The sequence below is a fragment of the Natrix helvetica genome (assembly GCF_964273705.1).
Source record: "Natrix helvetica genome assembly, chromosome: Z".
NCBI classification, from domain to species: Eukaryota; Metazoa; Chordata; class Lepidosauria; order Squamata; family Natricidae; genus Natrix; species Natrix helvetica.
Window position 1 is genome coordinate 41,642,591 of NC_138554.1, and position 136,111 is coordinate 41,778,701.

The 136,111-nt window shown below is 38.9% G+C and overlaps 5 protein-coding genes across 16 annotated transcripts in view; 2 read left to right on the top strand and 3 right to left on the bottom strand.

Moving 5' to 3' along the window:
- The window catches only part of UBE2Z (ubiquitin conjugating enzyme E2 Z), a 28,650-nt gene extending 21,491 nt beyond the window's left edge, over positions 1 to 7,159 (bottom strand). Inside the window, exons 1-2 of the mRNA XM_081932540.1 lie at positions 6,552 to 7,159; positions 4,225 to 4,297 (exon numbers count right to left, since the gene is read on the bottom strand). Coding sequence (XP_081788666.1) covers positions 4,225 to 4,297; positions 6,552 to 6,928 — 450 coding nt within the window. The 5' untranslated portion in view covers positions 6,929 to 7,159. The remainder of the gene's footprint in view (positions 1 to 4,224; positions 4,298 to 6,551) is intronic.
- A 6,016-nt stretch (positions 7,160 to 13,175) lies between these two features.
- ATP5MC1 (ATP synthase membrane subunit c locus 1) lies at positions 13,176 to 19,622 on the bottom strand. Of its 4 annotated transcripts, none has more exons than XM_081931949.1 (5): positions 19,535 to 19,622; positions 18,001 to 18,049; positions 16,766 to 16,843; positions 15,415 to 15,590; positions 13,176 to 13,372 (listed from the first exon to the last, which is right to left on the bottom strand). In XM_081931949.1, exons 2-5 carry the CDS (start codon positions 18,037 to 18,039, stop codon positions 13,258 to 13,260), a joined length of 408 nt encoding a protein of 135 aa, XP_081788075.1. In that variant the 5' UTR covers positions 18,040 to 18,049; positions 19,535 to 19,622; the 3' UTR covers positions 13,176 to 13,257. The 4 variants fall into 4 exon arrangements, with proteins under 4 accessions (XP_081788075.1, XP_081788074.1, XP_081788076.1 ...); XM_081931948.1 differs by lacking the exon at positions 19,535 to 19,622 and adding an exon at positions 19,442 to 19,534; XM_081931950.1 differs by lacking the exon at positions 19,535 to 19,622 and adding an exon at positions 19,345 to 19,453.
- Positions 19,623 to 25,189: 5,567 nt separating this feature from the next.
- Positions 25,190 to 54,122, top strand: CALCOCO2 (calcium binding and coiled-coil domain 2). 2 transcript variants are annotated; one of them, XM_081971390.1, is made up of 14 exons: positions 25,190 to 25,309; positions 28,790 to 28,866; positions 32,666 to 32,721; positions 36,101 to 36,304; positions 37,379 to 37,481; positions 38,395 to 38,528; positions 40,137 to 40,262; positions 41,202 to 41,308; positions 46,346 to 46,436; positions 47,448 to 47,570; positions 49,352 to 49,438; positions 50,680 to 50,800; positions 51,945 to 51,973; positions 52,394 to 54,122. In XM_081971390.1, exons 4-14 carry the CDS (start codon positions 36,110 to 36,112, stop codon positions 52,574 to 52,576), a joined length of 1,299 nt encoding a protein of 432 aa, XP_081827516.1. In that variant the 5' UTR covers positions 25,190 to 25,309; positions 28,790 to 28,866; positions 32,666 to 32,721; positions 36,101 to 36,109; the 3' UTR covers positions 52,577 to 54,122. The 2 variants fall into 2 exon arrangements, with proteins under 2 accessions (XP_081827516.1, XP_081827515.1); XM_081971389.1 differs by lacking the exon at positions 32,666 to 32,721 and having other exon boundaries at positions 25,196 to 25,309; positions 52,394 to 54,121.
- Positions 54,123 to 61,875: 7,753 nt separating this feature from the next.
- On the bottom strand, positions 61,876 to 62,922 carry LOC309401982 (uncharacterized protein). The gene has a single exon (XM_081971399.1). It carries the CDS (start codon positions 62,868 to 62,870, stop codon positions 62,307 to 62,309), a length of 564 nt encoding a protein of 187 aa, XP_081827525.1. The 5' UTR covers positions 62,871 to 62,922; the 3' UTR covers positions 61,876 to 62,306.
- Positions 62,923 to 63,040: 118 nt separating this feature from the next.
- On the top strand, positions 63,041 to 119,414 carry TTLL6 (tubulin tyrosine ligase like 6). 8 transcript variants are annotated; one of them, XM_081971377.1, is made up of 18 exons: positions 63,041 to 63,252; positions 64,057 to 64,150; positions 67,784 to 67,879; positions 69,259 to 69,476; positions 71,239 to 71,277; positions 71,803 to 71,921; positions 72,031 to 72,161; positions 72,545 to 72,701; positions 74,520 to 74,663; positions 76,436 to 76,521; positions 86,215 to 86,440; positions 87,935 to 88,116; positions 90,418 to 90,606; positions 102,700 to 102,853; positions 113,009 to 113,305; positions 115,284 to 115,647; positions 117,049 to 117,261; positions 118,685 to 119,414. In XM_081971377.1, exons 2-17 carry the CDS (start codon positions 64,107 to 64,109, stop codon positions 117,258 to 117,260), a joined length of 2,658 nt encoding a protein of 885 aa, XP_081827503.1. In that variant the 5' UTR covers positions 63,041 to 63,252; positions 64,057 to 64,106; the 3' UTR covers position 117,261; positions 118,685 to 119,414. The 8 variants fall into 8 exon arrangements, with proteins under 8 accessions (XP_081827503.1, XP_081827504.1, XP_081827508.1 ...); XM_081971378.1 differs by having other exon boundaries at positions 63,041 to 64,150; positions 117,049 to 117,276; XM_081971382.1 differs by having other exon boundaries at positions 63,041 to 64,150; positions 69,354 to 69,476.
- Positions 119,415 to 136,111: the final 16,697 nt, after the last annotated feature.

Here is a 136,111-nt window from a genome sequence, read left to right on the forward strand (position 1 = left end):
CTTTGCAGCCCACATGTGCTTATGACTGCAAGAGCACTGCAACTTCCCCACTTGCCCAGCTCCCAGTCTATATCGTTTTGCCCCTCTGCCGCCCAGCACTTTGTCACCCCAGCTGCCCTTCACCACCTTCTTGCTCTCGCTTTTGAGACATGGCTACCCTGGGTGCTGGACCAGACTAGAGCTGGCTTCATGCTGCAAAAAATAAGGGAAAGGCCCTTTTCCTCTTTTGCAGCTCAGCCCAGCCCAGCCAGCAGTAGGAAGAAGAAGATGGGTGTGGCAAAGTGTAGAGTAGGAGGGCTCTCAGAATTCAGGATGACAAGGGCAATTGAGAATGGGCTGCGGGTGGCTGCGGCTTTCCAAGGCATGGCAAGCTGCTCCAAAGCCATGCAGTCCTGGGGTTGATTGCCACCATGAAAAACAGGATGCAGGGAGGCCAAAAGGGCAGAAATTGGGGGAGGGGGGGGAATAGGTGGGTATAGTGAGTAGAGACATTCCTTTACCTTACTCAGAAGTGGGAGGAACCAAGCCTGAAATGGATTGGAGTGGATCCTTTGTTAACAATGGTAAAACTTGCTTAATGATGGCGAAAGGAATTACTAGGATTACAGTTGCTAAGTCACATGACATTTCACTTTATGATTGTATTGTTCAGTGACCAGAATTCCCAATTGCGATCCCAACTCCAGGACTACCTATAATTAAATTAAATCAATAGTTTTGATCTTTAAAGCCCTAAGTGGATTGGGAACACATGAAGGATTTCCCTCTTCAATCTGTCTAACTTTTAAGATCAGTCAAGTGACTCTTGTAGGTTCCTAGTAGTTGGCAAGCACAAGACATGCTTGTCAATTCTGCACCTACTGCACACCTGCAGAATTCCCACTAAAATTAGACAAATTTTATTCCAGCTTTATTTTTTAAGTGGAATTTTAAAACATTTTTACGTCACCTGTTTTATTTACTACATATCTTTTAATGTGGTTCCACTCTATCTTCACCAGTTATATGATTTTCTTTTCCCTCAAACACCCATGCAACTATTCTAGGTGCTCTAAATTTTGCTTGGAAATAATATCATCAAATAAGATGGTCATTGCAAAGCCTTGGTTTCTGGCTGCACTAGGGCCTTTCTGAGGAACACTGCCTCACTGGGTTGCTTACACTTAATGCCACTGAGGTCTGATTTTAAAAAGTGTAAGGGCCATTTCCGTCCCTACTAGTTAACCCAGCAAGACTTTACCATGAAAAAAAATGTTTTAATTTTTATCAATCACGCTGGAAATCTTTCTGAATGAAAAACGGGACAATATATTTTTAAAGAAAATAAACATTTACTCAAATTCCAAATTTGCTTCAGAAAATCCAAATGCTTAATAAAATATCACAAATTCATATGGGAATGTTTCAATGAGAATTTCAATTTCCAAGAGATCCTTAGGGGAATACTCTATTTCCTCAAAATAAGACCTATCCCAAAAATAAGCCGTAGCATCTTTTTACACATGCACCTAATATAAGCTTTACCCCCCAAAATAAGTCCTACTTAAGTGGCTCTGCAGCCGGCTGGCCAGCCATTCTATCTTGTTGCTCATGGTGCCGACAGAAGGTGAGGCAAGGGGGATGGAGCTGTCCCACGTGCCTCACACCGGTTTACTTCAGGCTCTCGCAACCATTCCATCTGCACCCAACTGCCTCGTGGCCGTGGCACCAGTGCATTGCTCGGCTCCTGCTCTGTTGTGGCTGTGAGCAAGCAGAGGAAGTGGGCTGGCAGCCATGCAGGGTCCTGTTGGATGAGGCTGCTGGAGCCACCACTGCAAGGCAAGTGTTGGGAGGTCAATGGCCTAGCTGTAGGGGCCCTAAGATAAGCCAGTGTGGGGCCCGTGGAGCAGTTCCAGTCCGTGTCTCATGGCGGCGGCATTGGCGCACCACATGGCCCCTCCCCCACCATGAGTAAGCAGAAGTGAGCCTCCCATACATGAGAAAAAATAAGACATTCCCCCAAAATAATCCCTAGTGTTTATTTCGGAGCCTCCCCCCCCCCCAAAATAAAACTGGGTCTTATTTTTGGAAAAACACGTGTATATCAACCTTGGATTGACACACTGTAAGATCAATTATTATAAATGACTGGTGAATTGATCATTATTTTACTCTATATACACTAAAAATTATGTGAATTATAACTAAAAAAATAATACTGTCAGCAAACATTAGATTGAGGTTTGCTGTCTGTCCTTAGTCTTACAGCATTTGTGGGGGAAACCCAGAGATGGAGCACTTTTTAAAAAGTAGTCATCTGTTAGAACTGCAAGCATGTCAAAACAAGAATACTGTAACTAATGCTCAGTGTCCAGTGTGTAAAACAATAGATTGTAACAACTTTTCCACTCTAATTCATAATCTTGTTAGGAAATGTAGGGTCATTAAACATTGTTGGCCAAATTTTCCTCATAGGGCATTTCTGAAGGGAAAAATGGGAGGGAGGTTAAGTACATCAAGGCAGGCTAAGAACTTTTGGAGTAAAAGACAGAACACAATAGGAATAAACAAATGGTACTTACTTACATTTACCACTACCTATTTTATGTATTTATTATTCTAAATTAATCAGATTCACAGGTTATTTTCATGGCAGTTCCAATGGCAGTGCTTAGAGCATTTGATAAAATTTGATCTGTCACATGGCTTAATCTGACGGAAAAGAACAGGCAATAGCAATAGCACTTAGACCTATATACCATTTTACAGTGCTTTACAGCCCTCTCTAGGCAGCTTACAGAGTCAGAGTATTGCCCCTAACAATCTGGGTCCTCATTTTACCAACCTCAGAAGGATGTAAGGTTAAGTCAACTTTGTGCCGGTCAGGATTGAACTGCTGAACTGCTGGTAATCGGCAGTCAGCAGAATTAGCCTGTAATACTGCATTCTAACCATAGTGTGGTGCAGTGCGGTGCATAGCATAGCATAGCATAGCTTAGTAGAATAGACTAGAACAGAACTGAATTCTTTACTAGCCAAGTGTGATTGGACACACAAGGATTGTCTCCAATGCATAAGCTGACAGTGTACACATAAACAGCAAATAATATGGCAAAGATTATAAATTATAACTGTTAATCATAAATTGCGAACAACAATTGGTAAGAAGAATAAGAAATCAAAAGGAGAAGATAGTAGGAAAGATAAGGAGAAAAGATAGGAAATGAGGCAGTATTGTGGGAATTAAGTGTTCAGCAGTGATGGCATGGGGGAGTGGGGACGACGACTGTCTCTGTGTCTAGTTGCAATGCTCTATAGCGGCATCCTGAGGGGAGAAGTTGAAATAGATTATGTCCAGATAGGGGGGCGGTCTGTAGACATTTTCTCAGCCTTCTTTTTGGTTCATGCAGTATACAGATCCTCAAGGGAAAGCGGGCTGGTTGCAATTATTTTTTTCTGAATCCTAACTATCAGTTGAACTCTGTACTTGTCCTGTTTGGTTGCTATCTCAAACCACACAATTATTGAGGTACACATACTCAATAATTCATCTGTAGAACTGCATTGGCAGATCCTTGGACATATATGAATAACATACAACTTAAGTGACGTAGATTTTTTTCCCCTTTTCTGTAAGGAACTCAAATCAAGAGAAGTCTCTGTAGTGTTTAACACATTCACGATTTTTTAAAAATGTTATCTCCATGCCTCAGCCTTTTTCTTTCATAAACATACAATATTTTGTGCCTGAAAAAAATTAACATCACAAGACTAAGCATGTCTTCCTAAAGATCAATACCAAGAGAAAAATTGGCCCGGTTCTATTTTTATATAGACACCTTTTAACAATTTCATCTCCTCCTTACCACCAATTTTCTAATCCACGTCTTCTTTTTGACTGCAAATCTGAAAGGCAGAACCTGTGCTTTATATTTTTCATAGCAATGCATAGAACATAAAAATATTAGGCATGGCGATCTAAATATATATACTGCTTTTTTTTAATACCCCCCCTTTGTTTTGTCTCATTTCATTTAACTTCTCAATACAAACACAATATGAGCATTACTGAAAGCTTCCTAAGGTGATATTGCAATCAACTAATCTCATTTTGCTATTTATAGCAGTTTTTTTTTCCAATAATGAGAGGTGCCCATATGCCAAGTCATTATATTATGAAGTACTTCTTTAAAATTGTTAGAAAAACCTTTTAGTTGGACTACAGACCACTTGAATACCACTCACCTTGGTCATATCATGTGGGTCAGGTACGACAAACATTCCAGGAGGTGGTTCCTTATAAATTGACATGATATCCCTAGGAAAGAAATACAAATATATTTCTGTATTTTGCAACCCATTAATTTTCCTTTTAAATTACTGACAAATACTGTCACTTAAAAATGTAAAAAAATAAAGTCTTCCCTAAACAGTGCCCAAAATAAATACATTTGATCTAAATTTAAGAATAATAATTTAGATAATAATTTTCTTAAAGATTTCTTCTGGTCATACAGTAAACTGTTTCTGCTTATTTGTAATTCACATCTCTTCTTATATCACATAAGTGCAAAACACAATGCGAGAAAAAGAGATCTCCTACAAAGTGGGAGGGAACATAACATGAAAAGACTTATCACAGCCCACGGCTGTTCATAAGGAACTGTTTCCTCATCCCTTATTCTGTCAGCATACATTTATCAACAAAAGTGTCTATGTTGACAAGCTGTTTTGAAAGTTGCTGCCCATCAACTTACTTGTTACTACTTTTTTCTCACTAAAGTATGAAATAAACTGAAAGATTGAGCATAGTAGCCTTGAAGTCACCAAATGTATAAAATATATATCAATAGTGCTTTACAACAATAGTTTTGCTTTAAAATAACAGCCAAAAATCCCTGGAGGCATTCAGTCAGACTTCTGTGAAATACTTCTGCAAGTTGACTTTCACTTTGATGCTCTATATCCCAACAATATAACTTTTGTTACTGTGGTTACATAAAACTGTTGTTAACTATTTCTGAAGTATTTGTATGTCTAATTATGGGAATAACCTCAAACTGCCCTTTATAGTTGGTCCTCACTTTTTTGCTTTAAAACAAAGGTGTACTTTAATTATATGAGGACACACAAAATCAGTTGCCTAGTAAACTTTGCTTAGCAGCTGTTGGGAAATGAAGCATTTGCAAGAAAACAATCAACCTCAGAGAGCACCAAGGACACACCCCACCGCGTTGTTTCAGAATCTCCATTGCAAGTCTCACCTAATTGTCCAGGAAAAAATTAACTTGTGGCCTTGTTTGTGCTAAGGAATATGTTAACTAGTACTTAGGCAAATAATGGAAGGGACTTCCCTTCTGTTGCACTTTTTGACATGATTTAATAAGATTAATTAAAAGAAGAGACTATTTAGGCTCATAAAATCTTTGTTCACCTCTACCATTTAGTTACACCTGGATACATATACGTTGGCTATCTTTTAAACCAGTGGTTCCCAACATAGGGTCCATGGCCCACAGGGGGACAATTTGATTTTTAATGGGGGCAAATTGAACTTTGATTAAACCAAGTTAATGGCCTTTTAGGCTTCCTTTGAGTGAGTAGAGTTCACTTTTTGAGTAAAATAAGAATTATATATTGGGGGGGCATCAGGATTTTAAAGATGCAGATGGGGCATGGCCAAAAAAAGATTGGGAACCACTGTAATTTAAACATATAAATGTTTTCTATTTGAGTAAGAACTCAACAGATAATATGTACAATAACCACGTACAATAAATTACCAGTACACAAAAGAAGCAAACTGGAGGCATGAATGCAGATCTATTTCTTCTATCAATTCAACATATGTCCTTGGCCAATAACCTCCACAACAAAATAATGCTGATTGCCTGCCTTTAAAAGCTGTTGATGCAAGACGAAATGCATATAGAAAACACTACAAAATTATTTGCAACCAAATAAAGATATAGCACTTAGAATTCTCCTTCCTTGGACAGCTATAAATACACAGAACATATTATTTGAGTATACTCATTAGTAGAAATTTATCTGAAGTTGTAAATGTGTTAAATACCAATTGCTTTCTGATGCAAAATAAGTTTTACAATCAAAGCAATTGTTGTTCAGTGCCATTAAGGTTCAAATGACATTGGATTTTTGAGTTCATGGAGTCTGGGAATTGCCGGGTGACTGGAAAGCATAAAGCTTTTGTAATCAGAAACTTATTCCATTTGCATTTAATACGTTTAGAGACCTGTATTTTTACAAGAAAATGCAGGGATGAAACAGGTGAAGCTGTCCCAAGTGCCTCAATCTATCACCAGCAGGAATATAAAATAATATTTCAAACGGGACGGAACTGTGGAAGCATGAACCCCGCCTTATCCCGAAATACAGGGCGCAAAGCGAAAGGTTTGGGTGGGGAACGGAACTAAGCACTCTGCCCATGGTCAGGAACTCTGCCCTTTCCTAACAATTCGTGTTTTGCCAGATGTTGGCTAAATTCTCTAAGGGAAAGACGGGACGACTAACATCGACTTCCTTCTTTCGTTTCTTCCGGAGTTCCTTACCGTTTAATGCGGAGCAGGCAGGCAGCGCTCGGTCTCTCCCCGTCCCAATCCCCACTGGTCGTGGGGTCCCAGAAGGCCGAATGTGAAAGGAGCACTCCGGCAGCGGCGGCGGCGGCGGCGGCAGCAGGGGGAATCCCAGGCAACGGGGCTCCTGCAGCAACCACTCCCGCTCCTCCTCCTCCTGCCGAACCCAACCCCGCTACTGCCCAAAGCTCGGCTGGTAGGAAGACCCCCGTGCCTCCGCCACCGCCACCGGCTCCAGGCCCTCCGCCTGCCGGGGCTGGCAGTACCGCGGCCGAAGGTAGCTCCTCAGCAGCCGGACTCTCCTCCATCATCGCCAACAGTCCCGGCTGCGCTTCCGGGACTTCCCACACCATCGACAGAGGTGGGCAGAGCGGATCACGATGCTCCGCCCACTATCGACAGCGGGGGCCTATCAACCATTGAGGTACAGAGTTCCAGAGCGCCCCACGTCGTTAATTCCTTCAGTCGCGGCTAATGGAACATTGATTGCATAGAAATTCTAGAGCATTGTCTTCACTTCCGGTCCCGAATAGTTAAGTTCTATCAAGCGTGAGTGAAAAAGTTCTCAAGGAAGACCATTGGGAAGGGAAAGGCTCCCGTTACACACGGTTGGCGTTATTGCCAAAAAAAAAAAGCATAACCAAGCTTCTACTGTTTGCTTCCGGGATGTCTTTCTGACAGCTGTGGTTTTCCTCGTGGCCATCTGTCCCAAGTATTAAGCAGATCTGACCCTGCTTAACTTTATTCAGAGAACTTCGAGTAGGAAAACTGAGATGATTTTTAAAAAAAACCCTTCTGTGTTGGCGCATCGACAAATCTTTAATGCCTCTAAAAGCGACATAATAACTAGTTTTATCGCCTCCCAGGCAACGTTCGTTTTGATTTTATGATGCTTATTTTCGTAGAACTACCACCCGGAGGTTTCAATTGTATTTTTTTAAAAAAATGAAATGCCAGGTAGAGATTAAATGGTTAAAAGCATTTCACTGCTGAATTATTCACTTGATTGGCAAAGCAGCGTGATTAGATGATAGATAGATAAATAGATGATAGATAGATAGATGATAGATAGATAGATAGATAGATAGATAGATGATAGATAGATAGATAAATAGATAGATGATAGATGGATGGATGGATGGAGAGAGAGAGAGAGAGAGCACGCCATTTTAAAAAAGATTATGAGGGGAAACCCAAAGGTGCTTTTTCAGGAGGCAACTGCATTTTTTTTCTTTCAAGACGTTTCGCTTCTCATCCAAGAAAGCTATCTTCAGGGAATATAAATCCTTCCGTTCCACACTATCCTGTCAGAGAAACGTCTTCAAACCAAAACCAGAAAGTCCAGTTGCCAACTGAAAAAGCACCTTTGGGACAACCATGACCTGGATGACTGAGAATCTCTACAGACCATTATGAGGGGAAATAAAATTCCTTTTGCACTACTCTGAACGTACGGCACGTGGCAAAGTGGAATCTCCCACATGATCATCCTTATTACTTATTCGGCGTCAGCTTCAATTTCCACTCTTGATCTGCACATGGAAGCTCTTGCATCGGGAACCAAATTTCAAGGGGGGAAAAACAACCCTGCAGCTCTGCATTTTCCCCCTTTCGCCCCGGAACCTCCTAAATAGCTACAAGATTATACCTTTTTTCTCTGAACGAGGCACTAAAAACCTAAGAGAATATATTTTCAAGGAAACTCTTTATCGATAGTTAATCCTACGAAACTCAAGGCAACGAATTCCCACCTGCCTTAAGTAATTCTTTCAAAAATTTCCTTTTACGGTCGTAGACACCACCCTTCCGCTTCTTACATAGAGTTTGCTCAGACGCGAGCAAGCATAAGCTCCGCCCTCGAGCCTTCCTGGAGGTAGATTATGTTCCCTAGGCTACCTGTAGGAGCTATGCGGTAGTCTCCGTGCCAGCTAAAGTGTATCTTTGTAACAGTATCACTTTTATGCTCTTAATTCTGGACTCCGCGAAAACATCAAGTCTGTTCCACAAAAACAATATCTGTTTTACTCAGTTAATTGGTCTCCATTCCTCATAACAAGATACTTGTAGAAAAGTCGAGGTCAGAGTCCTGTTCTTTGTCAAACTGAGAATAATCCTAAGAAAATAAACCTTTCTTCAATATCATTCTAATGATATCACTTAATAGTGAGCTCTGTTTTATACATCCCAAAATCGAATCAAAAGGTTGCTGAAAACAAAGGGAGTGTTAATGTACTCATTTTTAAGATTTGCAAACATAAGGCAAAACAAATGTATAAATTGTATGCTTTTATATATTATTTTTTTTAATGAAGAACTCTGCAGTATTCAGAATGTTCTGCTACCCTTTGCACTTGTTTTGGTTCGAACTCAAGTGTATGCCCCAGAAGAACCAAAAAGCAAAACATCAGATGGAAAATAAACAAATTCAGTATGGCTTTGACTTTCATAAACTTTATTTAAATTAAATGTATCGGTTGCAAGAAACAACTCCTCTAGGAGAGAAGTGGGTCAAAAATGGGTATCAGATGATGGAGTCTGTGAATGCTGATTGACAATTTCTCGATTTAAGGCAAAACTATATGGCAACATGTAGTTGCAAATCTCATTACATATTTTTGAATACCAATATTGTTAGATACTTATACCAACTACAGTGGTTTCCACCAAGGTCCTCTGTTCCGGCGGGAACAGATGTTTAATCCTATTGGTCGAAGGGTCTGACAGCTCCCTATAAAAGGGCTGCAGTCAGACGCAACCTTCGCTGGATTGTTCTTACTTGTTGTGGTATCCATTACCCAATCCAACACTGGCAACGAAGGTGGGATTGGAACTAGGCGAATCGAAAAGAGTGTAGCGATCCAGCAAATACATCCAGCCCAGAGCTCAGCGCAGCTTCGAGCAGCCATTTTTGAGTGGCAAACTCAAAACGTCCTCAGAACACAAAATGGCCATCCATGCCCCATCAAGCACTGGGACTCGTACATGCTACGATTTGATTGCTTCCCCGAGGCAAACAACCTCATAAGTCTTTCTGAAGGCCGCAAGAAGAACATGTTCCTCGGGTACTGTGGCTGGGAAGTGTTCGAGACGGCAAAAGACCTCTCTGAGCCGACACCGCTCCAAACAGTTGCCAGGTCCGTGCTCCAACAGACGCTTAGGACGCACCTAAGCTGTCCAAGCACGTTTGCCGGCATGAATTCAATATCAGGAATCAGAAGGAGGGCGGGTCAGTTAATGAGTACATTGCTGCGCTCTGTAAGGCCGCAGCATGCTGCGAATTCAGAGACTTAGACGAGTTGATTCTGGACCACATAATATGCGGCGTTCGGGACATTAATTTACAAAGGAGGTTGCTCGTAAAATCAAACCTCACTCTGCAGATTGCCTTGGACGAAGCCAGGAACTACAGCCAGATGGCCCTTGAGGCTTTGGGTGCAGTGGCAGGAGTAAAAGGGTTCCATGAGTACCTTTATGGATGGGACTTCGAACTGATTACAGACCACAAGCCGTTGTTAGGTTTACTGGCTGGGGACCGTCCTACCCCAGTGTCTTTATCACCCCGCATGACCAGATGGACTATTTTCCTGGCTGCCTACTCCTACCGCCTTATCCACCAACCTGGCTCCACTTTGGGGCATGCTGACACTCAGCTGCTGCCCGCTGACGCTCTCAGCTGCTGCCCGCTGCCTGAACTTCTTGCTCTACCCCTGAGACACCAGTTCTCCTCATTGACTGCCTGGAGACTGGGCCTGTCTCATCCACTGACGTTGCCCATCACTCTGCGAAGGACTCCATGAAGCAAATTTTGAACTGGGTGTGAAGGGGTGCCCAAGGAGCCTGTTGGGGCTGATTTTAAAATGTATTTTGCTAAATGCAACGAATTATTGGTGGTAAATGGCTGTCTACTGTGGGGGGACCAGGTTGTTGTTCCACCCAAAATGCGGAGGAGAAGGAGAAGGAGGACAACAAAGCCCCCTTCGCTTTCCCCGTCCCCCTCCCTTTCGGCTTAATCCTTGCGACGCCCGTGCAAAGCCCCAAGGGGAAGGATTCCTGTGCGGGACGCATGGCAGGAAGGCTATAGAGTCCCCCCTCCCTCCGCTGTCCAGACGGTCCCTGAAGCCTTCGGAATGCTTAAAACGACGCTCCGAGCAACCCGGAAGTCACTCCGGTTTGCTCGGAGGGTGGTTTTAAGCACTCCGAAGGCTTCGGGGAAGCCTCCGGATGGTCCTTGAAGCCTCGGGGGGGCGGGGGAGGCTCTTTTCGCCCTCCCCAGGCTCCTATAAAGCCTCTGGAGCCTGGGGAAAGCGAAAAATAGCTTTTAAAAAGGTGAACTCAGCTGGCCAGCGCGCGCATGCGTGCTGGCTAGCTGACAGGGCGTGCCGCACCCATAATGCAATGCGCGACCCCCCAGTGCGCATGCGCGCACTACAGCCACTCTCCCCCATTTTTACATGGTTTTTTCGCCCTCCCCAGGCTCCAGAGGCTTTTTAGGAGCCTGGGAAGGGCGAAAAGAGCCCCCCGCCCCTCCAGAGGCCCTCTGGAGGCTTCAGGGATCGTCCGGAGGCTTCCCTGAAGCCTTCGGAACGCTTAAAATGACCCTCCGAGCAAACTGGAAGTGACTTCTGGTTTGCTTGGAGGGTCGTTTTAAGCGTTCCGAAGGCTTCAGGGACCGTCCGGAGGCTTCCCTGACGCCTTCGGAGCACTTAAAACGACCCTCCGAGCAAACCAGAAGTCACTTCCGGTTTGCTCGGAGGGTCGTTTTAAGTGTTCCGAAGGCTTCAGGGACCGCCCGGAGGCTTCCCTGATGCCTTCGGAGCACTTAAAACGACCCTCCAAGCAAACCAGAAGTCACTTCTGGTTTGCTCGGAGGGTCGTTTTAAGTGTTCTGAAGGCTTCAGGGAAGCCTCCGGACGGTTCCTGAAGCCTCCATGGGGGTGGGGGAGGCTCTTTTCGCCCTCCCCAGGCTCCTATAAAGCCTCTGGAGCCTGGGGAGGGCGAAAAATGGCTTTTAAAAACGGTGAACTCAGCTGGCCAGCACCCCCATGCGCGCTGGCCAACTGAAAGGGCAGCGCCTCGTCTGCCGACGAATGGCTCCGCGTGCCACCTGTGGCACGCATGCCATAGGTTCGCCATCACTGGTCTAGGGCGCACATTGACTTTGCTGGCCCAGTTCATGGCCAGACATTCTTAGTAGTTCTGGACGCCTACTCGAAGTGGTTAGAGGTAGTCCTGATGATCTCCACAATGGCAGAAGCGATCATCAAGGTGCTACGGAGACTTTTCTCCACGCACAGCCTGCCTGACGTCTTGGTCTCTGACAACAGACCCCAATTCATGACCATGCAATTTGAGACCTTCCTAGCAAACTCAGGGAATCAGGCATGCCCTGGTCGCGCCATTCCATCCAGCCTCCAATGGTCAGGTGGAAAGAATGGTGAGATGTGCAAAAGAGGCCCTCTCTAGGATGGGCCCGGGAGATTGGAAAACACGGGTTGACCATTACTTATAATTCAGCACATCACGCCTAGTGCCACTACTGGGAGAAGCTCCTCCGAGCTTCTCATGGGTCACCGGCTAAGGTCCCACTTAGACCGGCTACACCCCAATTATTCTGCCTCATCGCCCCCAGACTCCACAAGCAAGATTTGGACTTTTAGCGTAGGGGATTCGGTATATGCCCACAACTACGCCGGGGGAACTTTGTGGATTCCTGCCACAGTGATATGCATCACCACCCCTCGCTCTTACCTCCTAGAGCTAGAGGATGGTAGGAATTGGAGAAGGCACAATGACCAACTCCGTGGCCGCATCTCCAACTCCACTCTTAGACAACCAGAGGTAACTCCTGCACGAGTTAGCCAAAGCCCTACCCAAACGGAGCAAACACCTACTCCTTCCACAGCCAGCTCAAGCCCGAGGGTACCGGGAAACTTATCTGGTTTTGTTGCAGGCCCACAGCGAGCTCCGAGCGAACTGGCTCCAGAAGCTCCAGCCGCGGCCTGAGGAAGGTTCCAGGAGCTTCCACCAAGCAGAGCTGCGGAGCAAACAGGTCCATCCAACCTGTCCAAGAAAACTCCTCCTACTTAACTGCGCAGGTCAGGCAGAGCTACCCAAAAGCCCGCCTACCTGTGTGACTACGTTACCAGTAGGATTGTTCCATCTAAGAAGGGAGGGGTGTTAGATACTTGCTCTAACTACAGTGGTTTCCACCAAGGTCCTCTGTTCCGGCGGGAACAGAAGTTTAATCCTATTGGTCGAAGGGTCTGACAGCTCACTATAAAAGGGCTGCTGTCAGACTCAACTTTCGATGGACTGTTACAGTACATTATTTTAGTGGGAAGTATTTTATTTCTATTTTAATTCGAGCACAATAGAAACTTGGAACCAACTTCCAGTGCAGATAGTGGGTCAATCATCAATAACTGAGTTTAAACATACTTGGGATAAACACATGTCCATCATCTGACAAAAAAATTAAAAATAAAATTAAAAACATCAAAAGGGCAGACTCAATGAACCATTAGGTCATTTTCTGTTGTCAGTTTTCTGTTTCCCTGTTTCTATGTGAAGTATAAAGAATAATAAATGACAAAAACAAAAAAAAAAACCTTGAATCATATTTATTTAAAGTTTGTTTATATCTCTAACAGAAGGCTTAAACTGAGAGGACAGCAGAGCCTTTTTACATGGCAAACAGAATCAGGAACGCCACCATCAAACAGAAGAGCCCCATGGCTTCCGAAAGGGCAAAACCAAGGATAGCATAAGAAAACAATTGCTGCTTGAGGGATGGGTTCCTGTAGATAGAAAAAAAAGAAAAGAAAAGCCCGTGACATAAATTCTTATTAAATACTCCAGAATAAAATATTACATAATGTTTTCCAAACTATTATGGACCCTGACAATTGTTAAACAGCATAGATCATAGGTACTTGACTATAATTTATTTAAAATCTTAGGAAAGTTTGCATAGTTCTGCTCCTATGTAAATAAAGGCTATATATATATATAGAAACTGCTTCTGTTTTGTCAGCATTGGATTATATATTTTAGCTTTTCTTCTGGTTACTTTGTCCCTAGAGTGAATGGAAGGAGAGATTCCAGAAGCTAGAATGAAGCTGGAATTGTTTTTCTCAAAACAAGGATCATTTAAACCAAAAGAGCTGAATATGATCTCAGTATTCTCGTAAGTTTAATATTCAATAAAAGATGTTCCTAAATGCAAAATGCTTTACAGGTAATCTTCAATTTACAACCATTCATTTAGTGCCTGATAAAAATTACACTGGTACTGGGGGAGGGGGGGGGGGGAAGACATGACAAATTTTCACATAACTGTTTGCAGCCTCTCTGTGGTCATGTGATCAAAATTTGGACACTTGGCATTTGGCATGCATTTGTGAAGATTGCAGTGTCCCAGGGTCATGTGATCACCTTTTGTGACCTTCTCACAAGCAAAGTCAATGGAGGATCTAAATGCACTTAACAATCTTATTAACTTAACAACTGCACTGATTCACTGAACTGTGGCAAGAAATATCATAAAATGGGGCAAAATTAATTTAACAATCATTGCTTAGCAATGGAAAATTCAGGGTCAATTTTGGTCAAGTACTACTTACATCATTTTTCTAAAAAAAAAAAGCCATGCTTTTTGATTCAAAGTTTCATGAACACATATATCTATATACCGTGCAGAGGGGAGAAAAATGACAATAAAACAGAAATATAATTGTTTTGTGAAAACAGAGATAATGCCCCAGATGGTAAAAACATGCATTTAAGACAAGTATGCTTTGCGTGCTTTGGAACTGTTTATGATTCTCTTAATCAATGGATATATCAGGGGTTCCTAAACCCCAGGCCACAGCCCACTACCGAGCCATGGCCTATTCAGAACTGGGCCAGGGGCCGGCATGCATGCACATGGAGCTCATGGCTCGGGTCCCCTCTCCCTCCCCAAAACCAGACCACCAAACTACAAAGATTGGGCACTGCTGGGATACATCATAGCATTAGCTGCATCTCTCCTGAAAGTTGATGGTTTGAGTCCGAAAAATCTACTCTTCTGCAATGCCTTCCTTTCAGAATTACTTGAAGATATACAAAAAGATACCACCACCATTATATCCATATGAGTCAGGATAAGTGGAATCCATTAAGCCTGCCACTTTTTACAGATTGAGAGTGTTTTAACAAACTACATTACTGTTTGGTTTGGTGGCTGCAGTGCCTGAGATAGAAATTCCATAAAGAGAGTGGTAAGGACACCCGAGAAGGTTATAGGAAGCTCGCTTCCTGTCATTCAAGATACTGCTTATAAATACTATGTGCTTAGAGCTCAAAGCATTGTTAGAGACCCCACACACCCGCTCTACAGTCTGTTTTTGTTGCTCCCCTCTGAGGAGGTTTTGAAGTATTTCTAGCAGGACTACCAGATTCTGTAACAGCTTTGTTCCCTATGACATTTGTCTGATAAACTCACAAGATTCGTTTCTCTCGCCATATACATGTATACATCTGAACTAGACTATGTTGTTTCTCCTTGTCATATAGTATATGTGGATATATTCATAATTTTGTATTTATGTATTTGTTTATTTTGTCATGTTTTTATTAGAGTTGAAGATCATTTAAGAGCTATATGCAATCTAATTTCATTTTAATGTATACCAAAGTGACAATAAAATTATTCTAAGTTTACAGTCTTCCCTAACTAAAGTTTCAGTATTTCTCAACTATCAGCAAAATTTACTTCTTAGAAGATGGATTTATTTGTGGACAAAGGTTATAAAATAGATTCTAACTACATAGAAATAATTCTTGCATATTAGTTTACCTGGCATAACCAATGATTAAGCTGCCAAATACTGTTCCAATCCCAGCTCCTGAACCAGCTACTCCCACCGTAGCAGCACCAGCACCAATGAATTTAGCAGCTGTATCAATATCACGGGAGACAGAGCTGGTTTGGATTTCCCGATGAGCCAGCTGATGAGTGGAAAAGCCAAAAGGCTGTGAAATGAGCAAATAATTAGTACAGTTTGAGCCAAACATTTGAAGGTTCCATGGTTTTCTTACACAAAAATATTTAATTCAGCATTTAGCTGGTAATATATTAGGATATATCAAGGACAGATGTGAGAGTAAAGAAACAGCAAGGTTAATGGCTTGCCAAACCTTTAGCCAAAGGTAGAAGTGCAATTTTCATAATAATGTTGACCTCTATCTCCCATCAGCCCCAGCTAGCATAATTGATAGTGATAGAGACTATTATTCAACAGCATCTGGAGGACTAAAGGCTTTTTATAGTTTCTAAGTATTGGAGCTTCATAATAAAAAAAACATAGAAAGCCACATGAGAGTTTTTGTAGAACAAAAACCAAGGTTAAATTTCCATAAGTCAAACTCCCTATAAGAAATCTTATAAAATCCAAACCTCATCTGTGCCTATTTAAAGATGACAGCTACCACTAAACTACAAATATGCAGATTCTGAAAACCTCAGTACTGGACAGATTTACTTGAAACGTTTGTCCATATATGAGATCCTAATTGTGTGATCTTTTATGATTAAGAGGAAATTCCAGAAAGCAACTGAACAAGAATAATAGAAATATAGTCAGTTGGAATCAGGTAGCATTAACATTGAATGAATGAATGAATGAATGAATGAATGAATGAATGAATGAATGAATGAATGAATGAATGTAAGTATGTATGTATGTATGTATGTATGTATGTATGTATGTATGTTTAAATGGTCCTTGGAAGTTGAAATTCAGGAACCATCTAATTTGAAGTAATTTTTACACTAATGGTGAGAGGTAAAGAAACATCAGTTGGGAAGATGGCAATTAGACTAGGGGGGAAATAATAATATCAGGATGCACACTGTCTTCTTTTCCATATTTGTGTTCACCTATGCTTGTGGTTTATGAACCATTACAAAAGAATTCTTTCTGGTGTTATTTAAGTAACATTAAACCTTCTTGGTCATATGGAAATAATTCCTATAGTGACATTACCTCCCTCCCTTTGTGCAAAAGACTATATAAAATTTTTCTGATGTTTCCAGATTGTAAAATATTGTAACAGGAGGCCAGTAATGTCCTATAGATCCAAGGGTCAAATAGAGCCATTTCTGTATTTTTAGAATATAATGTATAATAACAACTATTTATACTTACCTGCACAGTTTGAGTCTCAGGCCTACTCAGTAAAGATAGAGAAGCTGGCCTAGTTAGAATTCGAGAACAGCATCGGAGCTAGAGAGAAAAACATTTCAGTTTATAGCCAACTACATACAAATCTATGCAGTGGTCTAAACTAGCTATTCAAACCTAAGCTAATCCAAATTGATTTAAAATTACTTACATTTACACTGAAATTTTTTACAGTGACCTTCAATATGTTCTCAAGGAAATACCAAAAAATAATCTTTTTTATATTATTCAACACATTTATACACATGGACAGCACCAAATGGACAAATCTGATAGATTATTGTATATAAAGTACTTTATTATGAGTAAAGTACTTTAAATAGTACTTTTCTATTTTAATTGTGGGAAAATGGAAAATATTGTAAATATATAGTGTACAATTGAATTTATACTTCAAAACATAAACATCAGATTTTTAAATATCCAGGATATTGTATATTATGTTGCCAGACATAGTTAACAGTCTATTGCCATTTTGTCTTAGTCACATTATTACAAGGCTGTTAAGTAAAGACACTTTTTTCTTTCTATTGTAAATTTTTGGATAAATTAACAGTCATAGATGATGTGGAAAATTGTCCATGTTGAAACAATCTGGCTCCAGAACAAATTGTTTTTTTTTCTTATATCTCTGATCCAAGAGTTCCAGGGATAATTTGTGCATTTGTGGAAATGCGCTGTTCAAGAAGAGAAAGAAAATTGCAGAATTTCAAATATAGGCTGCTTCTAAACTTGTCTGGAACCAGAAACCATTACTATGCTAACCACTTTGTAAATGCATAAACTAGCCTTGAAACACATCAATTGGCCTTTTTTTTGGAAGGAAAACAGATTCCAGAGTAGAGAATTAACAAGATGGTCCACAGCCTGATTATTCTAGGAAGTCCATTTTGCCCAAATGCATGTTATTAATAAATGACAGAAATCTTGCCTAGCAGATGAGCAAATACAATGGGAGACATTTTGTTTGCACTTTTTACAGAATTATTTGATTTTAATTTTAATAATTTTTTTAGAAACTAATTTAACAAGGATCAGCAAATAATCTGCCAAAATTCATTGTGCGGCTTAGAAAAAGTAACTTAGCTTTCTCTGTAAAATACGAATGTTAATTATATAGATCAGTTAGATCAAATAATTTAAGAAAAATGTATTTATTAGTTTTCCATTAAGCCAAGTATAAGGCAAACATTCCATACCAGAGCTGGTGAAGCCAGAAGAGTTACTGGAGTCTGCATTCTGATTGTCCTGAATGAAGAAAAGAGCTACAATGAGATGCACATATCTTTAAAAAATAATTGAGTTAAAAAAGACACACACAAACACCTCCACCACTGTATGGCAAAATATTGCCATTATTAAATGTTTTTCTTTTACCTGTTGGCTTCCCATTACTAGTATATTTTTTAACGAAGTATAAATACAAAATTAAATGGTAGATTTAGCAACCACAATTGAGACTAGCAACTCAGTTGTTAAGCAAAGTGTTGCTAAATGAAATCATGGCTGTGCATAATGATTGTACTTTGGCTTTCCTTTGTTTTACAAACCTTCAAGGATGACAAATGCAAGAATTGGTCATAAAATAACTTTATGCGAACAATCACTAAATGTGGAGTATTAAATCTATAAGTTAACATGAATACTATGGAGGGAGGGAGGAAGGAAAGAAAGGAAGGGATGTGATAGGTATTAATTCTGTTACACTGACTCCTACTGACATTATTACAATAAGATAATGAAAAATTATCAGAAAAGCACATGTTGTTATGGCTATGATATTCAACAGAAAATTACTTTTTTCATTCTTTTACAGGCTATAGATTCTATTAGTGATATTGAAAAATATTAAGCTGTGATGGAAAGAAAATGCTCACAGGGGATGACACATATCTGACTCTAGTTACAAATATGCTACTACAGCTATCTCATACAAAATCTCTTTTCTCTGTTTTCCTGCTTCAAACAAGAACTTTCTAACCAAACCAGATACTAAAATATATCACTAACAGCATCCCAGTACTTTTTCTTTAATATACCCATCCTAGGCATGTAAAAATTTTAGATGCACCATTCATTTCTCTTTTCCCATTTAAACTCCCATTTTTCATCGGTTTTGCCAGTTTCTCAGCACAACATAAACAGCTTTTGAGGATCAGAGTAGAACCACCCATTCGTTTGTTCTCCCTAACATCAGTCAAATATACAATTATCCAGAAGCCAATTTCACCGTGTTCAATGGAGTTATTCCTTGTTGGCATCAGGATTACACCTTGAAAAGACGGGTTGTAGTCTAACTCAATAATAGTAACGTCGATCAATCACAGGTTGGGAGTTCTCCGAAATTTGTAAGAGAAGAGGTTGTGCAACTTCTAGAAGCCCTAAGAGATTTTAAGCCATGTTATTTTGGTTAGTCAGAAATAAGAAGCTGTTGGGGGGGGGGAATAAAAATACCACCGGGGGGGGGAGGGAACCTTCGTCCTGTCTGACTTCCTCATTGCATCTCTGTACATTATTAATCATTATTTTCTAGCGGTCTGTACCCTCAAGTACCCCGGCTTCCCTTGCACAGCTCCCCGCCTCCTTCAGGTGCAGCACCTACTGCGGCTTGCAGTCCCTCCGAAGCGCTACGCTACTCACCTTCTAGACTAGAGCAAAGGAAGATTCCACTGAACCCTCAAAATCGCGGCTCTTCCAACCAGCGCAAACCAAGCCCCGCCCGCCCTCGCTCACCTTGCCAAAGTATCACTGCGTCCTCCGCTCCTATTGGTTGACGCGACGCCCAGGGGTTGACGGGATACAACTTTTTTCACTATTCGCGTTTTGGGCGGGGTCTCCGCACGATCCTTCTCTCTCTCTTTCTCTCTCTCTCCACTCAAAGAGGATTGGGTAGTTCCAAAAGACTCCTTGCTCGCCCATTGGCTAGCTCCCTTACGCTGTCGGAGATGGTTCATAAGATGATGCTAGCTAGAGGAAGACAGAAGGGTCACGCGTTCTGGTTATTTCGTGGTGTGGAACGTGGGGAGCCTTCTTGTGCAGGAAATGGATCAGCCACGTTTTGTAATGCATGGGAAATTTCGTATACGAAATTGCATTCTGTGCCATTTTTGTTGCTATCATGAATTTTGGTTTTCATCAAACGTATTTCTAAGGCTCTCGCCTTAGATTTGATTTGCCTGCTGCTTTTCTATCAAGGGCCTGTTTTCCCTAATCTGGTACTTTGCCGATTCTTCCTATATTCCTTAGATTGTAGCCTGCAAAATCTGGAGATCTGAGGGATAGTTGAATGTGAACAACTGTTGGGTTTTTTAAAAAATCAATGTGAACTTGTAACTTGCAGTTTTGTTTTTATCCCACTTTTATTTTGTATACCTAATACAAATCCTTCATACTGAATCAGAATAGAGCTGGAAGGGACCTTGGAGGTCTTCTAATCCAGCCCCTTGCTCAAGCAGGAGATCCTATACCAGTGGTGGCGAACCTTTTTGGCATGCGTGCGTGTACACACCGGAGCACTGGAAACCCAAAGATCAGCTGCTCTTCGGGTTTTCAGCATATGCATGCGCACCAGCCAGTTGGTCTTCGTGCACGCCAGAAGCCCAAAGACCAGCTAGCCGGCGTACATGTTCATTGGCCAGCTGGTCTTTGGGTTTCTGGCACGCAGGAAGACTAGCTGTCCAGTGCACATGTACCTGCCAGAAACCAGAAGAGCAGTTGGTGATGGTATGCATGTCCACAAAGAGGGCTCTGCTTGTCACATATGGCACGCGTGCCATAGGTTTACCATCACGGTCCTATACCATGTCAGACAAGTGATTTAAAACCTCCAGTGATGAAGCAACGACAACTTCTGAAGGCAAGCGATACTATTGGTTAATTGTCCTCACTGTTAAAAAGTTTCTCCTCAATTCCAGGTTGCTTTTCTCCTTGATTAATTTCCATCCATTGTTTTTTGTCCTGTCTTCTGTGCTTTGGAAAGTACATTGACCCCATCCTCTTTGTGGCAGCCTCTCAAATACTGGAATACTGCTATCATGTCCCCGCTAGTCCTTCTTTTCTCTAGATTAGCCAAACCCAAATCCTCCAAGTGTTCTTCATATGTTTTAGTCTCCAGGCCCTTAATCATCTTAGTTGTTCTTTTTTGCACTTTCTCAACATCTTTTTGTAATGTGACCAAAACTGGATGCAGTATTCCAGGTGTGGTCTTACTGAGGTTCTATAAAGCGGTACTAATACTTCATGTGATTTTTATTCTATGCCTCTATTTTTATATAACCAAGGATTGTATTAGCTTTTTTGGCGGTGGCTGCACACTGCTGGCTCATGTTTAAGTGATCGTCCACTAAGATTCCAAGGTCCCTCTTTCAGTTTTAGATCCAGGTTTCACCAAAGCTGTACTTGTACCTTTGGTTTTTCGTGCTCAAGTGTAAAACCCTGCTTTTTTCCACATTAAATTTCATTTTATTCGATGAAATAAATGGCCCATTGTTTTAAGTCTGTCAAGATCTTTTTGGATCTTGAGCTTGTCTTCTGGGGTGTTGGCTATTCCTGCCAGTTTAGTGTCATCTGCAAACTTGATGAGTTCGTCTGTTATCTAAATCATTTATGAAGATATTGAAGAGTACTGGGACTAAGACAGAACTTTGTGGTACTCCACTGCTTACTTCCTCCCATCTAGATGTAGTATCCTTAAGAACTACTTGTTGAGTATGGTTTCTCAGCCAGTTACAAATCCATCTGGTGATGATGCTATCTACTCCACATTTTTCTAGCTTACTAAGTAGGTTGTGATTACTTTGTCAAATGCCTTGCTGAAGTCTAAGTATATACTATGTCCACAGCATTTTACTGATCTGCTAATTTAGTCACTTAGTCAAAGAATGAAATAAGATTGGTTTGGTATGTTCTGTTTTTAACTAACCTGTATTGGCTACTAGTTTTACTTTTATTTGTTTCTAGATGTTCACGGATCTATTTTTGATTATTTTTTCCAGTATCATCCCAGGTATTGATGGTAGGCTGATTAGTCTGTAGCTTCCGGGGTCTGCTTTTTCTCTCCTTTTTTGAAAATGGGAACTACATCAGCACTTTTCCAATCCTCTGGTACCAACCCAGTGCTCCGAGACTTTTTTAAAGATATAATACAATGGTTCTGAGATTACATCTGCTGGCTCTTTCAGAACTCTGGGATGTAATCCATCAGGTCCCAGTGATTTATATTCATCAAGGTCAGATAGGTGTTTTCTTACCATTTTCTTACTTATTTTAATTTTTATTTCTACTCTGTCTTTCACAGTTATGTTTTTGGTATGTTGGCCTATAGTTTCTTTTTCTATGAAGAATGATGCAAAGAATGAGTTAAGCAGCTTTTCTTTCTCTCTGCTGCCTGTTACTTTCATTCTATCTTCTCTCTTTAATGGGAGGTTTAATGAGGAGAAATGAAGAGCATACTTCCATTGTTGTTGTTGTTATTTGGAACTTTAAAAAGTAGCGGATTCCTAAATGATTGCTTAACTAAGGATAAATTGTATCTGTCCTCAGAGGTAAGTTGGACAGTATAGCAAAGATGGGGAGACCATAGTCTGTTGCAATTTTCTATGGAATAAGAAATTCAATATTCACAGGAGATGGCAGGATTACTTTAAAAGAGTGACAAAATACTTGTGGACAATGTGTAAAATAGATTTGGTGGCATGTTTTTTTTTTTAATCCTGCTCTTCTATAAATTTTGCTCAAGGAAATTTCTTCTGCTTATCAGAATGGATAGCAAGAGCACTTAGACTTATATACCACTTCATAGTGCTTTTACAGCCTTCTCTAAGCGCTTTACAGAGTCAGCAAATTTTCCCCAACAATCTGGGTCCTCATTTTACCCAGCTCGGAAAGATGAAAGGCTGAGTCAACCTTGAGCCGGTGAAATTTGAACTGCCGAACTGCAGCTAGCACTCAGCTGAAGTAGCCTGCAGTACTGCGCCACCTCGCATCAAAGTGAAATCCAGACTTTTCTCATTTTTTAATAAATCCTGTTCCTAGTTTTTTTCCTCAGAATCCTTAATTATGAAATCATGAATTTTAATCCTATTCTGGATTGAATCCTGTCATCAATTTTAATACTAGCCTGGATTAAATACTGCCATCTGTTTTGTGTGTGTGTGTGTCCACAATGGCATTGTCATTTTTTTCTCCATCTCAAAGCTTGGGCAGCCTTAAGTAATTTTTAGCTGATCCATTATTAAAGTACTGAAGCCAAAAGCCAATTCCAAGATGAGTAAAATATGAGGCACTGTATTCTGATGACAGTACGAGGTGGAGTCTATTTAGTACCGTGTTTCTCTGAAAATACATGTCCTGAAACTAAAGCCTTGCCATGCTTTTCGGGTGGGCAAAAATATAAGCCCCCACCCTGAAAATAAGTCCCCTGGACAACCCCCCCTCCAGCCAGGCAGAGCACCACTCACCGACCTAAAGGTATCCCGAAGGCGCCAAGCCACGGAAGCCGGGGGGGGGGGGCGGAAGAAAGGCATTCACGTTGCTTAGCACCTTCGGGACACCGCTAGGCTAGGGAGTGGCGTTTTGTCTGGCTAGAGGGAGGAGTTGCCGGGTGGCTGCTCCCTTGCAAGCGGGCTCCTGAAGAGCCGGGCACAGCCTCAGGGGCGAAGCAGCCATGAGGTGACCATGCTCATGAGCAGCCACCCAGCAAACCCCTCTCTAGCCGAGCAGAGCACCATTCACTGACCTAGGGAGTATCCCTAAGGCGCCAAGCCATGTGGCGCTCTGCCCACCCCCCAGCTCCCACGGCTTGGCACATTCGGGATACCCCCTAGGTCAGTGCATGGAGCTCTAACCAGCTGGAGAGGGGGGTTGTGTGAGCGCCTGCTTCACCCTCAGCTCTCATGCCTCCCAGCCTCACCATGCCCTGGGCCAGCTGTCCTTGCAGCCGCTGCCGAGCTCCGAGCAAAATTTCTTCTCCGGCTTCCAAACTCCGGAACTCGGCTTCCAATTCTTCCAGCAGCACCTGCTCTAAGAGTATTTTCTATGGTTATGGGCAGGCGGCCGGACAAAGTCTTTGCCCCTGAGGCTGTGCCCTGCTCTTCGGGAGCCTGCTCGCAAGGGAGCAGCTGCCCGGCAATCCCAAAACAATAAGCCCTCCCCTTCTAATAAGCCCAAGGCCATATTTCGTGGGTCAAAAAAATATAAGACCCTGTTGTATTTTGGGGGAAACACGGTACCTAATAACCATTTTAGACTGGAATAAACATGTCCCTTCTCTTTAGTAACTTGCAAATTAAGTCTATGCACAGGGCTGTGAAGATCATTTGTTTATTAGCTAGTGTCTGCCCATTAAATCAAACTCCCCCTCTTTGCCTATGACTTTCTGCAGTCTGCAAATCGTCTGATTGGTGGGTTTTAGAAAGTGATGGGTATCAAAAGAACTACATAGTTTTGCTGTATCACACTATCAGAGTCTGCTGATGAAGTGATCAATAGACTACAAGAAGCGTCAAGCTTGATATTCTTACCTAGCTGATTCCCACCCTGCTGATTAATATAGTTGGGGATTACCCAGTAAAGTAGGAGAGTTCAACTCTTTCAAGACTTGGATGTTTGTGAGCTTGCCTAATAGTTCTGCCATTAACTGATCATGTGATCAACACTGATCATCACTCCACAAGAAAAATGTACATTTATTTGTACAGTACACTATGCTCTGTCCAGCAATCTTTTTACAACAAGCTCATCTGTCAATTCTCTCAGATACCACCAGGAGGAGATATTCACCAGTCTTCTATTTTAGAAACAGGTAAGTCACTACCTGTACATGAGATCCACCAAAACATTCTTTTCTAAGGTTACTAAGATAGCAACTCAGTACATGCGATTTGGATAGTATTCTTTGCTGACTTGTAATGACAAGATTGAGACCAAGGACCAATTTTCACTTCATTCATTCTTGCTTTCTGTTTTGGTTCCCAGGGTAGAACTGAAAATTTCCCATAGTAATGAAAGAAAATGTACATTAAAATGTTTGCGAGATGCTTTAAGAAAAACAGTTGAGCATTTTTTCCACAAGGAAAAAAAGTAAGGGAATAGTCTCTTATAATTTGTATTACAAATGAACTAGTGATTTGACAAGCTTCAGTTTGGAGGGTTGATCTGAAATCACAAAAAAATAAAGGATCTGCTAAAAGCGATCCTTGATCCTTCCTCGTCCTGAACCCCAACTGTTATTAACTCAGAAGATTATAGGTGCGCTGCATTTGCACACATCTGGAAAGAAGAATGCCTGGAAGACAGCTTTTTAAAAATTGCATTAGAGAACTACATCTCCCAGCATTCTTTGCAACTCTTTAGGTAGTAGCATCCCACAATGGGCGTGGGGGTTTTCGTTTTTCTTCATAAGCCGGGCAGGCGTCTCTTACTGTGTGTCTAGTTGCGGGCGTCTTTCGATTCGAGCAGTCTTGCAGTTCTCGTGGGAGATCATCGCTTCTGCTAACCACCGGCAAAGAAGTGAGTAGGAAGTTAAGAAAAGTTTGGTTCTGGCAACAAATTATTTTGTTCGCAGGTCCGAGGAAGAAAAGTCCTTTTAAAAGGCGGGGTGAAAGTCCAGAAGGGATGTTTTAAAAATTGCCACACTCTAGCTATGTATTTTGCTTCTCTGGTTCGCTGCTATGTTGACTTTTTCTGGGATGACTGTAAGGCATAAGTCCTCCAACTTGATGCCGTTCGGATGGATTTCATTTCGACTCTTCAGGACATACTTTTAGGGGGTATTGTACATTTTCTGTGGTTTTTTTTTTCCTGATTTCTATCGCAACTTATTATTAATTGGGAAATGTTATTCAATGATTACTGGGTCTCAGAAAGCAAAGGGCATTAGCTGTTACTTGCTGCTGTAATGTATAATGGTCAGGAATTCATTGTGGGGGGGACAATGCATCAAATCTCCTGTTCCGCTTTTGCTTTGATTTCTCCCTAGGATTCTGCACACATGCAAGCACAATCCTTGAAGGCAGCTCCAAAAAATGAACTTTATTTATTTGCAAAATTCAGATGATGCATGTTAGAAGTTCTTGTAATGCATATTAGCATTAAGATAGGACTTTTCCACTTGATTGCTTATATTTCAACTAGGCTATGTTTTCCATAAGAGTACCAAGGACCCAGAGGAACTTTGAGACAAAAGTTGTATAACATTATACAAAGCATTAAACAAAAGTTATATACAGCATTTGTTTTGCACTTGTTAGAACTCTATTTCTTCTTCTGACTTTTCCAGGTAGGATTTGTTTCAATTAGTAAAAAACTAATACATGTTGGGATAACAAGGTAGATGAGTCTTAATTGTTTGAATGTATATAGAAGATAGCATCCTCAAAGGAATGGTGTTTGAAATAGTACTGTATTAAATCCAGCAGAAAGTTTCATAATTGCATAGCTTTATTTTTTTATTCTCCTTAATCATGCCTAAGCATCACAAAATGTTGTAGGGAGAATCTCGGATTTAGTGGCTTTTATTTTTGTAGGTTATTCGATTAATGCTATACCTTGCTCATTTTCTAACAAGTTCTTGCCAAATGGTCCAGAGTTTTTCCTGCAATAATACTGACAGCTGTGTAAGTCTAACTTGGTTCTGGTCAAATTTTCAGTTTCATCATGCATGAACAGATCCTGTTGCTGAATGTCCTATTGTACATATTTGTGTATAATCACAGTTCCCAACTTTGTTTTGTCCTGGTCTTTATTCATCTACTCAGGTAGAATTTACTTTCCCAACACTTTCCCCATATTCAGAAAGAAATGCCATATTCTATATTTACATATCAGACCACTGTGCTGTTTTATAGTCCAAGGGGAGAGGGGGGAGAAGAGCAGGGGCCAGGGTTATACATTGGATAGAGTCCATAATATAGCAAACAAACTGGGTTTCCAGAGAGTTTAGGTTTTTTTTTTTAAATTTTTGTTTATTTTATTTGTATTTCCCATTTCTAAATCTCCCATCTCCATCAAAGAGTCTTCTTAACAATTATGACTGTTTCAGAGATTCTGCTGCCATGTACGATGTTTTGCCTCCTTAATGTGCCTACCTATAGGTTTCTCATTTGAAAGTGTGCTCATTAGAATAAAATAACACTTCTATTTTGTATTTGTATTTACTTTAAACTTCTTTGTAATGTATCTTCTGTATCAGAACTTTAAAAAACTTGTTCCATTTCCGATCTACTGTAATAAAAGAGAGGTCTGGTGCCCCGTGGGGTAGGTGCTTTAACAAAGAAGGCATGCCTCCTGAGTCACACTAGATGACATTTTTTTCAAGGAAGGAGTTGGAGCTTGCCCAGTAAAGTAAAGATTATTTTGACACAAATGTGCAAGTACTATTACCCAGCTATAAAGAGTTTCTGAGAAAACCCTAAAACAAAAACCATGCTCAACCAACTTTCAGTAATATATTCAAGGTTAGCCTTTTCATTTACAATTAAATCACAAATTAGAGGAGCGTTATTACAGACTGGCTTACATTCAATAGTAATGCCCCAAAAGTGGGACCACTGGGGCTCTGATCACTAGGCATCATGGCACAACACAGGCCACTTTGGTTTCAAATGATGGAATCACCTTTCCCATGAACAGTCTGCTCCCGATCTCCACTATATTATTGCCCGTCCTTTCCTCTCTTCCCATCCCCACACCATACAATGATGTATAGTTTTTAACATGCTAGACTAGAAGTGGGAGAACCTGAGTTTGAGTCCTGTCTTAGATATAAAGTCAGCTGGGTAACCACAAGTCTGTCACTCCCCCTCAGCAATGAAAAGATGACAATGAAAAATTACTTCTGAAAATTCTTCCCAGAAAATTGCATATAGTTTTCAGAGGAAAGCCTAACTTTACTAAGGTCCTGTTAAGAAATACCAATGTGATCTATGGTTAAAGCACCAGGCTAGAAATTTGAAGACAATGAATTCAAGTCTAGCCTTAGTCATGAAAGGCAGCTGGGTGACTTTGGGCCAGTTACTGTCTCTCTCAGCTGTTGTGGGACATCATCACTAGACATCTGTTTCGGCCTATACCCGTAATGGTGAACCTATGGCACGCGTACCCCAGGTGGCAGGCAGAACCGTCTCTGTGGGCATGCACACCATCGCCCTAGCTCAGTTCTCCATGGTGTTTCTTTCGTGAGCTTCTGTTTCCCTGCAAACAACGCTCATGAAAGAAAAAAATCTCACCTCTGCAAAGCTGCCAGTGTTTGGGCTGCCCTACCTCCCTCTGGCCAGCTGATCTTCAGGTCTCTGCTGCGCATGCGCCTTGCAGTGTGGGCATGCGCACGCACAGTTTGGGCATTTGGTACCTAAAAGGTTTGCCATCACTGGCCTATGCATATCTTAATATTGGCAATTCATTAACTAAAACACCACATTGGATCTCTATATATGAAATGGCAGGGATAGATTGGCAAGCTAGAATGGCATTGTCAAATATTAGACAATACCATGCTAACTTGCCAATCTAGGGGGAGGGAAATCTTCCTTAAAAAAATTGTTTTTAAACTTCTGTTTCCCTTCATGCCCCCAAATCTTGTATTTTTTTTCTCTGAATATTGATATCTCTGGCACTTCAGAGACTTTGCAGGGCTGTGTTTATTCAATAAAACAGACTGAAATGGCCTGAATAAATTGTTAGGCAGTGAACCTTCTTTGGAGGAACTGAAGAAATAACGAATAAGGAGTGATAATGAGCCAGGAGAAATTCTTGATGCACTTGATATAAATGTCAGTTGCTTTTTTAATTTATTATTCAGCTTCTTATAAATTTGAAAATTAAAACCATAAAAAACAAGGGTGGAAATAACAATTTTAAAATGTTTGTAGCCACAGCTGTTGGAGATCACATGCCACAGTATAGTTCATGCAGATGTAGCCCCTTGTGTATAGATGCAGAAATTTAGATTTCTTGAAATTAATATTGAATTTCCTTTGCATCCCTATTCAGGGACATCCAGCTCAGTTCCTGCCTGTCACAGAGCTGTTAAGACAAGCACAGATTCAGAATTCTGTTTCTGCTCTTTGGTAAGTACTGGTAGAACTTATTTGATTGTCTCATGACACAGTAGATCCCATTGTTTCAAATGTTAAAAGAGAGTGTGGGTTTCGTTAGCATGTGAAAAGTGGAAGTAGAATACAGTACCGGCTTTAGTTCTTTAAAAAAATTAAAATAATAATTAAATACAGTACTGGCTTTAGTTCTTTAAAAATTTTTTTTAAAAAATTACAGTATTTTTTGGACCAAAAGATGCACCAGTGTGTAAGACACACCAAGATTTCGAAGAGGTAAGTAAGAAAAAAAGTTTTTGTTATCCCCAGCCCCCAGGAGCACTCTGCAGACTTTTTCCAAAAAATGGGTGGAAAGAGGGACTTTTTTGCAAAAACAGGGGCATTTCTTGCCTCCCCCCAGCCCTGCTGAAGCCTGCAGAGTGCTCCTGGGGGCTGAGAAAAGGCTAAAATGGTTGTATTTGGTGTATAAGATGCACCAACATTTCCACACTATTGGGGGGGGGAGGTGCATCTTATACTCTGAAAAATATGGTAAAATGCTTTGTCAATGAGCAGTTGGCTCTTATTTAGTTATTATTTTACTGAGCCCTAGCAGTAGGGGGGCAACTTCAGCCCAGGTGGTGGTAGGACTGCCTGAAGAAGTCCAGCATCATGGATTGAGTTCAGAGAAGGTAGAGCTCATGCTGGTGAGATCTCTGCCTCACTTCCTGGGATTACAACAAGGTCAAAAGAATCTGTAGTTACTTTGCAAGTCATTGCCCTGATATCTTTCTTGCTTCTGCCAACATGGAATGTAACTCAGTATGAATACAAGTGATCTTGGCTGTAAAAATAGTTTGCAACCATATCCGAAAAGCCTCAAGGAAGTTTGTTCTGCCCTCCTTTCACAATAAGATATGGGCCCAAAGGCAAGCATGCTTTGTCTTTAGTGTTAAAGGTAGCATGATCATGTTTGGAGGATAGATAGTTTCTGTGCAAAGTTCTTATCATTAATTTGGCTCTCTGTCTGCAAAGGGAATCAGAAGGAGGGGAAGGGAGAAGGGACTGAAAGGGGAGGGGGGAGGAAGTAACTTCAAAACTGATGGAAGAGATTTACAAATAATAAACACAATTAAGAATTGGAGGTCAAGGGAAGCAGTATTATTTTTGCTCATTCCTCGTGAATAAATACCTCAAAATTGTATTTCAGAGTTGTTTTTTCACAGTTTGCTACAGCTTCTACTAATGCATGTGTTATATTCGGAGACTCAAAGCCAGGGTTTGAGAATTTGTTTTAATATGTTGTCCAAGAACCAAGCTTGAGTTTTAGTGACTGAAAAAAGATAAAATGGGCTTTCTCAATAATAGCTCAACACTTTAGCCACTACAAGCATCCCTTCCAGCCCAGCAACTGCTGGAAGAGATATTTGTAGTTGAAGTTGTTTATAACAGAATTGCAACTTAGTTAACTCCCTTCTGCAATATCGATACATCTTTTAATGCCTATTAAAAGCACAGGAGCCATGAGGAGCAACAGCATCTCTAAAAGGATGGTATGAGCTATATTCCTTTCATCATATTAATTATGGAATTCAGCATCCAACTGATGTTGATGAACCAAACTACACTTCTCTGCATCCTTTACTGTTCATGCTCACTATGGCAGCTGAAAATTATTGTCCAGCATCATCTGAAGGGCTGTGTGTAGGGCTTCTACTGTTATTTTCGAAATGTAATGTCTTCCTCATCATTATTTGGGGTCGTTAAGAGCTGCTGCAATGAGCTCTGTCTCCTCGGAACACCTTTTCCCTGCCTAGTGCCTTGCAGCTACATAGATTATTTATTTATTTATTTATTTATTATTCACACTTATAGACCGCCCCCTCTCCCGGAAAGGACTCGGGGCGGTCCTTTCAGTTATCTTCAGCCCAAGTTTTAGATGAAGAGAATTGTAGACCAACACACAAAGAGAGAGCGATGGGTGTGGGAAAGCTACCTTATTTCAGTGAATAAGCTATGCAATGGTGAACTAAGGTTTTGCCAAATACTACAGGGCCAAAAGAGGTAGGCCTGTGTTTCCAGTCAATCAAAAGACCCCAGTGTCTGAGCAGAAAGCATACACGGCTTTTTTTTTTTTTTTAAATGTTTCTTTGAAGAAACTGCTGAGACCCAGAAACATTTTTGGCCTATGCTTTCTTTTGCAGATCACATTACTGATCTTGACAGCAACTCAGGCTTTAGAAATAAAAAACTCTTTCTCTTAAAGTAAAACACAAACTTGTTATCTATCAGTGATGGAGAAGGAGAGAACATTTGAGAAAGGCATATTACCTACTATTTGCTAAAATTAATAATAGCAACAATATTAACATAAGCTGGGCTTCCATTACCAAGGACTGTATGTGTTGAGAGGAGGCAGATCATAAAGAAGTGCTGTTTCCCAATTTTTATACAGCCATTCCCAAATGAGTTTCAATATTGCCTATTGAACAAGTCTAGCAAATCATCTTATTGTGCTCCCCCCCCCTTCCTGTCACCAGAGTCAGTCCCACCTATTATAGGAACTGAACGAAAAAACACAGTGCAATCCTGTGCACTAAAGAACATCAAGATCCAAATCCATGGAAACTTGTCTTATATAAATTCTTATTTATTTTAATAAAAAGAATAATGAACAAGCAGTAGAATACATTGGTAGTTAACTACTTTGATCGGACTCTTGCTTTGCTACTATTAACAATTACCAACATATCTTTTCAGGCTGTCTTGGAATTTTCTTATACTTATTCTCATTCTGAGCTGGGATGATTTTAAAAAAGCAGACAGTTGTATGAAATTAAATTGAGTAAAGAATAATGCAAGCAAACTGTTTGGTGGGCAGAGGCAAGCATCCAGCCAGCCAGGTTATAGACATTACAGTCTTATAGACATTACAGTCTGTCCCTTTATCACACACACCCCGCCCCATCCAGTCATCCAGTTCCCTCCTCAAATGATTCCATATCAAGGACCTTCTTTCTTATGTCTAACTTTCGTAAAACATATTTATCTAATAAGCTGTCCTTGGGGGTGTATACCTTATCTCACTTTCCTGGGCAAGCTGTCTCCAATGCCTCTGAGCAATGAAGAGTAAGAAAGTCAACAAATCTTAAAACAAGATACAGCTTCTCAATCTAGGTAAAAGTGTAAATGCTTAAATAAAATGTTCTAATACTAAATTCTATAAAATAGTCTAACAACCATTTAAGAATTTATTCTCGTAGGACCACTTTTCTCCTTCTCTGCTAATGACTATTAGGTCTTTATTCCAAATTCCAGATACAAAAAAAAAAAAAAAGAGGAGTAGTATAATTCAGAAACTTGAAACCTAGTTGAATTGATTGGGAACTTTTCTTCCTTTCCAGTTTGGTGACATACATTCTTCCAAACGCGTCCCTTTACCATTTTTTAAATTTCTCCTATAAATATTATCATTCAGCTACTTGTTGCTTGAGAAATTAGAATTTATTTCTGGCAAGCTTCATGGACTTAATTTGATATCCATGTTGCTTAGAGCTATTGTGTGTTGAGAGATACTGGTATTCCCAGCCAGACTCATCCTCATCTCTGATATTACCACCATCCCAATTGCTACATCCCAACTCCATCCAACCCTGTGCATGTCTCCATTCATTAGCTTTAGTTTACAGAAAATCGTCAGAGGGTTTTGTGATAATCTTAAAGAGTAACTACTGGGTTGCATTGTGCTATGATTTGAATTAGATTGTTTGCGTCCCAAAGTGTCTCTTCACAATCACCTGTCTGCAGTTCATTAATCGGTCACATCTTTTTCTAGCATCACTCAGCTGTGTCAGAGGTTTCCACCACAGCTGTACAAATCTGGAAATAGAGGTAGGAATTGCTGCCTGTGTTCCTACAATTTCCAAAGTTCCTGTTCCCAGTTAAATCCAAACCATTGAAAGCCCTATTAATAAATGCATTGTTGTATCACTTTATTGTGTCTCCCAAGAGTCTATTGCTCAAGAGGACTTATATGAGTGTCTGTCTAGCTAATTTTAAGTCATGTTTTTTCCTCATCTTTCATAAAAATGTAAAAGTAATATGTACATAAATTTGTCATCAACAATTGGGCAGATTCCCATTTTTTGTTTTATTATTTGTATCTCACTTTTATTAGTTTTACAAATAATTCAGGGGTAGCAAACATATACTTTCCTCCTCCATTTTCCTCCACAGCAACAGCCCTATGAGGTGTGTTGGGCTGAGAGAGAATGGCTGGCACAAAGTCACCTAGCTGGCTTTCATGTCTAAGACAGAACTTGAACACATAATCCCCCAGTATGATGCCTCTACACATCAATCAGCTTCCCTCTTTTAATATTTAAAAAAAGCAAATAAGAAGACGTATGCAGCAAAATTGTAGCATTATTTTATTAATGAAATATCTATAGGCTCCACAAAAGGTCAATGAGGCATTTGAAAAGCAGGGGTTAATAGGCATTTTTTATTTGTCAGTGGTGTCTTTCATGATTACAATGTCTGCAGGGGTTTATTCATTTTATGGGTAAACAGTAACAGAGTTGGGAGGGACCTCCTGCTCATGCAGGAGATCTGTACTAGTTTTATAGGCAGTCTCAAAATTCCAAAAGTTTTCCCAATCCAAAAGGTTTATCTATCACAACTTTAATGTTGTAATGGCCAAAATAGATTAGAGACACTTTCCCTTAACACAGTTGTAATCCCAGCCTAAATAATTGTTGCATAAATGAAATAGAATTGAATAGGAAGTTGTAGCTTTAATTAGCTGCTGGCTACCAAGATTCCTGTCCTTAAATTTCTCCTTTCTCCGGCTATTTTGGAGTGGGGGTGAGGGGAAATACTGTCTTTATTTCCTAAGTTCTTTTAAAATTATAAGGACATTTGCAAATCTTGTGTTGCATGCTGCAAAAGTTTCTTGATTTTCCTGGATAGTGCTGTTTGCTAGTTAAGAATCAACACAGCTCTGAAAAAAATGGGGAAGTATTTGACAGGAGCACCTCTGCCTAAATCTTTTTTTTTGGGGGGGGGGGGGAGAAGAATAGTCTCTGCATCAAACAATTGTATATCACATGGTAAATGAGAAATTCTGTTCTTGCCTCCCGATTTTTCAGTGTTCTTTCCAAGAAAGCTATGCTAATACCAGTATTGTTTTTGTTTCAATTGTTGGGTTCAAGTTACCCGGCACTATAGGCCAATGAATTCATGAAGAATAAGGTATAATGCAAACTCTTTATTTCTGTTACAGAAGTAAAGAGATACATTTGGGACCCAAGTTCAAATCAAGCATACTTATTCAACAAGCTTTTATTATGCCATAAAAAAACCACATGTACACAAAATCACATGTCTTTTTTTTAACCTACTAATGATAGCCTTTCTTTTAGCTCTGGACCTTGGCTGACACGTTGTTAAACTCAGCTAAATGCCATGTTACTTTCCTTGGTTCCATTAACAAGCCCATTGGCAGAATTCCTTCCCAAGGATACAAAGCCGCATTCTGTCAGCTAGTCTATGTATGTGATTAACCTGTGAAGTGTTTGTTGTCTTCCCTTCTAGCTCCTACTAGCATGTGCTAAAAAAGACATTTGTTAATTGCTAGTAACTATGTCTAGCAAAGGCACAGAGAAATTAATAAAAATGGAGCAGCCAATTCATGATTTATAAAAGCTCCTGATGATGTTTGCAAACCAATGTGCCAAGTAGTTCACAAGCTACTAAATGAAATCATTTCCTGTTTATTTTCATTTCTTATTAATTTAGAAATGTTTGGATTTGATTCTGTAAGCTTATAAAGTTTTAGTTCCTTTTTTTAAAAAAAAACATTTTTAAATGGTAGATTTATTATTTTTATTCTTTTCCTAAAGAAGAAGGCTCATTTCTCTAATCATGTTCTTTAAAGGCTACAAGGTAAAGAGTTGGCATTATAGAATCTAGTTTTATTTTTTATCATTATTATACTTTTATGATATCCTAATAATTCGCAAGCAAGACCATAGTGAGTCCTATCACATATGCTGGAGATAAGGGAAGCAGGAAAAGGCATCTCTCCCCCCCCCCCGCCAAATAGTTGTAGGCTACACTAATTACCAGTCAGCTACATAAAGGCAAGAAAGTGGGTAGAGGAGTATAAACATGGTGTTTCTGGGAAAGGAGGTTGTTCAACATTCAAATTCAATGTTTCACTTTACGGTCATTAAATGTATGCTGCAGTGCCAAGCTCTAAATAAGTGTACTTGTTCCATTCAGCCATGTTTTCTTCCCTGATAATATTTTCTGTGATAAGCAGTACAGAATTACTACATCTATCCTTTGCCATTGGTTGTGCTGGACAGGGCTGTTGGGAGTTGATCCAAAACACTGGAGGCATTCAGTTTTATTTCATTACTCCCCTCCTTGTGCTTCCCATTCCAACCTCAGAGAACTCATTCTGTATCTGTTGACAATTTGTATTTCTGAGAATTGCTGTTATTTCTCTCTTGTCCATCTGGCTGGCATCTGTTGGGAAATTTCCAGCCAGGCAGGGCAGAAGAACCAGTTGAGGGTTTAGCCTTGAATAATTGCCCAGTTGCAAGAGCTCTAGCACTGACACCCATGGAACCTTATCTATCTGTTTTCAAGGAGCCTGGAGTCTTGGGGATGTTGATCTACTGTTTGGGTTTGACAATATCATTTTGATTGCAGAAGGAGTATTGTTTTTAAAAATGAGCTTGCTATTAGTTTTAGAACAATGAGGGCATAGTTTATTGGGCTGCTCTCCTATGTAAGTCTGTTTCATTATATTATGTCTTATGAATCAAATCTGCTGCCTCTACGTTGATGTTGTCCTTGAATAGAGGTTGCTATGACCCTATCATATTACGTAGGAAAGTCATTTACGTGCGCATTATCCTGAGATAATTCTGATGGTCAGAAATCTTGGGCGCCCATTTTAGATAATGCCACTAATTTCTTAACACTTTAAAATGTTAGTAGAAACATCATTTAGCACAGGTTGCTAAAACTTTTAAACTTTGGATTCATCTTAATGTGGAGTACAGTGTCTTGCTCTTTTGAATAATAATTACCCATAACAGAAATTTAAGAAGTTAAAATAATCCAAGAAAGAGTTGTACAACTTTGCATCATGGGGTCAAGATTGATGAGAACATTTTAATCATCTTGCCTTTGTGTTCTCTCCCCCCCCCCCTTTCCTCTTTCTCTTTCTTTTTATATTTGGTTCTTTTCTTTACAGGACTTCAGTATGGAGGATATGTTTTGTGCATGCAACACTTTGGAAGAACCACCTACTTCTGCTGTCATGCTAGAAAGCCATTTCTCTCAGGTCATCTTTACAAACATAGAGAAATTCTATGTTCCTGGAACAGATATAACTTGCTTTTATAACATTTCCCAGTACTTCATGCCTCACAAGAAGGATTGGGTGGGCATATTCAGAGTAAGTTTGATTTGCAAAAACCACTGATATTTGAATAGTAAATCACAGCAATTGGAACTGATGTAGGATAGTTGATCTCTTTTGATAAAGACATCAGGAGAAAAAAAAATTCAGTTTTTTAGGAAAATTGAGATTTTAGGTTTATCTGAGATCCATATGTTGAGGTCAGGAAGAAATAATACAGGATGGAAGCTATTTTTTCTATTCAACTTTCAGTGTTTGTTAATAAATTATATGTCTTTTTAGCATGTAAGTAGTGCTTGTGCCATTTTTAGTTGTTTACTCTGCCAATTGGTACCAAGCCAACATTTATATCTGACGGTTCTCCCCCTCCCCCTCCAAAAAAACCACTCAGCTGAGTTTTACTTTTCCTTGAATATTACTTCCCCCAAAATTGTGAATGGGTACCATTAATAAACCACTTTAAGAGAGAGTTCCTAAAGTAATCCAGAGATAAAAATAAGAGACTTAAAATTCTCTGAAGTCCTTAATGAAAAATGGTATTTCAGCAGAATGATAGGTTATGGCACTACAGGTTCCTTAAAATGCAAATTAAACATTTTGCCAGGTCAAGTGTTTCCCATTGTTGCTCCATAGAGATGTGTTAAGAGGAAGTTTTCTCTCTGAAAGCCTTACAATCTGTCTTCAAAACTCTTGGGATTTGATTCTAGCCCTATTGCTAATGTAGGTAATGCCTTCCTATTCATTGTAATTTGAAAGTTGAAGGCTTTCCCTCTTCTTCTTTCCTTGGATGCAGCAAAGCAATAGGGCCAACATGGATCACTACTCCTTCCTTCTTCCAACATAAATTTCACATTAAGATTGCTGTGTCTGAATACAGTCTATAATTCCTTCACTCAGTAACTATTTGTTGGAGCCAAGAGGATGCAAAACAAATACACCACAGCCTCTCTAAAACCTTTGAACAGTCTTCAGCCTGAAACCTTGAAGATGTGCTTGGATTGCAGTTCCCCAGATCCATAGTTAATATAGACTTTTAGCAGTTCTAGTCTGTGTGGAGGAACCCAGGCTGGGTGATGAAGCCTTCATATGCACTTTGTGGTTGCCTTACAGGTGGGATGGAAGACAACTCGTGAATACTTCACATTCATGTGGGCCCCTGAGTTCAATGATTTCAAGAACAGATATGCTGAACAACAGCAGGTGACTTTTAAAGGTCAGTGATGAGAAGAGAATTGGTGGTGCATTTTTGCAACAGGAAACCTGCTACAGTAATCATCACACTGTTATCTGCTGAAAACTAGCCTTGCATATAGTGCCACTGTGGCATCCAAAGCGGATTGATTGAAATCTAGGCTTTTTTCACTGGCAATCCCTTAAAAAGAACCTGTGAAACCAATTAATGTGTTTATTAATTTTATTAATTATTTTTATTATTTGGCCAGAGTGAGAGTTAGTTGCTGATAGTATTGTTTGAAGTGATTATAGAAAACAATTGGGGGGGGGGGGAAGAGAGAGAAATGACATTGAAGGACTTTGGAGGTCAATAAAATAAGAAGAAGGAAACAAAAGATAGTTATATAAACAAAAAATAAAATTACTTGTTATACATTGCTATATGGCTGTTACTTCCTGGCTTGGTAACTTTTACCACTGGAAAGAAAAAATAAAGCTGTTTGTTAGGAAGTGATTGCAGTTCAGCAGTAAATTGTATCCTAGGAAATCTGGTGATATCATTTGTTCCCCACCTCAGCATTGGCTACGGTGAGACATGAGCCTGAGATATGAGACAGCTGTTGAGTAAGAATATAGAATATGAGACTGCAGTCATAAAAAGGGAAGAAAAGAAGGGTGGGTGAACTTAATTTTATTTTAAGTGCTTAGGCTTAATCTGGATATGATTCCAAAATCCTTCTGCAAAAGACCCAGACAGATATCTACCTAGAACTGTCAGCTTTGCTACTCAGGGAAGGGACAAATTTTAAAAGCTGTCAGCCTTCCTTCTGTTTGGCATCCAGCAGATTATCTCTGAAAGGTAAGCCATAACTAAGTGTTAGATAGCTAATTTTTGTATTTCTTCTCAGTGACTGAGTCTCTAAACAAGGAATGTGGCTTTTTGTTTTTTACAGCCTACTATCTGCCAAAGGATGATGAGTATTATCAGTTTTGCTATGTTGATCAAGATGGGCAAATCCATGGGGCCAGTATCCCCTTTCAATTCCGTACTGAGACTAAGGATGACATGCTGGTAGTTACTAAAGAGGTTAGTTCCCTTTCTTAAGTCCTAAACTAAATAAAGGCTTGTGCAGAATGGGTTAGGGTGTTATGGTCTTCAAAACGCGTGGCTCTAAGCATAAAACAGCTGTTTGAGTATTTTGGAAGTGTTTCATTGGGAATTGAAACATTCCCAATCCACTTTAAATAGTTTCACATTAGAAACAGTTGTTCCAAGCTTTAAGGGATGCATTTCGAAGTCAAAGCAGTTTGAAAACATTTCGCATTCTTATAATGGTTTGCCTGAGATATGGTAATCTACACCATCAAATGAATGCCTTTTTGAATTTATTCTGTTTTTTTTTTAAAAAGTATAACATCCTTTTGTGAAAAAGAAAATCCAATCTGGCCTCCATTATAGCATTTAAAAAAAAATAGATCCCATACAATAGGAATGGGCAGCTGGTTGATTGGAATATAGAGGTCTGGGTGTACCCATATTTACACCTATCTTGACAGTAAAAGATACTTCTTCCACCTTATCTATAATCTGATTATCTTGAGTAGCAAAGAACTGCCAGACCTCCTTTTGTCTCTCAGTGCTACTGAAATTGAAATATTGGCATAAAACCATTAAGCACTCACATAGAAACATCCAACACAGATTTTTTTAAAAAATAATCAAAATTAACATTAAATATTTCTAGCAATTTGATGAAATAATTGTAGGGGAAGGGCATTAACCATACATTCAGAACAGAATCCATATTGATGTACAGCAAATTCTCACCTTTGTCAGGGCGCAGCCTGCTAACATGGGAAGTGGGAAAAGGCTTAGTCCATATTATCTCCATGACATCTTTGGTTAAACTCTTGCTAGTATGTATTTCCATGTAATCTTTATTTAGACATCTGGGAAAGTTTTTTGAACACTCATTAAAAACATTAGCCATGTTTTTAAAATATTCCCTTAATCCACTTCTAAGCACAAAAGAGATGGAAAAGCAGTATTTAAAAGTAGTAGAATGAATCATCAGCATCTTTTATGGTCACAGCAGTAGGAGTTCAGATACTGACGGAATATTTTTAACAGTTTTTTAAAAATGTTGTATTACCAGATTGATCTCAGTAGTGGCAACTTACTATAGAGAATGGACACAAAAAGAGACTTTGCTGAGATGTCTTAGTAGTTTCCACTGTTTGCATATGTTGGGTGACTTAAATTAAGTAGTCCACCCCATTCATAAAAATAAAATCTATTGAATGATTCTATCTAAAAATGTCCCACAATTCAAACAGCCAATGCTTCATCTGTGACAGATGATAAAGTATCCAAATAATGCTTACTAAGGTAGTGCGGCATAAGCAAGCATGGTGGCTAACCAATTTTTTCTATTTTTCAATTCTTTAATATTTCAAAAACTGAATCCAAAGTGGTTTGACCGAACTAGAGAAATAAAAAACATCCTTAATGCACTGTTTCTGCTGATGCAATTAGCACTGCATGTAATCAAAGACTAATAAACTCAGAACTCATTCCCAATAATATATAATAAATATTTAGATCAAAAGAACTATTTGTATCCTGAATGGTATCTAGCGCACCTCTCCAGAACATATTAATACCATGCATTTTTCTTTTGATTTTGGTTTGCAGGGAGAAATGGAGAAAATACAGCAGCAAAATGAAACATTGCTTCAAGAAAACAAGAACCTGAAGAAGAACCTAGCAAGTCTCCAGGAGCAGAATATGCATCTACAAGAAGAACTTGTGGCAACTAAGGTAGGAACCATCTCCAAAACAAGGCAAGACACAACAACAAAAAAGAAAACTGAACACATTTCAGAGGTGGGTTGGTGCCAGTTTGGCACAGATCGGGCAATCCAGTAGTAGCTGCAGTGGGAGGCTCCGCTGACCCTCCCAGATGCTTCTGCGCATGCGTAGAAGCATTTAGCACATGGGAAAATGTCCGAACTGATAGTAAAAAAATTGCAATGCATCACTGATACACTTAACTAGTGTTTTCTTCCTAGAATGATGTAGAGTTTACAGTCTCCACAGAAATTGCCTTAGAGGAAGGCAGGAATAGCTATGTGCTATTCAAAGTGCTAGTCTTAGTGAACTGCAATACTAAGAAAACATTCCACCTGGATTGGGGAGAATGAGGAAAGACTACTGTCAGTTACTATAGACAATGTGTATTGGTGTAATATCCAGGTTATTTAAAAAAGAAAGCATGTAACACTACACAGTTCCTTTTAAAAATGCCAGTCTAGAAAGTAGGAAGGAGGACAAATTATGTACAGGTTAGAAAAAGTTGATTGAATCCTAGTCACTAAGATAATATTGATGTTAGGACACTCTGGATGGGAATGAGGTTTTGTATATTCAAACAAAAATAAAGGAGGTTCAGAACAGAGGATATTTTGATGGCTGCTTCAGAATTGTCTGAATTTAGAATTAGGTTTCCTTAGAATTATCTGTAATAATGGAAGCTATAGAAAAACTGCAAAACAAAATTACCCCAAAACAAAGAGAAAAAGGAATCCACTGATTATTCACTGTAGAATGGCTAATAGATTGGCCCAAAATATAATAGGGTGACAAAGTTTAAAACATAACCATGTGTTAAACAAGCAAAACAGACATGTCAGTTACTATTTTCTGACATTATAATAAATGGAAATCTTGATTATTTATTTTTCTGCTCTGCAACTTCAGGCTCTTCAAGATAAAGTGAACACTTTAGAGGACAAATGTGAGAAACTTGAATCCCAAAAGAAAGATCTAGAAAAGGAGAAATGTGCCATGAAGGAAGACCTGATGCAGTAAGTATTTATTTTTCCTCCTAGAGATAGCTACTTCAGTCACAACACTAAGTAAACCTTTAGTGATTGAAATGTAGGAAAGCCTTAGATTCATGAAATCCATGTTCTCTTTTCAATGCAGCCGTAAAAAATCCCTTGGTTCTGTTTTTATTATTTTATGTTATTGTGTGTGGAAACAAATACATATTTTTATGAAACTGGTTTTTTTTTAGTAGATATAGTTTAACTATGGTTCACATTTGAATAAGAATAATAACACTGATAGTATATTGTGGTTAAAAATATTGTTCTCTGGGTTACATTGGAATTACTAAGACAGACATTCCCAACCTTTTCTACACTCCACACCCCAAGAACGCTTCTCGCATCTCTTACAAAAGTAAATAATTATATGCATATAATTATGCCTATACACTATAATTTTGAAACTTCTAAACCCAAATTTTCGCACCCCTGGGAATATCAACTTGCATTCCCCAGGGGGTGAAGCACCCCTGGTTGGGATCCCCTACTCTTAAGGGGAGTAAAAAGACATTCTAGCTTGGAATCAGTTCAGGGGAGGAAATGCCTAAGGCTAAACCTATAGAGAAGGCAGATGGTCTGGTGAGATGTTTGTAATATGCGCGATCAGCAATAAAGTATCTACTTGGGCCTATTCATGGAATGGTTCCTGTTACTTCCGCCTGACATTAATCTTGCCAGACTCTGCGCTTCTGGGAAGGAGAAAGCAACGGATATGGCAGCAGAATCGCAGGCAGCTGCTATGTCTTCACAAGAGATGGCGAACACCTTACTCCTACATCAACAGGAAGTGGAAGCAGAAATGAGGAAGTTACAAGCAACGATACTTAAGTTGGTCCAGCCATCGGTGGCCCCACTAGCTCTGGTAGAGCAACCAGTCTCCTCCCATAGTGGTTTGCCAGAGAAGTTTGGAGGAGAAGCAGACAAAATGAGAAGCTTCATTGGACAGTGTGAATTGTTTATGGGAGCACGAGCTGCAGAATTTCCAACAGATCATTCAAAAGTATCTTTTATATTGAGTTTGTTAAAGGAATCTGCGGCCAAGTGGGCACAACCAATCATAGAAAGCAACAACCCGATAATGGACAACTATCAAAACTTTATGGAAAGATTCAGAGCATATTTTGGGAATCTGATCCAAACAGTTTCAGCCAGTCACAAGATTCAGCAGCTTAAGCAGGGCAACAGAAGAGTGCAGTTGTACATTGCTGATTTTAAATTATTGGCAGCAGATGCTGACTGGAGTGAGTCAGCCTTGATGGACCAGTTCAAGTATGGTTTACACGGTGACATTCAGAGTGAGCTGGCGAAGCGAGGAGTTCCACAGAATCTAGTGGAGTTATTCCAAAGTTGCTTGCTCATAGACACCCGTTTGCAAGAATTGAAATGGAAACAGGAGAAATCGTGCAGGCCTAAGGTTAAATCAAATTTCATGAGGCCTCCTCCCTCAGCCAATCTGCAGGTGGCACAGCCGATGTTGTTCGGAATAGGCAGAAGAATGGCAGTTGCTAAGGAAAGACAAAGACGTCGGGATTCAGCAGCTTGCTTTTACTGTGGCAAATCAGGGCATGCCGTCGGGGCTTGCCAAGCCAATGAGCCATGTAGAGAAAGCAGGATGCCTGATCAGGGTGCAGAAGAACCTCATTCCTCTCATCAGTCACCAATTTAAGGAAACAACAATGGCCCCTCTCTCCAGAGCTCGCAGAGGGGACCATTTATCTTGTAAAGAGAGCTCAAGTTGGACCATAGTATACTCTTAATTGTTTTTGCTAGATTATCTTTTGACTCTGGGCATGAGGAACAGCAAGAAACCTTGCATGATTCTGGGGACACCACAAATTTCTTAGACTTACAATCAGTAGAAGAATTAAATATACCTACAGTAGACCTGCCTGATCACATGAAGATAGATATGATAGCAGGCAGCCTTTAAGAGTGGGTCCCATCATGCAGCCTACAGTACCATTGTTGTTAACAATTGGAAAACATATCAACCACCGATAGTCTGAGGGACAGCATGGCTAAAACTGCATAACTCAACAGTAGATGGGGGGAGAGGAGGCACCATCATTCCCTTCTGCAGCCTAAAAACTCAATCTGCAGTTTTCCACAGGCTTGCTGGATACCCTCAGCCAGAGTGGCTAGAATAGCCAGCCATGTATGCCACCTTTGCAGACATTTTGGGGGAAGATGAGGCTTCAATCCTCCCCCCGCATAGGGATTATGACCGTAATGTTGTTTTGAAACCTGGAGCTTAAGTTCCAGAGATAATATCCAATATTAATGGAATAACTTTTAATCAAGCATTTGTATTCAAATTTTAGAGGGTCATTAGAGAAAAAAAACCTTCTAAATCGCTATCTTCAGTACCTATTTTTTTTTGTTCCAAAGAAGCAAGAGGCATGTTCCGATGCTCACAGGCCACTATCACAAGGATCTCAACAAGGTTACAATAAGGGATCATTTCCTGCTATCAGATTTGATGGGCAGATTACAGAGAGCTCCCATATTTCCCAAACACTTGGGATGCGTATAATCTTGTTAATAATCAAAGAAGACTATTTGACAGCCTTTGATACCAAGTTAGGGAAAGTTTGAGTATAGATAGTCCTCGATTTACAACCATTCATTTAGTGACTGTTCAAAGTTACAACAGGACTAAAAAAAAAGTGACTTGCAACTGTTTTTCACATTTATGATCACTACAGCACCCCCATGCTCACATGATCAAAATTCGGTCACTTGGCAACTGGCATGTATTCATGACAGTTGCACTGTCTTGTGGTCATGTGACATTTTTACATGTGGTAAAATGTGGCCATTTTTTACTTTCTCAACTGGTTTCCCACAAGCAAAATCAGTGTGGGAAGACAGGTTCACTTAGTGACCAGATGATTCACATTACAATTACAATGCAGAGATTTCCTTAATCACTGTGGCAAAAAAGGTCAAAAATGGGGCAAAGTTTAACAACTGCCTTGCTTATCAACTGAAATTTGGGGCTTTGTAATTCGAGGATTACCCATATACAGTTTATACCTTTTGGATTGGCTAATTGTGGAGTAGTATTCTTTAGATTCATGAACCAATTTTTCCTCGGAAATGACAAACGTGATAATTTATTCGAATGACATCTTTATTGTCTCTGAGAATGCAGAGGCTCGTGTGCAGCACATTAGGGGGATGTTGTGAAATCTACAGGAGAATAAGCTGCTTGGGAAGCTTGACAAATGCACCTTTGCCCTCCACCAATTGGACTACTTAGGTTACAGGATTTCAACCAATGATCTGCAGATTTACTAAGGTGTGCAGGCAGTGCTATATTTGTTGCCTAACGTTCCTATTTCATAAGCCGAGTATCTTCAATTGCAATAATGTGAGGATTTTACAGTCTTGCAACTTTACTTGGCACCAGCAAGTACTGGAAAGGGTTTGGGGGCAGGATAACAGGTTCAGGATTTGTTTACCAGAATCAAGACATAGCAGCAGCAAGACCCATATGTTCGGGTCTGGATGGACGACATCTAGAAAACTCATCAAAGTACATTATCTGTTTTCGGTGAAAGATGGAAAATCTGCAGCATAAAGACAGATCTTTATGCATGTACCTTTAAGGGAGGAAGTACTGCAACTTTGAAATGGTACTGAGATGGCTGGACTTGAGGAATCTTCAAGACACTGCACAGAACATTAAGACAATTTGTTGGCCTAGGATGGCGCCAGACATTAAAGACTATGACAAGTGTGCCAAAGAGACAAGGCCCTAAAAATATTCTCCCCAGCCTTGGCATACAGTATTATTTGACTTTAGAACAGGTTTTCCACCAGTGCAGGTTATATATCCATATTGGTGGTGGTGGATCTCTTCACTAACAACCAGATGTTGCAATAGTATTTGAGGTGTTATTGTACATACAGCCAACACAATTACCCATCGTTTAATCCATTAGCCAATTTTGTATATAATAATTGTATCCATGCATCAATTTGCCACGGGCCAGACCTTATGGGAAACAGGGGTTTTATCTGCAACCTCACACTAGGGTTGCATCCCCGGGCCCTGGATTTTCCAGAGGAGCAATGCACTGCTCAGGCACTGTTAAAAGAGCAGCTGGACTAAACCAAACCACACAGCAACAACATAAAAGAGCTTGGCAATTGCAGAGGGGGATAATGTGTGGCTTCCTATTACATTTTTAACTTATACCAGACCCTCAAAAAAGCTACATGCAAATTTTGGGGGGCCTTTTAAGGTCCTATGATAGGACAGTGCTATGGACCTTTGTTTGCATTTGCCACCATCTATCAAAGTGCACCCATTTTCATTCGATATTGATGTTAAAGGAGGCACTTCGCAATCATTGGCAGCCTCCACACACCACCTACACCCAGGAACATTGAAGGCCAAGGGAATTCGAAGTGAGGGAAGTATTGGACTTGAGGCAGAAGAAAAGAATACAGTGTTTGATTCATTACAAGGGCTACCCAGAAACAGAGCACTTGTGAGGAAATATAAGGTACATGGATGCTCCAGAATTAATAAAATTTTTCACAAGTGCTTCTCAAGCAAACTAAGATCTTCCATGTTCCCCAGTACCAGCTTCAGTCCTGAGCCTGAGGAGAACCAGTGAGTGAAGGGGTTAACTATTCAAGGGTGCCCTTTATGAAGAGGCACGAGACTGGCAGTGGTTCAGTCTCAGGGGGAATTTGTGGGGGGGACTCTTCTAAAATGCTTTAGATGTTTTACAGGGAGAACCACCTGACTGAGAGAAGGCAGACAGTCTGACAAGATTCTTGTAATGTGGGTGATCGGCGGTAAAGTATCCACTTGGGCTTATTCATGGAATGTTTTTGGTTACTTGTATTTGACAGGGTTCCCATGATGCAATAAATACTGCATTTACATGCTATAGAGATTATAGTATAATTTGTATCCTCTGAATTATCCAGAGAACTATTCTTGATATAAATGCAATAAAGAAGTAATAATAATCTATTATGTCTGTTTCCAAATAGGACCAAAAAGGAGAAAGAATCTGTATTATATGAGAAAGAACAGATTGGAAACCAGTTGAAAACCATTTGGCATCAAAAAGAAGAATTTCAAGTGAGTTAGCAGCTCTGGGGTCTTTCTTAAGGGTTTAAAAGAATTGCTCCTGAGCACATCCTCTCCAGATATGTTAGCCAACTTGACCAGCAGTGCAGATTCTACAGGTTCTTACAGTCTCAACACATGCAAAGGATATCATATTAGACAAGGTTCAATCTTGGAAGGAAGAAGCTTTTCAAATGCCAATTTTAGAGAACCAGAAACAGCATTTGTGCTTGAATGGATAGGACCAAATATATCCAATTGCTTCACATTCCTTTCTTGCAAACCAGTATCTAACACAAATGAATTCTGATACATATTGTCATCCTTATCTCAATTTAGGAACAACTTCTTTCAATTGATAATTTGCACTGCATCTATATGCTTTACATTTAACATCATAGAATGTCAGGAATTTTGTTCATGTGGGGGTATTGAAATGGCCAGAAATTTGAGTCAGTCATAAGTCCCTTAATTCCAGGCAATCATAACTTTGAATGGTCACTGTATCAATGGTCATAATTCGAGGACTATCTGTTTATGGAACAACTCAGATAAGGTTTTTAAATTCTGGCTATTGTGAATTGTAACCATCTGGGTTTCTCTCCACAGGTAAACAGTTTGGTCATCTAGGAGTCATCTGGGATTGTTTCTAGTTGCTCCCATTCTTATCTCCCATTCTTATCTAGGGAGCAAGTGCCTCCAAAGAGCTGCAGCCATTCATCAACAGTGGGGGGGGGGGGAACTGCCAGCTGCTGAGAACACCATTTTCAGAGGATAGAGAGTAGAGGATTTCTAAATAATATATACATACAGAACATTTTTGTTTGTTTTCTAGTCACTTCAGCTATTGAAAGAACTCAATCGTAACATCTGCCAAAATGGTTAAGGTTTTTTAGCTTCCATATCTCTCGGGAATTTTATAATTTCACAATTATCAAATCTGGAAATTTTACAGAACTGTCCTAAAACTAACTTTGAGCCTGATTGCCTAATGGTTTTTGCCTAATCCCTCTCCTTTGTTAGTTACAATTGCACATTCAACAGAAGGAGATGGACAACCTGCAGGAGGGAATTAAAGAAAAAGCAATGCACCTGGAAGAATTGAAGGGAGAGAATTATCAATTAAATGCTGCCTTGTTTAGACAGGTAACTTTCCTACATTTTTTCCTCTTTTGATATATAGTTTTTAAACCTTAAATAACTTTAAATTTGTATTCTTCCCTAGGAAAAGCATAGTTTATTAATCTAATGAAGCAGTCCCCACTCCAGATAATCTAGCTGCTGCAAATTGATGCATTCTTTCCCAACTTGGCAAAAAGTTTATTATCACTTCTTCCTGGGAAACTGCCATTTCACTGTATCACACCACCTCTCCCTTCATAGAAAAAATCAATCAGAGAGAGAAATTTCCTTGGACGGCATTTAAGAATGTAAACAACTCTTTGCTCTAAATCCCTTTTTTGTCACCCTGACCCTCTCCCAGCATTTTTGTTGTTGTTGTAGACTTCAGGCACCACTGTCAGATTATAAGCAGCCAGAAGGTGTTTTGTCTACGAGGGACTCAGATTCACCACACAATAATCATTTTCTGAAATGCACAATACGACAGCAATGGCCTTCCATAAACTAACCTTGCAAATTTCAGTGGCTATGTTTATGAAGTGAGAGATGGTGTGATAGTCTCTGCTGACGCACTTTCTGTTTGAGGGAGGAAAGGAGGCACTGGCAAGGGCAAAGGCTCACAGTTCTACCATAAGGATTTTTCTATTGGGCCAAGAACCGGAAGAAGAATTAGCAAGCAAAGCCTTTCGGCTAAGAGTAAACAAGTATAAACAAGAAAGAAAAAAAGGAAGAAAGAAAGTAAGGAAGGAAGAAAAAGAAAGAAAGAGACAGAGAGAAAGAGAAAGAAGGAAAGAAAGAAAGAAAGAAAGAAAAAGAAAGAAAGGAAAGAAAGAAAGAAAGAAAGAAAGAAAGAAAGAAAGAAAGAAAGAAAGAAAGAAAGAAGAAAGAAAGATGTATTTGTTTGCTTAACAATAAGAACAAAAATATAAGTAGGATTTGGACAGTGGGATGAATGTCTTAGGTTATATCATCCTAGGTATGATTTTCAGGTAGTTCTCATTTGGTATCTGTGAACATTTTAGTTTGAGGTTCCCGATCTGTTCATTATTATTGTTTTCCTTCAGTGCCTAATCAAGCAGAAAAAATGGGAATGCACTAAGGCAGATTTTGAGCTACATTTGGAGGATAATTCATATGTTCTGACTTTCTCTGTATATGCTGTCCTTTTATTCTTTCTCTTCTCCCCATTAAAACCTTTAATTGACTTCTTGGTTTCGTTTTGGGCAAAAATATCCCTCCATAGCCATGCCATTCTATTATTTGCCCTATAAAACCTGGCACGGGGTTTTATACAGCCAGCAAGATCCCCTTGTCTTGAACACCGTGTGGTCCATTTCTCTTGAATCAGTTAAATATATCCTACTATTACAGAATTTTGATGCATATTTTAAACTGGGCCAATTCTAATGTCTCCCTGTTGCCCACATCACCCATTTTATATGTGCCTAAAACAACAAAATCACCTATCACTGCTTTAGAATTATATAGAGATTATTTGATTAGGGCACCTGGTGTGAATGCTATCATCTTTCTGGAAGTGCTGGCTTGTCTAATAATTAGAGATGGTGCCTGCCTAATTTAAATTCCCAGTCCTGGCACTTAGTGGAAGATCTTGGACACCCTGTTACCTTTCAGTCTAATCATACGGTACTCCACAGGGCTGCTCTAAGAATTAAATGGATCTTAACCCTGAGTACTACCGGTAGTGGAAGAAGTATGAAATAAGGATTTTTTTGGGGGGGGGGGAGATGTTTACCATTTGCCTTTGGCTTCTAATTATGATCCATCTTTTTTTCTTTTCTCAGCAAATGTTGAACAACATCCAGGAAGAACAAACACTTGCACTTCAAATCCTGAAGAAGCAAAAAGATGAACTAGAGCAAGAAAATCAGGTGCAAACTTTGTCATGTGGGAGTGATGAGAGTTGCTACTGTTGGATTATTGTGCAGGGGGTGGTATTGCATAACTAGGGACAGTCTGAAGTTGCTTGGGGTAGCTTTTTGTAATCTTGTGGCTCCTTGTAGCTGGGAATGAAAGAAAGCTTGTAAATAACTGCAATATTTCAATACTAGGAAACTTACAACCTAAAAGAGTGTGGATTAATCATCAATTTTCTCTAAAGAAAAGTTGAATAGTTAACTCATATCTATTGTAATTCCAGAAAACAGTAATAATTCACAAAGTATAGTGTTTCCCTGCCATCATTTTAATATTTATTTCTGCCGCTACTAATCAGCGTAATCTGGTATTAAAAACATATGTTTCAAATATTTTTTTTATGCTCAGTGAACGGTCTGCAGGTATGCTTGCATTCTTAATAATTCAGTCTTGAGCACCAAACCAAATCTGCTGCCATTGCAGTATTGCACATATATTACTGTGCAGATATTTATAATGTGATTTAATTCTTTATCTTTACCTGTACTGGGGGCTTCTTGGAAATACTATTTATGGTTGCATGTAATTCCTCCCCCCAGAGCTGCAGAGCATAGGATCATTGGTTAAGGTAATATTATTGAGTAATCTCATCCAAATTTTGCACAGTTTCACTAATGGCCAGGTAGAGCCATTGAAGACTGTTAAGTAAGACATTGTTTAATTCTAGCATTTTTGTAAACAAGACACTTTACTCACTAGTTATAACCATGGTTTCATGTTGCTTCAATGTCAAGTGCATACTAAATTTTACCTGTAGACAAACTCTAGGAATAGGACAATGATGCTATAGGATGGAAGAGCAATGTGAATTTTGATGGCAGGAGGTGGGATAAGCAAAAGTTTCAAGTATGGAAGAAGAACCTGCTTATAAGCTTTGCAATATTTCAAAGGGTGGGCATCCAATTTTGCTCAGGTTTCAAATCACTACAGAACAAAAACAAACTTTTCCAGTTCCCTAGATCAACCAACTGAACAAAGTCAGAAAAATCTACAGCTGTTTCTGTTGGAAACATTTGCGTGGATGTTCCCACTGTGAAACTATGTTATGGGACTGGTGAGAAACCAACTTCCATGTGTAAGCAGGGAATTTTGTTCCTATATTTCAGATGCAAACAAATGTTTCTGGGCCCAACTATCTACGTATATATCATAACTTCCAATTACTGGTTATGCATTTTAGCTTTTTTCCCCCCAGAAATTATGGCAAGAAAATGAGGTGTTGAAGGCACGCCTCCCTGAAACACGCAGTTCATCTGCTGGATTCCTATCCCGGTCACTGCCTAACTCTGCACTTCTGTTTGGAAGTCCATCTTCTGGTGAGTACCCTTCGACATCCAGCTGGGAGGTTCAACCTAGCAGGAAAAGTAGGCTAATTGAGAACTCAGTGCTGTTCTGTTTAAAAACACGTAATTGCTTAGGTTGTTCTCAACTTATGACTGTAATAGACCCTGCTCATTATTGACATAAATCGTGATGATCATAAGGTGGGTCATCAGGTGGCTGACCCAATTTTGTGTCTCTTTTTTGCATCAGTTGTTAAGTGAATCCATGGTTCACTAAGGGATGTTTTTGCCAAAAATCAGAAGCAAACAATGGGTTTTGGCAAAAACTTTGTAAATTGCGGACACTTGACCATGAGATGCTGCAAATGGCTGTAAATGCAAGCCATGGCCAAGCACCCAAAATGTGGTCACATGACTGTAGGCAGGGGCAGTCACTGAAATTTTGAAACCAGCCAGGTTATAACTACAGTTTTTTGGTCCATGTTACCTTTGAACAGTCACTAAGCATAAATGAAGGATGGCTGTACCAAATTTTGCAGTTATGAGGAGGGCTACTTCTTTTGGATTTGTTATCTTTTGCTGAGAAATAATAACAATGCCCTGAGACAGACATTGGCATTTCTATGAGTTGTACATCCAAATAAGATGGGATAGATTATGTATTGGCAGATCTTACTAATGTACAAACTTCCTAATTGATTCATGACATTACTGTTCTTTACCATCACAAGTATTTTGAAGTGTCACTGAAGCTATATATTAACATTAAAAGTAAGGTAAAGGTTTCCTCGCACATATGTGCTAGTCACTTCCGACTCTAGGGGGAGGTGCTCATCTCTGTTTCAAAGCTTAAGAGCCAGCGCTGTCCAAAGACGTCTCCGTGGTCATGTGGCCAGCATGACTCAACACTGAAGGTGCACGGAATGCTGTTACCTTCCCACCAAAGGTGGTCTCTATCTTTCTACTTGCATTTCTACCTGTTTTTGAACTGCTAGGTTGGCAGAAGCTGGGACAAGTAATGGGAGCTCACTCCTACGGGATTTGAACTGCCAGCCTTTCTGATCGACAAGCTCAGCATCTTAGCCACTGAGCTACTGAGTCCCTTTATTAACATTAAATAACTCATGTAATTTAATGTCAAAGTGTTTTATTTTTCTCATTATGGTTTGTCTTACAGCATCACCAGAAGTTGCTCAGGTGGACCCGGTGAGTTTTCACTTTTAATGTCTTTATTATTGAGCACAATGTAAAAAAAACCAACAACACCTGAAACACAGTAAAGACGAAGTGAAAAGAAGTCAGAGAAAACAAGGAAAGGATACATGATTGTTGAAGCCACAATTGTTGGCTACAATCATTGTCCTTAATAGTCCTTTGGTGCTTTAAACCAGACTTGTTTAGAACTGAAGGAAAGGCAGATTAGTGGTGTGAGGCCTTAGTCACTTAACATTTTGCAGGTTGTTTTGAGGTATCCATCTCTTTTTTCTCTGCTAGCTACAGTTCCACTTCATCACTTGCCATGATACCACAGAACAAAGCTTTCCCATTCCTGTAACAGAAATTTACTGTATATCATGCAGTTTCAAAGCAGTTTGAAGAAAAAATTTTTCCATTGTCATCTTTCAGGTCTCTCTGAAAAAGTGTCCCATATGCCAGGAGGTCTTCCCTAATGACATTGGAGAACAACAATATTTGGATCATGTGCAAAGTCACATTCTCAACTGTCCATATTGCAATAAAAGCTTTGACAGCTCCGACAAGCAAGTGTATGATGATCATGTCTTTTGCCATCACTTAGACGAGGCTTAAGCCTGCTGGCATCACCTAAAATATTACACTAATGCCTTTTTTTCTTTCCTTTTCCCATTTCTCTCCTTTGTATGATCTGGCAGGGATAGATACTTAAAATGCTAAAATTGACATACCAAGCTAAAGTCTGTTGTTGGGCCTTAGGTACTGATTACTTTAATTTTCTTGTGATACATGTGTTAAAATAAATAATACATTATGCTTTTGTTTTGGAAACAGAATATCCCATATTTAAATCTTAGATTTAAAAATAAGATGCTAGTAGAATGTCTCTAGCATATGGGCTCCAACACAAGCCTGAAAGTTTAGAAGCATACTCTTTCCTGTCACCATCTCTTTGGGATGGTTTAGGTCCAAAAGGACCGTCCAGCGGCAAAAGTATAGACTGAAATCTTGGAGCACGTTGCAACATCAGCTCCTCCTTCTCCTGAACCCATTTTTTTAATGTTACTGAGATTGATAAAGGCACTAACAGGTTTTCATCAGTCTTGTCACTGTATTGAAAGGATTAAACAAAAAGGGCCTTTTTTAATAAAACAAAATAGTAATATTCTTTAGGACTTTAGCATAAATTCATTGGATCCCTCAAATTGGACTGCAGTATCATACCTCCAGCATCAAGGAGTTGCAACATATAACCCGAATCTCTTTATGATAATTTAGAAATGTGCTGCTTTTTTTGAAATTTCTCTCTCTCTCTCTGACTACATTGTCAAAATGCCATGTCTATTATATAATTAAGAATACTGTATTAGAACAGAATACATGAGTGGAATTCTTTTTCTTGAGAAAGCACAATATTTTTTAGTTTGACAGTGCACTTTCTACTCTTTAAGACTGAATGTTGCAATAGAAATAAGCTGCTTACATACAGATTATATACTATGTATTGATTAACTAAATAATATTATATATAGCAAAATCTATTCTAGTAGCACTTTACTAAATATTACTTTTTAAAAAAAGTAATATTATTTATCATTATTTTCTTTATTCCCTCTTTTGCATTATTATGATTATTTTGCTTTGATTGTACACTGAATGCTTCTGTACCTGAGACAAATGTTTGTTCAATCACATTTGGTCAAATAAAGCATTAATTCAATTTAGATAATTAAATAAGTGTTGGTTTTTCTTTTTCAAGTACCTATCGATTACTTATTGAAAATATACCAAATTCAGAATGGAGATACGCACCTATATGGATTCACTGGATATGCACATGTATCAGATGTAGTGAATCAGATGTAGTGAATTCAAAATATCTACCCTCTACTAGTAAATTTATTTTTTGGTTCTGTACTGAGACAATTTTACTACTTAGTATGTTAACTCAGATAAACATACCAGAAAAAAACAGGATTAGGGTAATTTCCAGAAGATGTTCTGCTTGCACTCGGGAATCAATTAAAGATCCTGTCTTATCAGTTGAAAAAATAGTTTCTTCCTTTATATTTTCTGTTTGTACTATGTGCCATCTGTTTCTTTTGACGAAGTTCTGTAGTTCCTTGCAAGTTTACTTTGGCTCTCTTCTCATTTGGCTGCTTTTACCAAAATAAAATTATCATCTGGATACTTTCTAATTGTTGGTGTTCCTTGGTGAGATTTCTGCTACAGGAGCTGCATAAAGATTATAACAGATGTGCTGTATAAAGATGCCTTACAATATTTTGCTTCCTGAAATAATGGCCAAGATTTTATTTTCCCTAGTTTCACATAGCGAAACTGAATGGATTTGCAGTAGAATTTTTCCTCATGCACAGATATAAAGTGGTTTACACAAATGAAATGGCAGCAGATCAGTTCCTGACATATCCAGCTCTGATTGTTTAGCAATAGCTACTGCTTAGTAGTTCCAGGGCCTGTCTAATGATAGATACTGCAGCATCCTGTTAAAAAAATCACACATCACACACCCACACAAACACACAATCAGCACTATGACAGGATTGGAAAAGATCTGATTTATCTATCCTTCCCACATCACATTTGGGCAATTTCCAATCTACAACAATAATATGGAATATAGAGATATACATAATTAGCTTATTGGGGAACACCAAATATAAATAGTTTCTTCCAGAGAAAAGCAGATCCTGCTATCATTATGCAAGTACTTGAATCACTAATCCTAAACTCTGGGCGGAGGGGGGGGGCAGTGGTCCTCAAGATTGTGTATCAAACATGGAGAATAAAACAAGCCACACGGTTCTTCTGCTGACACAGATGCTTTATTGAGTTGAAGTATAGGGAAGAAGATAAATACTAAACTGTTTTAGGGGGGTAGATTCGCTACTGATTTAGGCCAGTTCCCTTCTTCCTGCTGTTTAAGAGTAATTTTTCCAGCCTAGTTGCAATCCTGAACTGCGCATGGCTGAGGTGTTTTTTGTCATTACTAGCAATACAACTATCACTCCTGCTCTCTATGTCCCCTTGTTCTGTATTCCCTGCCCCAAGAGCTCATGTTACTCTACCAAGCTTCTCATGCATCCCATCTGTTACAACACCGCCTAGGTTATACCAGGCATGAAATCTTATTTTCACTACTGGTTTGGAACCAAGAGCGTGCAAGTGTGCTTGCTTTGCTTGTGCGCGCGCTTCTGCACATGTACAGAGTGTCCGTGATGATGGCTTGGTGCTTGGGTGGAGCCTCCCACCGCCACCACTACCACTTCGCCCGAACCGGGGCAAACTGGCAGAGTATCACCTCTGGGATATACCACTGACTTCCTTTTAAGACTTGTCTGAGCACCAACCTCACTAATATGCACCTTCCACACAAAGTTATTAACTTTTGTATAGTGAGGAAACTTCCACTGCGTGTGCAATGGCTGTGTGCTTTAATTGTCTTTAGTAAAAAATATTTTTTTTATTTATTAGAGTAGAGTAAAGATTTGGATGAGGGAATAAATGGGGAACTCATCAAATTTGCAGATGACACCAAGTTGGCAGGAATAGCCAACACTCCAGAAGATAGGCTTAAGATACAGAAGGATCTTGACAAACTTGAACATTGGGCACTAATAAAATGAAATTTAATGGTGAAAAGAGTAAGGTTCTACATTTAGGCAACAAAAACGAAATGCACAGGTACAGTATAGGTGGTACCTTGCTCAACAGTAGTAACTGTGAAAGGGATCTTGGAGTCCTAGTGGACAACCATTTAAATATGAGCCAGCAGTGTGCAGCAGCTGCCAAAAAAGCCAACGCAGTTCTAGGCTGCATCAACAGAGGGATAGAATCAAGATCACGTGAAGTGTTAATACCACTTTATAATGCCTTGGTAAGGCCACACTTGGAATACTGCATTCAGTTCTGGTTGCCACGATGTAAAAAAGATGCGGAGACTCTAGAAAGAGTGCAGAGAAGAGCAACAAAGATGATTAGGGGACTGGAGACTAAAACATATGAAGAACGGTTGCAGGAACTGGGTATGTTTAGCTTAAGAGAAAGGACTAGGGGAGACATGATAGCATTGTTCCAATATCTCAGGGGTTGCCACAAAGAAGAGGGAGTCAAACTATTCTCCAAGGCACCCGAGGGTAGAACAAGAAGCAATGGGTGGAAACTAATCAAGGAGAGAAGCAAATTAGAACTCAGGAGAAATTTCCTGACAGTTAGAACAATTAATCAGTGGAACAGTTTGCCTCCAGAAGTTGTGAATGCCCCAACACTGGAAGTCTTTAAGAAGATGTTGGTTCGCTATTTGTCTGAAACGGTATAGGGTTTCCTGCCTAGGCAGGGGGTTGGACTAGAAGACCTCCAAGGTCCCTTCCAACTCTACTATTGTATTGTATTATTGTATATTATTGTAAATTGAATTCAAATTAAAATTGAATTCATGCTAAGTTTTTATTATTGTTTTACTTTAGTCAACAGAGACTGAAAGTCCTGGTAGTGTCATATGGGATTCCACAAAAGTTTAAACATTAAAAAGGGTTCTTTGTGCAATTTGGGGGACCAGTGAGCTAGAATATGGAGCTGAAGAAGTAATTAAAATTATATTGAATTTTCTTGTCCCTATCTAGTCACAGAAAATGGTGGTGAAGGTGTTGGACTAGAAACAGACACTAAGTTCTGGTCCACCCTTCACAACAGGTGCTCCATGAGATTCTCAGTCTAATTTTCTATAAGGATTTTCTGGAGAAAAAAAGTGGAGTAGTATGTATGTCATTTTGAACTCCTGAGTGAAAGGAGGATATATATCAAAAATGGTGTTTCTGTGATACAAAAAAGCATTTAGCAATGGTTCTATAGTCAAGGTGATAAAGCACAAGTTGTGACCTTCCAAATTGACTAAACTACATCCAACATACCTGAAGTGGAGCTGCCTGCTGTACTGGCAGATGTCCTTCATAATATACGGAGAGCTACCCAATGAGCTATCCCGTCATTGAACTCATACAGCTTGCTAAACCATCTTTTGCCAACCCCTGCAGTAACTCAAAGTTAATCAGCAAGACAGCCAAAGGTAGCATCTCTTGCATAATATTGCCGTGGGATCTCTATGCTTCTCCCATGATTTAAAATACAACTTTAAAAATGCATGAAAACTTACAAATTGTCAAATTTACACACATAACACCAGGGACGTGCGGTCAGGGGAGGCAGGGGAGGCAGGGCCTCACCTCTATTCATGAAATAATAGTATATAATATTATATACTATATATATATATATATATGTATGTATGTATGTATGTATGTATGTATGTATGTATGTATGTATGTATATATATATATATATATATATATATATATATATATATATATATATATATATATATATAATATTATAATATTATATACATCTGTCCGGCTGCGCCCGGGAGCTGAGGAGGCAGAAATGTTGTCAGCGCTTCCGGATGACGAAGGCACGAAAGCGACAGTCGCTTTCGTGCCTTCATCATCCGGAAGCGCCAACAACATTTCTGCCTCCGCCCTCCGCAGCTCCCGGGCGCGCCCGGACGGAGGTAGCCAGAATGGCGCCGAGGCAGTCCGGCGGGTGAGTGACCAAGGATCAGGCTGCCTCGCTTGCTCTTTCGTCCGGCCGGCCGGATGTAGCCACAGCAACGCCGAGGCGGTCCAGGCGGACGAAAGAGCGAGTGAGGCAGCCTGATCCTTGGTCACTTGCCCGCCGGACTGCCTCGGCGCCATTCTGGCTACCTCCGTCCGGGCGCGCCTGGGAGCTGCGGAGGGCGGAGGCTGCGCTTTCACCCCGCTCAAGCCTTGCCGCCTGCATGGGAAGCCGCCTGAATGGGAAATGGGAATGGGAAGCGCAGCCGCCTAAATGGGAAAGTAACGAAAGGGGCAGCAAGGGCAAGCAGGAAAGCAACGAAAGGGGCAGCGAGGGCGGGTGGTGGCTGCAGGTGGCAAGGCTTGAGCGGGGTGAAAGCGCAGCCCCTTTCGTTGCTTTCCCATTCACCCCGCTCAAGCCTTGCCCGAGGGAGCTGGGGATCGGGCTTTGGGTTGGTGGGAGACCTTGAAGGAGTGGGGGGGGGGAAGGGACTGGCGCCGGTGGAGGAAGCAATGCTACGCGGATCAGTGCACTCCGCGGTCCCCTTAATGTTCACTCAGGAAGGCGGAGAATGGGACCACATGTGCTGGAGGCTGAGGCTGCCTCAGCCTCCTGCACACGTGGTCCCATTCCCCGCCTTCCTGATGACATCACCAGCCTCACCAGGCATAACCCCCACCGCACGTCACTGCATAACACACATATCTTTGTTACTTTATAAATATCTCAAGGTGGTTTACTTACGTAAGTCCTATCTGTCCTCCTATTTTCCCGTAACAACAATCTGTGAAGTAGATTGGGCTAAGAGAGAATGACTAGCCCAATGATACCCAGATGGCTTTCATGTCTAAGGCATGAAAGGACTAGAACTCACAAGTTCCTGATTTCTAGGCCAGCATCTTCCCCACTACACCAAACTGGTGTTTATATACTTATTTCCACCTGAAACCTCTGAAGTATAAAAGAACATTTATCATTCGATAGTTTGAGATTGCTGAAATATGAGATAATTTGAAAATGATTTATTACTTTTATAATCTACTCCCACCCAAAAATCATATAGCACCAGAAGCTGTGGATTTTAGCATACCAGGAGACCGAACGATACTATTCTGCAGGCTTGTCATATACCATTCTACCTACCAAAAAGAATACAGGTAGTCCTTGAGTTACGACTGTAATGGAGCTATCCATTACCATCACAAGCCAAGAGGACATTAAGTGAATCACATTAAGTAAATGAGACAGGGGTGAAATACTATCGGTTTGGACCAGTTCACCTGAACTGGTAGTAAAAATGCTACCCGTTCCCCTGAACCGGTAGTAAAAAAATTGCTACCGGTTCGGGTGAACAGGTTTTTCTGACGATCAGCTGTGACGCATGATTTATGTTAGCTGGCAAATGGGATTTCCTGCTTTCTAGCTAATCTAAATTGCCTGACCCAGCAGATTTCCCAACACACACACACACACTGTTCACTTACCTTTGCATGCGCACTCTGTGCCTGCACGGAACACGTACTCACATTGCTATCAAACCGGTAGCAAAGATAAGTGGATTTCACCCCTGAAATGAGCCCTCATTGCTGTTCCCACAAATATGTGTGGGTCTTTAAGAGCACATGGGATACCTGAGGAGTGGGGATAACCAGGGGAGGGGAGCCTAGTACAGGAACAAGTCCACCTGCTTCTGGCACCCAAGTCCTCTCCCCACCCACTGAGATATCCCATGCTTCATTTCTCACACCTTGGGGTCCCCACAACTGCTTGGGTTTTCTCCACACCAAACCCATCACTGATCGTTTACTTACCTTTTGAAGATCTCCAGAATTCAAGATGTCAGAGTAGGAAAGGAGAACAGGTCGGGAATTCCCAAACATTTTTGCAAAGAGAAGAGAAACCTATAGGAAAGAGGAATTTGCTATTGGCTGCATGCCTTCCTTCTCCCACTATTAATTCATAGTGTCTGTGCCATTACCTGATTTTTGTAACAGATACATTACAATGATGGGTTGTATCCATGTCCATTGCCAGAGTAACTTCCAAAGGTTTGAAACTCAGAAAATACCTTAAGTAAAATGTAACTTGAAAATATTAACCTCCAGCTGATGCTTCCATTTAATATACTGGTATTTAATTACAGTTATACATAATAATGGAGTTTTGAATTATTTTAATGAGGCAACAATTACATTTAACTATGGAACAGGTTGTTTTAAGATACTCTTTTTTTCAAAGAGAATGGTTGAAATGACACCACATCTTTAATTTGGTTGCCGAAACCATAATAATACAGTGAATTATAAATTAATTAAACAGCCTTGGTTCACACAATATACTAAATCACACTAACTATCCATGATTCATGTGGAAGAAATATGCTAAGTGTGTGCAAATTCAAACAGTATGTGTAGCAATCATTACTATGGGTTCATTCACTAGTTGCAAAAACAAAACAGAAATAAGTTTTTGTTCTAAGCCTGCAGAAATGAAACTTTTTCGCCCCCTTCTGGATGTCAAGTATGTAACGCAAGAAAAATGCACAACCATAGAGAAGTTCTGTTACTCTGTTATGCCAAAAATCATTGAATATTCTTGGGATAACTTTTATTTGATGATATAAGCCAAACATCCTGGAATCATTAAATAAAAAGTGGTGGCTCAAAAATGAACAGCTACCATCTTTGTCTTTCATGGATTTTTCAGTTTAAAAATCTGAAGAATCAATCTGATCTGTTTGATGGCAAAACAGTAAAACTACATTCCCAAATGCGAGTACTCTTCTAAAAATGGTATGTTACTTGCTCAAACCGAATTCAAATGAATTCATTTCAGCTCCATTGATAAGTTACTGATCTTATAAAATCTTGCACATTCATTAATTTAGAAAGCTTGGATAATAGTTGACATTAAAGGCTCCAATCTCTATCCATGCTTCAAACAAGCCAGGAAATTGTATAAGTTTTTCAAGAGAGAGGAGTGATTAAACATGCAGCATGGTCCCCTTAAATACTTTATTAAATGTCAGGATGTTTGCATCAAACCAAGATGCATATCTATCATCATTTTGAGGCAAACTAACTGCAGTTTCCTATAATATAGCTAGTTTAGCATCTATGTAAATTGCAAAAAACTGATCTTGTCACCGTTCTATGATGGTATTACCAATCACACTTTAAAATGATTGGAACGTTAGAGCCATGAGCCCAGGCAGATGTTCAACAAATGGAAATTCTCCCCATCACTTGATACGGGAATGTATCCCAGGTGCCTCTCAACATGAGATAGTGCTTCCTCCAAATTCCATATACAGAAGAAATTCATCAGACATAAAACCAGCTGTTTTAATACTACGTAGCAACTTCCTACACATCTAGATTTCTTTTTGATGCTCTGTGACTTTTAGAACTGGAGTAGTATGGACTACAATGGAAGTATTAAAAAGTAACTAACTTTTATCATTGATCACTAATGCTTTGCACCAGAAACTTTTCTCAGCAATTTATTAAACCTCATCATTATTGAATTGCAGGTGTGAAAGATCAGATCTTCATGAAGTCCAATTAAACTAAGTTAATCATAGCTAGGCAGCAGAACTAACCTGATACAGCCAATGATTAAAGAGGTTTGTACTCATTTTGCTAGTGGCTACCTAGAATTCTAGGCTGATCCTTCTTTTATCTTTGCTTCCAGGTTCTGCTCTTCTCTTACTATTTCAACCCTCTGGTGCTTGAAATAGTTCTATTATAGCCAGTGTTCATCAGCCAGAATCAGTCTTTTTAATATATATTGTTTATTTTAATATATATTGTTTATTATGCACACCTCAAAAATATTTCAGGGAAAACTTTTGGACCTTGCACAAATGCAGCACCTCACTTCTAATTAACTTTTCAGGTTTCCATATGGTCTTGAAAAAAATGATGATCCTTTAAGGAACCCATGAAAGCTAATGCAATTCTTAAAGTAATGATACTTTTAGGCTCACATAGAACCCTAAAAGTGATGTGTGTGGTTAAAAAATAACTGGGACATCTTCAAAGCTAAAAGATTTACGAACTTTTATCAGGGAAACAACGCCGCTCTCCCCTTCAAAATAATCAGCATCTTCCAAAAGCACATGAACTAAGAGCAGTAAAATGAGATTAAAAGAATGCATAATGAGTGGTAAGTTTCCCTCCCACAAAGACAAACTTTAGCGCTGTGCTTGGAATACTTCAGTGTTTAAGAAAAGTGGAGAATAAATGGTACACTTTACCCACTCACCAAAGAAGAAATACCAGTTTTAACATGCAATCTATTTATTGTTACATAGGTTTTTATATGATATGAAGCAAGGCATCAACTTTCTTAATAGAACTAGAATTATCACAATGCAGCAGCAGAATTAACATGTTAGTAATTCAAAATAAACTTGTCCTCTTCTTTAAAAAAAACTCCAATGTTGGTACTAAAGTCTCTTTTATTCAAGTCCTGGAATTCTCAACTTGGTTCAGTAGGAGGATGAAGATGGCAAACTACATTTCTTAAAAGTCCAATTGTTACTTAGTCCAGAAGAGCTTTATAGTGTACTTTATATTCAAAGAGCAGTCCCAATGTGATATGGCCCATGAAGAGAATCAGGAGTAAATGGGATTCAAGAGGCTTTTTGCAAGTGTCTGCTGCAAGTAGAAAAAAGTTAAGGAGAAAGCCTTGTGTTCTTCATATGTTGAAGTCACATGGACCTCTTAGCTTTGCGATATACCTTGACCATCTCGGTTAGTTTTTCCATAGCCTCAGGGATCCCCACACCACTTAGAGCAGAGCAACCCTGAATACGCCATTTGCGTCCAGTTATTTTCCTCACTCCCATCCTCTCTGCCACTTCCATGGAAGGTCGTGCTTCAGGCAAATCTTGTTTGTTGGCTAGCAGCATCAAAGGCACCCCTCGCAAATCATCAGCCTCCAGTAAAGACTCCAACTCCAGCCTGGCTTCTTCAAAACGATAATAGTCCATACTGTCCACCATGAAAATCACCCCATCTGTATTGGTATGGTAGTGCTTCCATAGAGCCCGGATGCGTTTTTGTCCACCAACATCCCACATGGTGAAAGTGACGTTGTTGAAGGACTGAACTGTCTCCACATTGAAGCCCACAGTGGGGATGGTGAAAGTTGTTTCATTCAGCTTCAGCTTGTAGAGAAGGGTTGTTTTTCCAGCTGCATCCAGACCCAGGAGGAGAATACGAGCCTCCATCCCATAGAAAGAATCGTAAATTCGGCTGAGTAAAATCCCCATGGCTCGTTTAAGTGTTAAGCGTAAGCAAGGTATGAAACAGAGGGGAAATGTTTGCAATTTTATATCCAACCAGCCTTCATTTCATTGGCTGCACGCTAGGGGGAGTGGTGTGGAAATCCCTATTACAATACTATCTTGTTGGCAACTGACATGCTGGAAGTTTTGACACAACTATAGTTAGTTAAGGGAGGCCATGTTATAATGATGCAATGAATGGCTGCTTAAAACTTTATTAACAAAACTGCTTCATTGTGATTAGTAACACATATTCAGGGAATACTTAGGCAATTTTATACTTTTCATAACTTTCCATTAGAGCATATGTACCCATAGGTACACAGATACATTTTATGGCACATTATTGCTATCTGAGGGGGTGAGAGTTCCATTTGGTGAAGTTTCTTTTTTTTCCCTAAAGATTTTTATACTCTTACAAACTTAGTTCTCTAAAGATCAGTATCATGGTGATCTACTGCATGGGAATGAGCCAATTTTGGAAAAATTGGAAAAGCATTAGGAAACTGATACAATATTGTATCTAATACAGATACAAAAGTGATATAGAAATGTAGATAAATGTTTAGAATAAATTTGAATTGTGCTATATCTTAAATTATGGGTTTTATCCACAGTAAAATATTCCTGTTTAGAATTAATTTGAATTTCATTGAGATTTACTTCCAAATAATCTCATGAAGTAAAATGTTTTTTAAGCTTTAAAAAATACTATATATATTTTAAAATATGTGCTTCATTTTGAAGACTCTGTGTTTTTTAGAAATAATTGGTCTGATGTTAAGAACTATTCAATTGTTCATTTTTCAAGCATAAGAGTAATTCCTGCTGGGTGTATCATGGACAATTAAGAGAAAAGAAAAATATTACTGAGCACGTGCATTGAACCTCCTAAAGGGTTTAAATGTCCCAGCATTTGGTTTGTTAGACTGTTTAGCCAAAGTAACACTATTTAAGAAAAGGAGCAGAAATGCCATAATCAACTACCAAAGAATCATTAGACCATGATGAATCCTATAAAATTACTATAGACCAATCTATGGCAACAGCAGATCATAATTAATTCTTGTCTGCGGGCCCCCGAGGAAGGAGGAAGGTTAAGAATGTACAAATATTTAAATTAGCCAGTTCTCCGGTAGCCATGATTTGTTACATTTCCAACTATGAATAGATAAAGGGAAAGCAACTGCTCGTCTCGCGCTAATTTCCTGCACCGATAGGATGGACAGGAGAAAACACGTGGAAACATTCGGTTGGAACCACAAGTACGCATGTACAGAATTGGAATCAGGCATTTGAATCATTAGGGGAACGATGGGAAAGAGGAAAAAACGAGAAATAGAATGCGCGCGCAGCCGCCGCGTTTGCTCTCGGGATTTGTATTCCCGGCAGCTGTTCGAATCTTCTCCATGACAACCATCCTCTGCTCCAGCCTTTCTCTCCACGTTTGCATTTCCTCTTTGATGTCGCCTAAATAAAACAAAGAAAGAAAGGCATCCCGGGATTTCATCTGGACCAATGAGAAAGCGGGATGTTTTGTTCCTTTCCAATGAATTTAAGCAGAAAGAGTTTTTCGGGTCTCGGATTCAGTTAATCTTCCGATTGACTTGCAGCAGACGACAAGTAATAAGTTCCATTGCTGACGGCTGGGATCGGTACAAATTGGGTTGAGATGCGGGAAAGGCGAAAGGATGGTGGAAAGAGGGACGCATAAAAATGGGGCGATACAAAAGTGGATCTGGAGGCCACGCCCCTTTACAGAGCCAAACCCTTTGCATTTCGTCGCCCCCCTCCCCAAAACCCAACCCGATTTTGGCGTCTTTTAATTGGCCGGAGGGGGGCGTGCAGTTATGGATGTTGGCTGCTTTGTTTGCTCTCACAGACCCTGGCTGAGGTTGTAATGAATATCAAATATGCATTCACGAAGTGCTAAGTAAGAAATCCATAGTATGCACAGGTACTCAGCAGTGAGTTCATTCGTTTCTCACGCTCTCCAAACAGTAGTAAACAATCCCCTCGCCTTCCCCCGCTGGTCTCGGGTAACGCAAATGTTCACTCTTTTCAGACAATGCGATTTTTGGCTAAGCTAGCTGCAAGTGATGAAAGATGGGTTCTCTCCCATCCCAGAGTGAAGGGGAATGGAGGCAATGCAGGTCTAAGCCTTCGCCTCTTTCCCTTCTCCATTTCCACTCTCTTCGATCCCGAAAGCAAAGGCACTTACTGCCTACCAAGAGAGTTTGGTTTTTGCTTATATTTATTTGGCATCTTTTTTAAACAAGGCACATTCCCTTCATACAGTTTTCCACATACAGGAAATATGCCACCTTTTCTATCCCTAATTCACATATTTCTTTTTACTTAGGATGGAATTATATTCTTTCCAAACAGTCTCTTTAGCAGGCTCACGCTGACTTTGCAAAACACATTTTAGCCTAGCCTACACACAGCCTTCTCACGTGGTTGGTTTATGTTTTGAGACATTATGCAAATGCTAGGAATTAGATTAATTCAACAAACTGTATTTCAGTTAATCAAAGCTTATTGTGTAAACACTGCTCTTCAAAGCTCCTTAGCAACCTGGATTAAATCTCCCTTTATATTATTTATTCTGTTCATATTACCAACTCATGTTCATTCTTTTTTCCAAATATAGTTTCATAATCTTTTAAAATATTATTTTTAATTTCCTAAATCTATTCGCATTCAGCATCAATTTTGTTAAACTCAGTTAATTACAGTGACTTTCTTTTTTTGAAAAGCAGGACATAAGAAAAACTCATTAGCCACAGTAACAGAAAAAAAGAGGTGGCTGATACTATATCCAGAAGCAACATTGTTACCATTGTTGCTGTCTGAAATCATTTACCTAATTGTACCGGTAACTATAGTTAACTATAGTTTTAAAATAATTACTTTAAGTTCTGGTAATGTATGGGAAAATTTATAAATATAAAGTAGCTGGGGAAACTATTCTGCATTTTGGGTTTTTTTGACAATTGCACATGGATGATACCTCATGGAAGATATTAAATCTTTTTTATTATTTCCCGAATCTATGTGACAAATTTATTTTCTTTTTCATTAAACTAGTGAAATTAAATATAAGATTTTGTACAATAGGCATACTTCACTTTAAAACTTCTGCATGAACAACTTTGGCTTATTTTGTTAAAGGAATAGAATGTATTTATTATATATTTACTATGGTCATATACTATTTGTCATCTGGCCACATGCCTTTCTGAATATATATATTTAAAAATATTACATTAAAATCAACATAACAAACACACATGTACACAAACATAGACACACACACACACACACACACACACCATACATACATACCCAGAACATCAGTTACATTGTACAAATATTCAAAAGTTCAAGAAAACAAAGGACTTTTGGAACGCCTAAAAATAGGGAGGACCATTCAAATTTGTTGGAGAATATTGTTATACAGAAGAAGGAAGGAAACTGTTGATGACATTCTATTATGGACTAACAGATTGGTGTTAGCCCAGAGACCAGACAGTGAGATCTAACTGAGTCCAGTACTTTATTTGCTTACACCTACTAGAATCTTGCCCCCTGTTAGCTACAACTTTCTAAGATATTAGATATTCCCTGATAGATTCTAGGATATGGTTACACTTCCCTCTTCCCCCATCCAGCTCAGGACAGCAGTCTTTTTCTGGGAAAGCTCTGAAGGGACCAAATCCTCCTCCTCTTGATGCATGCACACATTTGGTCATACAAAAACAGAAAAAACAGATACCAAAATAATCTAATGGTTGCAAAGTGGGCAAGTAATACTAGCTGAGTCACACTTCCTCTATCCTGATCTTGTTAGAAGTCATCCACAAATAAAATTTAATTGCATTAGACCAGGTAATCCATCTATTGTAGGGCTCTCTAACTGAAATTCTACAGCCTTCTCAAAAACCTAAATTTGTCGTGTAGATGAGAGCTTCTTATATACACCCCATCATACCTGAGCTCTGCTAGTATGCCATGTTATCCCTTTAATTAATCTAATTTAATATCAATGTACATTTGGTTACAGCAATTATCCAAAATCATTTTTATTTGCCAGTATATAATCAGCTTAAAGAAACTACAAGGAAATGGCCCAATATATGAGAGGAAAATGAAAGTTTAATAATCAAAATCCCATTGTGCTTTTTGTAAGTTGCTGTTGCCATATATGTATATGTGTGTGTGTGTGTGTGTGTGTGTATATATGTTTTCGTAGATTTTCACGGGTGTAGGTATGCTGGTTTTGTTGTATTCGGGTCTTTTCCCATGTAAGTGTAACCTTACACGGGAAAAGACCCGAATACAACAAAACCAGCATATATATATATGAAAATGAGAACCAAAGCCACTCTTCTTAAAAAGAAAATAAGTACAATGCCATGTTTTGAATTGTATTATTTTGAGTTGTATTGTATTAATGAATGTTGAATACCGTATGTAGAATTTTTATTGTTATTTTAACCATTTCATGCATTTATTTTTCTAATATAACAGCATTTGTAGAAACCTACTATAAAAAATATTGAATACACTTAATTTTTAAATTAAAACAAATTTCTACTAAAAATAATGAACTTTGAGAGTCATGGTTTAAAAAAACTCTCCACACTTTTATCATTTGCAATTGTGTACATATGCATAGAAAGACATGCTCAGACAACTGTGAATGAAACAAACAAACCATTCCCTAGTGACAGAAGAACTGGTTCATTGCCATTACAGACCACTCTGAAGTAACTTTTGATTTATTCAAGACTCTGCTGTGATTATAATCTGCAGTTAAACACATCAAGTATTTAAAGTATAGTTACCCTCTTATCAGATTGCACTGCACTGTGTTTGATTTTTATTCTGCTTAGAGACATCAAGATGACAACCGCAACATACTCCTTCCACTATGAACAGATCTGGGACGAGTCTAAAAATCATTCTAAGGATTGGAGCCAGAGAATCAGGTTAGTTTAATAAATATAACAATTTAATATATTAAAGAAAGCCCCAGAACTAAATACAAAGTATTTTTCTCTTTTTAAAAGTAAATGGAATAATACATTCTTAAGTGTTAAAAATGTTAAGGTTTTGGAAATCCAAATTAGTGTACCACTTATTCTTTAACAATATACTCACTATATGCAATAAGATATACATGCAGAGATATACATACATTTTTTTGCTAACTTTTCTAAATGCCCTCTCAGAGTTGTCCTGATTTTACTGGCATTTGCTTTCAGTTAAGCAAATGTTTCTGTTGCCTTGGATTCCATTCTGCATATGACTATTTAGAAATAATTTTAGCTGAGCCCAGGAGGAAATGGAAATATAAAAGAGTGCACTGTGATTTTGTCACTCTAATACCTAAGAATATTTTCTGGAATGTTTTCAGATGCGGGAAAACCTACAAAGAGATAGAGGAATTACCTAACAATAGTCTAACCTGGAAGCTTTCCTAGAAGAGACGGGGTGGGGGTGGGGGGAGTTAATATGCAGTTAAATAAGTATTGAGTTCTCATCTAAATCAAATCCCATTGTTCCTACATAAAGGTCATTTGAGATATCTTTGTATACATATTAATATAATTTCTTAATAGATAAGATGATATTGTGTGTATATGTGTATATATATATGTATATTTATTTTTCTCTGGTTTTTTTCCATCAATTTTATTCAAATATTTATTAGAAAGTTAGTGTTAGTGAAAGTTAGTGTTAGTGTTAACTACCTTGCATTCTATTTTTAATTCAAAGGGTCTAACTTTATGTAGCATGACATAATATATTTGATGGGCTTTAATAGATGTTAACCCCTTTGTGGAAATATGACTCCTCATGTAAAGATTTCTTGTATCATAACTTTCCCTTGAATTCTGCGTACTTACTTACAACCTGAGCCTTTTAGATTCTAGTTTCAAATAAAGTTCTCTTATTTTGCTTATCGGATATCAGCAGTGAGATTGTATTCAATAAAGGAACATGTTCATTTGGGGTATATCATTGTGTTCCAAAATTTAAGGAGGGGTAAGTTGCAAAATAAACTGTATTCTTAAAGCTGGACACTTAAAAGTTTGGATGTACACAATGGGTTGAATTCATAATAACTAGAGGTTCGTTAATAAAGAGATTGAAAATTAAAAAGTTTTTTTTCCTTTAGCAGTGGTGGTAGCCCTTGTATCAAAAATATACTTGGAGAAATTGATCCAATTAATAACTGTAGCAAAGAGAGAGTGCAGGTTATTTCCTTTTCTAAGTTATTTAGTAAATAAATGCTCAGACTCACACATTGATGTATATTAATGTTCACAAATGATAGATGAAATTTGCTTTCTTTTTCTGACAGAATGAGGATAGCAGATGAGACACAAAAATATGTATTTCACAAAGAGAGACAAGAGTTGGGTGAGAAGGATGTGTCTGAACTTGACTTCTTTCCAGGTGGACTGGAAATGGAAGAAAGTGTATTGGATGCCACTGACCAGGAAACGATGATGTGTGAAGAGAACAGCAAAAAAGATTCCTGTTCCATTGCTATTGTCAAGAAAAAAAAGAGGAAAAGGAGGTTAGAAATAACCACTGAAAGTTTACAAAGTCTGGTTTTATTTACTAAAAGAGGATAAAAATAGTGAACAAGTACTGAGAGAGAGAATTGTTGAACTAAATAACATATGTTGCTCTTTGAGTAAGGTGGGCGGTTACTAAATCTGATATATAAATAAATAATTTCTAACTTTCCTTTCACTCTCTAATGTTCTCTCTGTGTTTTTAATTGACATATATCTCATTATATCCTAAATTCCCCCTCCTTTTTTTTCATGTTTACTCTAAAATAAAAAGGATGAAAGATAGCTGCTTGGTCATATGTTAACAGAATGTGTGTCCTCTTTGGTTTTGGCTTAGTATAACCAATTCTCCTTCACTGGACGAACCTCCATTGAACATGCATGACTGATACCATGTGTGAATTTAATTACTAACTTTGCAGGACTTCCCTCTGAGATTCTTGGCAATTGAACTTAAGAATTTAACCTAAGTAGAGCTGGACAGGTTCAGACACCTTCTGCCTCCTCCTAAATTGCAAGCAGAATATGAATGCTACAGCCTTCTGTCATTTTGTTCTAGCACCTTCTTTTGATTCTTGAGCCTTTGGTATAGCATAATAGCAATTTAGCTGTTTTTATCATTTTTATAAATATAAAACAAATACAGGCTATCCTGTATTTAAGACAGTATTTCTGTTCTGCTGGTGATTGACAATTGGCAATCCTGCTGCATACCTTTTCGGGCCAAGCAAGTTTTTATTACTCTCTCTTTCCAATGGAGCATACTGTTTGTAGTCTGACCAAAGCTATGAGACCCTGACACTCATTTTTCCTCTTGCTGATTCATAAGGACGCACATTTGAAAGTTAAATATTATAGATGGTAAGGGAACCAAGTGATGTTCTAAGAATGCAGACTCATGGGACAAAAGACTGAATCTTTTTTTAAGAGCAAGAGCAATGTTCTCAGTCCGGAAAACATTTAATTAATTACTTTGGTTTTAAACATCCTGAAGATGTTACACTTACTAAAATATAGATTTGTGAGGCCTTTCCTGGAATACCATACAAAATAAAGTGAAAATAAAATCTCTATATTTGCATAAAATATGGCAAGATCCATATCCAAATGCTCATTTAGTGTTTGATATGTGTTGCTTAGAATGAAATTTTGATTATTTTTTCCAAATTCTATTACGATGTATTTTGATTCAAGTTAAAATAATATATTTCTGCTAAAAAATCAGAACAAATTCAGTTTATGGTTCACTGTAACTCTCACATCTCCCTGTTGGTTCCCTCTTACAAATATTCTACCTCATCTTTATATTCTTGAGTATGGGATTGGGAAGGTATATTAGCCCTCTTCTAAGTACAATTTTAAAAAGCTTAATTATTCATACTAGGTGATAATTAAAACTGATTTGGTAATCAGTTTGTTAAGATTTCATTATAAGCTTAAATCCACTCCTTCCGGAAATCCTTAATCAAAGTGAGATTTCACTGATCTTAGTTTTCTTAGTTCACTTGGTTTTCCACTATAATACTTGATCCATGTGTCTATGGATCATCCTTATCATTCAGTCAGTATTGAAGAAGCTTCTTGGATGAGAAGTGAAATGTTTTCAAAGAAAAAATCCGAGAAAGTCCAGTTACTTTTTGAAAAGCACTTTGGAACTGGAGATGCAGGAACCAGAAGGTTTTTAAATACTTTGCAGTAAGTTGTGCATTGGTTTTGCCTGTCTGCCTCTGTCTTTCTTCTTCTTTTTATGTTTTCCAGATGACCAGTGATAAATCTGACCAACTGTAAATATGAGAGTGGTAAGTATAATCTATAGTGATGAGGCTGAATATATTTCTCAGTTGGGTTCAGTGAGGAAAAAGCCCACAATTATTATTAAAAAGCACTTGCACATTAATGAAATTTTGAGCTTTTTTACAGCTTTTGTTTGAAAAATTAAAAAAAGATATTTACCCTTAACAATTGAAAATATTATTTGGAATCTAACATTCATCTTCAGTATTCATACATTCACCTCATTTTTTCTTTCTTATAATTCCTAAATTTATGTATTTTCTAAAGCTGTCTCATATTGTCCAATGTAAGACTCGCAATTTAAAAATAAGTGTGTGGAGGAATTCTAACAAGTTAATCAACTGGAGTTTGGCACAAATTCATATTAAGCCAACAATAATCTGGTATATTTTTCTTTGAAATTAAATTACATAGTTTATTTATTGTAATTAAGTTATGATGTACCCTCCGAATGGAACTTGTTTTTTCATTTCTTCTCCCTAATATTTCGATATGAAACTGGTGTGATTCTGTCTCTTTCTATCACACAGTACGTCGAGCTTCCAAAATGTGTGGGCTTCGGGAAGCAACGGAGATGGATGATTGGACCTTGTATTGGACAGATTATTCTGTCTCTCTGGATCGGGTAATGGAGATGAAAAGTTATCAGGTATTTACTAATACCCTGAGATGGACCTAAAGAGTCTATGTTTTTATTTGTGAAAAAAGATGTGAAGGTTTGAGTTGTATTGAATATTTACCTTTGATCCCATTTTTAGAAAATAAATCATTTCCCTGGAATGACAGAACTCTGTAGGAAGGACCTTCTAGCCAGGAATATGAGCAGAATGTTAAAGATTTTCCCCAAGGAATTCAACTTCTTTCCCAAGACTTGGTGTCTTCCTGCTGAGTAAGTCTTTATAAAACTCATCTCCTATATTTTTTATTCTTATTTAGTTTCTCTTTTTCATCATAAAAGTTTAGAAGATGAACATGGGCAAATGAATTTGGCCTAAATAGGCCTAAGTATAGAAGTCTCTCTTAAAATTCAAACCACTCTACTAGGAGCCCTAATTATTACTGAAAATCCTGTCTCGGTTCCCCATGGGTCGGACTTTGAGAAGCAGCCTTCCCAACTGAATATTTAGGGCTAGCAGTTTGGAGTGTTTTGGGGCTGCTGTATATCCAACCAGTCATGGCTGGAATATGTTTATTTGGAATTGACTGGGATTTCCCTGTTGCTGTATATTTTTTAAATAACATGTTTTTTTCTTTTCTTTTCATTGGTCTCAGCTATGGTGAATTGCAGGCCTTTGGGAGATCAAAAAAACATAAAACTTACATCTGTAAACCAGACTCTGGTTGTCAAGGCAAAGGCATTTTCATCACAAAAACTGTAAGAGATATCAAACCTGGGGAGGATATGATCTGCCAGCTCTATATCTCAAAGGTGATCTTCTTGTATAGAAACAGGCTCCCTGTATTGCTGTGAGTCTTTCTAGCCATTTTAACTAAAACTGGCAGATATTCAAAAGCAGTCTACTACTGAGAAATAAAATCAGTGTGTCAAAAACCATTGATGATCAGTAAATCTTCTCCTTAAGAGAGAATGACATGGATTAAAAGGCGAGAGCGCCTAAAGAATCATCAAGAAATGAAACTATCTGTTTGTGGGAAAGCGTCCAGAAATCATGGGAAGGTGGATGTAGAGATAGGAAAACTTACTGGGATTGGAGACACAAGAATAAAAATAGCTAAAGTGAACCAGTTGGGCCACAAGTTGAGAGAGGTAGAATCCTGGAGAAAGTCAGCCATAACATTGATTACAAAGTTCCAATCTAAATCATTGAAATACTCTGCATTACAAAGTAAATTTAGAGTTTGTTAGAAAATTGATTTTAAATTGAATTCATAATCAAGTATAAGTAGTTTATACAGTAGTAGATTACAAATTGGAATAACCATGGCTGAATTTGTATTATTTGATATTTTTGGTGCAAGTCAGTCATGTTTGGAATATGGGTATTTGGAATTGTCTGGAAATTCCCTGTTGCTTCCCACAACTTTGATCACAGAATGAAGAAAAAGCAGGTGAAACTTCACTGTAATTGACACTGAACCCTCATGAGCTGCCTGTTTTTTTTGACCTGCCAGGGTGCTAGCACTTTGTTACTCTGATGGCCCTTGGAAGTTGAGGAAGTTTTATGAAGTAAAGGCAGAATGGGGCAAGGAATTGTTGGGAATGATTTGAGCACGGTGTAGACACGGTATGGCAATGAATATTTGACCTGTAGGAGTGAACACTTGGAGAGGTCATAAAGGTGCAATTCAAATATCTGTTGCTGTTACCATAGAGCAGATTTTAATTTAATGGTCTTCAAATACAGGAGATGGATTTAATGAAATAATACTCTTAAGAAATTTCATTCTAACAAAGGCAGATCAACCATGGCAACTTCACTGGAGTAAGGGTGGACAACTTCTGTTTTAACTAATTATTAAAACAATCTCTGGGGCATCTAACAGTCAGTTGAAATAAGTGGGTGGAACCCAAGCTAATAATAGCTGAAGACTCATTTCTGTTTCTGGCATGCTATTTTTTTCTATCTGATGCCATTTCCTTTTTCTCCAAGGCAGTAAGCTACTGGGAAAGACACTATATGATATTAGAAGTTGAATGAAATCTTGCAAATGTTTCTGAAATTAATGGCTACATGTTGTAATATAGTTGTGGATCGTCTTCCCCTCAGAAGAATGTAGGCCACTCTTACTCAAGTTCTTAAATAACTGGTTTAGATAGCCCTCTGTTGGGCTTGCAGTTAAATCTGATTGTGTGTGTGTGGCATCATTCAAGACGTTTGACTAGATGATTTACAAGGCCCATCTGGATCTATGAATCAATGACAACCCTCCCCAATTTATTTTGCTATACCTCTAGAAAAAAATTAAAAAGAGCTTTAACCATTATCAACAGATTATTTAGTTTAGGAACTCATTGAGAATGGCCTTACATTGACCTTTTGAGTACATACTTACATGAGTCCAATTACATGAATGAGATTGGGTACAATATATTCTTAGTAATTTCACATAGTAAAGAGGTTTTTGGCCTCCATTTATCAAAAAGTATATCTGAATTGATTTTTATTAAACTATAAGCATAAGTTAGCAAAAACTCAGAAATATGTATATTGCCTAGTATGTGGTTTTTCTAGATGAAACTCTTATTTGTAGATATTTACTTGAAAATTACTTTTCCTTTCTCAAGCCATTTATTATTGATGGTTTCAAGTTTGATCTTCGGATTTATGTGTTGGTGACATCATGTGATCCACTACGAGTATTTGTTTATGAGGAGGGACTTGCACGTTTTGCAACATCTATGTATTCGGACCCATCACAAAGTAATTTGGTGAGTCAAAAGGCTGAATTCTGTTGACATAAGTAGTCATACGTATCCATCAGTGGATTTCAATTTGAGCCCCACCACTTTTGGGGGGAATATGTCTCAATATTTCCCCAAAATTAATATTTAAATGTCACTAGAACAGAGGAACCTTTACTACTGAATTATACTGATATATTTCTCACACTGGTGGATTGACAAGTGTTGACAGTGGTCCCTTTATATATGACTGAGATATTCCTCTAATTTGAATGAAGATTAAATGCCGATTTCACACGCAAAAACACACTGCAAACTATCATTTTCCCCACACTGCTATGTAAAGGAGCATCCAAACATGGGAGTGTCACCTTTTTGTTAATTTGTCAGGTGCAATGGGATCATTGAAACTTCCCCTTTCATATGTGTGCAGTGCATGTGATGTAAGTTAAAAAGGGACAGGGTGCATGCTCATCATTTCGTATGCTATTGCTTTGCAAAGGCTTCTGATTCTATGGTCTTCCATGTGCTACTCCCCACCTGGAATAGCAAGCGCTTTCTTTATTGTCCAGTGGAGATGCATTGAAAACATCTACTACTTTGTGGTTCCCTCCAAACTTGCTTTTACCTGGAAATATTTCTTTTTGTGGTCAAGATTATTATGATTATGTTAACTAGCCAATGTTTAAGAGCACAGAAAAGCTGCCCTCCAAAACAGCAAACAATAGTGGGAAAATTACTGTCAACATAGCTCATGAGGACATATGAGCCAACAAGAGAACAAGTTAGAAATTCCCATTGATGGGGAGTGCATTTTTGTTGTCTTTCTTTTCAGCAGCAACTGAATAGCTAGAAGTCTGCAAAGTCATGGTCACATGCCATGGTGGTGCCAGTATTGAATTAGCACAGCCATTGTGTATGTAAAAGCCTATAATTTACTTTACATTTTTTGCTTTTGAGCCTAGATAACTATCTCTGCCTCAGAATTGATTTTTGTAAAAGACAAACATTTGGTAGATTGAATTTTGAAAAGAGAAGCCATGCAAGGGAAAAAGCACTTAATCCTTTCTTGCTTGTACTTCTCCACTTCAAATCACTGGCTCCAAACAATTTTAACCCTGCAAGATTCCAAATGCTGTTTTTTAAATATATGTTTTTATGAGATAAAGACTAACAGGCTTGCAGAATGTATAAATCAGATGTTCCTGTACTACTTCTCCCAAAGTCCTTTATTATTGGCCAGGTTGCTAAAGCTGTGGTTCACCAATATTTGGAGAATCATGCAGAATTAATAAGTAGTTTATCTTTTTTATTTATTTTAGTGCAGACCATGGAATAGTCATCAACTTTTAAACCAGTATATTTTTCTTTTATATATATTTCTTATTTGTTTTAGATGTTCTCTTAGTTTTTCACAAAAGTGCATAGGTATACAGTATATGGGTTCTTTCAGATCTATGGTTATACAAATCTCATGTTGCTTTCTTAAATAATTTATTTTTATCAAAGAATTTAGAACACAAAAGTTTCAGCTTATTGTTTCATACCACAAACATTTAAAAAAATCATTTTTATGTTGTTAAAATTCCATTACCAAATAAATTAAGGAAAACTACGGTAAGTAAGATAAATATTATTGCGAATCTGAAAGGAGATGTAAAGGCCAGACAGTTTAAGCTTCCCACAAAATATGGATGTTTCACACACCATTCCCTGCCCTTCCAATCCTGAGACTAGAACATAAGTGGGATTAAAATCTCTCTAGCCTAATAACCTGCTTGTTGTTTAATTATTTACAGGACAATGTCTGCATGCACCTGACTAATTATTCAATTAACAAGCACAGCGCTAATTTTGTACGAGATGAAGATTCTGGTAGTAAGAGGTACAGAATATTTTCCAACATAATCATAGCTGGGCTTGGAGGCTTGGTCTCATGAATCTTTACAGCCATTTCAGACTTGTTTAAAAAACAATTCTCCAAATTCAGCTGGCACATGACTCATTCTCTGTCATTAGGTGATGTAAATCATTTAAAAAGCACAAATGAGAAACAGCAGGAGTCTGGAGGAGGCGAGAGGAGCATAGATTTATCCCCCCTAAAGGAAGCACAAATGAATTTATTGAAATGGAACTGCTGGGTTGTTGTCCCTAGTTTTATTATTTTTCCCTTTAAATCTTATACAGAATGGTCAGTTTGATCTCATTACTGCCACCTTCATTTTTCTCTCTCCTCCATCTAGGCCACTGTTAGGAACTGGTGCGATTAAGCACTAGCAATGAACCCCAGGTCGAGGTTATAACAGAGCAACCCTGTAAAGTATACGCAGCGTGCGATAGATAAAGCAACCACACTGAATAATGGATAGTAAAGTAACAAAATAAACTTTACTTTTTGAAGAATATAGCAAAATCCATAAACACAGCCAAAAAGTCATACACAGAAAAAACAGTCCAATACTACCAAGATAACTTGGATACAAGGAGCAAATAACTTACACACAGTAAGTAGTAGCAACAGTAGTAACAGTTAGACAGCAGTTATCATACATCAATCAAGAGAGAGAGAGAGACAGAGAGCAACAACATCAGCTGCAATTTAAATGCTGTAATCTACTAATTAGCAGAGCTCCTCTCTTAAAGATACATAACATGCCTTGTGCAATATATTGTCTACCCAACTTGTTGGTTACACCCTAACATTCTCCCCTTTGGGTAGATCAATATATCCACTCACAATGTAAGATGATAACCTTCACATGATGAGGTATGTTTCACTGAACTTTGTGCCTTAGTGAAGTTGTCTGCTAAATTGTCTTCAGTTGAACAATATTCCAACTTTATCAGGCCATCCTTAATGCTTTGTCGAACATTAAGATATCTCAAATCAGTATACTTCGATCTCGTCTTAATAGCTAAACTAGTCGCCATTTTTATTGCTGCCTGATTATCTTCATAAACAGTAAAAGGTTCATTGATACTTAATCCCATATCTATAAGCAACTGCTTATAATATATCAGCTCAGTACATGTCAACGACAAACATGAAAACTCAGCTTCCATTGTGGATAAGCTTATGTGTTTCTGTCGTATCGACTTCCATCCAATCAGTACACCACCTAGCATAAAGGCTATGCCGGAAGTTGACTTCCTATTATCTATAGCAGCTGCAAAATTCGCATCAGCATAAACAGTCAAAACTAAATCCCTATTCTGTTCTAAATATAATGCATAGTGGATAGTTTTCTTCAAATAACGCAGCACACGCTTTGCTGCTTGCCAATGCCTCTCTGAAGGACTATCATTGAATCTAGCCAGTTGGTTCACACTAAATGATATATCTGGTCTAGACCAATTACTTAGGTACATTAGGCTACCTATCAAAGATTGATAGATTCCCTTATCAAAACCAGTACCCTCAGTAACCTCAGGTTTAAACTCCAATGCCATTGGTGTCTTTGCAGTCTTACATAGCTCCATGCTATATTTCTTAAGTAAATGATTAATTTTACCAGCCTGCGACAGCTTAAAACCTTTACTGGTTCTAACCACGTCTAAGCCCAGATAATGCTTAATTTCACCCAAATTCCGGATTTTAAATTTACTCTCTAATTGTGAAACAATGTCAATAGCTTCCTGCTCAGACCTAGTAATAATAGCTATATCGTCCGTGAACAAAAGCAACAACGAGATCAAACCATTTTTCACCCGTCTAAATAAACAAGGATCAGCCAAACCTGGAATAAATCCCATAGCTTTTAGTTCATTTACTATGCATCTGTTCCACTCAAAACCGGACTGTTTTAAACCATAAAGGCTCTTTTTAAGTCTCCAACAACCAGTCTGGCCATTAGAATCCACACCTGGTGGCATCTTCATATAAATGGTATGCTGCAATGGAGCATGCAGATACGCTGTTTCAACATCAATATGGGTAACATTACACCGATACTTAGCAGCCCACACCAATGCTGCCCTCAACGTAGAGGCTTTCAAGCTCGGAGCAAAAACCTCATCGTAATCCCTCTCAGTTTGGGAAAACCCTTGAGCAACTAAACGAGCCTTATAAATGGCATTGCCAGCAGCATCGTTTTTAATTTTAAACACCCATCTACAGCCAATTGCACTCTCCCCTGAAGGGAGCCTAGCTTCTTCATAAACCTTCAATTCCTGTAAGGATTTCAACTCCTTCTCCATAGCTGTTTTCCACAATTTCTTTTCCTTTTCAGGATACAGCCTTAACTCTGCAAAACTAGAAGGTTCTATGCTAACTTGCAATACTACACTGGCTTGGTATCTGTCGGGTGGATGCCTGTCCCTAGTAGACCTCCTAGGCAATACAGGACTTGCAGAATCATCCTGTTCCACCTCACGAGTAGATTCTACATCTACATCTTTCTCCCTTTTCAGAGTAATAGATGGACCATCCTGATTCTCTAACTGCTCATTTGGTGTATCATGATTAACCAAACGATCAACATCTATATCATCACAAACCTTGTGAAACTCTTGTTCTAGCTTCTCCCAACCAACATGTTCTGAAAATTTAGCACTAGCACTGTGCATAATTCTCCGAGTTCCAGGTTCCCAGAACCTAAACGATCTATGATTGGAATTGTACCCAACAAAAACCATCTTCCTAGCTCTGCTTTGATCCTTCTGTCTAGTCTGTGAGGGAATATGCACCCAAGCAGGGACACCAAATGTGTGTAAATAACTCAAATCAGGCTTCCTACCATGCCAAAGAGTATAAGGAATCTTACCAGTAGTTGAGTTAACTACTATGTTCAGAATATGGTTTGCACACATTATAGCCTCACCCCAAAGTTTTTCTGACAAACCAGAATCAACCAGCATAGTTCTGGTCATTGCCTGCAATGATTGACCACGTCTTTCAATAAATGAATTATGTTCTGGCCTGTAGGGGGCAGAACGCCTATGTTCTATACCAGCATTCTCCAACATTGATGTAAACCTATGATTAGTGAATTCAGACCCATTATCAGTGACTAGGCAAAGTACTTTTTTATCCATCTTACGTTCAACAAACTTTAACCATTTAGTAAAATGTTGGAAAGTTTCTGCCTTTGATTTCATTACATAACAGAAACCATACCTAGAATAATGGTCCATAATGCTGAGTATATAGCAGGCACCTCCTAAGCTAGGTTTCTTAGGGCCAATTAGGTCTGCAAACACTACATCCAGTGGTTTAGATGTCTTGAATCCTTGAAACCGGTTTGCGGGGGTAACCTTACTTTTAGCCTGGTTACAGGCATTACAGTTAAGATATTTTGAACAAGGTTTCAAATTGATTCCATTAGATAGAATAACAGTTTGACGTACCATTTTAAAATTTACATGGACTAAACGTCTATGAAGTAGATGTATACAGTTATCATGGGGCTGTTTATTCTTATAACCAGGTTCAGAACTCGCAATATTTAAAGAGTTCTCATGTAGAATAAATAAATTATTCTCCAAATTGGCAATAACACTATTACCTTCCTTTTCAATAATACATCTATCATTCTTAAATGTTACTGTAAACCCACATTTCACAAGGTCTTTTACAGATAATAGGTTAAATTTCATTTTAGGTACATATAACATTTCCAATTTTTCATTAATACATGGACAATAAGCTGTACCTTCACCTGAAGCCTTAATTTTCCAACCATTTGCTAAGGAAATGTGCTGTTTGCTAGCCTTCATAGTAACAAACCTTTCTTTAACCTTAGTTATAGAATGGGATGCGCCACTGTCAACCACCCAGAAACTATGGTTTACAGCCTTATCTACCTTAGCTACAGTTACAGTAACATTGTTGCTTTTTCTTTTACTATTAGCAACACTCCTTTTCTTGCTATTTTTACAGTTCTTAGCAATATGCCCCTTACCACCACAAGAATAACATTTCTTAACAAAATTTACAGTTGAAAACTGTGTTTCTTCTTGTGATTGATTGTCTCTGAACTGAACTCTATCCTCTCTTCGTCTGGACTCTTCAAGCAATCTCCTGCTAACCTCAGATAATGTCAGTTCATCTCGTGAAAGAACTTCCAATGAGGAAACAAAAGAGTCGTAGCTTTCATCAAGCGATGATAGAATAATATACACCTGTTGAAGCTCAGAAAAAATTAACTCTTTTTCTTGCAAATCCTGCAAAGTTTTCTTCATGAAGTCTAAATGAGCCAACATATCACCACCTTTTTGCAAACGGGCTCTAAACAGTTTCCGTGTGAGATGAATATGAGCACCCACACTGTCCCGAACATAAATTCTCCGCAATGTGTTCCAACACCTAGCAGCAGACTCTTCGCCACGAATATGGACCAGTTGCTGGTCATTCAGTGTTAGTCCAATAATGCAGAGAGCTCTCTCATTGTCCCTGTTAAACTGCGCAATCTTCTTCGCATCCTCATTATCAGCAGGATCCCAATCTGTAACATCTGGTGGGTTCTGAACCACAAACCACAGTCCTTCTCTACGCAGAAGTAGGGAACACTTCAAGGACCAGTAAACATAGTTGGTTCCATCAAACCGGGTAATCATGGAGAGTGCAGCAGACTGTTCTTGTGCCATATTCACAAAAATAAACTATCCAAAAAGTGGTGCTTAAAAAAAAAAAAAATATGGTTAAGGCAGGGCGTCTGGGCCCATAACCAATGTTAGGAACTGGTGCGATTAAGCACTAGCAATGAACCCCAGGTCGAGGTTATAACAGAGCAACCCTGTAAAGTATACGCAGCGTGCGATAGATAAAGCAACCACACTGAATAATGGATAGTAAAGTAACAAAATAAACTTTACTTTTTGAAGAATATAGCAAAATCCATAAACACAGCCAAAAAGTCATACACAGAAAAAACAGTCCAATACTACCAAGATAACTTGGATACAAGGAGCAAATAACTTACACACAGTAAGTAGTAGCAACAGTAGTAACAGTTAGACAGCAGTTATCATACATCAATCAAGAGAGAGAGAGAGAGAGAGCAACAACATCAGCTGCAATTTAAATGCTGTAATCTACTAATTAGCAGAGCTCCTCTCTTAAAGATACATAACATGCCTTGTGCAATATATTGTCTACCCAACTTGTTGGTTACACCCTAACAGTCACTACCAGTGGATTTTCAGTTTGGTGGCTCCTATTTTTCTGCAGTGTTCTACCCACTGCAGCAAAAACTTGGCTTCCTTTGCATAGTTTTCCATAGCATCCTCATGGTTTTCCAGTAAGTGGGTCAAGTACGAGCAGTGCAGTGCTTCCTTCTGCAGTGCAGTGCTGCTGTCCAAAACTAGAATCTGCAGATCAATAAACAAGGAATCAATAAACAAGGAAGAACAGCTATTCCAGTAACTCTAATGCCAAGATATTCAAGAAGTTATTTGATTCTCACTCAGATTAATAATTAGACCAGAAAGTAGAAGGGTGATCCTGATTTAGGAAAAAGGAAATGTTAACAGTGAAATATAAAAGTTTTTAGATCAGAGACATGCAATGTATTTTTAAAGCAATGCCTATTGGATTAGCCTTCATCATGTAATAGTGGAGCAGTGTATTAGTGGATCAACTATGCTGGATTTTATATAGTAAGAATATGTTTCCTGCAATTGTACAAATTGTGAAAGAGAGTGACGATATGATCCTAGAATTCACTATATTGTTCTACATTTCAAAAAAAAATGACATCAACAAGTTAAGGGAAAATTAGGAAGAATTCTGCAGATAAAAACCCTAAAAGGAAAAACAGGAAGCTTGGGAAAGGCCAAAACAATAATCTTAAACAAGTTAAAACGAGGATCGAGACTGCTGTGATTATTTGAAGAACTTTCTGATAAACTAAAGAAAAAAGAATACATTTCTAATATCAAATATCAAGAGCATAATATTAGAAATCAGCACAAATTTATAAGAATGGAATTAGGAAGGTCAAAATTCAGAATGAGCTAAGATTTTCAGTGAATGCCAAAAATAACAGGGTTATTTGGGTATTTGAAGAATTAAAGAAAAGTCCAAGAAATGGCCCAGTTTTTTGGAGAAAGTCACAAAATGGGGCCGAGAGGAACTATTAATTGATATTCTACACCTGTCTTCACAAAACAAAAATCCATAAGTGGCAGAAGAGAAATGCAGGCAGTGATAAGAAAACACTTAGCTTATTTGATGAATTCAGGTTGCAGGATCAGGTGGAATACATCACAGCATACTAAGGGAATTGATAGATGGGAATTGATAGATTATAATATTTTAAATAATAATTTATTAAAATTAACTACAATAGTAAAAGATAATACAAACTAAAAAGAAAAATAGAGAAAATAAAAGATGCAAGAAAGCTAAAATAAGAGGAAAAAAGGAAAAAAAAACATCTTTATTGCATATAACCAGTTTCACTATCTCTTCACCACCTCTTAATTAACAGATATAGAACTCTTCATCCCATAGCTTAATTATTAACTATAGACAAGTCCAATAAGCAACATCTTTGGCAATCTAGGTGTCAGCAAAAGTCCAAAAAGACAGAGCCTTAAAATAATATTAGACTCACCATAGCATATTTCAGCTCTTAACTGTAAGCAAGTTCAATATACAATGCCTTACTAGTCCAGATGTCAGCAAACCCAGAAACAAATTCTTGTTCATATTGTTTTCCAAAACAGTCATTTCAGATATTTTTTTTTGTTCCATATCCCTTTCTGTAACAGATTTTTCTGGAAACAGACTGTTCATAAGAACACAGCTGACATTATTGATTAAAGATGACAGTGCCATTCCTCAAAAATAGCTCTGAACATCATTATAATCACTTATCTTAATATGTCTCAAATATCAAAACAGTCTTTGTTTTCTATGAAAATGCATTTGTCCTTTAAGATTAATTTCAAAATCTTAATATTCCAAATAAAATATTCCAACATTTTCGGAGCCCTTTAATCCATTTAAAGTTTTCTGTAACCAATACCTTTCTTTTTGCTATTTATTTTGAATTCTTAAACTTTTAGAGGTACAATTTCATTTTCTTATGTTAAGAATTAAAGGCATCATTGTTTGTTTGTTTGTTTGTTTTATTGGATTTATATGCCGCCCTTCTCCCATAAGACTTAGGGCAGCGTACAGCATTAAAAAACAGATATTATAAAACTTAAAAGAAAATTAGAAACAATCCAAGAAACAAACCGAATTAATATAACACTAACATTTTAAAAATTAGATAAAATTAACAGGCCGGCTTGCTGGAGAAGCCAACTTTTTAGAATGCGTCAGAAGGACCGGAGGTCGGGAATTATGCAAAGCTCCGGGGGCAGCTCCTTCCAGAGGGAAGGTGCTCCCACAGAGAAGGCTCTCCCCCTGGGGGTCGCTAGCCGACACTGTCTGGCCGACGGCACCCTGAGGAGGCCAACTCTGGGATCGCACTGGATGGTGGGAGGTTACTGGTGGCAGTAGGTGGTTTCGCAGGTACCCTGGGCCTAAGCCATGGAGCGCTTTAAAGGTCATAATTAGTACCTTGAATTGCACCCAGAAAACAACCGGCAACCAGTGCAGGCCGCCTAAAAGGGGTGTAACATGGGAGCACCTTGGTACCCCCATGATAACCTGCGCGGCTGCATTCTGGACCAGCTGAAGCCTCCGGGTGCTCTTCAAGGGCAGTCCCATGTAGAGAGCGTTGCAGTAGTCTAGGCGAGAAAGGATGAGGGCGTGAGTGTCTGTGCATAGAGCATCCCGATCCAGGAAGGGGCGCAACTGACGTACCAGGCAAACCTGGTAAAAGGCCCCCCTGGTCACAGCCGTTAGGTGTTCTTCTAAACTAAGCTGCGTGTCCAGGAGGACTCCCAGATTGCAGGCCCTCTCTGAGGGGGCTTTTCTCCCAGTTTCTCCAGTTTTGTCATTTTGAAGTTCTTTCAAAGTTCTTTAAAACAGTTAATAGATAATTTCCAAAAGTGGTTAGCAAAGGAAGTGTGAATTGAATGTCCTGTAAAGGTTCCAACTGTGGCTTGAGAAAGAATAGCAAATTTTCTCATATCTCAGTTCTTCAGCTTCTGAAGATTGTTGTTTTGCAGCAGCTTCATAAGGAACAGCCGTATGGAACTCAGTGTGGGCAATTTGACATCCTCTCTCCGGAGAGGGCCTAAGGAACAAATCTACTTCATCAGCTTTCTTGGCAAGAGTTGTTGACTCCGCTTTTTGGAAAGCCATCTTCGGTCTGCCATTTCTTCACTATAATCTTTTAGAATTCTTGGAGCATAGGGGAAGTGTCATAAGAGTAAAGAACTAATATCACTCCAATATTTTTTTAAAAGGGTGAATAATGGACCCAGGTAACAAACCAATCAGCTTGACATCAATACATGGAAAAATCATAGAAAAGATAACCAAGCAGTGAGTTTGCAAATACTTAGGAAAGAAAAAGATGATTACTAGAAGCCAGAATGGGTTTATTATAAAATAAGCTTCATTATAAAATAAATATCTTATTGCTTTTTAAAAGAGATTAGACTGTTGTGGGACTGCTCTGGATGTAGTGTACTGAGGCTTCAAAATGGCATCTGATAAATTTAATCATAGCCTCCTTCTTGAGTTGTTATTTTTTTTATTTGTGTCAGAAGCATCATTTTAAGGTTTTACGCATAAGTATAAATACAAACATAAAAACATAATATTTAAAACATATACAATCCTAATTTTTGTAAGCCTTGCCCAGAAGCATGCAACATCAATTGCATTCTGTTGCATGATCATAATGTCCTCAGGAGTTCATTGGACTGTGCACAGGGAAATTTACATGTGCGTAGGTCTCTCTATTCACAGTGGGCAAAAGCCACCAACTGTACTTGTAACAGTCTATTTAGCAGTTCCCAAACTTGCCAATTTGAAAGATGATAGCATCTTACAATACTGTCACATCATCCTATCACAGAGAAAAGGATCTGGATTTATTCTCTGTAGTACTTGAGAGTTGGGCAAGAATTGACGGGTAGAAGCTTTACAGAGAGAAATTCAAACTCAAAGAGAACTTTCCAAAAAAAACCACAAGAGTTATTAAGCAATGGAGCAGCCTGCCTCATAGAGAAGTTGCATTGCTAGAAATTTTCAAAACAGATTTTATAGGTACTGTATTTGTTTGAGATGGTTTAAGGATTCCTGCCCTGAGTAGTGGATTGGCTTAGAAAACCTCCAAGGTCTCTTCTGACTCTATGATTGTATGCTCTGTCTCATCCATCTAGTTGGTAATTTCAGCTGTGGAATTGTTTTATATACCAGACTAGTCCTGAAGTTACATGTTGCTCTGAGGTAATGGGATTCAGCCAATTGTGAGTTATTCAGGAATCCATGGATAACACAATATGTTAATCAAATAATTTCTAAGTGTTAATTTATATTAGTTATTGTAAAAGCTACACTATGGATTTCTTACTGTTCCAAGCTAGATTCATGTATTTGAAATAAAAAGGTTTGCATATGTATTAAGAAAATACATTTAATTTGAAGCTAATTAAAAAGTGGAAGAGAAAAGTGAATTGCACAAATATATTGTCTTGCATTCTTGTTATACCCTCTTACTTTTTTTTAAAGGAAGCTGTCTACCTTTAATAAGTACATGAAGCAAAATGGTTATAATACAGGGCAAATATGGAAGGATATTGAAGATGTTGTTATTAAAACATTGATATCAGCTCATCCTGTCCTCAAGCATAATTACCTTACTTGCTTTCCCAACCACACCATGTGGAGTGCTTGTTTTGAGATCCTGGGATTTGATATTTTGCTGGATCGAAAACTCAAACCATGGTTGCTTGAGGTATGTACCTTCTTTTGAAATAAATAGATGTATGGCTGCTTCCACGGAAAGCTTTTATTAGACAATTGCCTTCCTTATTTATGGAATTTAATTTTTTTTTTTGCAACTTACTATTTCCCCAACAACCTCTACTTAATATTTCTTATTGTGAACTCTGCTGTATTTTCTAATTTGTAGCTCCAAGAATTATCTACTGGAAAGATTCTTGGATTCAGAACCCCTTTTTCTTTCATTTAGAGTTAAGACAACTTCTACTCCTATGTTTTTCTGAAGCTCTACTTTAAATTCTTCCTTTTCTACCTCTCTGCTTCAACAATGGGTGCCTTGTGGCAATACTTCCAATCACATGGATTGCCAGCAGAGGGCATTAGACAATTGAAAATGTTGCTTTTAAATTAAACAACAATCTTGTGTTTGGGAATTACCAGTTGGGAAGACTCAATTGATTGTACAAAAAAAGATCTGCTAGAAGAATTAGAGCAATAATTTATCTAGCTAACTACCTCCCCACTCTCCCCCACTTCCCCCTGCCCACCCCCATATTGTAGCCAGTCACATTCTTTGCCAGGTTTGATGATGATAGTTAATAATTATTTTTAATGCTCTATACCTGATAATTTGGGAAGAAAATTATTACTTAAAATATAAGTTATCCTCTTGGTTATTTGGATCAGTCTGAAAGTTCAGCAGTGGGATTTTCTGAGACTGGTTAAACTTTGTGCACTGAAATATTTCTCTTTAGTTTGAACTTATTGCTTATCAATTTCAATAATGTAATAGATATTTCTTGTGCTTTATATATATATAGCTTTCTAACCTTTCATAGTAGGAATTGGTATGATATCAGTATTAGAAAGAAATAAAGGCAAGAAAATAATACTATCTATTACACATGAAAATTTATATAATTGTATTGTTAATATTTATAGTAAATAACACACTGCCAAGACTGAGATCAATGCCAAATATTTTTCACCATGAATTCAAATGTAAATTACTATTATCTAATAGCCTTTCCAAATATATAAATATTTTATTTAGGTTCTGCTTCCATATTTTTATATTAAAATTGTGTTATCCTATACCAATGTAAAAATTTAATTATAAAAAGGATCTACCGATTCATGAAAGTCCCAGCAAAGACTGTTACATTTCCAATTCAAAATTAAGTTGACTTAATTTTCCACATAAAGAGCATGGGCCAGAAAGAAAGATCCTACAACTCTCCTTAAGTTTTTGGGAACACAGATGAGCATGTAATACGTAAATTCAACACTTGGGGAAATTATTTATTAATATTTGAATCTGTGCATGCCCACATATGCAATTTGATTATCATAGATTATAATTGCAAATACTTGAAAGGTATCACAACCCACTTGCTGTCATCAATGCTACAAGCTTTTCTTTCTCCTCTGTTCTCCCCAAAGCACTTGCTATTTGGAATTGCAAAAATGCAGCAACTACAAATACATTCAATTTCTGTGGTTGTAGGTGAATCATTCTCCAAGCTTCAGTACGGATTCATGGCTGGATAAAGAAGTAAAAGACCAACTATTATATGACACTCTGGTATTGATCAATCTAGGAGCATGTGATAAGCGCAAGATCTTGGAAATAGAGAAACGGCGAGGAAAAGAAAGGCTTCTCAAGCAGTGTCGTAATCGTGAAGCCAGGTTTGAAATTTTTAATCCACTTTCTGGGACAGTGGCAATGAACATTTATAATCCATTTGCAAAGCATCTCTAAATAGTATAAATTTCCATCATTGTGGACTTCGGAATTTGAATTTGCTGTATTTACATGCAGTTTTCAATTTAATTGGTAGCCCCTGTCAAACAGATACTATATATGTTTTAAAATACAAAAATAAAATTCCGTTGTTTTGACGGTACACTGGTCAGCATGAATTAGCAAGATGATTGTTGTAGCATTAGATGGAAGGGAATTTAAAGCAAGTTATTTTAGTTTTTTAAAGGATAAATATAAGAAGAAATTTATTCATGTATGTTTTGGGGAGAGTATTTTGGTCACACCCTTAACAGGACAGCCAGGCCATCGTTGTTGCTGTGCTTCAATTTTAGATGAAGTTATAAAATGTACAGGTGTGATTAAAAATAAATGACCCATTGCAATTGAAAATATTAGTAATTAAAATTCAAGCAAAATTCTATTGCATTGGAATATGATAGGTAGGCAGAAATGTATCCTTTATTTAGCCATTCAGACATAAACTTTTTCAAACATTTCCCTTTTTTGTGCCTATCGTTTTTTGGAGGGTTTTTTTTTTTTTTTGGAGGAATTTAAGGGACTTTTGCATTACCCATAAAAGTAGAAGTGCAGTCTCTTTAGCTGCAGCTTCAGTGTGTCCCTTTGATCTCCTGGAAAACATCCCGTCTAACTGAGCTTTTAATGTGGCAGAAGAACATGATTAAAAATAATTAAAATAATTATGTTAATCACGCTGAATCAAATTAAAATTAAATTGTATTTAGTTTTATTCTAGCCCCACCTTTCTCTAGGCATACTTCCCCTTAGTTCACTACTCTATGCTAAGGTGCACCTGGGAAGTGGAATGCTCCACCTTATACGTAACAGTGGAGCAAAATCGGAGGAAACTCACCATTTCCCTAAGCTTTGCAGAATTCTGCAGGGTTCAAAGGAGACCAAAACTAGTTTGTACAGAACTGTGCATACTGGAACTCCTTTTATTTATGTATTCTTTTAATATATGAAAAGAAAAAAGAAAAAGAGGAGACAGAGAGAAAAAGAAAAAAACAGAAAACAAGCAGATTAAAAAAATAGAACAAATATATACATATGAGATCATTTAATGTAATTTTTAAATAATAATTCAACCTTGGTCAAACAAAATGATTTTAGTTTTTTCATTATAACAATAAAGAGGCAGTTCATAAAGAACAAATGGATATAGGTAGTCCAGGTTATAGCATTGAAAATAATAACTTTTGAAAAGTAATATTTTTGCTATCTTTGTGCCACAATTCTTCATGTAATCATAAACTACAACTTTTTGGATCTAATTCAGAAGTATATTTATCCAGTTTTGATTATTGCAATAATAAATGAGCAAAGCTACAGATAATTAAAAAAAAACAGTAGTAGTGTATCAAGCTTTTATAGTAGAAAGTCATCCTCACTCATTTTGGACTTCTGAAATAATATAGATAAAAAATATTGTGGTGATACATTTCAGATGCTATCAATGCATCTGGGCCAAATTATGATATTAGTAAACATTTTAACAGAAATTGACCTGCAGGTAAATGTTTACTGATAAAGCTAAAAATCTTAAGAAATTACATAACAATCACTATTACAGGATAGCTATAATTCCAGTAAAGAAAATTTAGGCAGTTTATTTTCCATTAATTCTTAATACCTAATTTCTTATCAATCATGCATATATTTTTTTAAATGTACAATTAAATATGCATTTGCAATCATTATATTTTTAGCAGTGTGATAAACATATATATTTATCTGGAATGCACATACAATATATTTGAGTCCTGTTGGGGCTTCTGTTTTACTAAAAAAGAAAATATAAAAAATGTTAATTTTTTAAAAGGTCTCCTTTAAGCTTAAAAAGAAAAATGGAAACAGTTGTGTAAATTTCTGCCACAGACCCGTCAGCATTTAATTTTCCTTTCATCCATGCTACCTTTTGTGTCTTGTGGAGGAACTTGTTGGCCTTGTTTTCCCCTGGGAGAGAAAAGGTGGCGAGGGTAAGGCTAACTATCCACCTCTGCGACCAAGAAATTTCTGTCTAATAAGCAAAAGCAAAAAGATCAGGAGAAGATATTTTGCATATTTATGTGCTTAAATGCTAAGTGAAAAAGTTTTAGTCCAGCATGGATAGAGCTAACTGAATATGGCTTGGACAGCAGAAAATTGAAATGGAAAAAACTCCTACTCTGAAGTTTTAACAGGAGTTTTTTGGGTATTTTTTTCAGAGCCGAGGAATTCAAGAACTGCCAGGCTGTGTGGCTTCAGCAAGCAGAGATCTATGAAGAAAACAACACAGGAGGTTATCGCCGAATATATCCTGATTCTGATTCTAACAAATATGATAAGTTTTTCCAACAGAATAATTCACTTTTCCAGGAAACAGCAGCTTCCAGAGCTCGTGAAGAGTTTGCAAAGTAAGAAAGAACATTTCTTTTTTATGTCGTTTACAATTACAATTACAAAAATAGAAACTAATGCAAACTAACAAAAAGAATAAATATAGAATGTTCAGAAAAGAAAAAAATAGGAAGAAAAATTGAAATAAAAAGAAAAATAAGATATTATAAAGAAATAAATATATAATGAAATGACTTCCTCCTTCATCACAACAAACATAAACAATTTAATAACTTATCACTTTCTCTTAAAATACAACAAATGATTCTTCCAGTATCCTATCTCTATCCATAAACTAGCCTATAAAACCTTGTTGTTGAATTCTGATACACCAAACTCTGTTAAGTGTTACCAGAGATAATAACAGACCTATTTTAACTTTGATCATATAAATCAACTTTATGTTCTTTTCTTTTACATTGGATAATTTTGATCTTTAGTCTCTTCAAATAATGACTTTGAGCTTGATTTGTTTTTATTTTTTCTTTCTTTTTCCTTCTAACAAAATTCTTCAAATTTTAAACAACTCTCATTTGTAAATTCAATATAGAAAAGTATCTAAATCACTGTTTTGGTGTGTATTTTGATTATTCTTTATAGTGTTTAGCCAGTTTCATTTGAATGCCCCATCTTATGTTTTTCCATATCATTTTTGTAGCCTGTCATTTTTAATTTAAAAAATCATTTTAATTTTAATATTTATTTTAGGTCAGTCTCAATCTTGTATGATAAAACCTGTTCCTTTTTCATAACATATCCTAAATACAGTGTCTGTGAAGAGGCAGACACACTTAAAATTAAACTGTGGATCTATTGTTCATGAATATCCCTCAATATACCAATGTTAAAATATCTTGTTCTATTCTGTATTAGTAAATCAAATTTATGTATTCTTCTCCTGTAATGTTATTATTTAGCTCCTTCTGATTCCCTCTAGTGGACAATGTTCAAAGTCCCATTCTGTCAAAGTTTTTTTTTTAAAGAGATTACTTGGTCTATTTTGTCTGAAATAAAATTACAAGGACTAATTTTTAACATAAAAATGTTGCTAAACTTAATGCTTCATTTTGTGTTTTAACAATGCTAAGTAAACTGGCAAAAGTCTTCTTGACCATAGAAGGTATCAGCAAGTATATATGTATGACAACAGGGTTCGCCGCCCTCCCGCCCCCTGTTTTTAAAATGACATTTAGATGTCCTGCGAGATCAGTATGCTGAAATTAACTTTGTAATAAAATGTTATTTATTTTAAAAAATACTATCCAACCTTCCCAATGCCACGCAAGGAAATTCATGGCAATTTAAAGCCAATAATAAATGGAAACCAGTAAAAGGAAAAAGGCAGAAAGAGAAATCAAATTAAAGCTGGCAAGTACAGCAAATAATTTATTCAAATAATGTCTGCAATGTGTATTTCTAAACAGAAAAAATTTAAACAGCAAAAGACTATGGAAGTCAATTTGGTGCTGTGAGGCAGGGATTAACATAGTTTAGGATCAGCCTTCAAGAAGGTTCATATTGTTTAAACAATATCTTTGTTTGTTCCCATGAGTCACCATTTTGCACAAGCTGTATTGGATACCAGTTGACTTCCATGTGCAGTTCAACCTGCTCCTTTCTGAGGCGAGATTACTTAAAAGATCATTGGTCACTTAGAGTTTCTTCCCCCCATGCAATAAGATATGAGTTCTATCAGTTAAACAATGTCAACTCGTGGGACCATAGAAGCACACTTTCAGAGCCTTCCCTCTGAAACAATGTCCTCCAAGAGATCCACACAACTCCCACTTTATACATTCTTCATACGTCTTTAAAAATGTGGCTTGTCTCCCAGGCCTTGGATTGGGTTGTTTGTTGAGGCTCTGGTGGATTGGGGATATTTTTTTAAAATATAAGGTGGGGTTTTGTATAGGTGCAGATGTTTTTTGAAATTGTTTTTCTTTTAACCATGTAAGCTGCCCTGAATCATTCAGGAGTCCGCCTACTAAATCTATATAAAGAAATAAAACACTTCATCTGCATCAGATACCTAGAATATATAGTAGTTCTGAAAAAATATTTACACCTACATCTGCAATTATTTTGAATGGGAGAATGGGAAAAGTTTGCAAGAAACCAGATTGATAGTATTCATTTATCAAGTAAGCTTGACAGACTTTTGCATTAAAAAGCTAATCTGCAAGAAATTTGAAAATCTTCTAATGAATAATAAATTGAGTAACTGCTGAAGTCAGAGACAGCAGGAAACATTTTAAGCTTTAGCACAAATCAAACTTCCAGAATAAAGTCTAATCCTCAAACCCCACATTTCCAGCTCCTTCCCCATCCCCCACCACCAGGTCCCTTTCATGGAAATCTCTGCAGTTTGTTACTGGAAAAAATTGTTAGAGCTTTTTTATAATTGTATTAACCCATTATTGAGATTTTAAGAAGAATAGATTCTAAACCATGTTGTCTAGTATCTTGTAAAAAAAACAGTATTAGAGCTGTTTTTGGTCTTCCTAGGTTCTATCTTCTACACAACTTTGTCAAGTAGGGGAAAAAACAAAACAATTTTGCAAAGAATTGTTAGCAATACAATACAATAGCAGAATTGGAAGGGACCTTGGAGGTCTTCTAGTCCAAACACCTGCCTAGACAGGAAACCCTATACCGTTTCAGACAAATGGCTATCCAACATTTTCTTAAAGACTTCCAGTGTTGGGGCATTCACAACTTCTGGAGGCAAGCTGTTCCACCAATTAATTGTTCTAACTGTCAGGAAATTTCTCCTCAGTTCTAAGTTGCTTCTCTTCTTGATCAGTTTCTACCCATTGCTTCTTGTTCTACCCTCAGGTGCCTTGGATAATAGTTTGACTCCCTCTTCTTTGTGGCAACCCCTGAGATATTGGAACACTGCTATCATGTCTCACCTAGTCCTTCTTGTCATTAAACTAGACATAATCCAGTTCCTGCAACCGTTCTTCATATGTTTTAGTCTCCAGTCCCCTAATCATCTTTGTTGCTCTTCTCTGCACTCTTTCTAGAGTCTCCACATCTTTTCTACACTGTGGCAACCAAAACTGAATGATGTATTCCAAGTGTGGCCTTACCAAGGCATTATAAAGTGGTATTAACATGTCACGTGATCTTGATTCTATCCCTCTGTTTATGTAGCCTAGATCTGTGTTGGCTTTTTTGACAGCTGCTGCACATGTTCAAGTTTGTCAAGATCCTTCTGTATGTTAGGTCTGTCTTCTGGAGTGTTGGCTATTCCTGCCAGCTTGGTGTCATCTGCAAATTTGATGAGTTCCCCATTTATTCCCTCATCCAAATCATTGATGAAGATGTTGAAAAGTACTGGGCCTAAAACAGAGCCTTGGGGTACTCCACTGCATACTTCCCTCCATGTAGATGCAGTTCCATTGAGGACTACACGTTGAGTATGGTTGGTCAGCCAGTAACAAATACATCTGGTGGTGGTGCTGTCTAGCTCACATTCTTCTACTTTATCTAGTAGTAGGTTATGGTCTACCTTATCAAATGCCTTATTGAAGTCCAAGTAAACTATATCGACGGCATTCCTCTGATCCACTAATTTTGTCACTTTGTCAAAGAATGCAATAAGATTAGTATGGCATGATCCGTTTTTGACAAACCCATGTTGGCTTTTGGCTATTACTTTGTTTACTTCTAGATGTTTGTTAATTCATTGCTTGATTATCTTTTCCAGAATCTTTCCTGGCATTGAGGTCAGGCTGATAGGTCTGTAGTTTCCTGGATCTATTTTTTTCCCTTTTTTGAAGATGGGGACCACATCAGCTCTTTTCTAGTTCTCTGGCAGTTCCCTGGTGCTCTAGGATCTCTGAAAGATATAGTTCAGGGATTCTGACATCTCGTCTGCCAGTTCCTTCAGAACCCTGAGGTGTAATCCATCCGGTCCTAGTGATTTGAACTCGTCTAGGGTAGACAGGTGCTCACTTACAATTTTCTTCCCTATTTCAACTTGTGTTCCTAATCTGATTTTTGTGGTGCTGTTTTTGATAGGTTGGACTGTTTTATCCCTTTGTGTAAAGACAGATGCAAAAAATGAGTTAAATAGTTCTGCTTTCTCCTTGTTGCTTGTCACCTTCTTGCCACTTTCTCCCAGCAATGGACCAATTGTTTCCTTAACTTTTTTCTTGTTTTTAACATGTTGGAAGAAGCTTTTTTTGTTATTTTCTACTTTTGTGGCAAGCCTTTTTTCATTGTGAGCCTTAGCTTTCCTCACTTCATCTTTACAGGCTCGGGCTATTTCTGTTTTAAAAGAATTTTATTGGTTTTTAAAATTTATGGGAAAAGGGTAGGTGGATATACAAAAAAAATTTTGGCAGCTCCATCATGCTAGAGGTAGGAATCTCTCCAATTCTCACAACTTTTTACAGAAAAAAAAAAAAAAGATAAAAGATAAGCAGAAACAGCATCTTATTATACATTGTATCAACCATGTGTTCAATCATCTCTTTTGCCACTTTCTAATATATCAACAATTAGAATGATATTCCAGATATATTTATTTATTTATTTATTTATTTATTTATTTATTTATTTATTTATTTATTTATTTATTTATTAATTATTCATGCTTCTAGACCGCCCCCTCTCCCAAAAAGGGACTCGGGGCGGTGTACAGTCCATGCCAAATATATCAAAATACAATAAAATTGAATATGTACAGTTAGAATGGAGGAGGTTAAAAATGGAATTAAAAGAACTGTACAAAGCAATATATATAAATATAGGATTTTGAACCCCTAAAACACACACAATAAGTTAAAAACAATACCCCTAAAATAACCAGTTAATACATTTGCCAGGAGGGACAGTTGTAATTATGCCAGGCCTGCTAATCGGAACAGGTGAGTCTTCAATTTTTGCCGGAAGGAGCGGAGGTCAGTAGTGGTTCTAATGTCGGGGGGGAGGTCATTCCAGAGGGTTGGGCCCATCACAGAGAAGGCCCTACTCCTTGGTGTCGCCCGTTGGCATTGCCTAGTGGACGGCACCAGGAGAAGTCCCTCTCTGTGTGAGCGAATTGGCCGCAGGGATGTATGTGGGAGGATGCGATCCCGCAAGTAACTAGGTCCCGTGCCATGGAGCGCTTTAAAGATGGTAATCAGCACCTTGAAACGCACCCGAAAAACCACAGGCAGCCAGTGCAGCTCGCGCAGGAGAGGTGTTACGTGGGAGTACCTCGTACTCCCCATCACAGCCCGCGCGGCTGCGTTCTGAACTAACTGCAGTCTCCGGGCACGTCCCAAGGGCAGCCCCATGTAGAGAGCGTTGCAGTAATCCAGGCGGGACGTCACCAACGCATGAGTGACCGTGCGTAGGGCATCCCGGTCCAGTAGGGGGCGCAATTGGCGCACCAGGCGAACCTGGTGGAACGCCCCCCTTGCCACGGCTGCCACATGGTCATCCATTGACAGCTGGGCATCAAGGAGGACGCCCAAATTGCGCGCCCGTTCCACAGGGGGCAATTGTTCGCCCCCTATGGCCAGCGATGGAATCAGCTGGCTGAACCGAGGTGCCAGTAGCCACAGCCACTCAGTCTTGGAGGGGTTGAGTTTAAGTCTGTTGTCCCCCATCCAGACCCCGACGGCTTCCAAACACCGGGACATCACTTCGACAGCCTCGTTGGGGTGGTTTGGGGTTGAAATATACAGCTGGGTATCATCAGCGTAGAAGTGACACTCAACCCCAAAACCACGGATGATCTCACCCAGCGGCTTCACATATGTGTTGAACAGGAGAGGCGAGAGGACCGACCCCTGTGGCACTCCACAAGTGAGTGGCCTCGGGGTCGACCTCTGTCCCCCTGTCAACACACATTGCTTCCGGTCGGAGAGGTAGGAGCCGAACCACCGCAGAACGGTACCTCCGACTCCTATCCCCTCCAACCGGCGCAATAGGATACCATGGTCGATGGTATCAAAAGCCGCCGAGAGGTCTAATAGGACCAGGATAGAGGAACAACCTCTATCTCTGGCCCTCCAGAGATCATCGACCAACGCGACCAAGGCTGTCTCCGTGCTGTGCCCGGGTCGGAAGCCGGACTGGCGTGAGTCTAGATACTCGGATTCGTCAAGGTGTTGTGGAAACTGCTGCGCCACCACATTCTCGACAACCTTCGCTAAAAACGGAAGGTTGGAGACTGGACGATAGTTAGCTAGCTCCATTGGGTCGAGTGAAGGCCTCTTAAGTAAGGGCCTCACCACCGCCTCCTTCAAGGCGGCTGGTAAGGATCCCTCACCCAATGAGGCATTCACCAGGCCCAGAAGCCAGCCTCGGGTCACCTCCCAAGATGCCAGTACCAACCAGGAGGGACACGGGTCCATTAAACATGTGGTGGGTCGCAGCCGTCCACGCAACCTATCCAAATCCTCGGGGGCAACAGAATCAAACTGTTTATTTTTGTGACCTGAGTCTTTCCATTATTGTTCCCTCCCCACTGTCCCCAGGCGGAGCCACAGCACCTCCCTCCTTCATGTCTTGTGTGTTGTCGCCTTTTTTACTACTTCTTATATTTCCATCCCCTAGGAGGGCACTATGTTTTTTAATGAAGGCCTCTGCCTCCACAACTGTGTTAATTCTAATTCTGTTTCCCTCCCAGAAGATCAGCATTCCTTCTGGCAATAACCATCTAAACCAAATTCCCTTATTATATAATTTCTTTGATAAGGAGGAATACTTCCTCCTCTTATCTCTTATTTTTTTCAGAATTTGCTTAAGAATGGCATTTTCTTTATCTTTATATTTTAGTGGTCCCCCCCCCTCTGAGCCCCCAGAATCTCATCCCTCATGGTCTTCCTAAGAAATTTAACATGTACTTCCCTTGGAACATTATGTGTTCTGGCATATGCTGAATTAATCCTATAAACCAGATCCATATCCCACCACAACTGTTCTTTATCTCTTTTAATATATTCTGCTAAAATTGTATTCATAATATCATTAAGATCTTCATCTTCTGTCTCCGGTAGGTTCTGGAATCTGAGAAAGAAGGACATTCTTTCAAGTTCTATCTTTGCCATAAAATTTTCCAATTCTATATTCCCCTTCTGGACTGCTTTAACCTCCTCCCCCAGCCCAGCTGTGCCCTCCTCCAGCACACCAATTCTCTGTTTATTTTCTGTTATTTGTTGCTACACACTTTTAAGCTCTTCTCTAAAATCTGCTACCTCCTTTTTCAACTCATTTTGTCCCTGCATAAGAGCCTGAAACATTTGAGTAACAGATAAATCTTTTGAACTCTCTCCAGTCCTTTCTTGTGAAAATGATGAATTTTTTGTCTGTTGAATCGTTGGACTGGATGCAGTAGAAGTCGGTGCCGAGGCTGCTTTGCCTGTAGGTGGTTTTCTGGGCCTCATTGTCTAAGTTCAGAAAGAGTATAAATCTTTTGCAAACGAAATGGCATCTGTGAAGCGCACAGCCGAGTGAGTCCGAGAAGACAGGTAAACCCAAAAGTGAAAATTAGCCCTCTGTCACAGTTCCAAGCCAAGAAGTCACTCCAAAAAAAAAAAAGAAAAAAAAAGAAATCAAATAATCCAAATCGAGAAAGACTATGTAACAGGAGAGGCTCCAAGAGTCCTTCAGGGGGGATAATATAAAGCCAGACTTTGTTCAAAGGTAGTTTCAAACGGCAGACTTCATTTATAAGTGCGAAGAAGACGGAAGCAGGCCATATTGGCTCCCCCTTGGAATCAGGAGCAGAACATAAAAAACTTCCATAAAGCTTTCAAAACAACTCAGCAATCAGTTCTTGCAGTTATGATATAAATCTTTTCACATAGTTAGTTCAAGTGGCTAATTCAACTTTTTGCTCTCTATCTCCATTCCGAGATTGAGAGACAGTCCAAATGCCGCTTTGCCTGAGAAGGGTAGAAGAAAAAAAGCAACCCCCCTCCAATCTTCCTACTTCAAACAGATTGAATCCACAACTTACAAAAAAGCCACTGCTCATCAGTTAAAAGCAATTAAGGAGATTGGAGCGAATTTCTCACCTCCAGCACTTCAGCCACTGCATGTAGTTAACTCTTTCCTTCCGGAATCCATTCAGCGAAGGTGCTGCTATGCACCCCCTACGCTCTCCGGCTCCTGAGGCGAAACTGGAGACCCCCCCCCCATGGCTGCCACCTATCTGGGGGGTTCCAGCAAGCCGCCCTACGGCAGGTGGTCCCTCCAAGATCGCCTGTGCTCCTAAAAGGAGCCCACCGGAGAAGCAAACAGTGGACCAACGTCCGTCGCCTTCGGAAACCGGAAGTGTCTCCAGGCTAGGGGTATTTCTGATATTCTGCCTTAGTTATGTCTCCTTTCCACTTTTTATACTTATCTTTTTTGTCTTTCAATTTGTCAGAGAGTTCTTTATGCAGCCATGCTAGTTTCTTTTGAGAGCTATTATTTTTCTTCTTCATTGGTATTGTGCTTTTGTAATCTCATTTTTCAAAATTTCCCAAACTTCTTGAGTTGTTTTCCCCCACTTGAAGATTCTCATCCATGGAATTCTTCCCAAGCTCTCTCTAAATTTATTGAAAATAGCTCTCTTAAAGTCCAAAACTCTAGTTTGACTTTGTTCTACTACTTGTATTTGCATAATGTTGAATTCCAATATTGCATGGTCACTTGCCTCCAGGCTTCCTGTAGCTTCAACACCTTCTATCATTTCCTCTCTGTTAGTGAGAATTAAGTCCAATATGGCTGATCCCCTTGTTCCCTTCTCTACTTTTGGGGAAACAAAGTTGTCTGCTAGGTTCATTAGGAACCTGTTGAATCTTCCACTTGGTGCAGAGTTTGTTTCCTAGTTGATGTCAGGGCAGTTAAAATCCCCCATTACTAGTGTGGTGTGCTTCCTACATACCTTAGCTGACTAGCAAAAAATTCATCTACTTTCTCTGCTTGGTTGAGTGGCCTGTAGTATAGACCTATGGCAATGTCATTCCCCCCCCCCTCCAAATCTTTAATATTGACTCAAATGCATTCAAGATAGTTCTCATCATTGTTGTGCTCTATTTCTGTGGAGATGTAGTTATTTCTTATATATAGTACAACCCCACCTCTTTTATTTGGTCTATTTCTTTTAAATAATTTAAATCCTTCTAGTTGTATGTTCCATTGTGGGTTTCATTCCCCAAGTTTCGATAATGACAACAATATCATATCTGCCCTCATTTCCTTGAATTTCTAATTCACCCTGTGTATTCCTCATACTCTGTGCATTGGTGTATAGACTTTTGACTCCATTTTGATTGACCCTGTGTTTACTGTCTACAGTACCCTGTGTTATGCCTGACTGCCCCTATTTTCTTGCCACTTGTATGATTCCATGTACATGGTATGGCACTCACTATTAAATGCTTGGTTTTGCTTGATAGCAGGAGTGATAATCTTACGCGCAGAAACATCTATGTTACATGCACTGATAACCCTATGAATTTTAGATTGCTGGGGACAGAAACGTTGTGTATCAATTAATTCTCTGTCCCCGCTGTTCAGTTTAAATGTTTATCCAGAAAATTTGTGAATTTAATGCCAAGTAACTCAGTCCCTTGCATGAGTACCTCTTGAAGTAATTCTGTGTATGTTGTTTTCTGTGTGGGTGCGCACGCGCAATATGTCTTTCTGGTGGTTTGCTGTCTAGGCACATCAGGTTAGCTTTTGAAGTCATTTCTAATGACACAACTCTGCAAGGATGTGCATTCAGAAAATCTGTTTTCTCTGTGCTTATTACTTCATCTCTTGCCAATCAGCCTATGAAGAACTAGAGTATCTTCCTCCTCTTAACGAACTCTCTCCTGCTGGATAGTGTTACAGAGGAGAGGAAATGGGCTAATAAATGGAGAAATCTCAGATTCTAAGAACATCTCTAAACTTCAAACTAGCATTGCTTTTACTTGATTACATTACAGTTGACTGACCTCATTAAATTCTTCACTGTCCCTTTAAATACTTCAATAAAATTATTTGTATCCGGCTTTTCAGGATAACGATCATAAACTGTCTTACAGAAAGCCAGTTTGGTGTAATGGTTAAGGCATCAGGCTAGAAACTGGGAGAGTGTGAGCTCTGGTCCTAACTTAGACATGCACCAAGGCTTAGATGATCTTGGGCCATTCCTTTTCTCTCAGCCCTAAAAATGAGGCAATAAAAAACCTTATCAAGAAAACTGGAGGCACTTGTCCATACAGTCTCCAAGAAATGACACGATGGGGAAAATGTCCTACAAGCAATTTAAACAAATGTAAACGAAATTTCATAGCAGGTGCTGAAATATTGACAGGACTATTGGTAGCTATGGACCAGATAGGAGGGAAGGGGGAGTCCAACTGAGCTGACCATCTCCCCACTGTTTTCAGGGATGCCCATTGGGCAGTTGACAGTAATGAACTGAAAAAAGGAAAAGGACATCTTTAATTAATATAATCATGTTTGCTTATCTTCCTTTTTCTCTTATTTTGTATACTAGACCAGAATAAAATTTATGTACAAAGTCAACAAGCATATAATGATATCTATCATCTAAATCATATATTACTTTATTATTATTATTGATATTGAGGGAGTGCAATGGCTCAACTGTTAAAGATACTGAGCTTGTCAGCTGGAAACATGACAGTCCGGGTTCAAGGCCCAAGCATTGCCTGATGGGGTGAGCTCCTATTTTTGCTCCGGCTCCTGCCAATCTAGTAGTTTGAAAGCATGCAAGTGCAGGTAGATAAATTGATACCACTTTGGTAGGAAGGTAACAGCATTCCATTTAGCAAAGTATATACTCATGCTGGCCACATGACCACAGAAGCATCTTCAACATCATTGGCTCCCTCAGTTAAGAAACAGAGATGAGAACCAGCACCTAGGGTTGGCTATGACTGGACAGGGGAAACCTTTAACTTTACCTATTATTGAAATAGGTTCCCCCCCCCCCTCGTTTATAGCTATACAGGTAGTCCTTGAGTTATGACCACAATTGAGCCCAAAATTTATGTTGCTAAGTGAAACATTTGTTAAGTGAGTTTGCCCCATTTTACAACTTTTCTTTTCGTTGCTAAGTGAATTGTTGCATTTGTTAGTAACATGGTTGCTAAGTGAATCTGGATTCCCCATTGACTTTACTTGTCAAACGTTCGCAAAAATGTGATCACATGATTCCAGGATACCGCAACTGTCATAAATATGAGTCAGTTGCAGAACATCTAAATTTTGATCATGTGTTCATGGGAATGCTGCAATGGCCGTAAGTGTGAAAAATGATCATAAGTCACTTTTTTCAGTGCCGCTGTAACTTTGAGTACTCACTAAATGAACTGTTGTAAGTTTAGGACTTTCTGTATAATTTAAGGTGGCTACAATACCTAGTATTCCTGCCTCCTGTTATCCCACAACAACAACCCTGTGAGATGGGATGAGAAAGAATGACTGGTCCAAAATCAACCCAGCTGGTTTTCATGCTTAAGGTGGGATTAGAATTCACAGTCTTCTGCATTCTAGGCCAGCACCTTCATCACTATACCAAACTGGTCTCTTACTGCCTCTAAGATATATCATGCACTACTAAACAAAAATCACAACTGCAAACTGATTCTGTTTCTGTTGCCTTCCAGCTTTTATCTTTGTGTCTTCCAGACCAAGGCATATGTACTGCTCTGCAAATGTTTTCTCTTGGTGCATAAAGTCTGATGATAAAGGACAGCATATTCTACATATACTTTATTCAATATATCCTGACATGTTAAAAATCAGTCTAAGTGAGGTTGAGAGCTGCTTCAAGTTAAAGTCACAGATCCATTTGCCTTCTTGCCAATCATTCTAACTGCTTGAATTTCTAACTTTGCCTGCTTATTTTACAAACCATTTATAATACATTACCTGATTTCTTGCAAAGTATTTGCAAATATTTACCCAACATCGGATTAATAAAGGAAATCTGCTGATCTCTGATAATAGGCTTATCCTGATTCTGAGCACCGTGGCCTGTTTTGGATGTTTGAAAAGCCACTAGTAGACGGATTAATTATCATAAATTGACAGTCAACAGTGTTTGGCATTGAGCCTCCCTAGAATAATTGTTATATAACATTTTGATTAATTGATATAAATAGGCATCAGCTGCAGGAACTGCGTCTCAAACAAGAACAAAAACTTACATTGAAAGAAAAGAAGACTGAATTCCCAGGAGAGTCCAGTGGAGAAAAAACGAAGATTCCTAGGCCAAAGACGGTAAATAGATCAACTATACTGCCAGACTCTGCCCAGGTACGAATAATAGAGAAACATTTTAGCTGATTTTTTTTTTTTTTTTTGCACAGGAATCTCTGGTAAGTGAGAAAGCAAAAAGGCTTTAATTCTGTGATTTAATGTTTAATAAACAAATTTTGTTCTTCAGTGGTCAAGCCAACATTTATGAGGATGGCTGTGGTAATGGCAGCAGTGGCATGTAGTCCAACACTATATCTTACACTCTGCATAGTGACATTTGTTATTTCCAATCCATAGTATTCTATCTTTTCTTTTGAAGTAGAGGCCTTACTTCAATCTGTACTTTATTAGGCTTAAGGCCGTGTTGGCAAACCTATGTCACGCAGAGCCATATTTGCCGGAATGCCAGCCCTCATTTCCCAAACTTTTGTTTAGGCCGTTGGGCCATTTTTCGCTCTCTCCAAGCTTTAGGAAAACCTCTGGAGCCTAGAGAGGGTGAAAAATAGGCCCAATGGGTCAGGAACAAACTTCAGGTTGGCTCATTGGGCCTGTTTTTTGGCCTCCCCAGGCTCCAGAGGTTTTCCTAAAACCTTTTTCGCCCTCCCCAGGCTTCAGGAAAACCTCCTAGGCCTGCGGAGGGCAAAAATCTCCTCCCCCCCCCCGGTGCAGGGATCGCTCATGCATGTGCACATGGGTCACTCGGGCATGTGCAGGTGGGTGAGCAAGTGTGCATGACAGCATGCGTGCACACAGTTTTGGCACATCTTTAGAAAAAGGTTAGCCATCACTGGTCTAAGGCCTCTTCATAACTTCCATTACTTTGCTCCTCATCTTTACCATCAATCACCTGTCCTTCATTTTCATCATAAGAGATAATTACTTCATTTGAAAGTATTGAAATATCTGGAATACTTCTCTAGTTACATTCAACAAGCCTTTGTCTCTCATCATCTTGCCGCTTTTTCCTTTTGACTAGTCATTTCAGCTTGGGCGCATCTGGAAAACCAATGTGGTACAATCCAAAAGAACCAGCCTTATCTCTTTTAACAAACAGCAAGTTCCTTCCTTTTAACAGAAGCAAGATCCTTCAATAGCATCTTCGTCCTCTTAGGGCAGCCAGCAGGACAGCCGAATTCAACACACAGAACAATTTGATACTTGCAATTGAGGGTATCAAACAATTTGTCAAGTTTCACATTGAAAGTCTCTTTGATATCTAGCTTTCCTAAACCAAGAGATATGTTTTGGCTTGATACTAGCTCTCTTGTTCAAGATTGTCATTTGTGAATTTACAATAAGGTTGACAAAAGAACTATTTGCTTATTCCCACTTTTGAACCACTTTTGGATATATGTCTCCTGCAAAATTGGCTGTTGGGTAATTTCTAGCACAGGGGTGGCGAACACGCGGCTCGCGAGCCGCATGCGGCTCCCGGCCAAAATAAATGAGGCTCTTTGCCTCTTGTCATTATTTAGTATACTGTGGCTCGGATCGCGCGCTCCCTTTCGGAAGCTGGGGAGGTCCTTTGCAGGCAGCTAGAACGGGCCGCCTGCAAAGGACTTCCCCAGACTTGCTTTGAGGAGCACGGGGCGACTGAGGCTAGTTGTGAAGCCCCAAAGCCCCCACCGCCACCGGAAGAACTGCTGCCACCTCCTCCTCATCCTCCTCTAACAGGCAGCACTGCCGGATTTGCCGCCCGGCGCTGCGGCTAAGATGAAGCCGCCAAATCTCCAGCCGGCATCTCCGCACGTGGCAGCGGCGCCACCCCTCCGCTCGGAGCAGCTGAGCTCAGTCAGCGCTGGGTTACCCCTGCCCCCTCCTCCTCCTCCGCCGTGCTTTTGAGGAGCCAATAGGAAGGCGGGGGGGGGAGCAGGGGAAAAAAAGCCTCATGGCTCGTCAAAAGCACGGAGGAGGGGGAGGGGGCAGAGGTAACCCAGCGCTGAGCTCAGGAGCAAATCTGGTGATTCTGTTGGAGGAGGAGGAGGAGGTAGCAGCAGTTATTCTGGTGGCAACTCGTACTCGTCGGCATCTTCAGCAGAAGCCCTGCCCACAATGAAGAAAGCAAAGATGGAGCAGATCCACGCAGATGACGTCGCTGCAACATGACTGGAGGAGGAATTCTGGGAGTTGAAGTCCACAAGTGTTAAAGCTGTCAGGTTTGAAGACCCCTGGGGGTTTTTTTCCCTAAAGGGTTAGGGGTGCAAGGGTCTTGTAACTTGACAGCTTTAAGAGTTGCGTGCTTCAAATGCCAGAGTTTCTGAGCCAACATTTTGGTTGCTAAGCAGGAGCGTTGTTAAGTGATACTGATATTATATAACACTTTGAATTAAGCGGGTACCTTGAAGAAACATAACTTTGAGTTTCAAATAATACTGATTTCGTTGTTGTCTTAGGTGACATCTGTGAAAAAAATTCGGGTGGTCAGGCATGAAAATGTGCCGCTCAAACACTATACTTTTCTGCTCACATTGAAAAAAAATTAGAGGGAACATTGCTTCCGGGTCTGTTTTGGCAGGTCACTGCGTGGTGTGGCTCTCTGACTCTCACAGTTTAAAATTTTGGCTCTTTTTGTTGAACTTGTTCGCCACCCCTGTTCTAGCATATCACTGTTTTGTTCTCTTAATAGTAACCCATATTTGAGAATGTCTGGCAGTGTTGGGAGTTCTAGTGGCAACAAGTCTCTGCCAGCCTCAATTAGGTTGCTCTTATGAGTGAATGTTCCCAGTCTTCTTCTCTTTTAAAAAGCCATTACAGATCAGTTATCACACTCACAGGAAAAGAAGTCAGCAGTATTAACATTCTCAGAGGTTTGCAGAGTGCAAAGACTTCACTTTCGGAAAGGTACCTACCTACTCACTCTCTCTCCCTACCTATCTACTGTATTTCTCTCTCTCTCTCTCTCTCTCTCTCTCTCTCTCTCTCTCTCTCTCTCTCTCTCTCTCTGCCTCTACCTACCTACACACTCACTCTCTCCCTCCCTCCCTACTGTATTTCTCTATATCTATCTATCTATTTCTCTCTCTCTCTCTATCCCTTTAACTACCTAATTACTCTCTCTCTCCCTCCCTACCACCTACTGTATTTCTCTCTCTTTCTCTCCTTCTCTACCCCTCTATCTACCTACCTACTTTAAAAAAAATTTGCCCCTTCAAAATCTTGGTGCGTCTTATACTCCAGTGCATCTTATACTCCGAAAAATACGGTACATTTTATACAGTACACAGATATTTTTGTCTGTTTCAGCATTCATTTTTGCAACATACCATAAGGATTTGTACATCTTAAAAATTCTCCATCTATTTATCCATCTTTCCCAAACATTCTACCAAAATATATAGATTCAGCTACTTGCTCTAATTTTTCTGCATTTATTTATTATTTGAAATAATTCACTTTTCTCTGGGAAACATAACTATCTTGATGTTTGATAACAGTAATTTTCAAATTCATGATTGTCATGTTGGTTCTCAATCCACAATTGTACATTTAAGATTTAAAAATACCATATTTTTCAGAGTATAAGACGCACCGGAGTATAAGATGTACCAAGATTTTGAAGAGGCAAATTTTTTAAAAAAGTTTTTGCACTCTGCACACCTCCCCAAAACGGCCCATTTTTTGCCAAAAAAAGGGCACGCATAGCCCTTAGGACCACTTTACTTGCTGTTTTTGTTGTATGTTAAGATTGGTTCTATGCCAATTCTTTCTCTTACGATCTCATTTCTGATTTTATCTCTTCTGGTTGCTTTAGCAACTTTCTTCAAACATCTCATTTCCGTGATGACTGTCATTCATTTTTGTTTTATTGTAAATGCTAATATTTGGCACTGGTAACATAGGAGATGAATATGTTTGTATGAGATGCTTCTTTGTATTGATCTGTATTGTCTTAGGTTGTAGGAGTGGAGCTAGCTGTCCTAGTATTTGGTTTGCCTTACTACAGTGTATGTTAATCTTACAAAGGTCCATTTTACCATCTTCGCTAAATGTTGTTCCTAGATATTTGAACTTTGATACTTGTTTTATGCTTGTTCCCTCTGCTACATAATTTAAGGTATGTTTACATGGCACAGAACCAGATTATTTGAGGGACTACCTCTTTTCAGTCCTATCTACCCATCCCATTGGATTTGGTGGGAGGGGCAGGTTCCAGATCCCATCACTCAGAGCTGTTGATTGGTGGTACCAGAGAAGAGACTTTTGTCAAAAAAAAGGGCATGCATAGCCCTTAAGAGGTTTATAAAGTGCTCCTGGGGGCTGGAGGGGGGCAAAAACAAGCATAAAAACAAGCATAAAAAGGTCCGTTTTTTGTCAAAAAAAGAGCATGCATAGCCCTTAGGAGGCTTATAGAGTGCTCCTGGGGGAGGGGGGGGGGCAAAAACAAGAAAAAATGGCCCATTTTTTGCTCATTTTTGCCCTCCCCAGCCCCCAGGAGCACTTTGCAGACCTCTTAAAGGCTATGCACGGCCATTTTGGTGAAGGGGGCAGGGCTTCAGGAGGCCAAAAATGCTGTATTCAGTGTATAAGATGCACCCAGATTTTCACCCTCTTTTTTGAGGGAAAAAGGTGCGTTTTATACTCTGAAAAATACAGTCGTTTTTTATCTCTATAAACATTGTAAAATATGTTTTCTCATCTTCCCTTTTTTGCAGCAATGTTTTAATATTATTATTTTTCTCTCATCTAAGATCTTTTTCAGTTGATAATTATATCATCTGTTTTTTCCCCTCCTTCCAATTAGCATTTCTCCACACAGCTTTTATGGTTCTGCATAAAATAATTATTAAGGTAAATACTTATCTTTAAACAACATGCTGTATTTGAAGTATAGCAGATACTCGTAAAACATCTCTATTCTCCTTCATTCTGGAGTCCCTGAATGGCCCAGTTGCATTTTGTACATATTATAGAAATCACATTTAAGCTCCACGAATTTCAGCTGAAGAGAAGCATAACTTGGTTTTTTTTGCTAGGATCATTTTTCTTCTTCTTTACTTCCTCTTTTTCCACTTTGGATGTTGAAGGAGATACAAAGTTCTGGTTCTTGCTCTTCTGGCGGCCTCAACTATTGTAATTTGATGCTATTATAATGTCTTTGATGTTGCCCCTCTATGTTCTTTCGGATCTGCCTCGGGTTCTTTGACCTCCCCTTTTTTGAATATGCCTGGGTACAGTATGGAATCCCAGGACGTCCACTCCAGGTGAACAAACCACTTTATTTGCTGTTTTTGTTGTACATTAAGATTGGTTCTATGCCAATTCTTTCTCTTACCGTCTCATTTCTGATTTTATCTCTTCTGGTTGCTTTAGCAACTTTCTTCAAACATCTCATTTCCGTGATGACTGTCATTCATTTTTGCTTTATTGTAAATGCTAATATTTGGCACTGGTAACATAGGAGATGAAAATGTTTGCATGAGATGCTTCTTTGTATCAGTAACATGCAGTCAGAGGAGGCAGGGGAGGCACAGCCTCAACTCTGTCATCATGAAAAGAAAAAAAAATGTAAAAGGAAAAAGGCAAGAGCTGAGGTCAGGCTGAGCTAATTGCTACCTCACCGTGGATGACTCTGCTTAACTGTTTAAAAAAGCCTCTAAAAAAAGCTCCCTCTACTATGAGGCAGGAGAACTGCATGCCTCATCTAGTCTGACTTTAGGCGTTTTATGATCACTCGAGCGGAGTTAAGCAAGGGTTAAAAGCCTAAAAATTCCTGACATAGGTGAGGCACGCAGTTCTCCTGCCTCATAGTAGAGGGCGCTCATTTGGCCGAGGCAAGATCAGAGTTGAAATCCTCTCTGAAAGTTTCTGTGGTTTCTACCTGATTAAAAAGTGTAAGTTCCCCCTTCCCCCTAAAATCAGTCACATTGTCCAATCAAGTTGCCTGGTTACTTTACCCCTCCTTTCTCCAGCCCCTGTTGGAATGTCCTTGGTTCCCAGAGGAAACTATTTTGTTTTGGCTACAAAAGCCCACCTAACTGTGTTCCCCCTCCCTATCCATGCTACACATTGTGGCAACCCTGAAGCTTCCAAAATGGCCCCAGCCAGATTTGCTTCAGAGTTGATACTTTTATAGCCTCAGTTAACGTCAATGACTGAGGAGATGGTTTATTGAATAACTGTTTATTAACACCAACTAATGTAAAACAGAACAGAACAAGCCCCGTCTGACAGCTATTTATATGGGAGCTGTCAGACAGGGAACCAATGAGGGGGCTGCATTTGTCCCGCCAGCCGGCGGGCACCTCTCGACCAATCAGGGCTTCTCCTGTGTCCCCGTGCCTTCGCAGGACACAACAAATACCTACCTCAAGAAACTCTTGAAGCAGTTTGCTTTTCCAAAGGAACTTTTACTGAGAGGTAGTGATTGCAGAAAAGCAGGAATGCATAGTTAGTAGGCCAATGAAATGCTGCAAAGGTGTTTTGAAAAACTCCAAGACATGATGATGAGAAGAGGTTGTCTTCGGGGTTTTGGGACCTTGAACACCAGGTTGGAATCAGCTGAGAAAGTGCAGATGGGTTGATATTCCTCCTCCACAAGCTCCCAAGCAGTTGCAGCAAAAGTGAAACATCCATCCTGTGAAACATCATCTCCCCAGGGATCAGATTGGCTGTTAGCCATACAAAAGACCCTAAAAACACGGTTTAACCAATAGGTGTGGGTACTCATGAATGTGATAGAGCCCTGCACAGTGGTTTTATTGAATATGATTGGTAGATGTGATTACTTCAGCTGTGAACTATATGCATTTTATTATGTTTTTGTATTATTTTATATTATATTTTTATATTGTCTGGTTGTTCTACACTATCTTAATTACCATATTTTTCAGAGTATAAGACGCACCTTTTTTCCTCAAAAAAAAGAGGCTGAAAATCTGGGTGCGTCTGATACATAGAATACGCATTTTTTGCTTCCTGAAGCCCCACCCCTTCACCAAAATGGCTGTGCTTACCCTTATGGAGGCTTTCAGAGAGCTCCTGGGGGCTGGGGAGGGCACCCCCAGCAGCCCTCTATAAGCCTCCATAAGGCTATGCATGCAATTTTTTTTGACAAAAAACATGCCCGTTTTCGCAAAAAACAGGCCGTTTTTTTGCTCGTTTTTGGCCTCCCCGTCCTCCCAGGAGCATTCTGCAATCCCCCCCCCAGGCTATTCATGCCTTTTTTGGGGGGGGAATGGGCCCGTTTTCGTGAAAAACGGGCCGTTTTGGGGAGGTTTGCAGAGTGCAAAAACTTTTTTTCCTTTTGGAAAGTTCTTTGATTGATGAGAATTACATTGATCAAGTGCTGTGCCAGCAGAAACATCTAGCTCAAAATTCATGCTGGTTCTTTCATTCACTGTAGTAGCATGCAGTTCTCATTAGTATATGAATTCCTATTTTCATGTGCACCCATAGGACTCTAAATGATATTAGCTAATACCTTACTGACATATATGTTATCCTTTTCATTGATGATTAGCCTTTTGTTTTCTCCTCTATGTATGTATACATTAATTTCACTCTAAAATATCAGACCTAATTCATTGTCATCTTTAATGCAACTTTCCCCTTTCTTTTAATTTTGCAAAATGTAATATATTTGTTTCATATTTCATTTCTGTTCTTTACATTACATTATATTACAGTTCCCCAAAGTTACAATTAGCCATACATCCTATCACCAGTATTGTCTAAAAATATTGACCTCTGACATCAGGCATAACTTTGATCTGTTATGGTTTTTATCTGGCACTGTATATTTTAGCAAGATGGAGAAAAAGTCATGGCAATCAACATATAGCATCTCTATATGTAAGGACATTTTCCAGATATTACTTTGAACATTTTGCCATTGGGTTTGTATCAGAGATGGGTTGCTTCCAGGTCGGCCATCTGAACTAGTAGTGGTAAAACAAAGCAAAAATACATTGCAATTTTTCCATATAAAGCCTTTCTTCCTGTAGCAGTATTTACCAGGTAGACATGTTATAATCATGAGCTACAAAATGGTTCTGCAGCAACTGTTAGAACGCATATCATCATTGTTTTGAAACAGCCCATAAGTTTGGAATGCTCAAAATAGCTGTTTCATGACAGAATATTAAGGTATATGATTAGTGGTATCCAGGGACGTGCGGTCAGGGGAGGCAGGGGAGGCAGAGCCTCACCGCTCATCATGAAAAGAAAAAAAAAGGGAAAAGGGAAAAGGCACACGTGGTCTGATTCCCTGCCTTCCTGAGTCAACATGAAGGGGACCACGGATGCTCCGCCGGCTTGCGCTCCGCGGTCCCGCGGCTTGCGCTCCACGGTCCCGCAGCTCGCACTCCGCGGTCCCCTTCATGTTGATTCAGGAAGGCGGGGAATGGGACCACGTGTGCCGGAGGCTGAGGCTGCCTCAGCCTCCTGCACACGTGGTCCCATTCACCGCCTTCCTGATGATGTCACCAGTCTCATCAGCCATAAACCTCACCGCACGTCACTGGTGGTATCAGCCTTTGTTCCGCTGAGGAGATAACCCAATCTGACAGGAAATAAACAAAATAAACAGGTTTAATGATTAATAACTCAATTGGGAAATCAGAACAAAGCATCTTTTAAATTTACCCATTAAAATGCAAGTAATGAGCACTGGAAAATATGGATTACTGATTTATTGTAATTTTTTTATCTTTTTACTCCAAAAAGTAGCTGGGTAGGAGAACCTTAATCTCTTTACTATACACTGATGTTAAGGGAATGATTCCAGATGAGATAGCACTTAAAAGATAAGTGATACCAGTAAGAATACTAAGCTATATTCCAGGGGCAAGAGGTGAGGCCACAGTAGGAGGACCCAAAATACTACCCTATAGGCTTGCAGAAGAGTTTCATAAGAACATAAATGGTTTTGAACATAAATTATACAATCTGTAATCAAAAATTATATGATCTCCATAGCTTCCACACCTTCTTGAGCTTTTATATTAGTGCCTTCTAGACATAAAATAAATAAATTATAATAGCATTAATAAAATTAATAAAATAATAATAGCATTAAAATTAGATGTGGTAAATGTTCTATCTGCGGTATATTAGGGTTTAGGGTATGCTTATTCTATTTTAACCTGTTCTCTACTTGACCTCTTTTGTTTGAATGCAATCTAGCCAATGCATAACAGGGATGAAGTTCATTATATATTTTAAAGATTAAGATAATCAGGGAAACAATGAGATTCTCTGACATATTTTAACAAGAAGGGAAAGCTGTGTGTAGAAAAGCTGCTTTGAAAGTAGGTTGAGATATTGGAAAGGAGATTGAGAGCAAGAGCGAGAAAAGCAGTTTGTAGCTGAAGGCTAAGTACGTAAAGCTTTCCCTTCTATCAGTTAAATCTTCTGAACAACTATTGGGGTTTTTTCCTGCAAGAATGAGCAAAAGTGGGTCATCAACATGGACATGCGCGGCACGCACATGCGTCTTAGTGCCTCTGCGAGCCTCCATGACACTGCAGCTGCTCAGCGGAGCATCATGCAGGCGCTGTATGCACCGTGCGCGGAAGCGCCGAAGACTTAAAAGAGCAGTAAGGAGCTCAGGCGGGCGGGCCCCTGGGAGCACTGTACCAGAATGGTATCTGGTCCTCCAGGCAGGCTCTGGTACGCCTGTACCGGGGCATACTGCCTGCAACCCACCACTGCTCCAGATGTGCCTGAATCTGTACCATTGTATCATGTCCATCAATCTGTACCATTGACCAGATTATCTAGAGTGAAGCTTCAACAAATAAAATTAGGGTTTTCACTACTTTTGATTCTTATACTGACCTGATGAGTGTATGGAATTGAACTTGGAATTGAAGATAGATTTTTTTTAAGCAATGAAGAAATAGCTTAAATGCATGTGACAAACATATACAAAAAAGATTTTTCAGCCTCCAAATCTAATTAAAGTTATATACCAAGCTTTTTAAAAATAATAATGTTCAAGCTTTGTTTTTTACAGTAATGAGAACAGAGTGTAAGCAGACAATTGCATCTTTGCAATTTACTCAGCACTTAAGTCATAATATTTTTGAAAAGTTACAATTTTATGAGTTTTTGATGTTGTTTTAATGTATATAGTATGCATATTGTCAAAGTCAATGAAATTCAACCTAACCTAAGCCGGATTGATCTATATACATACATTGCTCTGAATTCACTGACCATCATTATCATAATTTAATATTGTTTGGGGCTGATTTTTCCCTTTTTACACAGACTCAGCTTTGTTCAGAATCGGAACCTGGGACTGTTCTCCTTCTTGAACATTTTCTGGATAAACAAGAGCCCAAGAAAGAAGTGATCTGTGAATTTTCAAGTATTTCCCCACATAACAGCCCTGAAACAGATAACCCAGAGCCTTCTGCAAAGCATCCAGTGAGGCCTTACAGCTCTGTGCCTGATTTGACCTGGCAGAATTCATCCAGCACTGCAGAACAATTTAATTCCAGGCCAGAACCGTGGAATACCACTAATATTCGCCATTCTGCAACCAATATGAACATTGGAACAAAAGTAAGTAACAAAGCCACAGGCTTTTCAGCATTATTGCAGCACTGTTTCTGAGCTCACAACACCATACCAGGCAACACACACAGAGCAAGCTTTTAAACCAAAAATTGTTCAGGATATTTTTCTTGTCTTGACTTCATGTTTTGAAAGCAATAAAGGTTGGAAATCAAATATAAGGGGACTATACAAATTTCATTTTGGTTCTAGGCTGTCTGTTTTTTGTTAATTCTACCTACAGGAATGAATGAATATTAAATATTTAGTAGAATTGGGAAGGTTACTGTAATTTAATTACTGAGATAAAAGCTTAGTCTAGTCCAGTGGTCGGCAAGCCGCGGCTCGCGAGCCACATGCGGCTCTTTACACATTTTAATGCGGCTCTTCTGTGTGCCGGGCGCCCGCTCCCCTCCCTCCTCTCGGGCACTTCAAAACAAGCGCCCCTTTCCCTTTTTTCTTTTCGACCCACAATGATTAGGGAGGATCCTGAAGTCGGGCGGGGACGAGAAGCGAGGAGGCAGAAAAAGAAACGGAGGCTAAGGAGCTTCCCCCCCGCCCCCTCCCAGCAAAAATCTAACCGGGGAGCTGGGCGGACAGTAGCAAATTAGCCGATCACGCCGCATGATCGGTTAATTTGCTACTGCCCACGCGGCGTGATCGGCTAATTTGCTACTGCCCGCCCGGCTCCCTGGTTAGATTTTTGCTGGGAGGGGGCGGGGGGGAAGCTCCTTGGCCTCCGTCTCTTTTTCTCCCTCCTCGCTTCTTGGGGCTCCACCAATGGGGGAGCAAGGCCCGCCCAGCGCCAGGCTTTGGGCTAACACAGAGGACTACAAAGTTGGCTGTTTTAAGACTGGTGGACTTCAATTCTCAGAATTCTGGGAGTTGAAGTCCACCAGTCTTAAGAGCCAATTTTGCAGATCCCTGGGCTAATATGATTGATGCCCTTGGTGGACTTCAATTCTCAGAATTCTGGGAGTTGAAGTCTTGCATACTTCAATGCCAGAGTTCCTGAGCCAACATGACTGGAGGAGGAATTCTGGGAGTTGAAGTCCACAAGTCTTAAAGCTGTCAGGTTTGAAGACCCTGGAGTTTTTTTTTCTAAAGGGTTAGGGGTGCAAGGGTCTTGCAACTTGATAGCTTTAAGACTTGCATGCTTCAATGCCAGAGTTCCTGAGCCAACAGGACTGGAGGAGGAATTCTGGGAGTTGAAGTCCACAAGTCTTAAAGCTGTCAGGTTTGAAGACCCCTTGGGTTTTTTTTCCTAAAGGGTTAGGGATGCAAGGATCTTGTAACTTGACAGCTTTAAGACTTGCGTGCTTCAAATGCCAGAGTTTATTGAAACTAAAAACAGTGTACCATCCTATGTATTTTCGGTTTTAAAAATGTGACTCTCAAAATAAATTTCAATCGTGGTTTTGGCGAGATTTGGCTCAGTTGAAAAAAAAGGTTGCCCACCACTGGTCTAGTCACATATGTTTAAGATAAACATGGGCAACTTATGGACCACATACAACTTTTAAGGATGGGATGCTGTTGCTTTGCATCTCTCCATCCATGATTGTACCATTAAGATTGATTGCCCCAAAGTTAGATTTTAATAATAATAATAATAATAATAATAATAATAATAATAATAATAATAATAATAATAATAATAATAATAATAATAATAATAAAAATAAAAAATAATGTATCAAGACTTCATTCCATTTGACATACTTATTTTATTTAAATACAACATGCATCCCAAGAGATGGGGGAAGTGCCAAAAATTTGGGGCTGATTCTGTGATGATGTGTCTTTTCTTTACTGTGACGTTATGTCCAAATATTTTGGAGAATCCACCTCCCAAAAAGTGTGCCCCCCCATCGGAAAAGACGTTGCCTATATTTATTTAGCACATTCTCTAGATCTCTTAACAGCTGGGTTATCAATGAGGTTATGAAGCAAATGTATCCCTGAGCATCCTTCTCTTTCTTACCAGCATCAACCACCAAATGGATTTACAAAAGCATGCAGTAAACAAAACCCGTGTCATCCTGACAAACATTTTCCAGCAACAAACCAATATCACGTGAGGAGCAAAACTGCAAAAGACAAGGGTGTCTGTGAAACTCCAGCTGTTAAAAATTTCCACCCATTTGGTGAATTGTCTTTCCAGTATGTTGGAGAAAAAGCAGTTCCATCACACTCAGCAATCAAGGCAATGAGAAAGAACTTTTCTGAGAATGGCAAGGGAAAAACATCTTTCTTTATTTCAGAATTTTTCAGCAAAAATTTTACAACAACTGAGAAGCAATTAAAACATCTCTGTCGACTCCAGTCTCAATACCCCATCAATCGAGCAAGTGAGAGCCATTTTCTTGGCTATTGTATTAATCAACTTTGGATCTGTAAAAAAAAGCGGGGAGGGGTTGATTTCATCATTTGTATGCTGATCCTAAAATAGAAGCTTTTTCTTGATCTTTGAGAATAATACTGATTAAATTGGAACTATCATTGTTATCAAAGATATCAAAGTTCTTCAGCAATATTACCTCTTCTAGTCCACAAGAAGGGATATGGCATAAGACAAATTCATACTGTGGGTTTTTTTGTTTGTTTGTAGAAGTCTTCTAAGAGAACAAACTTTACTTTTCCTGGTTTCAAGGCCCTAGAAATAGTTATCACTTGAGCAGTTGTGTTTTTGTCTCTTCTTATGATCATCAATTAATTCCTTATTAGGGATTGCTCAGATAAAATATAAAGCATATTGAGGCTTAGATTTTCAGGCTTCCTGTCCTTTGTCAGAAAAATAAATGTTACATTATTTAAAAAACCCAAGTGCAGTTTTTCCAGTTGCTTGCACACTATTTAGTGAATTGCTTAAATAAACTAAAAAATTAAAAAGACAATTAAGATTTTTGAAGTTTAAAGATATATTCAATTTCTGAAAGTCTAATATAGAATGTCTACAGGAGGACAAGATTTCCTGAGATTTGGGCGTGAGAAAACTGAAATTATGCAAATTCTGACAATGTCTTTGAGATTCAGCCATTTGTAATTTATTGTATTGTTGGGGATCTCATCATCATCACACAAAATCACAAGATGATGTGTGCTATCTGAAAAGATTATTGATAGCTGCTTTTAAAACATAATTGGGCAATTCATATGTTCTGGAATGGATAACAGCTTCCATCACTTTTCAATTTTCATGGCTCTGAGAGATGGATGGACAGACAGACTCTCACTGATAGGCAGCATATAAATTTAATAAATAAATAGATGATAAAAGCCATAGCATTGCATCTGGTAGCAGGTTTCGCATAGTTGCTCCAAATCTTTCTTATCACAGTGGTATTTGTGGGCAGAAGGGGAAGCTTGGCTTATAGGCTTGAGGTTTTTTTTTTTAATTTATTGTTTGCAGTGATATATATTCTCTTTTTCTTTGAAACAGGGCTGAGATTGAGGAGGCAAATCCAGTGCCAATCTTGCAGCTGACAGTAGGGAGGAAAGGGAAGGAGATAGATTAGTAATAATAACACTATATGATGTATTGATTCTTTCCCTAGCAGATGAATGATGAAGCATGCAGAACAGAGAGTTCACATGCTTTTACCGACCTTGCAATAGTAGTCCCACTTATCCCTTTGCCAGTTCATTCTTCTTGACACTTGCTTGAATCCAAAAAAAGTGGGGTTGGCATTCTGCTGGAGATGATCTATCACAACATATGCTTTTTCCCCCTTTTTCATAACGTTACACAGAAAGTGCTGCCCTCCCCAGAGAAATCGTAGGGGCCCGAAGTGGCAGAAGTGTTTCTGGTAGGAAGCCAGCAAAGTACTATAATATTCACTTCAGCCTGCAAAAGCCAACGATTCAGCAACACAGCTTGCAAGATTTACTAGTGATCTCACAGATGAACAGCCAGACCAGAAGACCTAATGACCCGAGAGTGAGAAGTAGTCCTTATTCTTAAGGTAAAGGAAGAGCAGGTAACAAGGATGGCTTCCTGGGAATCTGTGATGGAAATTTAACATTCCACATATTGGGAGGGACTGGAGGTTTAAGAAAAGAGGATCCCACTACAGACCAGAAGACCTAATGACCCGAGAGTGAGAAGTAGTCCTTATTCTTAAGGTAAAGGAAGACCAGGTAACAAGGATGGCTTCCTGGGAATCTATGATGGAAATTTATCATTCCACATATTGGGAGGGACTGGAGGTTTAAGAAAAGAGGATCTTTAGGCTTTGTCCCTGTTGCATTAATTTTAAAAAAGTATGCACTAGGGCAAGAAGATTGGAGTTAACATACCTTCACCTACTTAACAATGTTTATTTGTTTCTTCTATCCCCCATGCTAAAGAGGAAAGGCTCTTCCAGGCGTTATTAAACTACATCTTCCAGCATTTAATTATTAAGACAGCAGTAAATTCTAATCCAGAAGCATCTGGAGGGTCACAGGTCCCTGTCCTAGACAATAAACATTTTGTCCAGGTCTGACTTCATTGTCACTAATTTCAACAACTCTATACCATATATTTTAACATTTTCAGATACTAAAGAACTGAAACTTGTGGTTTTTTGACTACAGATAATCCTTGACCTACAACGAACCAAGTTTCTCAAGCTTACTTGAGAAAGGAGATTTACAATGTGGATCCAAAGTTCTAACAGGCAGGCTCCCACCAACTCCAGTGATGTGAGCACACTTCGGCCACTTGGCAAAATGGCCACATTTATTGCCATTTGCAGCATATGCAGTCCCATGTTTTACAAAAGTTTTGCTAAAAACCAACAGCCATAACAAACCATTGAGTTGCTTAACAACTGCCACAAAAAAGTTGTAAAATCAGGTCAGTCATATGAATAACTCATTTTACAATCACTATGACTTATGATGACCATAATGATTAGGCTCTATTACGGTCAAGGACTGTCTGTATTAAATTGAGATCATTAGCTTGATGAAGTATCTATGCCTTGGATTGTACTTTGGAAGAATTCTTTTATAATGCTAGAATTAAGGCTATTCTCAGGTTTTAACAATTAGGACAAGTAGACCTGAAATCAGATTAGATCTACATAATCAAATCCAAACAGCCACTGCATATTCAGAAAGTTTCCCAAGAGTACTAGTGCAAATTACCATAGTTATCACAAAGGTTAAGCTTAATTTTGTGAGTTTGTCAAACTTCAGGATGATGATGTTATCCATTCAGTCATGTTCAACACTTTACAGGTCTCTCCACATATTCCTGCTTCGACTACTACTTTGAGTTTTTCTATGCTCTGGATGGTGTCAACTTTGATGGTGCAAATTTCAAAACAGAGTATAAAGTAAATTTAATTAATAAATATGATATTTTAAAATACTTAAATATATAATTTCTTTTTCTTTCAGGGTCTAATGAATTCTTTGCAAGCACTGGATAGTGTTGGAGCCTAGAAGAAATGAGTTTCTATTAAAGAGAACCCAGAACTATTTGAACTATTCAACTATACATTTTCCAAGCATAATTCTATTGAAAGAAGCTTCCATTCAACTAATGAAATTTGAGCTATGAACGCATTTTTTTGGACTAAGTGGATCTTGAGATAGCAGAGTGTCCTGATTTTTCAGTTTCTTGAAGAAATATGTAATTATCTATAATTTTCTAAATGAAAAAGTCTTCTTCTGTACATTTTTAAGAAAATGAATGCTGCATTGAGTTTCAAATATAGAGATGTGATCTTTTGTACTACTACCAGTCATGTATTTCTGCACCTCTGCCTTACTCTATGTACTCAGACTGACTCCTAAGGACTGGACTTGATCTAACATATAAAAAATAAGCCTTGGACGTTTCGGTAGAAAACTGAAGTGTTGTTTAACTATTCCCCTCCAGTTATCTATTCATTCAAACATTTCCCCATTCTATTATTGTAGAAAACATACAGGACTCAACAGTATCTCATATTCTGCCTTCTGTTTTCTATTGCAGCTCCCAAAGCTGCTTTTCATTAAAAAAAAATCAGGGGAAAGAACTATGTGACAATTCATAGATCTAGAGTTTTTAAAATGGCAAAGATTCATATACAAAGGGATTTTATGTTTCTCAGTGAAATAAATCTTGAATCTGTATGATTTTGCATCATTTGCTATGGTGCTTGTGCTTTTTTTTCCAAATAAATTTATTTACTTTTAAACAATTTTATTAAAGATTACAAATAAAAGGAATAAAAACTACACAAACTACAAAAATTTAAGAATTAGAAAAGAAAAAAAGAAAATTGTGTGAAAACAAAACAAAAAAGTACCGTATTCCTTTATCTATCCATTTAAATAGTGTAATTTATTGCTATCTTTTAAATTATATATATATATATATATACACACTGTTCACCCAAATCTTATATTTTAACTAAAAACAAAATCCTCATCATTTGTTTCTTATCAACAAAAGCCCAATAAAGGATATCAGCTATGATTAATTATCTATCTTAACCTTGATCAAATTAGCCAACCCTATATTCCTGCCCTATACTTTTAACTACCTTAATTCTTCATTCCTTCAAATAAAGGCCCAGAGCTAATTTTTTTGTCATCTTTTTTGTCCTTTAAAAAAAATCTTCTAGAACTTTAATCGGCTGTAAAGTTCCCAAGAGATGACCTAATTAATTTATGATCCTCGAGATAGAGTTCAAACAAAAACCCTCATTTATTAGTATCAACATCTTACCATTACTTCTGTGGAGTCTAAACTGACTTTCGCTTAATTGCGTTTGAACTTTACACTCCAAACTCCCCCCTCCTGTCCTGCGTCATAAATCATATTCTCCAACTAGATTGTAGAAATAGGGACCAAGGTATGCATGGAATTCTTCTCCCTTCTAAAGTTGATAGTAGTAATGGAAATGCTTTAGATGTTGACATCCTTCCCCCCTCACTTCCTGAAAGTGATCTGAGTAAAACAAAGCAATTTGAGTGCAGGTGTATAACTTAGGGATGTGTCCCTCCCCCAGGCTTGCTTGGATTTTCTGCATGGAATTTTGCTATAAGGCGATCAGCCTGGATATTTCTACTTTTCACCCAAGATGCCTCTGATAAGGGGTAGCCCTTCCACTTGATAAAGTATTGGAGTTGTCTCCTGTGCCACCTTGAATTGAGGATTTGTTGAACTTCATAATTGGTTTAGCCCTCTATGACCATAGGGCCCGGGCGCTTCCGGGTAGCGGTCTCAGAGTGGATCCAATCACAGGCTTCAAGAAGCTACTATGAAACGCTGGGTGTATCTTCCCCAACAATCGAGGTAGTTTCAATTGCACTGTGACTGGGTTGATGATCTTAGCATTACTTCTGTGGAGCCTAAACTGACTTTGATAGTAACGCAGCAACAATATAGTCATTGAAAGGTTGATTGTATCATAGTTTTATAGTATTGGATAAAAGACAAAACCCTTCATTAAGGATCTAAATAAGTACAGACTTGTTGCTCTGACACCCATAGTTATGAAAACCTTTGAAAGATTAGTGCTGGCCCACCTGAAAACCTTCACGCATCTGCTGTTAGACCTCTTGCAATTTGCCTAACGAGCAAATAGATCAACAGATGATGCTGTTAATATGGCTCTCCACTACATCTTACAACATCTTGAATCTCAAAGGTCCTATTCAAGGGTCCTTTTTGTAGACTTCAGCTTGGGATTCAATACCATCATTCCAAATATTCTTCTCACTAAACTGATTCAGCTAGTTGTGCCTGACGACACTTTCTAACAGATAGGAAGCAGCAGGTGAAGCTGGGCAAAATCACATCAGATACCTGTTCAATTAGCATAGGGTCCGTCCATCCCCCCGGGTCTGTGCTCTGTCCATTTCTCTCTATATACCAACAACTGCATCTCAAAGGATCACCGAGTTAAACTACTGAAGTTTGCAGATGATACAACAGTGATTGGTCTCATTCAAGACAACAAACAATCTGCATACAGATAGGAAGCTGAACTAACCTGGTGGGACTGCTGGAACAATCTTGAACTGAACACCTTCAAAACTGTAGAGATGATAGTAGATTTTGGAAGGAAACCTCCTATTCTACCACCTCTTAAAATACAAAACAACACAGTATCAATGGTAGAGATCTACAAGTTTCTAGTTCTATAATATCTCAAGATTTAAAATGCACACAGCCACTCTGGTAGTTTCCACCAAAGTCCTCTGATCTGGCGGAAACAATACTCAAATGTGATTGGTCGAGAGGTCTCACAGCTTCCTATAAAAAGGCTGCTGCCAGACAGAGTCTTTGCTGGATTATACATAGTTGTCACTTAATAAAGAGCTGTTGTTGCTGAAGCCTGAGTCTTGCCTCTTTCATTCACCCTGCTTAACACCACCAAGACCACCAAGGCAAGAGACATGGAAGCCATGGCAGAAGCAAGCTTGGGCAGACAGCGACGCTACGTTCCAGACAACCATCGGACAAACAAGCACCCTGCAGAACAAGAAGCTGACAATTTCCATCCTCCTTGAGGAATCTACCTGCTCTATGGAGATCAACACCAGCTCATCACTGACCATCATGTCCTGGGCTATGCTGGAGAAAGCTGTCCCTAACTTAAGGAAGCACAAGCTGAGGTTTCCAGCGATTACCATGGAAACCGAATCCCGGTTCTGTGCCAAGGCACTTTCCGAGTGCAATTCAAGTCTTTTGATGGACTGCTTCCTGTGACTGGTCAGCGGAGCCCTGCAGAGCCTCCTAGGCTTAGACTGGTTCAAATCCCTGGACCTGGGGGTGACTGGTATCAATGCCGTTCATGATGACAGCACCAAAGAAACTACTTAAGGGGTTTGAGGACATCTTCGGCACCGGTCTAGGCAAGTATGTGGAGATCCCAATTTCTTTCAATTTGGACCCCAACTTAGTCCCCATTAGATTAAAGCCCTGGAGAGTCCCTTTCGCTATCCCCCCAAAAATTGACCTCAAACTAGACAAGTTAATTGGCCAGGGGACTCTGGAGCCAGTCAATCATGCATGCTGGGAGACCCCTGTAGTGACCCCGGTCAAGCCTGATGAGTCTGTCCTCATCTGTGTGGACTATAAATGCACCATCAATAAAGCCCTACAACAGAGTGCTTATCTGGTGCCCATTGTCCAGCATTTACTCCATTCCCTTGGTCTGGGAAAAGTATTTGCAAAATTAGATATGGTGCAGGCATACCAACAGTTGCCTGTAGATGGCACCACAGCAGAGGCCCAAACCATTGTAATGCATAGATCATTTAAATGCACCCAGCTACAATTCAGTGTTCGTATTGCCCCTGGACTGTTCCAAAGCATCATGAAACAGCTTTTGCAGGGGATATCAGAAGTTGTCCCCTATTTTGATGACATCTTGGTATCAGCTGCAAATAAGGAGCAACTTTTCAAAAGATTATGAACTGTTTTGAACAGAATTAGTGAGAAAGGCCTCCGTCTCAAAAGAGAAAAATGCCAAATTAATGTGCCAATGATTGAATTTCTGGGTTACCTGATCAATGTCTCTGGAATTCACCCAACAAACAAAAAGATCAAAGCAATCCAGTACGCCCCCACACCTCGCAATCAGACCAAGCTGCAGGCATTCCTTGGACTCCTTAACTTCTACAGTGTCTTTCTCAAACACTGTCACTGAGCCACTGCATTGGCTCCTCAGCAAGAAGGCAAAGTAGACCAGGGGCAGAGCTAAAGCTGCTGCATTTGCCACGTTGAAAAGACTGGTATCAGCTGACATATTCCTGGTCCGGTGCAACCAGACTCTCCCACTTGTACTGACTTGTGACGCCTCTCCGTTTGGCATTGGGGCAGTCTTCAGCCACCGCATGCACAATGGAACTGAGGCCCCATCACCTACTACTCGAGGACTCTGTCAGCTGCCGAGCGGAATTACAGCCAACTGCACTTTGAGGCTCTGGCGGCGGTAGCTGATGTGAAAAGGTTCCATGAGTATCTGTATGGTCTTGACTTTGAAATCATCATGGACCATAACCCGCTTTTGGGGCTCCTGGCTGGGGACCAGCCTACTCCGACATTGCTGTCACTGCAAATGACTCGTTGGACAATTTTCCTCGTGGCCTACAGCTACCGCCTTCTTCATCGGCTAGGTGCCACCTTGGGGCATGCTGACACCCTCAGCCGATGCCCTCTTCCTGAATTGGTTGCCGATCCAACCCCTGAGACTCCAGTTCTATTTACTGACTGTCTTGAGGCTGGCCCAGTTTCTTCTGGCAAGGTTGCCCGCTACTCAGCAAAAGACCAAATTCTTGTATAAGGGGCTGGTTGGGCTTGAATTTAAAATGTTTGTAGCTAAGAGGGATGAACTGTCTGCTATAAATGGTTGTTTACAGTGGGGGGACCGGTTCATTGTTCCAAAGAAACGGTGAGTTGCAGTATTAGAGGCCTTGCACATAGGGCATCCGGGAATTGTCCAGATGAAATCTTTGGCCAGGAGTTACATGTGGTGGCCTTACATGGATAGGGAGATTGAAGAGTGGGTGGCTACCTGCACACCATGCCAGGAGTACAGACCAGCTCCCCCAGAGGTGCCCGCTAAGGAATAGGAATGGCCTCAGTCACCCTGATCAAGGGTGCACATTGACTTTGCTGGCCCTGTTCACGGCCAAGCCTTCATGGTAGTTGTGGACACCTACTCAAAATGGTTAGGAAAGTCCTCATTACCGCTACCATGGCAGAAGCAGTCATTAAGGCATTATGGAGACTTTTCTCCACTCACGGCCTGCCTAATGTCCTAGTCTCAGGCAATAGGCCCCAATTTACGGCCATGCAATTTGAGACTTACTTAGCTTCTCAGGAAATCACACGTACCCTGATTGCTCCATTCCATCCGGCCAGTAATGGACAGGCGGAGAGAATGGTGCGATCTGCAAAAGAAGCCCTATCTAGAATGGGACCAGGAGATTGACAAACATGGGTAGACCAATTCCTCCTTTACCAGCACATCACGCCAAGTGCAACCACCGGCAGAAGCCCTGCTGAGCTTCTGATGGGTCACCAGCTAAGATCACCCTTAGACTGGCTACACCCAAATTACTCTGCTGCGACACCCCCTGATTCAATGGCAAACTTAGGCACTTTAGTGTAGGGATCAAGATTACGCCCACAACTAGACTGGAGGGGGGGCTCTCTGGATTTGGAGACGGCACATTGACCAACTCTGCTGAAGTTGCAAGGTCGCAGCGAGTTCCAAGCAAACTAGCTCCAGAACCTCCAGCCATGCCCTGTGGAAAGTTCCAGGAGCTTCCACCAGGTGAAGCCAGAGAGGCAACAGGTCCATCAACCTTCAAAGTTCCAGCACTGACTGAACTGCACAGGTCAGGAAGAGCCACTAGAAAACCCACCTACTTGCATGAGTACGTTACAAGCTGGATCAGCCCAACTAAGAGGGGAGGGGTTTTACATACTGACAGCCAATATGGTAATTTCCACCAAGATCTTATTTATTTATTTATTTATTTATTTATTTATTTATTTATTTATTTATTTATTTATTTATTTATTTATTTCGATTTATCAGTCGCCCCTCTCCACAAAGGGACTCGAGGCGACGTACAATTAAATCAAAATACAAGTGTGGCATGGAGGAGGTGACATCAATATTTAACAGTCAAATACAAATGGAAGCCACTAGGTTCAAATAAATAACAATAAATTAAAACAATTAAAACAGTTAAAAACCCCAAAATTTACGTATAAAATATTAAAATATTAAAATTGCCAGGGAGGTTAGAAAGTTCTAGTTAAGCCAGGCCGGCTAGTTGGAACAGGTGGGTCTTGAGTTTCGTGCGGAAGGAGCGGAGATCGGTCGTTGTCCTGATATCTGGGGGGAGGTCATTCCAAAGGGCTGGGCCCATCACAGAGAAGGCCCTATTCCTGGGCGCCGCCCTCTGACACTGCCTGGAGGAGTCCCTCTCTGTGAGAGCGAATTGGTCGCAGGGATGTATGGGGCAGAATGCGATCCCGCAGATAGCTAGGTCCTGTGCCATGGAGCGCTTTGAAGATCCTCTGATTCAGTGGGAACAATACTCAAATGTGATTGGTCGAGAGGTCTGACGGCTCCCTATAAAAGGGCTGCTGCCAGACAGAGTCTTTGCTGGATTGTACATAGTTGTCACTTAATAAAGAGCTGTTGTTGCTGAAGCCTGAGTCTTGCCTCTTCCATTCGCCCTACTTAACACACACCTAACATCAAAAATATAATAAAAAAACATAACAAAGAATGTTCTCCCTGTGCCAACTCAGAAAGTTCAGACTGCCCAAGGATCTGCTGATATAGTTCTACAAAAAATTATTGAGTCTGTCATTTCCATCTCTATAACTGTCTGGTTTGGCACTGCAACCAAAAAAGACAGACACAGACTTCAACAGCAGAAAAAACAATTGCAACAGTCTGTCTGCCATTGAGAACCTGTATACTGCATGAGCTTGTATGTACAGTGAGAGCTTATGCCAGGGGTGTCCAAACTTGGGAACTTTAAGACTTGTGGACTTCAACTCCCAGAATTCCCCAGCCAGACTGGCTGGGGAATTCTGGGAGTTGAAGTCCACAAGTCTTAAAGTTCCCAAGTTTGGACACCCCTGGCTTATGCACTAGAGACAAATTCTTTGTGGTCCAATCACACTTGGCAAATAAAGAATTCTATTCTATTCTAAAATAATTCATCCTCTTTCCTAATGCTTAAAATTGAATAATGAAACAAAACATCAAATGGGACTTACAATCTAAATAAGCTTCATCAACTCTTAAATCAATACAGTAAGGGGGGTGGAAATACACTAAGGAAGAAATGAAGAAATGAAATATTCAAGAAATGAAGGCTGCTGTTCCATTTTTAGAGGATAGAAAATTACAATCTTCCCCTGACGCCACATTGCCATGAAATGGAGGAACCATCAAATGCTAAAGTTGCTCAATTTTCCATGCTTTTAAGTAGGTGGGAAAAATCTGACATTACTGTCTTGGATCTTTTCTAAGACTTCATGCTGTGATAAACAAAACAAGTGTCATCCATTTGTCTTTGATCTGTGAATTTTAAAAGTTTTCTAAGGCTTTCAACATTTACTTTTATATGACCAATGGCTCTGCTTGCTTGTCAACAAGTCTTTATTCCTAATATGTAATTGTTTCTAATAACCCCTATTGAATTATTCTGAACTAAAGGAGGAAATTCTGTGATGTGTATGGATGGAGTGTATTCTTTGATGTTTATGTTCTGCAAGAATAGTCTGTCTTATGAGGCAGGTAGGGACAAGCTTGGAATAAACATGTGGATGTTCTCACAAAATGGCTTGCAAGGATGGATGTAAGTGCACATTTACCAGAAAGCAAACTGGTAAAGTTGTTCCCCACACTTACGTCTTTGAACATATGACATATTTTAAATGAAATGCTGCAGTTACGATTCTTTTCTTCTCTAAAAAAATGCAATTCCAGCTACATTTTTGTAAATAGGATATCTGAAGAACTGGTGCTTCACAGCTTTACAGCTACACACACACACACACACACACACACACACATTCACTCACAAAGAAAAAAGCTAGTTGAAGCAATGCAGGGTGAGTTACCAAGCGCTTTAAAACTGCCTTCATAATAATTATTTGGCTGTTTCTATATTAGAAAAGGTGTTTGAGTCATAAATATATTCCAATAAAATTTTGAACAACAGTTCTACTTGGAAACATCTTTGAACTTGGATTCAGAAATAGATATGTTGAGACTTTGGAAGGCAATATGAAAAATCTTCTTTGGCATTGAATGTGGAAATTCTGCACTTTTTTTGCTGACTAGTTCTGTAAGCTTCAGAGGTTTATAAACTGTAGAAATCCAAAGCATTCCATGGAGTTGATGTTCTGAAGTATAAGTCTAAATCCATAAAATCTATGTTTATAGTTATTATTTAAACCTTATTTGTGTTGCAATTTTTATTGTATTTTAAGACATACAATGCTGCATAGTAGTTTATGATTTAATTTAGCTCACTTTCTGCTAATAGTATATTAAGAATTTGGAATAAGAAAGCACACTATTTATATAACATCACTGTCCTATAAATTGTGGTCTATGTTTGAGCAAAACTGCTTAGTCCGATCTAAGTAAAATCTGTTTTCTGAAATGTTTCTAGTTACTTATATACAATGCAATACAATAACCATCAGGATGCATATCTACTTATTTCCATGTAAATGAGAACTGATAAATAGGCTAATTTCCAAATTAATGAGATTTCAGCTGACCATAGAAAGCAAAATATAATCTATAAGTTGCAATAACTAAATATATTTATTATGCCTACACAACATTTATAAAATAGTACACAAATTTTGAGTGCAACTGACCAAGATTGTTTGATCAAGTGCAGTGACCATAATGCAAGTGTTTGATCAAATAAATGTGGGTGGTGTTCAAATTGTATCAACATTAGAGCCAAATTTCCTTATGTATTTAACTGTGGTAACTTTCTTCTTTGATAACAGAAATTTCCCTCTTTGATTTCACAACATTCAGCCCCATGCATCAGGCAGGCTCATGTCGTTCATAACTTTAGGGTTAATACTCTAATTTTCCTCTTATTTCTACATCAACCATGGCAGTCTTGAGGTATGTTAAGATTTGTTATGCCTTTTCACCCCTATGTTGGGTGAACAAAGTCAGGAATTTTACTGGTTTGGAAATATCAGAAAGATATCTGTTGGTATTTCACACTCGGCTTTTGGTTCTCCAGTCTGCCCCAAACAAAAGACCCCCCCAAAAAAATTAACCAAAAACATAAGGCAAAATGACAAATTGGAATTGATGAATAAAACAGGCTTTGAAGAAAGGTAAAATATTTATGGGTTACTCTGACAAATATAAATTGTATGCTTTACCAAAATAATTATGTCAAAATATAAATGATTTTTTAAAAAAATCAAGATGGGATCAGCTACAACTGTCTTTGATGGGGAGAATAGCTGTAATAAAAAGGAAGATATTACCAAGAATGTTATTTCTATTTCAAACAATACTAGTTTGGACGGTCGGTGTACCCTGCATATGGACATACCCAAATTTATCCGGAAGGAGAAAATCCAAGAGTTAAACATAAGATCTTGTGTGATCCAAAAAAATGGGGGAGGTCTGCCAGATCTGAAGTAGTATTTTGCAGATTCTTGCCTTGTTTGGTTAAAGGAATGGGTAATGCTAAGGGACCCAAGGTTATTTTGTCTAGAAGGTCATGACATGAGATTTGGATGGTATGCATACTTATGGTGCAATAAAGTTGAAAACATGGTATTAGAAGGTTTCAATTGTCAATGTTTTCATATCTACAACTCACAGAAAGATTGAAAGCTGATAAGAAACTGCACGGTCCTGAACATAAAAAAACTATATTCGAAACACAATCATGTACAACTGATGAACTGATGTATAAAATTGTTAGAATTGGAAATAGAAGAGAAGCTAGTTAAAAATTATATAATAGCCTAGGCAAAAAATATATATAGTAGCCTAGGCAAAAAAAAATTCAATATAACGTATCAGTTTATGAAAGGGAAAAAATGTGGATAAAGGGACTAAAATTTATTTTAATCTCAAAGAGAATTTCTGTAAAATGATGTGCAGATGGTTTTTATCCCCAGATAAATTGACTCTAAAGGTATAAAGTATCCTGAAATAGTTGATAGAAATTTAAGATTGAAATAGAATTGCAAAAGTTAAACAATACTGAAGCTAAATTAGTAGTGTAATTAAAAACATTTTGAAAATTAATGTTTAATTTAGACCAGAAACTTTTATGTTAGGGTTAATGGATAAAACTGGAAAAATCACATGGTGTTTTATTGTTAACAGCAGCACGATCTCTATATGCTCAGCTTTGGAAAGAACCTACGATGTCCACAAAAGGATGGTTAATAAAGATGGCAAAACTGGCAACAATCTTCAAGGCTTGCAGTCCTTATGAGAGAAAAATAGCTAAAGAAATTCATCTACAATTGGAAGCCCTTTGCAGGCTTTTTGCAGGAGATTGAGAGAAATCAAATTTTGACATATGGATTTGACGATTTCAAAATTTAAAAAGTGGGAAGGATTTCCCCCCCCCCTTTTCCTTTTGGGATAAAATGGACATTTTATATAGCCTCAAACTAAGAGTCAAAACTAGGCATTCTTTATATCATTCAAAGAAGTCTAAAATCATTTAAAGTATATATTTGTATTTTCCTTTCTTTTTCTTTATAATGTTTCACACTTCTATCCCTACTTTCCTTTTTATCATTGATCTTGTTTGCTTATATTTTTTATGTGTATGCTTTATAAAATGTAATAAAATTGTTTGAAACACTCTGCCATTCTACTTCTGTTTGATATTTACTCTCTAAGGAGCTGTGTGCAAGAGCCAACAAAATGTAGAGCAACAGAAAACCACCTACTTGACACATAATGGTAGCAGGGCCTGAAAGAGGGAAATAAGGAAAAACTGGTATCATGCTTTCTGCACATGATACTTAAGAAGCCATGAGTGATTTTATAGAAAAAAGAAAGGTAGGGATATACTCCAAATAAGTTTCCTACACAACTGCTGCTAGTAACTCAGTTATTTTCAAAATTCATCCTTTTTTTTTTATTTAACGTTATTACAGAATATTATGTAGGAGAAAGAGCATCATCGAGGAAATACTGTTTGGTAGCTATTTGGAACAAACACAATAAGATCAAACTGTATGGGAGGCAGCAAATTTCATATCACTATGTTTTCTGAGTCAAGGATGGGTAGAATGTACTTTCAACTCAGCAGTAGGGGAAAGTCCTTGATAGCAGCTGTATGGCTCATCCTCATTCCCCTAACCAGAACATCACCACATCCAGTTCATCATTTTTCTCCTTGTGACACTGCATTCACCCCATCCTCAACCCACAATTAAGACAACTTAAAAACATCTTTAGATAGTCCAATTTTTTGTCTCCTACTGATGCTCATTTTGTCTTGGACATAGCACAATTCATTCACGTTTGGGAGAGCATTAGCTCCAATTGCTAGACATGGATCAATTGGAAATGAGATCTGATTACAGTACAGCCACTGTACCAATGATTGCATTACAATTACATTTTCGCCACTGCTTCTGCCACAAGATGTTTTGTGCTGTTTCTCCCCTTATTGTGTTATTATTTTATTTATTGGAAGTGGTAGGATATCACCATTTTTGCCTATGTGGTGGATTACTTCCAGGTGCTGTCAGCAATGGCCGTTTCTGATTAGCACCCGCTTTCCTCTGCAGCATTTTTCAAGGACAGAGCTTGTTTGTTATCTATTGCCACCTCCCGCTTCAGTTTTGTCCCATGCAAGTCAGCCTAACTGACTGGTCAAAGGGCAGAGAAGGGTATGAAGTGAAGTACGAGACAGTTTTGGGATTGTTTTTTTTTTTGTAAATTCTTCTTCACATCTCTGATATATTGTATTTCTTCTGTTTTATGCCATAACCCTCCTTTGTACCTGTGACTTGTCAACAAGGATGTATTTGAACATGGGCTTAATTTTTTCCCCCCAAGGAGCCCTAGACTCAGATTCAAAAACAACAAATTCACAGATAGTAGATATGGAGCCCTCTATATCTGTGGCCAGCTAAGAAAGGCAAAACATGCAGATCAAAATATTAATGTTGACCAGGATACTGCTCCAAAAATTAAAGAGAGTGATTGAAAATTGACACTTGGATGAAACAAAGCCAAGATAATGCATCAACCACTGCTCTTGACCTGTCCCAAAGTAAGGGCAGACTCAATTATCAACTTTACTTCTAAAACAGCATAACAGCATAATTTCCTACCAGCTTAAGAGCTGGTAAAATACCCTTAGGTGTAGTTTCCAGACCGTGTCCTGTCCTGTGCAAAGGGGGCATTAGCTGGCCCCAGATACTCTACCATGTCTTATTGGAAGAAGAAATCAGAAAATAATTATTGTACTGGAAAATATTCATTTTGGCTAACAAAGATCATATATATTTTGTTTTGCAGCAATGATCCTTGTTTTGGTAATCCGGATAAAAAGAAGGAAAATAACAGGTGCTAAATACCTGTGGAAATCACATCCATTTATTTACCTATTAATACATTTAGTCAATGCAGCTTAAATTATATAGTGGTTTCAATCATGTAGTATAAATTTAAGGGAGTCAAGATTCAATGTAAATAATCTTATTGTGACTATAGATTGGTGGGGTCACCTCCCCACATGTGAGACTCATCCCTGATGTCATTCGATATTAATTAAAGGGTATTTAGGTTGATGGCTGCTGTAAAACTTTCCCTGGCCCAAAGAAATGCACATTCCCTTCTGGTCAAAGGGTTTTCTTCTATTCTTGTGCCAGCTCCCATTAATCTTTGACACCATTAAAAATGCCATTTTAAGATCTTATTTTTTTGAGGAATTGGGTTTTTGGAGAAGGATTCATGTGAGGGTGCTGGCCGACTTCCTGTATCTCATCACCTGCTCTTGGCTCAGATTTCATACAAGAAGACTGTCTCACATTTTACAAGTACAGAAAAAATAAGCATTCCCCCCCCCCCCCCTGAAAACCATTTACAACAAGGCATCAAGCCAAATGAAATACCACCCTAAGTTATTTGGCTTGGCCAAACAAATGTTCCCATATTTTTTTCCCCTAAAGTAGAGATTGTTCTGAATTTCAACATCATCCTGAAACTAGCAGTTAGGTAGAAGCATGTCATGAAATACAAAATTCACTTTATATAATTAAATTGAATCCATAACAATGAAAGTCTCACTAAGAGCTTCAACCAAAATTGGTGATGTATGGCTTTCCAAATATAATTAGCAACATTTGTATAAAAGTATATGCTTCATGTGTATGCAGAACATAACCAACGGTTGGTTAATTACAACCAACTTTTAGGCATTCTAACTTTCATTTCAACCCACCTGTAATTAGGAAGAAAAACATTTCTGGAAAAGCAGCCTTGAACACCAGCATTTTTATTTTTATTTTTATTCTCTGTCCCTCTGTCTATCTCTGTCTCTCTCTGTCTCTCACTGTCTCTGATATCTCCTGATATGAACAAGGTTAGTTTTGAGGATTGTGTCTATAAAAGTAACTGATCCTTCTATGGTAACATTTCAATGAAACAGAGATAGGGGATATTTCATACTATAGGCTTTGTTTGATGTTTTTTAAAAATCAATTTATATTTTAAAAGGGTTTCCAATCACATTTTTCTTCTAATGTTTATGCCAGGTAAATAAACATCTCTCTCTCTCTCTCTCTCTCTCTCTCTCTCTCTCTCTCTCTCTCTCTCTCATGCACGTTCGCACGCACGCAAGCACACACGCATCCACACAATATTGCAAGAACAAAGTCAAAAGTCACACAGTTACTATTTAGTAAAATGCCTGAACATTGGAAGTGTGTTTCCCTAAAACTTATATTGGAACTATGAACTTAAAAAACTAAGGATGTTAGAGTACAACCCTGCTTTCACTTCAGTCCACTTTGGAGTTTTGAATCGTATCGGACCATCATTTGCTTCTGAGAAGACAAGTCCTGCAAATATATATTACCTTTGAATCCGTAAGGTAAATCATTTGGGGAAAGAAGAGAGGGAAAAGTAAGAAATCTTTTATAGCCCGAATCAGTCCCTGAACACTTTTTAAAATGTACATGTTTAAGGCAAATCTGTATTAAATCGAAATTCGTTTCTTTCTTCACGGAAGTTCACGGAATCATTTACGAATTGTTAAACATGGCACTAATAATTTGGAGTTCATTTTCATAATAGTCTGATTCAACTCCGCTGGAAAGACCACAGATACTACATATGTATGTATTATATGTTGTGTTACTATTTTAGGTTTTATGTTATATGTTACAATATATATAAAATAAAATTTAAAAACATTATTTAAATGACAAATTGGCGAGGAAGAGAGCTAAATAGAAAGAAGCGCCTGTTCCCAAAATCCCCGGAGATTTGCGCCGGATTTCAAGTTTCAGGCGCGGAGAAAAGTTCCCCAAAGCGTCTGAAAAACCGAGGCTACTGCCCGGGCGCTGCGGAATAAATTATATTTATGTTATTTATATAAGGGGAATTATATCGCCGAGCGAGCAACACAGTGAGGATACGAATCCTTATCAAAGGATAAGCGCTAAGCAAAAAGAGTAAAAAGTCTAACATGCATTTGTTCATAAGATGTTATGGAAAATACACACTGAATTCGCGAACCCTTATAGGGATGTGATTTAATTGTATTATAAAGAAATCAAACCCGCCAGCAATAACATTTCTCTCTGGAAAGTCAGAGAGAACGTGCTGGGTCGAACTGGATTGAATTAAAAAAAAATTTTTTTTTTGCCCAGGTCGAGTCTTCGCTGGAGAAAAGCAAATGGGTTTTTGTTTTTGTTTACTTCTATGACGGAGCAAGAGCTGCTTTCCTTCCTTTCTGACGGAACCTGGTCCCTTGCAAGAAAAATCCTTGCAAGAAAAATTATCATTATTATTAACCCAAATTGAGAAAAAAAAATGCAACGACTCGCTCGCAGGAAGAAAAGAAAGGAATTTTCTCTTAAAGTCCTGCTGGTAGGTACCTAGGAAAAGGCAGCTCTATTTTTTAAAATCATGGTTATGGCAAAACGCCCAGAATTTTTCCTTGCTGTGCAGTAAATATTTGAGAAGGGAGACTGAAAAATGCCGGGAAAGAGAGGGGGGGCATTTTATTCACTCAATAGCATTTGCAGCAAGAAGCCACAATCAGCCCTTGCATTCCAACCTCTTCGAAATAATTTTAAAGGGGCAGCGGTATACAAATATTTTAAACAAAGACAACTAAAGATGTATTTATCACAGGATCGACCTATAGTCAATTCTTTTATAAGTAGGAGTAACAGTGGGTGTGATTCATCCGTTTTACAGAGGTGAATTGTTTGTTTTTTTCACTCTCGTGAATATGAGTAAGTTAGAAGCATAATACTCAAAAAGCACACACCTTCACAAAATGTTAGCAGAAAACAAGGATTCTTCCTACCTCTTAATTTATTTTAAGACACTTTTTAAAATGAAAAGGCACCTTCCTCGAGGACTTTTTTCCTTTCTTATTTTTAAAAAAATTCTAAAAAGTTTGGATAACTTAGATAATTTGTTATCCTTGAATCATTTCTCCCTTGGCTTCTTTATTTATCAAGGACAGTTCGGGATCCAATTTAGAGAATTTATCCTCCATAGCAATCCTGGCAATTAAAGAGGATGGCAAAAGGATTTAAACTGCCTTGCATTTAGGTTCTCCCCACCTTTCATATATTTATTTATATGATTATGGGTGGTGTACAATAAAAGCAAAAAACAATAACTGCGACAATATGCTAACATGAAAACATAATTATGCTAACATTATTATTATTATTATTATTATTATTATTATTATTATTATTATTATTATTATTATTATTATTATTTTCACAACCTTTAAAAGGGTAAGGACAGAATGGATGTTACTACAATTTAGCCACCTCATTCATTTCCAAACAATTTACTAGAAGATTTTGTCATAATTTATGAATACAACTATTTTTTTCTGGCATTGGGTTTCAATAGAACTTCCTGCCCTGCTCCCTGTCTTTCATGGCTAAGTGAATGGTTTGAGCCTGAGACATTTCTTTACATTAGTATTTCTTAACCTCAGCAACCAGAGAAATTCCTGGAATTGAAGTACACACATCTTGAATTTTCTGAAATTGAGAAATACTGATCTTGGCTACAAAACTCTGTGAAGGTCCTTGGCAATAGAAAAGAAAGCAAAGACGAGAAAAAGAGAGGCAAAGATTGTGTCTCTTCAAATGTCAAAATATTACACACACACACACACATACACACACACTTGCTTCTGAATTAAATAATAATAATAACCTGATAACCAAGCTAACCTAGATCAGAATCAAAGGACCACACCTAACAGAACACATCCTGAAATCCATGCCTGCTGCTTGCCAGATCCAAGAGTTTCCTATGATTTTTCCCCAAATGCACCCAACCATGGCCCAACATATGCCTTAACAACAACTTTTTTTTCTGTTGTGCCCCTAGATCTTGTCTATATCTCTTCAGCCCAAGTGAGGCAGATTTTAGTGGCCAGGTTGAGTCACTCATTACTTGAAACAGAGGCAACAGTAGCAGGATGGAAGTCAGTGGTGGAAAACTAAATTTCATGCCAATATAGTTGATATTGCAGTTTCCTAATAGACTAAGGCGGGTGCAATCACACTGCTCCCTGTTTTTATATGTATCATATGTGTGATTCACATAAAATAGGTGGGTCTTCTACCACAGCATCTTAAAGTTTGAAGGACTGTTTTGCTCAGGACCTTGTGATGAGTCCCACACTCAGTGGTGAAATTCAGTGGGTTCTGACAGGTTCTGGAGAACCGGTAGCAGGAATTTTGAATAATTCGGAGAACCGGCAAATGGTACCTCTGGCTGGCCCTAGAGTGGGGTGGGAATGGAGATTTTGCAGTACACTTCCCCTGCCATGCCTACCAAGCCACACCCATAGAACCGTTAGTAAAAAAAAAAAAATTCACCACTGCCCACACTCAAACAGAATTGTTTTTCTATGAAAAGTTTCTTTCAAGCTTCTCACACTTCCAGATCAACCAAAATATTCATAAGGAAAGCTCTTTAATTTTATTACCAGTTTAATGGTATAATCTTGTGCGCATCCATATATGGCTCATCACGTTGAATGAGGCTTATTTCCAGGTAAGGTTTTATAAATTTACAGTCTTGAGCATAATGAACTTTGTTAAAA

Bases quoted from the DNA above. Each gene is read 5' to 3' on its own strand.
- ATP5MC1 (XM_081931949.1), bottom strand. From the start codon at position 18,039: ATGCAGACTCCAGTAACTCTTCTGGCTTCACCAGCTCTG. The intron at 16,844-18,000 runs GTATGGAATGTT...TTTTCTCTCTAG, and splicing joins TTCTGGCTTCACCAGCTCTG to CTCCGATGCTGTTCTCGAAT. The intron at 13,373-15,414 runs GTAAACTAATAT...TTCTATCTACAG, and splicing joins TTAATCATTGGTTATGCCAG to GAACCCATCCCTCAAGCAGC.
- TTLL6 (XM_081971378.1), top strand. From the start codon at position 64,107: ATGGACAGGAGAAAACACGTGGAAACATTCGGTTGGAACCACAA. The intron at 71,278-71,802 runs GTAAGTATAATC...TCTATCACACAG, and splicing joins CAACTGTAAATATGAGAGTG to TACGTCGAGCTTCCAAAATG. The intron at 72,162-72,544 runs GTAAGTCTTTAT...CATTGGTCTCAG, and splicing joins ACTTGGTGTCTTCCTGCTGA to CTATGGTGAATTGCAGGCCT.
- LOC309401982 (XM_081971399.1), bottom strand. From the start codon at position 62,870: ATGGGGATTTTACTCAGCCGAATTTACGATTCTTTCTATGGGATGGAG.
- CALCOCO2 (XM_081971390.1), top strand. From the start codon at position 36,110: ATGGAGGATATGTTTTGTGCATGCAACACTTTGGAAGAACCACCTACT. The intron at 38,529-40,136 runs GTTAGTTCCCTT...TTTGGTTTGCAG, and splicing joins TGCTGGTAGTTACTAAAGAG to GGAGAAATGGAGAAAATACA. The intron at 40,263-41,201 runs GTAGGAACCATC...CTGCAACTTCAG, and splicing joins AAGAACTTGTGGCAACTAAG to GCTCTTCAAGATAAAGTGAA.